The sequence below is a fragment of the Salvia hispanica genome, chromosome 6 (assembly GCF_029641045.1).
Source record: "Salvia hispanica isolate PSC_SH4W2 chromosome 6, Shi_PSC_v1, whole genome shotgun sequence".
NCBI classification, from domain to species: domain Eukaryota; kingdom Viridiplantae; phylum Streptophyta; class Magnoliopsida; order Lamiales; family Lamiaceae; genus Salvia; species Salvia hispanica.
This window is the reverse complement of record NC_142697.1, coordinates 33311206-33432361: the sequence shown is the minus strand read 5'-3', so window position 1 is coordinate 33432361 and position 121156 is coordinate 33311206. Positions and strand designations below refer to the sequence as shown.

At 33.7% G+C, this 121156-nt stretch overlaps 9 protein-coding genes and 1 pseudogene across 12 annotated transcripts; 6 read left to right on the top strand and 4 right to left on the bottom strand.

Annotated features, from left to right (window-relative positions):
* The first annotated feature begins 6295 nt into the window (after positions 1-6295).
* LOC148923638 (putative receptor-like protein kinase At3g47110) lies at positions 6296-7270 on the top strand. The gene is made up of 2 exons (XM_089060025.1): positions 6296-6755; positions 6852-7270. The coding sequence occupies exons 1-2, from the start codon at positions 6446-6448 to the stop codon at positions 7253-7255; spliced, it is 714 nt and encodes a 237-aa protein (XP_088916151.1). The 5' UTR covers positions 6296-6445; the 3' UTR covers positions 7256-7270.
* Positions 7271-10468: 3198 nt separating this feature from the next.
* LOC125203477 (putative receptor-like protein kinase At3g47110) lies at positions 10469-16400 on the top strand. Of its 2 annotated transcripts, XM_048101830.2 has the most exons (4): positions 10469-11250; positions 13188-13406; positions 13794-15778; positions 15875-16400. In XM_048101830.2, exons 3-4 carry the CDS (start codon positions 15469-15471, stop codon positions 16276-16278), a joined length of 714 nt encoding a protein of 237 aa, XP_047957787.1. In that variant the 5' UTR covers positions 10469-11250; positions 13188-13406; positions 13794-15468; the 3' UTR covers positions 16279-16400. The 2 variants fall into 2 exon arrangements, with proteins under 2 accessions (XP_047957787.1, XP_088916245.1); XM_089060119.1 differs by lacking the exon at positions 15875-16400 and having other exon boundaries at positions 13794-14790.
* Positions 16401-23002: 6602 nt separating this feature from the next.
* On the top strand, positions 23003-26956 carry LOC125207520 (mitogen-activated protein kinase homolog MMK1). The gene is made up of 6 exons (XM_048106900.2): positions 23003-23306; positions 23404-23533; positions 24851-24988; positions 25339-25671; positions 25899-26079; positions 26553-26956. Exons 1-6 carry the CDS (start codon positions 23089-23091, stop codon positions 26729-26731), a joined length of 1179 nt encoding a protein of 392 aa, XP_047962857.1. The 5' UTR covers positions 23003-23088; the 3' UTR covers positions 26732-26956.
* Positions 26957-36445: 9489 nt separating this feature from the next.
* On the top strand, positions 36446-40958 carry LOC125206645 (uncharacterized). The gene is made up of 4 exons (XM_048105886.2): positions 36446-37274; positions 37354-37497; positions 38391-40376; positions 40477-40958. The coding sequence occupies exons 1-4, from the start codon at positions 36446-36448 to the stop codon at positions 40878-40880; spliced, it is 3363 nt and encodes a 1120-aa protein (XP_047961843.1). The 3' UTR covers positions 40881-40958.
* Positions 40959-58716: 17758 nt separating this feature from the next.
* LOC125205904 (phosphatidylinositol 4-phosphate 5-kinase 2-like) lies at positions 58717-62514 on the top strand. Its single transcript, XM_048105097.2, has 8 exons — positions 58717-60140; positions 60214-60378; positions 60444-60609; positions 60734-60844; positions 60931-61124; positions 61212-61345; positions 61425-61518; positions 61844-62514. Exons 1-8 carry the CDS (start codon positions 59029-59031, stop codon positions 62148-62150), a joined length of 2283 nt encoding a protein of 760 aa, XP_047961054.1. The 5' UTR covers positions 58717-59028; the 3' UTR covers positions 62151-62514.
* Positions 62515-86527: 24013 nt separating this feature from the next.
* LOC125208336 (uncharacterized) lies at positions 86528-89480 on the bottom strand. Its single transcript, XM_089059980.1, has 5 exons — positions 89063-89480; positions 88329-88426; positions 88187-88252; positions 87209-88093; positions 86528-86830 (listed from the first exon to the last, which is right to left on the bottom strand). Exons 1-4 carry the CDS (start codon positions 89413-89415, stop codon positions 87213-87215), a joined length of 1398 nt encoding a protein of 465 aa, XP_088916106.1. The 5' UTR covers positions 89416-89480; the 3' UTR covers positions 86528-86830; positions 87209-87212.
* A 5724-nt stretch (positions 89481-95204) lies between these two features.
* Positions 95205-101783, bottom strand: LOC125205646 (oxysterol-binding protein-related protein 1C-like). Its single transcript, XM_048104705.2, has 10 exons — positions 101028-101783; positions 100460-100816; positions 99213-99312; positions 98341-98783; positions 97989-98144; positions 97628-97795; positions 97411-97551; positions 96538-96765; positions 95861-95974; positions 95205-95627 (listed from the first exon to the last, which is right to left on the bottom strand). The coding sequence occupies exons 1-10, from the start codon at positions 101553-101555 to the stop codon at positions 95460-95462; spliced, it is 2403 nt and encodes an 800-aa protein (XP_047960662.1). The 5' UTR covers positions 101556-101783; the 3' UTR covers positions 95205-95459.
* Positions 101784-103057: 1274 nt separating this feature from the next.
* On the bottom strand, positions 103058-103768 carry LOC125206642 (uncharacterized). The gene has a single exon (XM_048105884.2). It carries the CDS (start codon positions 103766-103768, stop codon positions 103058-103060), a length of 711 nt encoding a protein of 236 aa, XP_047961841.2.
* A 9852-nt stretch (positions 103769-113620) lies between these two features.
* PPK1 (putative protein kinase 1) lies at positions 113621-118441 on the bottom strand. Of its 2 annotated transcripts, none has more exons than XM_048103259.2 (6): positions 118153-118441; positions 117332-117694; positions 116115-117148; positions 114980-115180; positions 114691-114852; positions 113621-114492 (listed from the first exon to the last, which is right to left on the bottom strand). In XM_048103259.2, exons 1-6 carry the CDS (start codon positions 118292-118294, stop codon positions 113974-113976), a joined length of 2421 nt encoding a protein of 806 aa, XP_047959216.2. In that variant the 5' UTR covers positions 118295-118441; the 3' UTR covers positions 113621-113973. The 2 variants fall into 2 exon arrangements, with proteins under 2 accessions (XP_047959216.2, XP_088917951.1); XM_089061825.1 differs by having other exon boundaries at positions 116115-117079.
* A 145-nt stretch (positions 118442-118586) lies between these two features.
* On the top strand, positions 118587-119605 carry LOC125204154 (multifunctional methyltransferase subunit TRM112 homolog A pseudogene; annotated as a pseudogene). The gene is made up of 2 exons (XR_016132945.1): positions 118587-118658; positions 119044-119605. The product of XR_016132945.1 is annotated as a multifunctional methyltransferase subunit TRM112 homolog A pseudogene (transcript).
* Positions 119606-121156: the final 1551 nt, after the last annotated feature.

Here is a 121156-nt window from a genome sequence, read left to right as displayed (position 1 = left end):
TAAAATTAGTCTTGAAATCCAAAATTTTATCTTTATATATTAGAGGAATATAAATTTAACTTTAAATATTATTCTCTTCAACCCATAAAAATAAAGACATTTCATTTTGGTGCGTTCCATAAAAATAGTTTATTTCTATTTTTGATAACTTATTTTTCTCTAATAAATTGGTCCTCGTTCTCCACTAACATATATACTCCAATAACTTTTTTTTCTCTAATGAATTGGGCCTCATCTGAAATACCTTTACCTTTTTTTAGGAAGGAGGGGTATAAGTCTAGAAGTTTATCTTTGAATTATCTTTATTTCCTAATTAGTATTTTAAGAGTCCTATAAATAAGTCCCTTTAGACATGAGAGAGAGTGAAGTCTTGAATTTAGTATAAGGACAATAATATCGTAGGGCGTTGTTAGAGGAGTGGACTAGTAAGAGGATTATCACATGTTTTATGGCATTCTAATTTCTACATATCAATTATATATTCAATCCCTCTCTTTTCTCTCACAAATTGGTGCCAATTTGTTAGACTTCTAAACTTCTATTCCAAGACTTTTAAATATATTTAAAGATAAACTTTTAGACAGACTTTTTTTATCATTCTAGTCTTAATGCGTCTCATGATTATTGGAAATGGAAAATTTTTGTGGTAAGAAGGAATTGACTTGACCAAGTCTTGTGAGGTTACAAGAGCCAAATTAAATATATTCATTTTGCACCAATTATATTGGTGTCTATATAAAGAGCGCAACCCAATTGAACAAGTAGCAACTTAGTAATAATGGATGCATCTATCTTTTCTTTTGCTCTTTCATTCTTTTTACTAAACAGCATTGCCCTCTCCTTTAATTCTATCATCACTGATAAATATGCACTTATTTCCTTCAAAAACTCCATCACTTCCGACCCTTATGCTCTCTTGAACACTAATTGGTCGCAAGACACAGTTTGTAATTGGATTGGTGTGTCGTGCGGCCTCAAACACCGTCGTGTCACAGCTCTCAATCTCTCTGGCTATGACCTTTTTGGAACTGTTGTTCCACATCTCGGAAACCTAACGTTTCTCAGATATTTGGACATCAGTTTCAATAGTTTCGCGGGGTTCTTACCCTTTGAGCTATCTAAACTGCATCGTTTGAAGGTGATGAATGTGGGAGTGAATTCGTTCACTGGAGAAATACCAACATGGTTGGGCAGTTTACCTCAACTAGAGGAACTCCATATGTACACTAATAAGCTCAGTGGGTCCATACCACATGCTATATTCAACATATCTTCCCTCAGAGATATTAGAATAAGAAATAATAGCCTTACAGGTTGGCTCCCAAATAATACTCCCTCCGTCCCGCTTTAGCAGTCCCATTGACTTTTCTACATTATTCTCTTTTTTACTTTATTATTTCTTCAATTTAACTATTTATTATCATTTTTACAAAACGAGTGCAGAAAAGTCAATGGGACTGCTAAAGCGGGACGGAGGGAGTATATGCAACAATATCCCCAACATCAAAATATTGTCACTCGCTCATAACCAAATTGAAGGGCAAATTCCACCAAATATATGGAAATGCACACAGCTTGAGATCTTGGAGTTAGCCTTCAACAATTTCAGTGGCAACATTCCTCGTGAAATTGGGAGATTGAGCATGCTTACAAGGGTGTTCTTGGCGTACGTTAATGGATTTCAAGGTATAACATCTTTTTACTCTAATATGTGGTTTTATAAAAACACTAATCTACATATTCTAACATGTAGGATTGAATCATGATCTACACACCACAAAAGAAGTTTTCTTATTATGTTTATTTAAAATTTCAGCAGAATTAGGAAATCTTTCTAGACTAGAGGTGTTAAGTATTGATGGTGCTTCTCTAACTGGAGATATTCCATCTTCAATCTTCAACATTTCTTCCTTGGCATACTTGAGCTTAGCTGAAAATAGTTTATCACGAAGTATACCAACTTTTCACAATCTACCCAAACTTGAGAATTATATCTTAATAATAACAAGTTGAGAGGTAAGTACGTCAATCCCATAATATTGTCACGTATGGCTAAGGTTATGAAATGTGAGTCTTAGTTTACTATTTTTATTTTATAATAAACTATTAGTGGGATGTTTAGTTTATTTATCAAAAATAATAAATGTAAAAAATGAGATATTTAAATATGGACAAACCCCAAAATAGCAATATGGCGAGAGTACAATGCTCCGTCTTTTAAAAATAGAAAACTTTCCATTTGAGGAAACTTCTTTCTCTCTAAGGACCCATTTTCCACTAAAAGACTTTTTTCTTTCTAGCTCTCTCTCTTACTTCACCAATTTTGCATTAAAACATGTGTTATTTCAAAAGTTTCTCATAGAAGACGGAAGGATATAATTTAAGCATGCTTTGATAATTTATTCAAGATTATAAAATTTAATTGTTAAAATATAATACGTCCCCCCGTCTCTTAAAATATGAACTATTAATTTTCTTTTTAATTCATCATTGAAAAGAACGAACTTTCTCATTTTTGAAACCTAACTACACTACTAATAATCACACTAGTATTTTTATTTACCAATTATACTTTAAAATATTCACAATCAAATATTTATACTTTCTGGAGGGAGTATAGAATTATAATAAAATATAATTTCGTTATTTTTAAGGCATGTTTTATAATTCACAATATTTGTTATAATAGACTTAATTGTGTCAATTATTATATTAATAAAATTGAGGTTAATTTTAATTTCCAATATTTTAAACTTCAAATTTTGTTTTACTTTTATACCTCCAATTTTTTAGAATTCCATTAAGGAAGTATATTTGCATGAAACTGATTATCATTGAGATTTTGTTATCCCGATAATATTAATGATAATCAGTTTCACGCAAATATTTTCTTAAAATATTAACTAGGCCAAAATCTGTCAATGATAATCAGTTTCATGGAAATATACTATTTTGATTGGGCCAATCAGTTTCATGCATTACAATTCTTAAAATATCAATATTTTCTTAAAGTATTAATTGGCCCAATTAATATTTTAAGATCTCTCTCCAGATTTAAATGAATTGGCCCAATTAATATTTTAATAATTCTAAGGCGCAAAATCTAACAGGTGTATTTTAAATGGAGTATCAAATATTTAAGAGTTTGACCCGTACCGCGAGTGTCATACCGTATACCGTACTGAAAGTTACGGTATGACAAAACCGCATATCGATACCGTACCGAACCTTTTGGTATATACCGGTATACCGGAAATTCGGTAAGGTAGTTTTTGATACTGTTATCATACCGTGTTTTCGGTATACCGTACGGCGTACGATATATCGTTATACCCGTTACACCTGAAAAAAAAATCTATTATACTCATAATATTAAAAAAAACAATTCTATTTTTTTGTATACTAGAGTCTTCTATTTTTAAATTTTAGTATATATAAATAACATAAATTCATATATATAGTATGTTTATATATATAATAATCAATCGGTATACCGGTATACCACGATATACCGAAGTATCGGTATATATCGACGATTCGGTATGACGGTACATACCGGTATATCGAAGATTCGGTATACCACTATATACCGCGGTATATGAAATCTAATATTGTTATCGTACCGAATATTTCGGTACGGTATCATACCATACCAAAAACTATGGTATACCGAAAAATTGGAATTTTTGGTATTTTTTTCGTACGGTAAGTCCGGTATTCCAGTTTTTTGGTATAATTCCCCACCCCTAAGTTTAAGTTTTTATTTAGTAAATAGATATTTTTCCATGTTTAAATGAAAGTATTAAGATATCTTTATGTGAGACATTTTTAGTAATCCAAGCACTAATATTTTGGGTAAAAACACATTTAGGTTGGGCCGTAAGTCACATGTGCAGCAATATGCCTTACATAAAAGAACTTGACCTCTCTAAGAATCTACTTGAAGGGAATATTCCCCCAAATATTTGGAAATGCAAACATATTGAGGCGTTGGATTAGCGTACAACAATTTCGGAGGCAACATCCCTCCTTCAATTGGAAATGCGAGCATGCTTCTAGGAGTGGAGTTGTCGTACAATCATTTGAAAGGTACTTCCTTTCTGAATCGTTTCTTAAAAATAAAAACTTTCAATTTCTTAAAATGGAGCCCACAATGCACTCACTACAAAAAAAAAAGGGGGAATTAGTGATAGAAATTAGTTACGGCCACCGAAATTTCAAGAACTAACTATGGATAAATGGATGAAAAACGTCCACTAATTGGTGACAGAATATTCTGTCACTAATCTGATCCTACAATAGCAGCTAAACATCATTTCCGTCATTGTAATTTTAGTGACGGAGAATCCGTCACTAATATTTTTTAGAGACAAGAACTTTAAAGACGGATATGCTGATACGTACTTGTCATTAAAATTTTTGTGTCTAAAAAATATTTGTGACAAATTCGTTCGTCACTAATATTACAATTACGGAAATGAAATGCAGCTGCCTTGGTAAGTTCAGATTAGGGACAGAATATTCTGTTATCAATTAGTGACGGACGTTTTCATTCATTTAACCGTCATTAATTCTTGAAATTTCAGTGGCGTCTAATTTCCGTCACTAATTACCTTTTTTTTTGTAGTGACTAATACTAATTCCACTACTTTTCTACTCCTCTTTTGTACTTTAAATTTTGCATTGAAACCCGTGCCGTTTACAAAGTTCCTATATGTTCGTTTTTTACTTTTATAAGATTTCATCACATTTTTTATTTCGATATACATGGCAGGTGAACTGCCACAAGAGATTGGTACTCTGCAAAAACTCAAATATTTCAATTTGTTCAACAATTTGCTATATGGATCCATCCCATCTTCCATATTCAACATATCGACATTGGTAGCATTTCATGCTCCAAACAATGATATATCAGGTGCTCTTCCTTCAGATTTGGGGAATTTGCTTGTCGATTTTGAAAGGCTTACGTTGTCTAATAACAAACTTAGTGGCCCAATTCCAAGCTCTCTAACCAATGCTTCTAAAATTACCATCTTGGAGTTGGATGGAAACTCATTTAGTGGCTCCATACCCTATTTTGGTAGTTTGAAGTTTCTACATAGTCTAATACTAGCAAACAATAATTTGAGTGGAGCAGAATTCCCTACTCATGAATTGAGATTTCTCTCGTCGTTGAGTAATTGTCGACATTTGCGGTACTTAGAAGTAACAGACAATCCACTGAATGGCATCCTACCAGCTTCACTTGGGAATTTTTCTCGTCTTTTGAGAGATTTTCTGCCTTAGGAAACAATATCATGGGTGTCATTCCGGCAGATTTAGGAAACTTAAGCAATTTGCTATCTCTAAACTTGGCTGCGAATCAACTTAGTGGACCAATTCCACCAACAATTGGGAAAATGAAACAACTGCAGAGAATAGATCTTAGTGGCAATCAATTGATAGGTTCTATCCCTAATGACCTTTGCCAAATGAATCATTTGGGGGAGTTGAGCCTTGATGGAAACATGCTTGTAGGTCCAATACCTGAATGTTTGGGTGATGTTAAATCCTTGAGAAAGATTTTCTTAGATTCCAACCAATTGAATTCAACCATCCCTTCCAACTTCTGGAATCTTACTGACCTCTTGGATTTGAGCTTGTCATTAAATCATTTGAGCGGTCAATTGTCATCTCAGCTTGGAAATCTAAAGTAAACTCTTTGGATTTGTCATCCAATCAATTTTCTTATGTTATTCTCAGCTCAATTGATGGTTGCCAATCTCTAACACTTCTTAACTTACCAAATAATTTGTTTAGTGGCTCCATTCCTCAATCCTTGGGAAAGGTTAAGGATTTGATTACATTGGATTTTTCTTGCAATAATCTCACTGGATCAATACCCAAGTCCTTGGAAAATCTCCTCATGCCTGAAAATTTTAATGTTTCCAACAACAAATTGGAGAGGAAAATTCCGGATGGTGGTCGGTTTCCTAACTTTAGTGCTTCGTCATTTTCTAACAACTTAGCTCTTTGTAGTCCAAGAAAATTCCAGTTTCCACCCTGCCCAGAAAATCATCATAGATCATGGTTAAAGAAACTTATGGTGTCATCGATGATTTTAGCGGTCATTGTGGTGATTGTGATGCTTGTTCTCATCTGGATGCATAAGAAGAAAAAAATAGCTCTCTCCACTGATATTTCACTACCAACGCTTGAGTGCAGAAGAATTTCTTACATTGAACTTGAATGAGGAACAAGTTCATTTAGTGAAACCAGCCTACTTGGAAGAGGTAGTTTTGGTTCTGTATTTGAAGCAACACTTTCAGATGGGTTGAAAGTTGCAGTAAAAGTGTTTAACTTGGAACTGCAAAATGCATTAAGGAGCTTCGATGTTGAAACTACTATATTGAGCAGCATTGGACACAGAAACTTAGTTCGAGTTATTGGATGTTGTTCTAATATGGAGTTTAAAGCGTTGATTCTCACATACATGCCAAATGGGAGCTTGGCGAAATGGTTACATTCTGATACGTATGGTTTGGATCTCATACAAAGATTGAAAATAGCAATAGATGTTGCAGCAGCGTTGGAATATCTTCACCATGGCCATACATTCCCCGTCGTTCATTGTGATATAAAGCCAAGCAATGTGTTGCTTGATCAAGACATGACTGCTCATCTTGCTGATTTTGGTATTTCCAAGCTTTTTGATGGAGGGGAAGTTTTCATACAAACACAAACAGTGGCAACCATCGGTTACGCAGCACCAGGTGATACATTATGCTAATTTGTCCAACTTCACTTTCATCATATCTAAATATTTTTCCTAACCCTGACAAATTACTAAATGCATGTGATACAATAAGAGTTTGGAATGGAAGGCAAAGTGTCAACAAAAGGCGATGTATTCAGTTTTGGGGTAATGCTGCTAGAGATGTTTACAGGGAAAAAGCCGACAGATGATATGTTCGGTGAAGAAAGAAGTTTAAGAGAGTGGGTAAGTGAAGCATTAGAGCAAAATGCAACAATTGAAATAGTGGCGCCTGCTCTGTTAACTATTGAAGATCAACATTTTTCAGCAAAGGTGCAATGTTTGTTGTCAATATTTGAATTGGCAATGAAATGTTCAGCCGTTTCAGCAGATGAAAGAATCAACATGATTGAAGCAACAACTGCTTTGCACAAGATCTATGCAGCATTTGCAGCCTGTACAGAAAGGCGTCGGCCACGATATGCCTTCCCGGTTACTACTCGCAATTATGGGGTTTGATTCTTGTATTATAGAATAGAGTATATCTTATCCATTCTGGTATTCCTATATTGAATAATATGTATAATGCTCGTGGAACAATATAGCTATAAATGTTTTGTTGGCTGGTATTGTATTATGTTGTTGAATATATATGAACCTAAATAGATATAAATATTACTCCGTCCCAATTCCAGACCCATAAAATAGTTCCAAAATTGATAGATAATGAGAAACCTTGTTTAAAGGCGATATAGCATAGAAAGTGTATATGTTGAAACTTTTATTATCATTATATATATTTGGAAACATGCCCCCATAACTGTATACTCCGTATTAGTTATATTATCAGTATCAGCATACAACGTGGCGTACCGAAAATTATATATACTTTCATTTTCATGATATGCTATATTAATATTTCCGATACACCACAGTATATGGAATTTCACTTTGTTATAGTACCGATGGCCGAAAGTCCAGATTTTTAAGGATCTTTTGGAATTGAAACAAAAAATTAAAAATAGAACCATAAATTAACGTAAAGAAAAAATATTGGGCCTTTGAAACTCGACTGCTTCTAAATCCCAATATAAATATATATTGGGCCAAGCCCAAAACTAAATTGAAGCTTTGCAGTTTAGTGTTAGTTTGGAATGAATTGCAAGCCCAATGAAATTTTTAATAAAATAATTCGACTGTAGATATTTTTACTTTTTGTGTGTTAGTTAAGACCGTTCCGTAGTAATTGAGGCATTTCTTTTTGGTATGGAGATTAAGAAAAATTGTGCTAGGGTGAGTTAAATAAAGAGAGAATAAAGTGGAAAATGAAAATGGTAGAGAGATTAATATAGAAAAAAAGTAAGAGAGACTAAAGTAGGTGTGGAAAAATATGTTGATTTTTACAAAAAAGGGAAATGACTCTATTACTATGGAACGGAAAGAGTATGTAATAATGTTTTGTCTCGAAATTTCATTATGTCCAAAAAACATACCGATTGTCCGAACAAGGTGTTTTTCTCATTAGTGATAATTAGTTTACTCCCTCTATCCCATAAGAACTCGTTTGATAAAAAAAGATGGGACATGAGAAGATATGTAAAACAAGATAAGAAATACGAGCTTCATGTCAAGATATGCAAATATATTATTTTTTTTCGTTGTTGTTTGATTGAAAAGAAATTATCTAAATCTGTATAGTATATTATATAACATAGCTTAACTTGACAAATTGGTGGGTTACATAAACATGGTTAAAGTTATAATTTTGGTAAGATTGGATAAGGACCTTGTCTTATATTGGGCTTTGAGTTAAGTTTAACTATGATATCAAATAATTAGGAATGTCCACATATAATTCTCTATCTTGGTATTATTAACTTATCAAACACGTCCAGAGTACTCTTTTGGTTAGACACGTATTTTAATGTACAATTAATAAAGTGAGAGAGATAGAAAGGAAAATAATTAAATATTGTTAGTGGATAATAGATTTCACCTTATTAGAGAGAAAATAGTTTCCAAAATTAATAAATGCATAATTTTATGAGACAGAATAAAAAAGAAACAGTGTGAGATGCTGAGATTATTTTTTTTTTACATAACCGAACAAATTTAACTTCTTCACCAAACCCATCAGCTTGTGTTGGAACACTTCATTAAAATTTTAAATTTTACGTAATTTTTTATTCAATATTTTATATGTTCGATATTTATATGGACTCTAACAATAAAAAAGTAACGATCCTTATATTATACTTATATAGCTCAAATTAATTTACACCACACATAATTCACAATTGCATTGATTAATGAAACTATTTGATAGATTTCTTTATATTTTAACATATAAACAAATATATGAAGACTTGTTGACGACGACCCAGCCTCAGTTGCCCCGTCGATCACGTGATGTATATAGTAATCACATATTCACAGTCGAGAAATATAATTGTTTTTTTCCAAAGTCAATTTGTTAAAATTTCATACAATCTAAATCATGATAGTGACACAAAACTATTGATAGCATATTTTTACATAGGTAGCATGTAATGGGAGCAAACACAATTAATTTGGATGCTGAAACTTATTGCCTCAAGAAATTACTATTAGATTCATCAATATAATTTGGTGTCTTACAAATTTAGTTGTGCTTTTCGTAAAACTTAAACACACAGCATATATTTGCAATAAAACTATGTGATATATATCTTTTCAAGTTTTAACATAAAATCGAATGTTCCAAGGCTTGAGTTGATGACAACCTCATTTGAGTAGATATAGTTACACAGAGTTACTATTTGCATGATTTTAAATAGAAAAAACGTCACAAGTAGAAAAGTTTTTAGATGCTGAAATTTATCGTTATAAATAATTAGGGTGTGTTGATATATAGGAAATTAAAGCTGTTTTTTTGGATTTGTTCTTTTATAAAATATCTTTGTCCATATCTTGAGACTTATTCTTATTGGAAAGACTCAATTCATTTTAAGTATTCATTTTTATATTCAATGCCAAAATAATAAAAGGCAATCTGTTTGTCTTTATATATGTGAAATAATCGATTTACACCACACATATTATAGCAATAAAAGAGTAGTAGTGTTCTATTATTTGGTAGAATTTTTTTTTATTATTTTCCAACAAAAAATAGAAGTGTGACAAGTTGAGTTGACGACGTCTAACACGGTATACGAGAAATGGCCTTTTTAAAAAAAAGGTTCTGATTGTTCGTTAAAACTATTCTCTATTTAGTTTCAGTAAGTATTTTCTCTCTACTGAGGTGAGACTATCTCTCCTATTACACCAATTTCATATTAAAATCTAGGTCATCCACTACAAAAATTAATTTTCATGAACGGAGATAGTATAAATTTCAATATTACATGAATATCATGTTGTAGCTATAGCAATCATGTTCAAGATCTGTCATAATTTATTATCAATAAACCCCTATTATTGACCTGGTTCACATAGCTAGTCGAACATATAAATTTTTCATTTGGTAATTATACCAAGCGTTCAATCCAACCAAGTGTAAATTGTCTTCATTTGTTATTTAACTTACTCCATGTCTTGTAGCTAAAGTAACAAACAAAGTATCCTTCACATAATACTTATGGAAAATTTTTGTGGATAAGGAATTGAGTTGACCAAGTCTTGTGAGGTTACAAGAGCCAAGTATATTCAATTTGCACCAATTATATTGGTGTGTACATAAAGAGCGCAACCCAATTGAACAAGTAGCAACTTAGTAATAATGGAGGCATCTATCTTTTCTTTTGCTCTTTCATTCTTGTTACTAAATAGCTTTGCCCTCTCCTTATATTCTATCACCACAGATAAGCATGCACTTATTTCCTTCAAAAAGTCCATCACTTCCGACCCTTATGCTATCTTGAGCACCAATTGGTCGCAAGACACATCAATTTGTAATTGGATTGGTGTGTTGTGTGGCCTCAAACACCGCCGTGTCACTGCTCTCAGTCTCTCTGGCTACGACCTTGCTGGAACTGTTGCTCCACATCTCGGAAACCTAACGTTTCTAAGATATTTGGACATCAGCTCCAACAATTTCAATGGTTTCTTACCCTTTGAGCTCTCTAAACTGCGTCGTTTGAAGGTGATGAATGTGGGAGTGAATTCGTTCACCGGAGAAATACCAACATGGTTGGGTAGTTTACCTCAACTAGAGGAACTCCATATGTACACTAATAAGCTTAGTGGGTCCATACCACATGCTATTTTCAACATATCTTCCCTTAGAGATATTAGAATAAGAAATAATAGTCTTACAGGTTGGCTACCAAATGATATGTGCAACAATATTCCCAACGTCGAAATATTGTCACTCGCTCTTAACCAACTTGAAGGGCAAATTCCAACAAATATATGGAAATGCACACAACTTGAGACCTTGGAGTTAGCCTTCAACAATTTCAGTGGCAACATCCCACCAGAAATTGGGAGATTGAGCTATCTTAAATATTTGTACTTGGCATACAGTAGTTTTCAAGGTACACTTTTTTTACTCTTATACTCCCTCCGTCTGTCATTAATTGTCCATTGTGGTTCTAGCACGAGTTTTTAAAAATGTAAAGCAAAGTGAGTTGAAAAAATTAGTGGAATATGGGTTCCACTTTTGTATATTAGTTTAAGAGTAAAGGTCAATTTTGATCGTAAAAATATGACTAAAAAACGAATTTGGTCCAAAACATTCATTTTTTAAAAAACAGGTTCATAACAAATAAAACCCTTGTCAGAGTGGTCCTTTTTTTGACGGTTCCGTAAAAAAACTAACAGTCATGCCACTGTGCAATTAGCGTTGACCGTTAGTTTTTGACGGAACCGTCAAAAAAAGAACTACTTTAGCGACATTTTCATTTGTTATGGACTCGTTTTTCAAAAAGTGAATGTTTTGGGTTAAATTCGTATTGGTCTTATTTAGTACTAAAATTGACTTTTACTCTTAGTTATATAAATAAAATGTGAGTGAAATGTGAGACTCACTTACCATTTATGGTAAAAAGTAAAAGTGAATAATTAATAAGGGACAAATATGGCAAAAGTTGATAAGTAATAGGGGACGGGGGAGTATTTGCTTACAGAATTGATCATGATCTACACACCACAAAAGCTTATGCGCATATGATTGTTTATTATAATATTCCAGGTGGAATTCCAGCGGAATTAGGAAAACTTTCAAGACTAGAGATGTTAAGTATTGACAGTGCTTCTCTCTAACGGGAAATATTCCATCTCCAATCTTCAATATTTCTACTTTGGCATACTTGGGCTTAGCTGACAATAGGTTGTCTGGAAGTGTACCAATTTTCCACAATCTACCGAAGCTTGAGTATTTATTTCTTAATAATAACAAGTTTTATGTCAATCCCAAAATAGTTGCAAATGTATTCCTAATCTACATATGGAGTTAGTAAAATATGAGTCCTAAATTTATATATGTGTGGTCTATTAGTTAAAAATACGCTTTGTTCATTTTAGGCATGTTTTAGAATTCATGAAATTGTTATAATGAACTTTGAATGATATTATTCTTTTATCTACTACTATAACTTATTATATTAGTAAAAACTATTGCATATGCATAATATATGGAGTATTTCATTTGTTTTTTAAAAATATGAGTTTTTGCGAGAGTACTAGTTTTAATATACAATTGATATATAATTAGTGGATAGGGGACTCCACCTCATTAAAGATAAAAAAGGACTTTAATTTCAAATAGAATATTAATAATTTTAATTTTAAGGGATAGACTAAAATATAAATATTTCATAGTTGTAAAGGATAGAGGAGTGTATTATAGATTGGAGGGTTAGTTTTAATTTTCAATTTTTTAGAGCTTTCGATTATGTTTTCATTTTCATTTTTTTACAATTCCGTTTAGGACAAAATAGTATATTTGCATGAAATTGATCATCATTGATAGAATTGGGTTTTTTGCTACAATTAGTATTTTGCATAGAGAAATTGTTATAGGGGAGTATTTATCAACACTAACCTATAAACTCTCTCCAGTATTAAATGTATTAGCCCAATTAATATCTGCGCAAAATCAAATACAGTCCACAATTTATTCAAAAATATTGAATAATAAAGTTCTGCGCAAAAAGTTTTTGACAATTTATACAGTCCACAATTTATTTCCTTCGTTCCTTGTTAATGGAGGCGTTTCTTTTCGGCACTAAGATTAAGAATAGCGTGTCAAGTGAATGGTAAATAAAGTAAAAGTGATGAATTGAGAATAAAGTAAAAGAATTGATTATTTTTTGCCAAAAATAAAAATGACTCAATTAGTTTGAAACTTGCTAAAATAGTTAAATGACTCTATTTATATAAAACTTAAGGAGTACTTATTTTTCAAGATATCTTTACGTGACACATTTTTTGTAAACCAATGCACTAATATTTTGAGTAAAAACAATTTTAGGTTGGGCCGTAAGTGACATGTGTAGCAATATGCCTTACATCAAAGAACTTGACCTCTCCAAGAATCTACTTGAAGGGAATATTCCACCAAATATTTGGAAATGCAAACATCTTGAGATGTTGGGATTAGCGTACAACAATTTCGGAGGCAACATCCCTTCTGCAATTGGAAATGTGAGCACGCTTCTAGGAGTGGAGTTGTCCTACAATCACTTAACCGGTATACTAGATATGTCCTTTCGTACTATTGTTTATGATTGAGTAAATGTCAATTTTGGTTATAAACATATGATTAAAATACGAATTTGGCTTAAAACATTCACTTTTAAGAAATTGGTCCATAACAAATGAAGATGTTGTCAGAGTAGTCAAAGTAGTCCTTTTATTTACTGTTCCTTAAAAAAACTAATGGTCAACGCTAATTGCTAAGTGGCATGACCGTTAGTTTTTTTATGGAACCGTAAAAGAGGACTACTCCGATGAGGATTTCATTTATTATTAACATATTTTTCAAAAAGTGAATATTTTAAACCAAAATTGTCATGTGTTTAAAACCAAAATTGACCTTTACTGATTTCTTCACATTATTTATGTCTGCATATGGCAGGTGAACTGCCACAAGAGATTGGCAATCTACCAAAACTCCAATATCTGAATTTGTTCAACAATTCGTTATATGGATCCATCCCTTCTTCCATATTCAACATATCGACATTGTTAACCGTAGGAGCTTCAAACAATGATTTCTCAGGTGCTCTTCCTTCAGATTTAGGGAATTCACTTGTCGATTTTCAAATGCTTCTATTGGCTAATAACAAACTTAGTGGCCCAATTCCAAGCTCCATGACCAATGCTTCTAAACTAAGCTTCTTGGAGATTTCTGAAAACTCATTTAGCGGATATATACCCTATTTTGGTAATTTGAAGTTTCTAGAAGCACTTCTTTTGTCAAACAATAATTTGAGTGGAGCAGAATTCCCAACTCTTGAATTGAGATTTCTCTCTTCATTGAGTAATTGTCGGCATTTGCGGTACTTAGAAGTGTCAGGCAATCCACTGAATGGCATCCTACCCGCTTCACTTGGGAATTTTTCCTCATCTCTTGAGAATTTTGATGCATCAAACTGCAACATCATGAGTGTCATTCCCTTTCAAATAGGAAACTTAGGCAGTTTACTATTAATAGATTTGGCTATGAATCAGTTGCGTGGGCTCATTCCACCAACAATTGGGAAACTGAAGCAACTCCAAAGACTATATCTTGGTGGCAATCAATTGGTAGGGTCTATCCCTAACCAACTTTGCCAAATGAATCATTTGGGGGAGTTGAGCCTTGCTGGTAACATGCTTGTGGGTCCGATACCTGAATGATTGGGTGATTTTAAATCTTTGAGAGTCATTGACTTAGGCTCTAACAAATTGAATTCAACCATTCCTCCTAGCTTGTGGAATCTCACAGACCTTTTGACTTTGAGCTTGCCCTTTAATCGTTTGAGCGGTAAATTGTCATCTCAGCTTGGAAATTTAAAGTTGATAAACTCTTTGGATTTGTCATCCAATCAATTTTCAGATGATATTCCCAGCTCGATTGATGGTTGCCAAATGCTAACATTTCTTAACTTATCAAATAATTTGTTTAGTGGATCCATTCCTCAATCATTGGGAAGGGTTAAGGATTTGATTACGTTGGATTTTTCTTGCAATAATCTCACTGGATCAATACCTCTGTCCTTAGAAAACCTCCGCTTACTTGAAAATTTTAATGTCTCCGACAACAAATTGGAGGGGAAAATTCCAGATGGTGGTTGTTTTCGTAACTTCAGTGCTCTATCCTTTTCCCACAACTTAGCTCTTTGTGGTCCAAAAACATTTCAAGTTCCACCCTGCCCAGAAAATCATCATAGATCATGGTTAAAGAAACTTATGGTGTCATTAGTGATTTTAGCAGTCATCGTGGTGATTGTGACGCTTGTTCTCATCTGGATGCGTAAAAAGAAAAAAATAGCTCTCTCCACTGATATTTCACCACCAACGTTTGAGTGCAGAAGAATTTCTTACATTGAACTTGAACGGGGAACAAGTTCATTTAGTGAAACCAACCTACTTGGAAGAGGTAGTTTTGGTTCTGTATTCGAAGCAACACTTTCAGATGGGTTGAAAGTTGCAGTAAAAGTGTTCAACATGGGACTGCAAGAGGCATTAAGGAGCTTTAATTTGAAGCTACTATATTGAGTAGCATTCGACACAGAAACTTAGCTCGAGTTATTGGATGTTGTTCTAATATGGAGTTTAAAGCGTTGATTCTCACATACATGCCAAATGGGAGCTTGGCGAAATGGTTACATTCCAACATCCACGGTTTGGATCTTACACGGAGGTTGAAGATTGCAATAGATGTTGCAGCAGCCTTGGAATATCTTCACCATGGCTACACATTTCCAGTTGTTCATTGTGATATAAAGCCAAGCAATGTGTTGCTTAATGAAGACATGACTGCTCATCTTGCTGATTTTGGTATTTCCATGCTTTTTGATGGAGGGGAAGTTTTCATCCAAACACAAACAGTGGCGACCATTGGTTACGCAGCACCAGGTGAAACATGATGCTAATTTTTCAAACTTCAATTTCATCATCTATTAATGTTTTTCCTAACCCTAACAAATTACTAAATGCATGTGATACAATAAGAGTTTGGAATGGAAGGCAAAGTGTCAACAAAAGGTGATGTATTCAGTTTTGGGGTAATGCTGCTAGAGATGTTTACTGGGAAGAGGCCGACAGATGATATGTTCGGTGAAGAAAGGAGTTTAAAAGAGTGGGTAAGGGAAGCATTAGAACAAAATGCAACAACTCAAATAGTGGCGCCTGCCCTATTACCAATGGAAGATAAACATTTTTCTGCAAAGGTGCAATGTTTGTCGTCAATTTTTGAATTGGCAATGAAATGTTTAGCTGTTTCAGCAGATGAAAGAATCAACATGATTGAAGCATTATCTGCTTTGCACAAGATCTATGAAGCATTTGCAGCCGGTACAGAAAGGTGTCGGCCACGATATGACTTTCCTGTTACTACTCGCAATCATGGGGTTTGATTCTTGTATTATAGCATAGAGTATATCTTATCCATTCTGGTATTTCTACATTGAGTAATATGTATAATTCTTGTGGAACAATATTGTAACGACCCGCCCATCTAGGGTATAATAAATGCCGCGAGCGTTAACTAGGCAGACTTAAATGCATCAAAGATCATAGGCTAAGGTTCCATTTATAAAGGGATTTAACCAAAGCATTTAATGAACAATTAAATAGGAGAAGAATAATGCCTTAGCAAAGAAATCCAACAAAAGGTTATCGCAATAAATGCTCATCAGAGTTTCCAAAATAATTCCAACTGTTTCATCCCAACCAAAAGATAACAATTTTTCATAAAATAGCGGAAGCGATCAAGAGAGAAGTGAGGCTATGTATGGAGACACAGCGACACTTTAAGTACCAACAGATCATCTTATTATTTCCTACTCAACACCGCCGCCCGCTCGTCACCGCTCAACCTGCACATAGGGAAAACACATGCAGGGTTGAGTACTATAAACATACTCAGTGGACTCATGCCGAAAACAATTTTATCACAATTATAGTTATCATGCCATTTTCAAGTGTCCATCGGGGTTTTAACTTTAGAAAGACCCGAGGCACCAAAATATATTCTTTCTCAAATATCACGGTCGCGCAACCATTTTTTCACATCGACGTTTACCATATCCTCATTCTACATGACAAGGACTGCGGCCGCAATCCAGGTCACTAGACCGGCCGACCCGTACGCCAGCACTCGGTCTAACATTAGTGTACACTAACCCAAGTAGAGTTTGCGGCTCTACAAGGATCCGAATTCGATTAAATCAATAGTGGCATAGCCACGAGGGATAGGCACGACAAAACAAATCAAGGCATGATAACACATATCTCATTCTCATCAATATCAGTTTAGGACAATGTCCTTATTTTAAAAGAAAGCCCACCTCTTCGGCTTATCTCGAGAGTATTCTCTTCTCCTCGTTTATCACGTTGAGAGCGCAAAGTATCACCTTTAAATTAGGCATATCACAAATCAGTTTCAATCATTGATTTTAAATCATGCATGTCTCCCATATTTCCCTTTTTCCCATCGATTATTTTCAAAATCATCAATCAAAACCAAGGTATGATTAGCATATCATTCTTATTCAATGAACAACTCCAAATTCACCGTTATATCGTGTCACGCATGAGTGTTCCACACACACAACACACGTACACGAACACTACACATGTGCACGCACGCCGAGGTGTGCGCGCACACACACACACGGTCACATACACACACACATCCATGCATTCCAAAATTCATCAATTTAATTCCCCTTCACTCAATCTAAATGCATGTGGACTCAAGAACACCGATTGATCGGTAAAAGAAGAGGAGATCAATAATTAAAGTACCTTTTCCAAAAGAATGAACGGTAGAAACAAGTTATAGCCTTAATTCTTCAATAATCTCTTGAATTTCACTTGAATTCTTCTTAATTGATGAAGAAATCTTGAAGAAAACTTGAAGAAAATTTAGAGAGAGTGGGGAGAGAAGTTTCGAAAATTATGAGGAGTGGGAGGCGCCGGTTTTGAGAATGCTAGGGTTTAGGATCTCTCATGTATTTATAGAGTGCCAAAATAATATCCCATAATTAAATAAATCAAGATTTGGAAGATATGGAGAGATTTGTTTGTTGGAGTAGCCGAAAACTTGAAGAGAAAAAGTAGGAAATTCGAATTCTAGACTTATTAAATTAGCCTATGATTAAATTCAAATATTTCACGGAGTAGAATAAGATATCACGGAGCAAGAAAATAATAATTAAACTCCCCAATTTCATAGGAATAGGCGTGATTTGCCTTGCTTCAAAAGGGATTCAAAAACCAAATCCTAATTTAATTAGGATATGTAATATCTTCTTAGATATGGCAAGATATGCTATGATATTTTAGCATATTTATATTTATTCATGGAGTAGAATAAATAAGGGATCAAATAAATAAATAATTCCCTCTTCTCCAATATATGAGATTTTCGAAAATCTCATGAGAAAAATCAAAGTGGTGGTTCGAAAATTCCATGTAGGATTTATAGAGTATTTGGACTTTGGATTTAATTTGGATAATTATCCCAATCAAATAATTAAATCCAAGAATAATAGGATTTCTTCTCCAAATAATAATAATGGCCGAAAATTCCACATGATTAAATTATGCTCCTATTAAATTCTCACTCATCCCTTAGGAAAATAAGTCACCCACAATTATATTTCTCCGTATCAAATGTTCACACCCAATCAATCATTTCTTCACTTTCTCTTCTTTTTCTCAACGCATTGACCTTTCAACGGCCATGTTATATTTTTCCACATCTTTGACTATTCAATAGCCACGTCAACATTTCAACAAGTTGACTATTCAACTCAATCTAAATTCTCATACGTAATTAGGTCACAAAGACACTATGCAATTAATTACTCATCAAATAATCCACATATCATAGCATTTAAGGCATTTAATGCAAAAATTTTATAACCCGAAAATTAGGGTTTGAAAAAGTGGGGCGTTACAAATATAGCTATAAATGTTTTGTTGGCTGGCATTGTATTGTGTTGTTGAATATAAGTGAACCTATATATATATTGTATTGTGTTGTTTATTGGAATTAACCTATTTTATTGGCGCTGTTATTTGACACTATTTTCTTTTACGGTATCTTATTTGAATGAAGGGAAAGAGAAAAACCAAATTAAGGGGGCTGTTGTATAAGGGATTAATTAATTAATTACATATTTGATTGACGAGTTCTAATACATGCAAAACTAATTATTAAAAAACAATATAATAATGACCTCTATGTACATAGACGTTATTATTAGATCGTTTTTTAGTTCATTTTTTCAATATACAGATCTTTTAAACATGAAGATCACAAAAGTCCAGATATTTAACCTTTTATTGGGAGTATATATAATGTGGAAAAATGTCCTCTAAAGTGCAGATATCTATTACTATATAAAAAGAGAGTTTTGGGGGTGTTTAGGAAAATATGAGAAATTTTAGGAATATTTAGGGAAATGACCATTTAAAATAGATATTAAATGAATTAAAAATATATAAAACGTGTGATTAAGTGTTAGTTGGTTATTTAATTTCCATAGTTAGTGGATTAGTGGTAGGTGTGGGAATACGGGTATCAGTGGATACCCGACCCGTAAAAACCGGGTACCCAAACCCAAAAATAATCTAAATGTCTATCTAAAACCCGACCCGATATATTTTCGGGTACTCCAATACCCACCCCGAGTATCCATACCCGACGTATGGGGTATCCAAATACCCGACTCTTTACATGTGTTAATAACTAATAAAAAAATTCAAATCTTATATATTAATATAAATATAGAAATATTTAAATTTTGACTAATATCTTTATTGTTGCATTTATTTTGTAGTATAAAACTATAAAAAAAGGGGTCACTTTTATTTTCAAGTATATGATTATATTTATGGAGATTGGTTATGCAATATGTAAGGAAAATAATAAAAGTTATGCATTTAATTAAACTGTAGAAGCAACCAATAATATAATTTAAAAGTCAAAATAATTAACTAAAATATAAATATCACATGAGTTGGTTATGCAATACGTAAAACTTGAGAGTTTGGAGAATCCGTGACCTAGAGTAATAGAGATTGATTTATTTATATAAGTTTAGAGAAAGTTAATTTAGTAAGTCGTAATTAGTAAATAAATTAGCCTAGCTCTTGAAGCCTAAAATGGTTAAACCTAATTTTAAAAATGCTTTAAATAATAAATTGGATATTCGGGTAATATCCGATACCCACTCGGGTTACCCAATATCCAATTTATCTTAAATTTCAATACCCAATCCCATACCCGATCCCATAAAATTGGATATTGGGTATCCAATACCCGGCGTATATCGGGTCAGGTACGGGTAAACTCAATACCCAATATCTGTATTCCCACCCCTAATTAGTGGTATAGTTAGTGGTAATATTGCACAATTAATATTTTATTTTTTTAATTTAGAAAAAGAAAACGTGTTTATATAGTTGTTTAACTAATCAATAAAATGTGTATTTGTTGATATGGGCCAGCCCACTAAGTAATTACCAACCAAATATTAATAGAATAAATTAGGTAATTTTCTATCTTCTTCACCCAGCCGCTGGAAAACGCTGCCAGTAAGTTTTTATTTCTGTGTATTTTTACTTCTCTCGCCTTTCCCCGTCACCACGCCACCACGCTCTACCACCTTGCTTCGCCGGGTTTCCTTCTACCCTGTTTCACCTCCTCCCTCTATCTCCCAGTCGGCAAAACAAAATCTAATTGATTTTTTAACTCTTAAATATGTTTCATGCTTTATAATGATGCAGGAGTTCAAGATTGGAGGGTTACAATTTATACTCTTCAGTCGTGCTCCCAAATACAGTTTTGAGTACTAGAGAAAGAGCAAATAATTTCTTAATTTGTAGCAGACGGGGTGGCCCTCTTTTTTGCGGCCGTGCATGAACACGGCCTTTTCAAATTCTTCTTCGTGTTGTTTATGTTGTTCTCTTTGCAGGTCTTTATGGTGGAAGTGATTTATGTTTTGAAGTGTCAAGCTTAATTATGTGATATTTTTTTTCCTTTTCTTCATGTACTATTGTGAAGTGTCGAATGTATAATTTTTTCATTTAGTGCTCTATATGAATATTAGGTTGGTGGCAGCTCTTATTCATTTGTCTTTCCTGAACGTGGTATGGATGGTAGCAGCTACACGGGAAGTAGGCGATGCGGGAATACTATTAGGGTATGCAACCAGTTTTTTTTTTCCGGCTAAATGCATGCATATCAGTTGTATATTCGATGCTATTTTGTTGTATTTTTGTTGATAATTTTGATCGATTTGACTATCTTCTAATATATACTTATACATTATTTTTATTGTGTGTTCGTGACTGATCTTTTGTAGTATAGATCTAAAAATGATTTAAATGATATGTGATTTGTGTGCAATTTTTAGTTTATAAACTTATTTGGTTATATGAGTTTAGAACTTGAAATAATAATATTGTTTCTCATTCGTGTTATTTTTTTCCTTTATTTGATTTTATATTTTTTAATAATTTTTTTTATTTTATATATTTATGATTTCAGATTTTATATAATGATATTTTTATAAATTTATAAAATCATTTTACAGTATAAAATAAATTTAAATAAAAGAGAATGGGTCGAGCATCGCACGCGGATCATACTAGTTTATTTAACCTCTTACTCTTACAAAAAAGTAAAAATTACTATGGTATATTGGGCCTAAAAAATCACTCCTTTGAAAGCCCACATACCTATTGGGCCAAGCTCTTAACTAAAATGAAGCTTTGACGTTGAGTTTTAATTTGAAATGAATTGCCGGCCTCAATGTAATTTTTTAAAGTTATTTGATTGTAAATTTCTAATGTTTTGACTAATTCTAATTCTATTTGATAATTTAATTAAGATATTTTTTTGATCTAATTTTATACTAACTAGTTAAGATTACAATGAATATTAGTGTTTGGAGTGAGCAAATTTCGTATAAACTCAATTATCCCAAGAGACAAATTCTTGAGGATTATCTTCTACAGAATTAGTGAAAATTGATGAGGCCATGAAGGTAAGATTATATAAAGCTGGACTGATTTTGAGATTTTTGGTGATTTTTGACTGAAAATATTATTTTTTTAATGTTAGGTAGTATTAAAAAGGTGCAAATCCATTTTATGTTACTAATTTTGTAATTCACTCTTAAATTTAAATTCAGATAAAAAAATATAAGATTATTGGTTTTGTGCTGGAGGAATAAAGGCTTGAGATATAATCATTTGCGGACACACATGTTACTAGGAAGGGCCTTAAGCCCTTCCCAAACTATTTTTTTTTTATTATTTTAGTTGTATACAAATAATTTTGTTAATATTTTATGTAAAATAATGCGCAAAAGCTCCTACCAAAACAATAAAATATAAAAAACTTATTATTTCATCCAAAAGTTAGAATATATAACCCTTACTATAACAATTTTCTCTGCATCTGCTACTCATGTAACCTACCAAACTAATATGCTACAAATAAAATGAAACATTAAATTTATGTTCATCAATAAAAACCAAAACAATTAAATATTTATATACTTATTTTGCATAAACTTGAAACGTTGTAACCAACCAAATAAGTAAATTTTTTTACTTGAAATAATGTTTTTAATTTGTCTCAAAATTTCATAATGACCAAAACAATTAAAGATCTATCTGATTTACTAATTGTCCAATTAAGGTGTTTGCCTCAATACTACATTAATTAGTTTATTCTTTAAAAATTAACCGAACAAATTTAACTTCCTTATCAACCCAATCACACCAATACTAACATTAATTAGTTTATTATTTTAAAAATTACCGACCAAATTTAACTTCCTTATCAACCCAACACTTCATTCAAATTTCAAATTTTAATGAGGTAATCAATAAAATCAATTTTTTATACAATATTTTATTTGTCCAATATTATATGGATTCTTATAAAAATAATATCAATATTTTATTGTTTTAATAATTAATTTATTTAATTAATTAATATCCTAAAACCAATCCAGTCGAGGAGTGGGACTCCTATGATGAGAATTCAATACTATTAATTATAGAATTAACACTTAAGTTAAGGACATATATATAGTGAGAGAAAAACAGAAAAAATTGTGCATATAATTCTAGAGAGAGAGTGTCACATAATTTTCTCTCTTTTCAATTTTAATTAATTTCAACTAAACACACACACAGAGATGGACGGCGGAGCTCCGGCGGCCGCGGACACCGTCATGTCGGAAGCAGAGCCTTCTCACCACCACCAGCCGCAAGCTCCGGCGGATCATATACCGGCGGTGTTCAGCCACGGCGGCCGATTCATCCAATACAATATATTCGGCAACATCTTCGAGGTCACCGCCAAATACAAACCCCCAATCATGCCAATCGGAAAAGGGGCATACGGCATCGTTTGGTAGCTAATCCTTCACTCTCCAGTTCCACTCAATTACTCAATTTGTTAGTCTAATTTGTTAATTGATTGATTGATTGTTCCGATTTTCTGAATAAAGCTCTGCTTTGAATGCGGAGACGAATGAGCATGTGGCGTTGAAGAAGATAGCGAATGCTTTCGACAATAAAATCGACGCCAAGAGGACTTTGCGTGAGATCAAGCTTCTTCGGCACATGGATCATGAAAATGTTAGTGTTAATTAGCTTTGGAAATTCTTTCTTTGCTTGAATTTCTGGATTCTGAATTGACTTTTAATTTGGGGATTTTGGAGTTTCTTATGCTTGAGTTTTTGAACTAGTTAGATTGTTTGGAAAGCTGGGATTTTTAGTCCATTGGCTAATAGATTGCTCTAGTTGAAGAGTTTTCAGTTTCTCTAAAATTTGGAAATTGCAGTTCTTTTTTAGATAGAAACGAATTATGTTAAATACATTGCTATATCTTTCTTTCTTGTGTATGCATAAATTTGATTGTGTATGAGAATTGGATATAAAATCAATGAATTAGTTAGAGATGAAAAATCTTGTCTATGATTTGTTAATTTGATTTCATGCTATGAGATTGGGATATAACTCAATGAATTAGTTAGAGATGAAAAAACTTATCAAGATTGAGTTTTTTGTAGAACTGACACTTGTGTATGATGTATAGATTTAATTTAGTATGAGATTAGGAATTTGGGATATACCTCAATGAATTAGTTTGATAAAAGAAAAGTTATCAAGAATCAAGATTGCTTTTTGTAGAATTGGTACTTGTGTATGATATATAAATTTAGTTTAGTATGAGATTGGGATATAATTCAATGAATTAGTTAGAGATAAAAAAAAGTCAGCAAGAATGCTTTTTGTAGAACAGCTACTTTTCAGGGGAAAGTCCCCTTTATTGAAAGAGGAATAGAATTTTAGCAGTTTTATGCAATATGCTGTCGCCATGTGAAATGAGCTAGCTGGTCTTTGGTTTCTTTGATATCACTTGCAACACCTGTTCTAATGTTTTTTATTGTTAATTAATTGAGATGAACTGGTCCAATAGTTGGTCTATTTGAGATTATTTAATGTGATTCTTGAATTTAAGATGAAAGCTTTGGTACTGATTCCAGTAGGGTTTGTCCATGTAAAAATGATTCCGTCATGCCCGAATGCATTGTTAGTGATCAACTAAGCATGTTTATTTTTCGACTTAGCATAACCTAAAATCTTAACCTTAGTTTCCATTTCTGGTCAACTTGTTTTTATCTTTTCTTGTGAAGTTGATGAGGTTTTTTGAAACATTTATGATAGACCAGCGCCGAATGAATAATATAGTTTTACAAATATGATGCACATAGACCGAAAATTGGATTGAATCATAGTATTTGAGCCTTATACACCGGTATAGCACGACTAAATGGGAGTTGACAATGACTAGAACTCTATAGTTCACAATATTATGTATTACCTGGCGCCGAGGAGGGGTCGTACAGAATTTAAGGATTGTAGGAATAATGCAAATATTATTTGCTGCAGGTGGTTGCTATCAGAGATATAATTCCACCGCCTCAACGAGAGGCATTTAATGATGTTTATATTGCGTATGAACTTATGGACACTGATCTCCACCAAATCATCCGTTCTAATCAAGCTTTGTCGGAGGAACATTGCCAGGTTAGATTTCAATTTTTGGTTTGATTTAATATGCATATTTTACCATTCCGCTTACTTAGTCATTATTTTCGCACAGCCAAGAAATGCCTCTTATGTAACTTGAAATTACAACACTTTGTGTGGCTCAAATTTCACTCAGCTAATTAAATTCATTTTTCTTTGGAAACTCTTGCGATTATATATGATTTAGGTTCAAAAGATAGAGTCAATGCTAATCATTTTCACTGCCAAAAGTTATAGCCATCTTCCTTTATTTATGTCAAACTTAATTTTGTGTTCTCTGCGGGTGCATTTCGACAGTTCTTGTACTAAAACAATCCTCTTTTGTAAACTACTTCGTGGTTGTACAGTATTTCTTGTATCAGATTCTCCGAGGATTGAAGTACATACATTCAGCAAATGTTCTCCATAGGGATTTAAAGCCTAGCAATCTTCTTCTCAACGCTAATTGTGACCTGAAAATTTGTGATTTCGGATTGGCGCGCGTCACATCCGAAAGTGACTTCATGACGGAGTATGTGGTTACAAGGTGGTATCGGGCACCAGAGCTGTTGTTAAATTCATCAGACTACACTACAGCAATTGATGTATGGTCCGTTGGGTGCATTTTCATGGAATTGATGGATCGGAAACCATTGTTTCCGGGCAGAGATCACGTACACCAGTTGCGTCTTTTGATGGAGGTATCTAGTTTACATTGATGTCAGCTATTTTCTGTTGGGGCTACATTAGATGTGATTGACGTCTTCATGTTTATTGCGTTGCTCATGATTAATCCAAAACCATGATTAAAAATAAAGGGGTGACTCCCGCTTATATGTTATTCAGCACATTCATGTGGAAACCATGTGGGATTCGTATAAACTACTATGACAAGTATCAGCAATGGGTTTTTTTTTCTCTCTGGCAGCTGATTGGCACTCCATCTGAAGCTGAGTTAGGATTGCTGAATGAAAATGCAAAAAGATACATTAGGCAGCTCCCCCCTTATAGCCGGCAATCATTTACTGAGAAGTTTCATCATGTGAACCCTCTTGCCATTGATCTCGTCGAGAAGATGCTAACTTTCGATCCTAGACAAAGGATTACAGGTATAACACATCAGAACCGTTCTTATCTTGGGTAAATTTATGTCATGCTTTTACGGTGGTATACAAAATATTGCTATACAACCCTTTATTGTGGCAAAATGAAACAAATGCCCCACAATATTGAAAAGAGAACTGAAATCACTATATAAGTTTACATAGGCTACTAAACTTATTACTGATTGATTTGAAGATGGAAACTATGAATTTATATCATTAATAATGATATCGATGTAAAGAGAGAACTGAAGTCACTATATAGTTCCTCTTTGTCAAAAGATGGAACCTATCGATTTATATCATTGACAACATTAGAGTTCAATTTTTTTTGGATGAGTTGTTGTCAAAAACATTAAGCATGAATGCTTGTGCCGTGCCAAGGGTCGATCGTACAAATTTCCATATTGATATCGAATTTAAGCTTGTCAAAATGTGGACCTATTATCTCATCCATTTTCACTATCCTGTGATATCAGTTGAAGGTGCGTTGGCGCATCCATACCTCAACTCGCTCCATGACATCAGTGACGAGCCTGTTTGCGAGACGCCCTTCAACTTCGACTTCGAGCAACATGCATTGACAGAGGAGCAGATGAAGGAGCTCATCTACAGGGAGGCTCTTGCTTACAATCCTGAATATCAACAGCCCTTGTGAAATAGTAATAGTATTGTTTGTGGAATTGTTGAGTAGTGTGGTGGTGCTTGTGTTGTGATGTGATATTGGACCAGTTTCTTGTATATAATGGTCCATTTAAAACAAAGTTTTGCAAAATTCTTGAATTAGATGTGGATATTTATTTATGTAGAACATGCAATTGGGTGTGGCGGTGGTGGTATATGGCCGGGGACCAGAATAACATGTTTTAGTGGTTTTCTTGTATTTTCTTCGATCCCAACATTTTCTAGCTATTTGGATATTCTGATTTGTTTTTAGTAGTATTGTTTTTCAATATATGATTCGCGTTGATCGTGACTTCTTTTCTATTCATTACTACTCCCTCCGTCCCAGATAATTCGTCTCAGTATTTCATTTCGGTCCGTCCCACATAATTTGTCTCACTTCACTTTTACCATTTTTAGTAGTGGATCTCATATTCCACTAACTCATTCCTACTCACATTTTATTATAAAACTAATACTTTAAAAGTAGGACCCACATCCCATCAACTTTTTCAACTCACTCTCCATTAGATTTCTTAAAACCCGTGCTGGGTCAAAGTGTCCCAAATTATCTGGGACGGAGGGAGTAGTATTTTTTTTATACTAGTTTGATGTAATTTGTTGATGAGATGTGCTAATCTGTCAGGGGGAGGGAGAGTGTTAGGGTACCACCACCTCTTAAAATAACACCATACCACCATTCCTAGCCAATCATTTGTACACGTGGACGAATAATAAGCTGTCACGTGGCAAAAAAAAATCTGAAAAAGACGGCCAGCAATATGTTGTACACTATACAACAATTTTTCTTGGCCAGCAATATCCAACACACTATACAACAATCTATAGATTGTTGTGTAACGTTTATAATATTGCTGTGTAGCGTTCATAATATTGCTGTATAAGTGGTGTCACGGTGTCACTTTAAGAAGGGTTGTCATTTTAACACAAGCCAATCTGTCAGACTTCATTATAATCTCATTTTACTTCATTCTAGTAGGTTTATTACGTCATTTCGGTATGTAATACCTTTGAAACTATAGTATGTTTTTATTTACTTCTCATAAATTTTGAAATGATTCAACACATGCATCATTCGAATTCATTGAATGAATTTGAATGAATTTTAACTTTATTCACTTTAAAAAAATACAATTCATTCCAATAGGTGTTGAACTTCATTTAAAAACGTTTTTACTTCATTGGTCTATGTTTTCACTTCATGACGTGTATGTTTTCACTTCATCCCAATAGGTTTCAGTTTTTACTTTATTCACTTTAAACAAAAATACAATGTGACAAATTGAGTTGACAACGACGACGACCTAGGTCCGTTCGCCCATCGATCACATAGTATATAGACATCTAGTCTTTAAATTGTTGTTATTTGTTTCTTTACCTATTCCTAATTTTGTTATTACACACTTATAAATTTCCACATTAGCTATAAAATAATAATACATGCAAAAAATTCTTCCCAAAATTCTTGTTATTTGTTTCTTTACATATTCCTAATTTTGTTATTACATATAAATTTCCACAGACTTCGTAGGTAATACATGCAAAAAATTCTTCCCAATATTCTTGTGGAAAATATGTGTTGCAAGAAGAATTTGATTGAGTATTTTATTCTATCACTCAATTTAAGATATTTTCTACGGGTCATATTTGATAACTTTAAATGATAACTACTCCATAAAGCATGTATTATAAAGAACTCAGTTTATTAAATGAAACTAATCTGCAAATCAATGGAGAGATTTACTTTTTCCTTTGCTCTTTCAATCTTGTTCTTAAGTAGCTTCACCCACTCCTTGAATTCTCTCACCATGCACTTATTTCCTTCGAAAACTCCATCACTTCCGACCCTTACGCTCTCTTTAACACCAATTGGTCGCAAACATCATCAGTCTGTAATTGGACTGGTGTGTCGTGCAGCCTCAAACACCGTCGTGTCACTGCTCTCAATCTCTCTGGCTACGGCCTTGCTGGAACTGTCGCTCCACATCTCGGAAACCTTACGTTTCTCAGATATTTGGACATCAGTTTCAACATTTTCGCGGGGTTCTTACCCTTTGAGCTCTCTAAACTGCATCGTTTGAAGGTGATGAATTTGAGAGTGAATTCATTCACTGGAGAAATACCAACATGGTTGGGCAGTTTACCTCAACTAGAGAAACTCTATATGTACAACAACACTTTCTTAGGTACAATTCCCACATCTTTGTTTAACAACTCTAAGCCTTAGATGTTACAAATATTAAACTTGAACAACAATCAGTTGAGTGGATCTATTCCCAATGGTATTTCTTATGTTGGAGAAGTTAGAATTGGAAATAATAGTCTATCATGTTGGCTCCCAAGTGATATGTGCCGTAACATGTCCAATATCGAATTACTGGAACTAGATTTAAACGGACTAGAAGGAGATATTCCACCAAACATATGGAAATGCAAAAATCTTCAGATTTTTTCATTAAGCGAAAACAATTTCAGTGGCAATATCCCTCAAGCAATTGGAAATGTGAGCATGCTTAGGGTGTTGTCTTTGGCGTACAATCATTTCACAGGTTAGTATATTATTGATTATTCAAATATGTTTTTTGTCAATATTCAAATATACGACTTTAATTTATGAATTTTGGTTTTATTCTTTTGTAGGGTATATTCCATCAAGTATATGGAATTGCAAACACCTTGAATATATGGCCTTAACCTACAACAATCTCAGTGGCAACTTCAGTCATGAAATTGGAAATACGACCAGGCTTAGAGAGTTTTACTTTTCATACAATCATTTCACAGGTATACATTTTATATATACTTGATAATTCTGCCCTTCTATTTATGATTTCAGTTAGATATTATGTATCGAAAAGTGCACCACCAATATCATGTTTTTATAGTGTTAACTGACTTAACTCTAAAAGATATAGATTAGTGGATTTCCATAGATAATTACGATATAGTCATTTATGTTTCTAAATTATATTTCCCCATTTTCATGCATCGACTAAAATTAGTCTCATGCAAAAAACGAAAAGTTAGTCTCAATCAATTACTCTTTTTTTATCTTTTTCCATCTTTCTTTATGTATCGTATTTCTCGTCCACTTTATCCATTTCTTTTTCATATTTTATTAATTTCACATTAAAACATATGTCGTCCATCGATAAAACTATTTTTGATGGATGGAGTATCATGTTTACACACAAACAATATTCTGTTTCCCCTCAAGGACGGAACTATTTGGTTCCACAAGGGCAAATGCCCAAGCTCAAAAATTTTCATTTATGCGTATTTTGATCTATATATTTTAAAATTTTTCCATAAAGGATTAATTGTAGCCATAAAATTGAGAGATTATAGAATTCACGTTGAGTTCTAATTTTAAGATTGTTGTCAATTGAACCACTCTTTATACCCATCTAATGAACATTATATACCTAAGAGTAAATGTTAATTTTGGTCCTAAACATAAGACCAAAATACGAAATTGGCCCAAAATATTTTTTTGAAAAATGGATCCATAACAAATGAAAATGTCACTGAAATAGTCCGTTTATTGACTGTTCCATAAAAAAACTAACGGTCAACGCTAATTGCACAGGGGCATGACCATTAGTTTTTTGACGGAACAGTTAAAAAAGGACCGTTCCGACAAGGATTTCATTTTTAATGGACATACTTTTCAAAAAGTAAATGTTTTGAACAAAAATTCGTATTTTGGTCATATGATTAGGACCAAAATTGACATTTACTCTATATCTAATATTCATTAAAGGGGTAGCTCTTTTTATATTTATAAAATGTTCATTGTAGGTGCATACAATATCATAGTTATTTTTTTTTGATAAAAAAAATAGAGTTAATTTTTACATACCCCTTATTTATTCAGTGTTACTACCTCATTTATGTCGATATATACGGCAGGTGAATTACCACAAGAAATTGGCACTCTGCCAATACTGGAAGTGCTTGATGTGTTCAGGAATCTCTTACATGGGTCCATCCCATTTTCAATATTCAACATATCAACATTGCATGGCGTTACAAATTTCAGGCAACGAATTTTCTGGTACACTTTCTTCAGATTTTGGGAGTTCACTTCCCAATCTGCAATGGCTTCTATTAGCCAAAAACAAACTTAGTGGCCTAATTCCAACCTCCATCACCAATGCTTCTAAACTTATCGATGTAGACATGCAAGCCAACTCATTTAGTGGCTCCATACCCGACTTTGGTAGTTTGAAGCTCCTTCAAAGACTTCTTGACGTGAATCCGGGTATTCACAATCATAGGATGCAACTACATCGAGGGCCATGGGTTGATTGTGGTCCGAAAAGAAGGTGGAGATATGGCAAGGAGCCAAGCCGGATTCGAAGGTCTGACTCAAACCAGAATTTGCCTAGCAAAATGATGTCCAAATGCTGTTCTAAGACCACCATTATCTTCATCATCAAAAGAGCTTCGCGTGAGTACCTTACACGCCTCAATCGGAGTTCGGATGAGGAAGTTATGGCCTTTTGACGAAAGTCGCGCAGAGCTGCCAAAAAAATGCCCGGCCACAAAGAAAACGCCCGGGCAAGGCCCCAAAACGCCCGGGCCGGGCGTTTTGCCCGAAAATGCCATTTTTTAAGATTTCAAAGACTATTTTCCCTATTACTTTTGTTTTAGTATAAATACTCTTTTGTAGGGTTTTCATTCTCAGCTTTTGAATATTTGTAAGAGACAATTTCTCCATATTTGAGAGCTCACCTTCTTCATCTTTTGAAGACTTATCAAATTCCTTCGGGTTGCATTCGATCTTTTGCCGGGCTAAGGTTGATTGTAAAGGTATGCTTGCTAGTTCTTGTGTTGCTAGTTTGTGGAGCCATTAGGTGTTTGTATGTGAAAGTGTCTTTGAGATTTCTTTCTTGTTCTTCACCTAAATCATAACACTAATCCATCCTCTATCCTTTTATCCATTTTTCTTGTTCCATTTCTTGGTTTATCTAGTTTATTTGTTGGGTTTATTTACAAGAATAAGTCCGGGGCAAATTCATGAGTCTTCAATTTAGAGGATTCACATTATTTGGTATCAAGAGCCATTGGTTCTTGTTCTTGTAAGAAAAAAAAAAAGAGTGAAATTGTTAGAAAATTGTCAAAAAAAAAAAAAGAGATACTTCAAATCCTATCCATGGGCTTTAGCTATAAATTGATATATGTGTTCTTGGGTATGTCAATTTGATTGTCGGAAAGTTGTAGGCCGAAATTACATCAATTGTTGGGTCTATTGTTGTTGGGTGAAATTGTGCACAAAAGTGTTTGTTAATTTGTCCCATTGGCGTAGCTCCCTACTTTCACTATTCTTGTGGCTTCTTGGACTAGTTTTCACTTGCCTAGTTGTGTATCTTGTTTGTGCTATTTGTGCAACCATTGGGATTACATCATCGAGAGCAAGTGAGGGAGAGTATCTAGCCACTAAATCTCTAAACCTTCCGAGAGACATTGGGTGTGAGTTTGGGGAATTGGGGACATACTTTGTGGGTTGGGAAGTGAGCTCCTCACTAAAGTCTCCATTCTTGGGTGTGTGCGTTGTTTGTGTTATTAACAAAAGGGATGTGTCCCTAGTCCTCTTTATCTTCTTTGTAGGTACCGAAAATGCCACCACGTACGAGGATTTCTAAGCACAATTCGCCTAGAAGGGAGGATGGGGACGACATCGCGTCCACATGCGACGACACCCTCAAAGAGATGTTTTCCTCAATCATGAAGGAGATGCGCGATGCGCGGGGAATCATGAATTCTATGCAAGAGGGATTTTCGGCATACCATGAGAATATATCTCTCATAAGAGATCGAGTTAGGCATAACCATTCCATAGCACCTAGTGACCGAGAGAGACATGATAGGAGTGACTACAAGTCAAGGTATCACGATGATGGACTTGATAGAGGGAGTAGAAGGGAACAAGTACCAAAGTTCTATGGAGAGTCTAACTCTAAGAGGATGAATGATCATGGTCATCTTAAGGTGCATGAGCGGTTAATAGGGGAGGAAGTTTCAAGTAAATCAAGGGAGAGCTCAAACCCTCGACATTATGGTGGTGACACAAGACGAAGAAGCATCCCACCAAAGAAGATGGACCTATCTCATCCTAGCTATCATACGAAGGTTTCGTCGTGGTTGTCATCCAACTTCACTACTTCAAAGGGCTTGATTCAAAATAGGTGTGACAATAAAGAGCGTGTCAAGAATATGGTGGATTTTGTTGATGATGATGATGATGAAGAGCAATGTGAGGATGAAACGGAGTCCATGGTCACACATGAACAAGATGCACACCCAACTTTCAATGATGGCATGTCTAGCATAAGGGAAGCCGAGGACGGGAGTGAGCCATTAAATGCCCTTCAAATCATGAACAACGAACCAAAGCCACATGAGGTTAATAATGGGAATAAGCACTTGAGAGAGAATCGAGAGAAAGAGCAAAAGCTAGAAAATGAGAGCATGCTTCAAAAGCAAATAGAGCGTGAGAAAAGGCGAAAATGTGAGATGCAAAAGCCAAGAGAGAGTGGTGGGGGTGAGTGTGAATCAACACTTTCAAGAGAGAAAAACCACAAGCATGTGAGAAAAAAAGGTTGCTTGTTAGATTCTAAGATCACCCATGGGAGGGCTCTAAACCACCCTATCATTTTTTCCCTTGGTGAGGAGAATGACCTTTATTTCACTAACTCTTATTACTTGTCTTTTCTCTTGGATGACATTTTGAGACAGGAATTGGAAGGATTGGAATGTGAACCCCGAGTCGTGGATGCACCGAGTAACTTCTTACTGGTGATGAACTCATGGACGCAAGGTCAAGTTGAATCACCTCTTTCCCAAGGTTCAAGTATTCTCACCTTAACTTGTGATAATGATTTAATGAAACAAGTGAATGTGATTTGTTTTCAAATGCCCATTTGTATTGATACTCTTATCACTTGTGGTTTGTTTGATATGTGGCATGAAAATCTAGAATCATTACTTGCTAAGTTTAGTCTTACAAGCTATGAGGATCCTTTCTTGTGTATCCCTAGCCCTTCTAAAAATGTCAATTCTTTTATGAAGACAATGTTAGGTATGTGGATTGGTAGAGTTGATGGATTTGGGACCAAGAGATACAAAGTGTTTGACGCATGTGTGTCTTGGCATGATAAGTTCTTTTATTGCATAAAAATCAAACTTTTCCATGGAGTTGGCATGTTTTATGGATCCTTTACCAAAGGTCTTACAACAAATGAGTTTGTTTTGGATTACCTTATAAAAGGATTGTTACAGTTGTGTGTCTCCATACCATGTGCTTATATTTTGGACTTGTTAGAGTATGGAAAATATCTTGATGACACGCACAAATGTGTTAGGAGAAAACTTGTTGATAGTACCATTACTTGTGATATTGAGTTTACATGTGCATTATGGTTAGGGTGTAGATCTTATGCTCCTTACTTGATGCAAGTTTCATTGTTTGATCATAGCCTCCTAATCCCTAGTGGTCGAATTTTTCCAATATTGTTATTACCTTATGATCACAATGATGGTATGATTGATGAGACCATATATGCATTAGATATACTCCACATGGAGATTTGCAATCTTGACTATATACCTCTCTACACCCTTGGTAAGCCAAGTACATCTTCTAGACCTATGATACTTGATTTGGACTTACTTGGTCTTATAGGTATGCTTGATCCGGATTTGAGGACAAATCCTTCAAAAGAAGGAGGGAATGATGTGAATCCGGGTGTCCGAAAGATGAATCTAAGAACCGGATTTGAGGACAAATCCTTTCACAAAGAAGGAGAGGATGATGTGAATCCGGGTATTCACAATCATAGGATGCAACTACATCGAGGGTCATGGGTTGATTGTGGTCCGAAAAGAAGGTGGAGATATGGCAAGGAGCCAAGCCGGATTCGAAGGTCTGACTCAAACCAGAATTTGCCTAGCAAAATGATGTCCAAATGCTGTTCTAAGACCACCATTATCTTCATCATCAAAAGAGCTTCGCGTGAGTACCTTACACGCCTCAATCGGAGCTCGGATGAGGAAGTTATGGCCTTTTGACGAAAGTCGCGCAGAGCTGCCAAAAAAATGCCCGGCCACAGAGAAAACGCCCGGGCAAGGCCCCAAAACGCCCGGGCCGGGCGTTTTGCCCGAAAATGCCATTTTTTAAGATTTCAAAGACTATTTTCCCTATTACTTTTGTTTTAGTATAAATACTCTTTTGTAGGGTTTTCATTCTCAGCTTTTGAATATTTGTAAGAGACAATTTCTCCATATTTGAGAGCTCACCTTCTTCATCTTTTGAAGACTTATCAAATTCCTTCGGGTTGCATTCGATCTTTTGCCGGGCTAAGGTTGATTGTAAAGGTATGCTTGCTAGTTCTTGTGTTGCTAGTTTGTGGAGCCATTAGGTGTTTGTATGTGAAAGTGCCTTTGGGATTTCTTTCTTGTTCTTCACCTAAATCATAACACTAATCCATCCTCTATCATTTATCCATTTTTCTTGTTCCATTTCTTGATTTATCTAGTTTATTTGTTGGATTTATTTACAAGAATAAATCCGGGGCAAATTCATGAGTCTTCAATTTAGAGGATTCACGTTACTTCTCCTTTGGAAAAATTCCCATGTGAAGAATTGACATTTCTCTCTTCATTAACTAATTGTCCAAATTTGCGGGCATTGGATGTATCATCCAATCCACTTAATGGCATCCTACCTGCTTCATTTGGAAATTTTTCCTCATCTCTTAGGAGAATTGACTTATCATTCGGTAACATAATGGGTCCCATTCCATCTGAAATAGCAAACTTTAGTGGTTTGCTATTTCTAAATTTGGCCATAAATCAGCTGAGTGGACCAATTCCACCAACAAATGGGGAATTAAAGCAACTCCAAGCAACTAGCTCTTGAAATTGTTTTCATTTGTTTCTTTACCTATTCTTAATTTTTTTATTAAATACTTCCTCCGTCCCAAGATAATTGAGTCGTATTTCTTTTTAATTTTTCCAAAATAGTTGAGTCATTTTCTTTTTTAGTGAAAACTTTATTCCTTCTCTTACGTTACATTTTCTTACTTTATTCTCTCTTATTTTAACCTTTAACGAATCGATTTCATAAATCTCGTGCTCAAAAGAAATGCTCCATCTATCTTTGCAACGAAAGGAGTATAAATCTCCACATTACGACTCCGTAGCACAGTTGGCAATGGAGGGGCAGATTTTGTTGAAATGACGTACTCTGATTGAACCCCCTCACATGATGTCAGTCCGGAGTGTTGGGACTGCCAAGGCAACGGAATCATCTTTTTTGCTGCAATAATACATGCAAAAAATTCTTCCCAAAATTCTTGCGGAAAATATGCGTGGTAAGAAGAATTTGATTGAGCATCTATTACTCCATAAAGTTTAAGATAATTTCCTAAATGTTGCACTTAAATGAGACGGAGGGAGTATATGTCATATTAGAATTGCATTATTAAAACTTAGAATAGTGACAAAGTTAAATAGACGACGATGACCCGCACCCTTCGCAAACTAACATAGTGGAGCACAGTGCTTAGTGGTTTAGTACAACACAAGCATTTTTCTAGTTTTTGACAAAGTAGACTTAGTTGTTTAGTACCTAACTTAGTACATTAAAAGCTCGGTTGATGAACAAGAAGTAAATTAACTACTAATGGAGACTTCAATCCTTTCCTTTGCCCTTCCGATCATTTTCTTAAGTAGCTTTACCTTCTCCTTGAATTCCAACACCACTGATAAACATGCACTTATTACCTTCAAAAACTCCATCACTTCCGACCCTAATGCTATTTTGAGCACCAAATGGTCTCAAAATATATCAGTTTGTAATTGGGTTGGTGTGTCGTGTGGCCTCAAACACGGCCGTGTCACTGCTCTCAATCTCTCTGGCTATGGCCTTTCTGGAACTGTTGCCCCACATCTCGGAAACCTTACGTTTCTTAGATATTTGGACATCAGTTTCAACAGTTTCGTGGGAAAGTTACCCTTTGAGCTCTCTAAACTGCGTCGTTTGAAGGTGATGAATGTAGGAGTGAATTCATTCACTGGAGAAATACCAACATGGCTGGGAAGTTTACCTCAACTACAGAAACTCTATATGTACAACAACACTTTCTTAGGTACAATTCCTACATCTTTGTTTAACAACTCCAAGCTTCAAATGTTACAAATATTAAACTTGAACAACAATCAGTTGAGTGGATCTATTCCCAATGGTATTTCTTATGTTGGAGAAGTTAGAATTGGAAATAATAGTCTATCAGGTTGGCTCCCAAGTGATATGTGCAGTAACATGTCCAATATCGAATTACTGGAACTAGATTTAAACGGACTCGAAGGAGATATTCCACCGAACATATGGAAATGCAAAAATCTTCAGATTTTTTCATTAAGCGAAAACAATTTCAGTGGCAACATCCCTCAAGCAATGGGAAATGTGAGCATGCTTAGGGTTTTGTCTTTGGGGTACAATCATTTCACAGGTATATTATTCAAATACATTTTTGTCAATATCCAAATATACAACTTTAATTTATGAATTTTGGTTTTATTCTTTTGAAGGGCATATTCCATCAAATATATGGAATTGCAGACACCTTGAATATATGGCTGTACTCAACAACAATCTCAGTGGCAACATCAGTCATGCAATTGGAAATACGAGCACACTTAGACACGTTTACTTGTCAGACAATCATTTCACAGGTATTCTATACATGACAATTCTACCCTTTTGTTTATGATTTTAGTTAAATATGCCCATAAAAAATAGATAATATTTTGAAATGATACGAATTTTTAAGCATAATTGGTAAAGTAAAAGAGAAATAATTAGAAATAAAAAAATGATTGGAGTATTGTTAATGAAAGAATATATCAAAATGATAAATGTGATCTATTTTTAAGGGATTATGTTTCGAAAAAGGCACCCCCAATGTCATGTTTTATAGCATTAACTCTATTTATTGATTAGTCGATTTCCATATCATTCACATTATGTCTGACTTCAATATGTTTGTTTCTTATATATTTATTCCATATATTAATTTTTGGAAAAAAAAAAAAGATAATCACGATTTAAATTATATCTCTAAATCCACAAAAAAGAGTAAAATCTTTCCATTTTCGTTGCCAACAAAAATTAGTCTCATGCAAAAAATGAAAAGTTATCTATTGATTACTCAATATTTTTATCATTCTCCCTCTAACTTTATGTCTCATATTATCCACTTTTTTTTCCCATGCTTTACCAATTTTTTATTATAACACGTGTCTTCCACCAATGATCAATTTTTAGTGGACAAACAGAGTATCATATTTACACAAACAAAATCATGTTTCCCAATTACCAATATCATGTTTCACATTGAATTCTCATTTCAATATAGTTGTCAATAGAACCACTCGTTATACCCATGTAATGAACATTATATACGTAATGTTCATTACAAGGGGTAGCCTTTTATATATTTATAAAATGTTCATTATAGGTGCATACAATATCATAGTTATTTGTTTTGATAAAAGATAGAGTTAATTTTTATACGCCTCTTATATATTCAATGTTACTACCTCATTTATGTTGATATATACCGCAGGTGAATTACCACAAGAAATTGGCACTCTGCCAATACTGGAAGTGCTTGATGTGTTCAGGAATCTCTTACATGGGTCCATCCCATTTTCAATATTCAACATATCAACATTGCAGGCGTTACAAATTTCAGGCAACGAGTTTTCTGGTACACTTTCTTCAGATTTTGGGAGTTCACTTCCCAATCTGCAATGGCTTCTATTAGCCAAAAACAAACTTAGTGGCCTAATTCCAACCTCCATCACCAATGCTTCTAACCTTATCGGCGTAGACATGCATGGCAACTCATTTAGTGGCTACATACCCTACTTTGGTAGTTTGAAGCTCCTTCAAAGACTTCTCCTCTGGGAAAATAACTTAAGTGCAGCAAAATTCCCATCTCAAGAATTGATATTTCTCTCTTCATTAACTAACTGTCCAAATTTGCAGACATTGGATGTATCATACAATCCATTGAATGGCATCCTTCCTACTTCATTTGGGAATTTTTCTTCATCTCTTAGGAGAATTGACATATCATACTGTAACATCATGGGTGACATTCCGTCTGGAATAGCTAACTTTAGCAGTTTGCTAGTACTAAATTTGGCTATAAATCAGTTGGGTGGAACCATTCCACCTACAATTGGGAAATTAAACCAGCTCCAAGGACTATATCTTACTGGCAATCAATTGGTAGGGTTTATACCTAATGATCTTTGCCAACTGAATCATTTGGGGGAGTTGTTCCTTAGTGTAAACATGCTTGTAGGTCCAATACCAGAATGTTTGGGCGATGTTAAATCCTTGAGAGTCATCAGCTTCTTTCACAACCAATTGAATTCATCTATCCCATCCAAATTCTGGGCTCTCACAGACCTTGTAAAATTGAGCTTGTCCACCAATTATTTGAGCGGTAATTTGTCATCTGAGCTAGGAAATTTGAAGTTACTCACCTCTCTAGATCTGTCGTCAAATCAATTTTCAGGCGATATTCCCACTTTAATTGATGGTTGCCAAACATTGGATTTTCTTAACTTATCACAGAATCTGCTTAGCGGCTCCATTCCTCAGTCAGTGGGAAAGGTTAAAGGATTGAGAACATTGGATTTATCTTACAATTATCTCTCCGGGTCAATACCCAAGTCCTTAGAAGACCTCCCCTTTCTTGAAAATTTTAATGTTTCCAACAACAAACTAGAGGGGAAAATTCCAGATGGGGGTAATTTTCGTAACTTCAGTGCTCTGTCTTTTTCTCACAACTTAGCTCTTTGTGGTCCAATAACATTCCAAGTTCCACCATGTCAAGAAAAGCATCATAGATCATGGTTAAAGAAAGCCATGGTGACGCTAGGGGTTTTAGCTGTCATTGTGGTGATTGCTACTCTTGTTCTCATGAGGATGTGTAAGAAGAAAAAAGTGACACTTTCTGTTGATACTTCACCGCTAACTGCTGAATACAGAAGAGTTCCTTACATAGAACTTGTACGAGGAACGAGTTCATTTAGTGAAACCAACCTACTTGGAAAAGGTAGTTTTGGTTCTGTATTCGAAGCAATACTTTCTGATGGGTTGAAAGTTGCGGTGAAAGTGTTCAACTTGGACCTACAAGGAGCAACAAAGAGCTTTGATGCTGAAACTACTATATTGAGCAACATTCGACATAGAAACTTGGTTCGAGTTATTGGATGTTGTTGTAATATGGAGTTCAAAGCATTGATTCTTACATTCATGCCAAATGGGAGCTTGGATAAGTGGTTACATTCCGACATGTATGGTTTGGATCTCATACAAAGATTGAAAATAGCCATAGATGTTGCAGCAGCCTTGGAATATCTTCACCACGGCCATACATTCCCAGTTGTTCATTGTGATATAAAGCCAAGCAATGTGTTGCTTGATCAAGACATGACTGCTCATCTTGCTGATTTTGGTATTTCTAAGCTTTTCGATGAAGGGGAAACTGTCATCCAAACACAAACCGTGGCAACCATTGGTTACGCAGCGCCAGGTGATGATGCTTGATGCTAATTTTTCAAAATTAATATTCATCTTATTTAAATATTTTACCTAATTCATACCAAATGTTGAATGCATGGTGTTACAATTAGAGTTTGGATCTGAAGGCAAAGTGTCCACAAATGGGGATGTATTCAGTTTTGGGATACTTCTGCTAGAGATGTTCACCGGAAAGAATCCAACAAATGATATGTTCGGCGAAGAAAGGAGCATAAAAGAGTGGGTGAGTGAAGCATTGGAGAAAAGTGCAGTAACTGAAATTGTGCCACATGCTATGCTATCCATTGATGATCAACATTTTTCTGCAAAGAAGCAATGTTTTTTGTCAATATTTGAATTGGCAATGAAATGCTCAGCTGTTTCAGCGGAAGAAAGAATCGACATGATTGAAGCAGCGGCTGCTCTGCGCAAGATCTACGCAACACTTGTAGCAGGTACAGAAAGTCGTCGTCCACTACATCCGTTTCCCGTTAGTATTCGAAATAATAGGGTTTGATTGTTGTATTATAGTACTATTGCTTATCAGTTCTGGAAATTCTACATGGCAAAATATATAAATGTATAAACATGTGGAACAATATATTTATAAATATTTTGTTGTATTGTGTTGTTGCATATTTATGAGGCTACAATATAAAATATTTAATGAGGGAGTATATATTTATGCCAATTAATTCATATTTATTTTGGATTATTTATTAAGACCATTTCAACTACCGACCATAACATCATGATATTACGAGACTCTTCATTTTAGAAATTTGTCTAATTTTAGTGGACGGTCCAAAATAGTTAAACTAGTCTATTTTTTATGGACAGAGGTAGTATTTCATTTTATTTGTGGACGGAGGTAATATTTGTTTTGATATAGAAATTCCTATTTCATTTATTTACATTGCTTTCAACTTGATCTCTATTCTTGTTAGATCATATACGACAGCGTATTGTGCAGCCCAAACAGTATGGGCCCAAAAGAAATAAGCCCATTTTGATCCAGAAAAATGGTCGGGTTCGGGCCTTCCTTGTTCTCCAACTAAGGTCAAGCCCAATTCAAATCCGAAGAATTCATTTTTTCTTGCTCTATAATTTCATGTATTTAATCTTAAATAATTACATGATTCATGAATCATGAACACAATAAAATTTATATAGAAAATAAATTATTTCCGACCAAGTGAGAAATGTTCCCTATATGCCGACTAAGAAATCTCCCCACTAATGAGAAATCCCATGTTAGGTAGGAAATCTAACTACTTAAACTTCCCCTTTGAAATACTACAAATTACTCATCAATTTTATTATTTTTAATTTTTGGAAAATTTCATTTTCGAAGAATGTGATTGAATGTGGAAATTATATTACATAAAACCATACAACGTGGATGGTGCTGAATCGTGAGAGAATGTGTCGTTTTTAGATGTGATGTTATGTTGTGGTTTTTGTTGCCCACGTTTTGAATTCTTAATTTAGTTAGGCATTCAATATTAATACTATTGCGATCAAAGCGTGTGACAACAGACAAATTGTTCAAATCAAAATTGAAGACGCAATTCTCTCTCTAGATTTGTTTAAAATGTTGAAGCTTTTTGTCTTGTTTAGATGTGTAGAATGGGCCTATGTTGATGGTTGTCATCTTATAATTAGTCGACATGGATAATTTGTAGAAAAGTAAGTTTGATTGGTAGTCTTAAAACAGTGTATCTCCTGTATTTGTTGATAAACACGGTTTTGTAGATTCATATTTCGCGATTATGGTTATCCGATTATTCATGTACTTTCATCGCTTGTTTTCGTGTGTGTTTTGCTTTTCTGGCAATTTTTTAGTTCGTTTGGTTGATAGATGTTTTGTAGAATGTTTTATGACTATTTTTTCAAACTTACTTTCATCGAATGTTTGCTTAGTTTGAAATTATTCTGACACTGGTGGACAAAAAAAATAATATCGATAGAAGCTCAACTATTTTTGCAATTTTCTAGACATTTATTTAATAAGGGCCAAAGATATTTTAATTATGATTTATACTAGTATAATTTTAAAAACAAAAAATGAAAAAGTAATTGATAGAGGCTTAACCCCCTAAAATTTCTTATTGGTTTTGCCTTATTCTAAGACTACTCCTGTACGATGGATGAGATTGGCGGGTAATATTAGATATATATTGTGCTTTTACTGTGATTTTTTTTGTTCATCCATAATTTTTTTTATAATTGTTTAAATAGTCTTTAGCTGTATATATTTTGAAAGTTTAAGGACATGTACTAATGACTCAGATTGCAACTTGAAAATTAAGTGGCAAATTCGAATTTGGAACATTGTACAAAATTCTCTCAAATGACTAGAAAATTCTCAATTTTATGATGGGAACCAAACTTTTAAAGAATAATCATTTTTACTATTGTAAAAAAGGTCAGAAGTAGCCAGCCATATTTGTAGTACGAGTACTAATTATACTAGAAAAAGCAGGTAGTATTTCATATTTTTAACCATTCAAAAAGTGTCTTATTTATTCAACGATTTAAAATCAAGAAACACAACATCCGAATATATTTTTTGTATTCCGCTGCTTTTATACTTAAAAAGAAGAGTGAACTATATAAACGGTACCTGATCTTTCACTTTCGCACATAAATGGTACCTGGTCTTTATTTTATATCGTTTTTGGTACCCCATGATAAAAATAACCCTAGGTACTAAATATGTGATTTTTTTGTTATAGGGGATATTTTTGGAAATTTCAATTAAATAGAACCAAATATGTGATTTTTTTCCTTTTTTTTTCTTTTTTTTTTCTTTAGATTATTCTTCTTTCTTTTTTCCACATTTTCTTCTTTTTTTTTAGTATTTTATCTTCCTTTTTTCTTTCTTTTTTCCTTAGTTTATGTTTCCTCTTTTTCTTCTTTCTTTTTAGTGTTTTATACATACATCTAATTGCATTCTTTTTAGTATTTTAATTAAATTATTTATACTCATTTTAGGGTTGAAACACCTAACTAAAAATATTCAACTCTTTATCATTATGAATACAATTCACAATTTTAAATTTTGACTAAGACTATATTGATTAACTATTAATTTAATATAAAATAATTATTATTATTTATTAATTATTACTAGTTTTTACTATTATAATAATAATATTATTATAATAATTAAATATAATTATAACTATAATTATGATTAAATATATAAAAAGAAATTAATTATTAATTTATAACATCAAAATAATAATATTAATATTGATTAATCATAGTACTATATATACTGAGGAGAATTAGAGAATGTATCATAATATCACTTTTAATATTAGTTTTGTCAATGCCCAAAATACCCTTTATGACACAAATGGAAAAATGAATTTGTTTAGGAGGTATTTTGGGATGAATATTACATCAGGTACCAAAAATGTGATTAATAGGTACCAAAAACAATATAAAATAAAGATCAAGTACCATTTATGTTCGAAAGTGAAAGATCAGACACCGTTTATGCAATTCACTCTAAAAAGAAAAGGCACTATGATCCAAGAATTAGAAAATAAAGGCTATCAGAGTCTTATTTTAAAAAAGCTGCAACTGATTTGTTATTTAAGTTTCTCACAATAGATGATATGAATAAGCTATTATCACCATATTAATGTTCTCTTTCCTTATATTGACAAAGGGTTCAAATACTCCATATGATAGTTGCAAACCTGCAACTAAAGAAGTATAATCCCCATGAAGAATAATTCCTGTGCAAAAATATTTGAGGGGTTAAGTAAATTAAAGGACTAAAGGTTAAAAATTCTTGTGTACGTTCATCTAATATTTTGTTTAATATAAATTTTTTAAAAGTTATTGATTTGAATATGGATACTCATTGTAGCTAGCGGCCTCCACACTCCGGTCCGACATCATGTGAGGGGGTTAAATCAGGGTACGCAGTAGCCCGTTAAGGGGGAGGCATTAACCCACTAGCTGCCTGAAACCCATCTCCCAAGACCTCACACTTGTGCTTAAGAGATAGAAGCAACTACACGACAGCAGTGAGATTCGAACCCAGGCTCATTGCAGCAAGATCTGCCCCTCCATTGCCAACTGCGCTATGCCCCTGCGGGCAATTGAATATGGATACTCATACTGACTCTTAACGAGGAGTACCAAATTAGATTCTAGGCATGTATTTATGGAGTACTCCCTCCGTCCCAGAGAAGTTGGCATACTTTGAAAATGGCACGGGATTTTAGGAGGTTTTGTTTTGTGTGTTAAATGGAGAGAGAAAATATAATTTTTATATTCATGTGAGAGATAACTTTTTCCAAAAAGGGAAATGTGACATCTTTTGTGCGACAAACTAAAAAGGAAAGTGTGTCATCTTTTGTGGGACGGAGGGAGTATGTTTTATCAAAGATGTGAAGCTGAGTGGGCGACGTTTTGATTAATTTTGCTTGGCTTTACAAATTAATTGGTGATTAAATTATTTGTGGAGTACTTTTTATACACTAAGCCAAATGTTCATATCCCATTAAAAAGGTTGGCTACAAAAACGCCCAAGAAAATCAAACAAGGCAGAAGCAGCCCTAAACCCCAAATCACGACCATGATCAAGACAAGAGCAGACGAGGATCGGTAGAAGTTCGTGAAAGTATTGGAAAGTAGCAAAACAAGTCATGATATGCCGCGACCAACCACAATCGACAGTAGAGTAGAAAACAAAGCAACAAAGCGAAGTCAATTTGACCTATCTCTTCATGTGATCGTTTAGTCGGACCAGTTCCTAATGTCGTTCAAATTGTTAATTGTCCAATAAGATGTCGGAGTCGGACCCACCTACCAATTCTCTAGACTAGTCTTTTCTTCTCAAAATCCGAATTTGGCTTAAAATCTTGAAAAAAAACTTTATTCAAATGTCCCAAATACACCAAGAAACGATATAAAACAAGGACACTGAAATCTTATTAAATATTCCACCAGTCACGACAGTACTTATTTAACCAAAAAAAAAAGAACAAAAATATAAAACCTACCCGATATTTAAACTTCATATATTGTTGGGATTGGAGATTATTTTTCTGTCGATATATTTTTACACGAATTATCTCACATCCAAAATGAAAAGTAGAATGGTATAATTGATATATAAGTTAAATATTTGTCGAATCACCTCATTTTATAGTCAATTGATTTTAATACTATGAAAATTAAGTTTGATTTTCTATCACGTGTGATGCATGTATCAATGAATCATACTATTACTAGTTTGTTTGTTGTAAATTTGCAATGCTAAATTTTGAGATAATCAGTATTTTCTTTCTGATATTTCTGCACAGAAATGAAGGAACATATACTACTATATGTTCTCTCATCACTATGGTCAGGTTAGGTCTAGTCATATATTCCTATCATGTCACTAATTTTTCATTTTAAAAAAAGAAATCCTTTGTATTTTTTAAAAAATTATTAACTTCGAATAAATTCGATAGACGTATTGTGTTCAATATACTATTGCGATTCTGTTTGGCAAACATATAAAAATGGAAGAATAATCGAAAAACATATTCTATATAAATATACAGTATACATATGGCCATGAAATCTGATAACTGGGAGACCCTACTAAAATATGCACCATGTGAGACAAATAATTCATATATATAATAAATAGCGATACATATAGTGTAATATATGTACATTATTTTATATTTCTAAACAATATTCTCATTTTTATCATTGACCAACAATAATTCTTAACATATCAACTTATTTACATTTTATACTACATATTTCACCACTTTCTCTATTCACAACACATTCATTATCAGGGTTTATAAAAATTGCATGAATTTGTGTTTTCACTGCTAACAATTTAATTGGTGTTGCGATACTATTTCAATAATTGTAGAGAGATTGGAGATAGAAAATATGACTCACTCATAATCATCAGGAACAATTCAATAATGATAAATAAATAAATAAATAGTCGTGCTCGATCGATCAATTTCCAATAAAAATCCCTATCCACCCGTACCACAACCACACATAATTAATACAACCTGAAAAATTGTATAATAAATAAAAAAATTGGTTATAATTGAAATATTAAATTTCAGGGGCAGCAAACATGATGATAGTAACAATTGATCAAAGACAATATACTGCTTGATAGGTCGAACATCATATGATCCCCAAACATTTTGTGATCACAAGAAAATAAATAAAAAACGATGAAAAATCCAAATGGCATATTCGTAATTTCGTGGATGATTTCTTCTAACTCTGAGTCCCAAGCTCACATGCATGGTGGGTCATTTCATCACGTTCTCGACGTCAACTGCCACCACCAATAGCTACTTCCACTCACATAGGAGTGTGTTTGATCTCAATGTATGATATGTTGCATGTGGAGTGGTTCGATTGCAACGCTAGCTCATGACTAGAGCTCATGTTTATTCTTATCTTATATTTGATTCCCGTTTATTCAAAAATTTGGCGTGTGACAACGTATCTCGGCATGTCTCCCAGAAGTATATATCTCACAATCACATATTTTATCTCTCGTATATAATTAATACTCTTTCCGTCCCATAGAAATAGGTCATTTGGTATTGCACGGGTTTTATGCATAATTGGTAAAGTAAGAGAGAAAAAGAAAAAGTTGTTGAAATTGTGTAGTGGAGAGTGAGACCCATAAATAATAAAGTAAAAGAGAAGGAGAAAAAAGATGTTATAAATAGATATGAACTATTTGTATGAGACGAAGAAGAAAATGTGGCATATTTCTATGGGACGGAGGTAGTATACTACTAGATAAAATTCATCTTAGATTATTTCATACTGTATCTCACTATTATACTCCCTCCATTCCATAAAAATATGTGCACTTTCTATTTTCGTCCGTCCATAAAAATATGAGTATTTCATTTGATGGAAAGTTGTATCCAACTCATTACTCTTATACATCAATTTATTTATAACTTATACCACTATGGCTCACCATTACAACTCATTAAACTCTAATAATAATGTGGGTCGAATTATCCATTAACACTACTTTAACTAGCCTTTTCTTCATCTCTCTTACTTTACTAATTTTGTACTTGTTCTCGTGACATTTCAAATGCATATAGTACTATTTTACGAACCTAGCATAACCTAGAAATATATACAATTTAAAAAATTATTTGGACAGTTTGTTTTTTCTATTTTTTCTTGGTGGTTATAGAGTTTATGCATATGGCTCTCGGAATAATCCACTTTTTGTTTGAAAAACGTGTTTCATCATCATATGGTTGGAGGGAAGGGTATTTTTAGTGATTCTTTGAACTTGAAAAGATAAGGTTGATGCTTTTTGTTTTCTTGATTGTTTCATTGGATAGATAATGCTTAATACTCATAATGTAATGATCATGCTAGCTACTTGGAGAGTTTGGACCAAGTACATTCTTTTAATTTCTATCCTTCTTTGAACATATTTAGTGATTTTAAATGATATCGAGTCAAATTATAGACCATTCATTTGGATGGATTTTGTTATATTACTCCTTAGCGATGTTCTTAAGAGATACGCATTTTAAATATTTTTTTAGCAAGAATAATATTATCCATTTTTGAGAAAATTAAACAGAAATATATATTGTCAGTTGACATAGAAAACAGGTCGTGCGTTTTTTTCAAAAGTACAGAATAAATAAAGATTGATATTTTAAAAATATAATAAACTAAAAAGGGAACATCTTTTTTGGTCCACGAACTTTGCCAAAGTATCATTTTAGGTTCGTGAACTTTGAAAATATCATTTGAGGTTCATTAACTATAGGTTAATATCATTTGAAATATTTTTTTACTATTTCCAATTTTTTCTGGACAAAAATACCCTCAATACCTTAAAGGGTATATATTTTTATTAAACTTGTCATATAGTCATATTTTTTATAAATATCTTTACAATATATTTTTGATGAATTTTCTAAATATAATTTGACTTTCAATATTATCGCTTAATTTTGTGACATGCAAGTAAAATTGCTTCTTCAATTTTTTATATGTATTAAAGAATTTTAAAATTGAATAAAAAACTTTCCTTTAATAATAAAAAATTGAATAATGATCTTTTCTTGCATGTCACAAAATTAAGTGATAATATTGAAGGTCAAATTATATTTAGAAAATTTATTAAAAATATATAGTAAAGATATTTATAAAAAATATGAGTATATGATAAGTTTATTAAAAATATATACCCTTAAAGATATTGAAGATATTTTTGTCCTGAAAACTTTGGAAATAGTAAAAAAATACTTCAATTGATATTAACCCATAATTGTCAGACCTGAAATGATATTTTCGAAGTTCACGGACCTAAAATAATACTTTGACAAAGTTTGTGGAACAAAAAAGATGTTTCATCTAAACTAAATTAATACTCTCAATTAATACTGATGGATATAGTTGGCAAGAAAGATTACCAACTTAATGATGGGTCACTATTAACATATATATTCTTTGACATATTATACGATACTCTACTTTCATAAACTGATATCATTATTAAATTGACATTTAAATATATTAACAACTCATAGAACTGTCGAAATATTGCTCCGTATTTATTAAGTTGAAGTATTAAAAGAAGCTCTCGGCTAAAAGACGCAAGTTGCAATATTGGAGTAATTTGTAATACAAAAATAACTCCGAAAATAACATACTATATTCTATAAAACTAAGAATGTAAAATTATCGATTTCGTCAAAAAAAAAAATTAATGTACAATTATCGAAGAATTAAATTGTAGTGTGATACTTTTTGTGACAAAATGCATGTAACAATCGACAATGTTACTCGTCTCTGGATAAGTATATATTATGATTATTAATTTTACCCATTTTCAAAAGAGAGAAAATTAAATACCTATATGCATGTAGATGGATAAAAATAGAATTATGAGTGGTCTACAATTTAACATGTATAATTTTCATTTTATTAATTAAATTAAAAAAGTTAAAAGAAAAAGCTATTAAATTAGAGTTTTGGATGAAAATATCAATATAGTGTTTTAAAAATATGAATATAATGCTTTGAGAATGTCAGCACATAACACATTGCTTTAAGAATGACATTTTACATGTATTATGTTTACGTATTTTATATACTATATTGACATTTATTCTACGAAAAAATTGAAAGTTTTCAAAAGAAAATTCAAATTTTGACTTCTGAACATATGCAAGTGAGATCTCGTTAGAATCCTTATGAAATTATCTTTAATTTGATATATGTTGTACGAAAAAATAATTTAAATCGAGAAAGTTATATGCATTTTAAAGTTATGAGATATTTTTCAAAAGTTAATTACACCTAATTTGTTATAAATTGACTTTAATACCCTTACTGACGATTTTTGTTGATCGGATTAATATTCTCGAGCTGATGATATAGGTTCTTGATTTAAATATTTAGGACTCGTTTGATAAAAAGATGGGATATGAGAAGATATGTAAAACAAGATAAGAAATACGGGCTTCATGTCAAGATGCAAAAAATATGGGTTTTTTTCGTTGTTGTTTGATTGAAAAGAAATTATCTAAATTTGTATAGTATATTATATAACATGGCTTAACTTGACAAATTGGTGGGTTACATAAACAAGGTTAAAGTTATAATTTTGGTAAGATTAGATAGGGCCATTGTCATATATTGGGTTTTGAGTTTAGCTTAACTATGATATCAAACGATTAGAAATGTCCATATATAATTCTCTATGTTGATATTACTAACTTATAAATACGTCCTTAATTGCTAATATTTAATTATAGTTAATAATTAAATGTTGAGTTAACAATATAAACTAGCAGTATTTGTAATTAATAATGACTTAAGTATTAAAAATATTTTTCTAAAAAACTAAAAGGATAAAGAAGATTGAGCTACATGACACGTGGGACGTCAAGAGGCTGTCCGTGGTTAAACTACCAATCGCAATACTTGGCAGAATATGATTGGCTTTAAACTGGGGCCCAACTTCTATCTCCATTTTCATATTGAAATTGGTTTGAACTTTCAACTTTGAAATAATGCTTCCAAAAAAAGAAAATGAACAATACTTTAGAATTTTGTAGGCTGATAATTTTATAATGAAGTCACAAATTTGATGGCTGACGATTTTATAAGATTTAATTGTCTACAAATACCACACTTATATGTAAATTTTTAGTTTATATGCCATTTTATTTATAAGTTTATATTCCGTATTATATTATAAATTTAGTATGACTTCAAATTTATTTGGTCAAACAATTTTATGATTATAAAGTCGCAAAAAATCTCTAATATCTTATAATTGTTCTCATAACTATAGTACATTTAGGTGGTCAAATTAGTCCATTTCGTGGTAAATTAAATAAGGATTATACTATATTCCCACCTTATTGCGCTTGAATCCAACTAAGCAATAGTCAACAATCTATGTCGTTGATCGAAACATACGATTGATTTTTATTTTTATTTGTAGATTTACTATCATCTTGGAAGTCATGACAATGAGTAATATACTTTAAAAATTATCAAAAAAATTGACATACTTTATAAACCACAACAAACTGACAGAAACAACTTATAAAATACATTCAAAAATAAATTCAAACGCAATAGTTCAAGGCATAGATACGGAATAGTGATAGCTATCAAATCACATAGTAATTTTCTATGTTATCTCACAATACCAATCTTTTATGTCACAATCACATATAAAAGACTAATCATAAACACAATTAGTCCAATCTAACTCTTGAAATGTAAATATAGAGTAATATGTTATCACATGTCTTATTGAGTTAGCGTATACCATGAATACAATTTTCTTAACATCATACACTATAGTATATTTTTATGATAACTAAAATATGTAGTAATAAATTACTATTTGCTGTAAAACACGTTAAGTATATATAAGTAATAAAATTAGTGTAAAGACAAAGTAACTGCAACATCAAAGAGTCCACTTACAATGATCAATCAGGTATTAAATTAAGGAGTGATCATCAACTTGCTATGTATACAGATTTTTTGATATATTTTGAGTAAATATCATGAACTTTGAGATTTTGTTACAAAACATTGACTGTTCAATCTATTTCATAGTGGATAAGATTGACGGATATTGCAACAATGTGTTCCGTCACTTTGCTAAGTTCTAATAGCTTAGTCTTTTTGGGATAAGTTCTTTTATTTCGTTTGCAACATTGATACTTTCATCGTTCAACGATTCAGAGTGATAGTCAGTGAAACAGAGTTTGATGTAACTAACGAGGAAGTTGACCCTTAAAAAGGTCGGCTGCAACAGATTCCGGTAGTAGGAAACTTGTCTCTCGCGTCCAATTTAAAAAATGAATCGATTGCTACGAACTCTTGCATGCCAACCATAAAACATTTAAGAGTGATTTCGATTTAATGATATTAAAAATTAAATATTCTAGAATGGTGTCGGTATATTCCGAAGTCATGATATTTTTACAAACATGTCAATGTTCAAATGATCAGCTGATAATAACCCTAAATTATATGGAGGAGATCTTAATCAGGTCGTTATCTAAGATCTTGAAACCAAACTAATATTATACATGCTAGATTTATTTCATTATGTCGGAATCTAGCAACTTGAGCAAAAGCCAAGCTTGTCAAAATCTAAGTAGCCACCACATGTTATATAACATGATAGAGATTACGAAATTATGCAATTTGAATTTAAATGTTAGTATTTTGTAAAGAAAAGCTCAAGTCCACTGAAAATTCATTGTTATATGATAGTGTTATGGTAATTTGAAGTATGTAAACATACAACAAATTAATATAGATGTTCACTAATACTTCCAAAATTACATTCCAACAACCAAAGTACTTCAAATTGAATTTCATCCAAACTTTAGGACACTTTTCAATTTTTGTGGCCAAAGGTAGATGCTTTAAAATTAGGCAGCCCCTCATTTATAATCCTCTAGAAAGAAAAAGGAACTAACAATAACTTGCAAAATAACTATGGGTCGATTCTATCAAACTTTTACCCACTAAATAAAGTTAAAGATCATAGTATAAAAAAATAAAAATAAGTTAAAATTCTTGATATATGGTAGTTGAAAGAACATAATAGGAGCTCATGAATTTGATAATGATTTTAAAAAAGGTGACCCCAATTAATAATAAGAGGGGTCATTTGGAATTTATGAAGTGTGAGTGTGGTGGCTCAACCTCAATTTATGATCATCCACCACCACCACCATCTAATTTTATTTCAAGAAATAGACAACTCTATAACAAGACTAATGGCTCATAGATAACCAAATGTTTGCTCTAACCCAAGTCATATATATTTGTGATTTTTCATGGATATGGGGCAGCTCAATCAAGTTGAGAATTATTTTATAAGTGGAGAAATATTGAGTTTAGAATTTAGAAGGCCTTGGATTGATTGAATAATTGAGTTAGCCAAACAATGATTATATAATGTGGAAAATATTAAATTCTCCTTTCTAGACCAGTATACTTGCTAGTTGACCTGTTATTTTATAATTTCATGACCAATCCTTTTCATTTAATTAGGGCTACTACATTTTACGTGTGAACTTCAATGTTTTCTTTTTTTTTAAAAAAAAAGGAAAAAATATTATGTACTGTGTTAATTGGATTGAATTATTAAGCTGTACTAAAATTCATGGTAGATTAAAATTTTCTACTAATAGAAAGGGAAAGTTTGTAAAAAGAAAAGTTAGTACTAGTACTACTAGTTGAAGATATTTGAAGTGCAAAACCCAATTATTAACATCTAGGGGAATATCTATTTGTGTTATTTCTTTTTGACAACTTTCAATTTGTAGAGCAAAGATAGAGCTGTGATAAACATCAGAGTCTACTTAGGTCTGCATGCATGTCAAATTTAATTTCACTATAATACTAGAATTTCTGAATTTATATTTTGAGAATTAAAAAAAATAGAGAAAACCCGCGTGGAAGTATGACCAATATGTGTTTCTTTATTGTAGTTTAATTTGATTATTTTCGTTTTTAAATGAACAATCAATTTTATTATTTTCGAAAATTGCAGTTTGTAGTAGTATTTTGTTTCGATTGACATAGGGTAAAAAATGAGGGAAAAAAATAAGACAGTTAAAAAAAATAAAAAATAAAGGAAAAGTTATATAGTACACAAAAATAATAAGTGACAAAAGTGACGATTTTTTTTCCCTAAAATTAATACTACCCTCTGTCAATAACTAAGTCTTATTTTTTTTTTAATTATCTGTAAAAATTAGTCATCTAAGATGGATTTATTTTCTAATGAGGTGGATTGGACTTTATTTTTCATTAATAATTTATTTTCATTCACACATTTTTTTTTACTAATTCTACGTCAAAATTTGACACTACTAATTTATTGATAGCGAAGAAAGGGGGTCGTAGTACTATATTAACATGAGTCATATCTCTTTCTCTAGGGGAAATATAGGTCTTGTCTACTCATGATTAATCATGCACTATGTCAAGAAATTTTCAAGTCCACCAACAAAAAATGTCAGGTCTCTCTCTATGCCCTTTCAATTTTCATATTCATGATATTGCATATTTAAAATTTGTAGATAATTATATGGAACAAGTTTTATTACATGTTCGTGATATTCGATTTTTAAAATTAATTTTATGGAAAATTGTTTCAATAATATAACATCTACATATATTAATTAAATTCGAAACACACTCTAATAAATTATACTATATTCTGGATATACTAATTTTCATGTCCTTATATTGTTAGCTGTACACGTACAACAATCTTCTAATTAATACTAATAATAATGTACAATATATTGTACTCGATCAAAATTTATATCTAAATCAGATAAAAAATTTAATTCAATTTATGTTTTTGTATATTTGGTAGTCGTAACAAATTAACTCAAAACAAATTAAGCCAATCTTATAGTACACTGTATTACTATTTAATTATTAGCACCATTTTTAAAGGATGAAATGATATGATATTATAAGAATTTAAATAAAAGATCGCATTGGAATAAGGAATATTCAAAGAAGTTTTTAGTCAATTTCCTTACAAAATTAGGTGAACCACAAAATCCCATTGCCATTTTAGTAAGAACTTCTTAGAATCACCAATAATAAGATTTCATGCCCAAAAAAAGAAAATTACAAAATTAAAATTAAAAGATAGGCATAAAATATCCATTGTTACAAATCAATCACTTCCTGCTCCAACAAATATTAACAGTCCGTATATCTATTGTATAAAATGATTTCAGCGACTTAGACATAACATGTAATAAATGTTTTATCATGTCGACTGAACTTAAAGAATTAATGGCCGATCATTATCGGCCCCATTGAAATTTATGAACTACACAAAACATAATTATTTTAGAATCGTGATATTAAAAAGTAATTGAGCCGATCGGTAATATTGGGTTAAATCCTGTAATGAGCGCAACCCTGTGTCTAGTTTGTCTAGTTATCATCCTTGAATTTAATACCGCGAATAGATTGTTGATGATATGTCGGAAAATGAAAATGAATTTGAATCTGAACTAACACTTGTGAGCATATTGAGCTAGTGGTAGAATGGTTAATATCTATGATCAAAAGTTTCGTTCGAGTTCACAACCTATATAAGTATTGGATTCAAGTCCATTGTAACGAGTGCAACCCGTCAATATTGAATTCAGTACCATGAATAGATTGGCAGTGATAACTAGGAGAAAGATGAGTTTGAACCAACACTTCTGTGTGTGTTGGCCTAATGGTAGAGTGGTTGATGTCTGAGGTCAAAAGTCTTGAATCTGAATCTATATATGTGAATTGACCTTTAAATGTTTCGGGTTTGAGTCCACCATAATATTAATGAGTGCACCTCTCGTGTCTAGTTGTAATCGTTGAATTTACTATTCTAAATAAATTGTTAATGATAGGGCAATGAAGATGAGTTTGAACTAATTAATACTTGTATGTGTATAGCCTAGTGTTAGTTTGAGATTAAAGATCTCGGTTTTGAGTACATTGTGATGCGACCTTTAAAATTCTCTGGTTCGATTCTATTGTAATCAACGCAACTCTTGTGTATAGTTGTCATTGATGAATTTATGGTGTAATTGGTCATTAATTTGCCAACGATGCAATTTAATCACATTTCTATTCAAGGTATATGACACATAGATATTAACTAAAGTGACATGTCATGACTAATCTTATTGAGTGGTTACCAATAATTTCCCTAATTGTGGAAGACCTACTATCAACTTAAAACTCTATAGCTCCACCATACATATACTACTATCTATCAAATAATCTTAATTGATTGGATATGTAAACTATGGGAAAAATGATGTAACTGAGGGATGTCACTAATTTGCCATCAATTCAATTTTAAGTATGCTCCTATTGCATGGCACACATTTATTAACTAAAATGACATATTAAGACTAATCCTAGTGAGTGGTTACCAAACAATTTCTCTAATTGTGGATGATTTATCTTGCACTTTATAATGCACTGGTCACCAGCCAAACTACCTGAGAAAAAACCACAATTGAGTGGATAAAGACCCTACAAAATACAATTTCTCCAAAAATAAAAATAAACAAAATAAAAGGACACAGCAAATATATGAAGAAATAAAATATGGCTGTGATTGGGGGTTGAAAAAGACAATTACCCTCTCTGTCTGAAAATTCCAATAATGGGTTGTGATCGTGGGGCCCAAACAAGGCAACCCATTATGTACTCAGCTTGTGGGCCCATTTAGTTCACCTATGTTTTAGTTTCACCTTTCAGTTGCCTTTCCTGCCATCATACGACACCGTTCTAGTAGTACTTTTTTTGTGTGGTGAAAATATTAAAAGCCTTAAAGCTATGATGCTTTAAAACGACACCGTTTCCTATTCTCATGTTGATATTTGAGGTGAAAACATGAGGAAAAGTTATTTAGGTGAAAACTTGTTTTGGCTTGCAATGGGTGGTGAGGGGTCGATTGAATAACATTCAATCTACTAAGGTCAAATTTGAATATACCTTCTTAAGAAAGTTATAAATTCAAATAGAAGTCTGATCCGTTACACTTAAATCTGGACTGTTGTAACAGAATAGAGCAATTGTGTTATAGAAACAAACATGATTGTAAAGAGAGACAAAATTTACGTTGTTTACCAACGTTGCGTTGGCTACGTCCATGGGTTAGGCCGAGACCCCCGTTCAGCTAGCGGCAAACTATACAGATTCAAGGCATACTAACACGGACACACGTGTAAATTACAAGAATATATTAATGCATTATTTCGTTTATATTCATAATTTAAAGTATTATGAAGTACTTATAAAATAAATTTGAGCTAATGTATTCATTAACTCACCTCGATAACTTCTATATATACATATTTTTATAAAATTATAGAATAATATTATCAAATAGCATTATATAAAAATGAAAAACAATTGGATATGTATAGACTATAGTAGACACATATATTTGCTATTTAATCAAATAATCCATTTCCAAAAAGGAAATGAGTGCTCCTCTTTTTGCAAACTACAGTAAAATGTTTTTACCCACTAGGTCTAGATTACTAGGTATCCCACTTGAATATACTACAATCTGAAATATGAGTAACTATCTTCCAAGAAATTGGAAATGGTAAATAATTATATAAAAAGAATCAATTTTTATAATTGAAATTTATATATATTTTTTGTTTTGGTAATTTAATTTATGAGTGATGTTTTTTCTATTCGTTCGTATCAGTGTCAAAAGGCAACTCCTGTTGTTAAATTTGTAAAAAAATCGAGTAGCCCTCATATTCATCTTTCTATGAAACTACTATTGTGTATGAAAAAAAAACATGCATAAATTAATTCATTTTATCTTTAAATATTGTGAAGAATATAAAAACTAAAAAGTCGACAGAGTTATAGTAATATTATTACGATTGAAAAAGTATATATAGATTGTTTAATATTCTTTCGGATAAAACTTTGTAACTTTCTTTCATTCAATTATATTTGAGATATTTTTTAGTATATATATTTATATAAAATACTACTACTAGTATTTAGTGAGACATGAGAAGTTATAAAGTAGATAAAGTGAAAATAAACAAAATAAACCATAGAACAAAATAAGAGAAATAAGAGAGATTAAAATTGTTTTCTTTGCCCAAAAAATGACAAAACTATAATGTTATCAATATTTGAATTGTAAGGGTTTTAATTTGTCATCTTTTTAGTTGGCAAATAGTATTAGTTAAAAATGTAAAATTCCATTAAGTGCACACAAGTCAAGATTCTATGCAATAAAAGTAGAATAAACATTTTCCTACTACACCATTTAGGGCTAAACCTACTCACTTTGCAATAACACAAGTGGATAATTTTTCAACCACATTTGGAATGATAAGATTCTTAGGCACAGTTGCTAAAAAGTCAATTTCTTAGGCACATTGATTTATTTATACTATATAGAAAACATAATACAAAAATAGTAAGCTTATTTTTTTGGAAATAAGATCCTTGACTGGTCAGATACATCCATAATAATACACCTGGTTAAGTTAATTATAACAAATTTAAATATTATCAGCATAACCTATAATTCACTCCATAATATCTAGAATATGCAAATAATAAAAAGGAAAATTGATGACGAATGCATAAATATAGATGTCAATCAAATGATGATTTTCCACGATTCTTACCAATTTATAAAAAATTTCATGATTTTAGGTCAAAATCAACTATTAATTGTAAATTATTATTCTAAAAATCTAGAATTGAAATTGGATTAATTAAATAAGTAAGAATTGAAAATCGCATTCCTTAATCGTAATCGTAAAGCTAAAATTAGATATTCCTACAAATGGCAAAAGAAAAACAATCAACCCAACAATACTATCCTAATTAAAAATTAATCCAAACCTCATAATTTGCTATTTTAATTAACACCCAATCAAAAATTATGAAGACTTCCAATCTTCTCAACCAAACTAAGCCAAGTCAGATTCTGCAATCAATAATAGCAATAATTAATTAAAACCACATTAATTCATAATCCACCTTAATTAATTAAAGGCGCGCCGTTTTTAATCCAAAACAGTCGGAATCCAGCGACGTGGCAGTCCCGTAACAAACCGGAATCACCAGGGGCATATTCGGCAACAGAAATTACCTGTCCCTGCCCCGCCGCCGTCACGTCACCACGGCGTCAGAGCCACATTCCTCTGTTTGGGGCAACTGCCCGCAAGGGCATATTCGTCATTTCAACTCCACGTGTATATGTATGTATAGGCGTTCTCTCTCTCTTTCTCTCACGCATACACACACTAATTTTCTCTCTCTTCTTCTCTTTTTATTCTTCAAAAATTGCAGATTTTATTTCTATTTTTTGCTCAGATTTCTTTTTTTGAGCTTTGATTCATTTCAATTTTTCATCTCTATAGAAACCTCACCTCTACTCTTCTGCCTGTTGCGATTGCAAGCTCTCTCTCTGTGTATTCCACCGGAATGTTGTCGGAGCTCGATTTCTCACTTCCGCCGGCAATAGGTGAGCAATAGGATTCAAAATTGCCGCAGAAATTAAAAAACCTAGTTGATTCACGCCATTGACGGAAAAATTGGGGAAAATGCCAGAAGCGGAAGCCACAGTGAAGAAGCAAGCCGACGAAATTCCAGAGAGAGAATCTCAGAAATCAATCGACGCCACCACCACCACAACGACGCCGAGGTCAGTAATCATCCTCCCGCGGGGGAAGCCTCAGGCGACGAGCCGCCGCGTGGCGCCGACTTCAATCAGCGACGTAGGCGCGGTCAGCCTGACGGAGAAGCGCCTTCCGAACGGGGATCTGTACATCGGGACGTTCTCGAACAACACTCCGCACGGATCGGGGAAGTACCTGTGGGAGGACGGGTGCATGTACGAGGGCGACTGGAAGAAGGGGAAGGCGAGCGGGAAGGGGAAGTTCTCGTGGCCGTCCGGCGCTACTTTCGAAGGCGAGTTCAAATCGGGGCGGATGGAAGGCACGGGGACGTTCATCGGCCCCGACGGGGACACCTACCGCGGCTCGTGGTCGGGGGATCGGAAGCACGGCTACGGCGTGAAGCATTACAGCAATGGCGATTACTACGAGGGGCAGTGGAAGAGGAATTTGCAGGACGGGAGGGGGAGGTATGTGTGGAGCAACGGGAATGAGTATATCGGAGAGTGGAAAAACGGAATTATTCACGGGAGAGGCGTTTTGGTGTGGAATAATAAGAATCGATTCGACGGAAATTGGGAAAACGGCGTTCCGAAGGGGCAGGGGGTTTTCACCTGGCCGGACGGGAGCTGCTACATGGGGAGCTGGTCGAATGATTTGTGCAGCAATGCTAGCAGCAAAGCGCAGATACTCAACGGTACATTTTATCCAGCTCATTCGGTTAGGGTTGGGATTGAGGAGGGCTGGAAGGGGTGTTTTAGTCAAAAGCTCTCGGCGCCGCTGATGGTGGGGGAGGAGGAAGGCGGTGTTACCGTGGCTGGCAGTGGGAAGAAGAGGATTTGCGTTTGGGAGTCGGATGGGGAAGCTGGGGATATCACTTGTGACATTATTGACAATGCTGTCTTCAATCAGGAGGGAGGATTTCAGCAGTTTAGGAGGAATCCTTGTTGTTTTAGCGGCGAGGCGAAGAAGCCGGGGGTCACTATTTCGAAGGGGCACAAGAATTACGAGCTCATGCTCAATCTCCAGTTGGGGATAAGGTAGAAACCGAGCTTGTTTTTATTGAATTTTTGTGTGTAGATTTGTTTGTATTGAATTTGGTGTTTTGTGAAGGCATTCTGTGGGGAAGCATGCTTCGAACTTGCGGCAGCTCAAGCTGAGTGATTTCGAGTCGAAGGAGAAGTTCTGGACTAGGTTTCCCTCGCAGGGTTCGAAGATCACACCGCCGCATCAATCCGCGGAGTTCTGGTGGAAGGATTACAATCCTGTTGTGTTTAGGTAATCAACAATTTGTGATGTTTCTTGATTTGAGTTTGTTTTAATCTGAATTTGTGAATCGTCAGGCATTTGAGGCAGCTGTTTCAAGTGGATCCCGCGGATTACATGTTAGCGATCTGTGGGAATGATGCGTTGAGGGAGCTTTCGTCTCCTGGGAAGAGTGGAAGTTTCTTTTACTTAACACAGGATGATCGTTTCATGATCAAAACTGTGAAGAAATCAGAAGTCAAGGTTGGTTGGTTGCTTTCTCTTTTTTGACTTATAAAGTTTGAAACATGAAGATGCTTTAGACCATTTTCAAATTACAACTTGGTCCCTTTTGAAACTGAAGTTGATTCATTGTGTGTTGTTGTAGGTGCTTATAAAGATGCTTCCCAGTTACTATCAGCACATCTGTCGTTACGAAAATTCTCTGGTGACTAAGTTTTACGGTGTTCATTGTGTGAAGCCGGTGGGTGGTGTTAAGGTATGTAGTGTTTGCTGAAATTTTAGTTGTAGGTTATATATGTTTATATGTCGAGGCTGATTTATATCGTTTTTGTTATCTACTAGACGCGGTTCATTGTGATGGGGAATTTGTTCTGTTCAGAGTATCGAATCCATAGAAGGTTCGATTTGAAAGGATCCTCCCATGGACGCACAACGGATAAGCTCAAGGCAGATATCGATGAGACCACAACCTTGAAAGACCTTGACCTCGATTATAAATTTAGGCTGCAAACAAATTGGTATCAAGAACTTATCAAGTTAGTTTGCATTTCTCTTCTTTTATGTCTATTCCGTTTTATCAAATATGCTCGTTGCTAATTTCTTTTCTTGCATCGAACTTGCAGACAAATTGATCGTGACTGTGAATTCCTGGAAACGGAAAGGATAATGGATTACAGTCTCTTAGTCGGTCTTCATTTCCGCGATGCTACTAGCACTGCTGACAAGATTGGTTTATCGCCATTTCTGCTCCGCACAGGTAAATTAAATTTTCATCTGTGGATTAATTATTTTTGTGTAAGATGAAGATCGCTCATAGTGAGATACTGGTTCCACAGGGAAGAATGATTCGTACAAGAACGAAAAATTCATGCGTGGCTGTCGATTCCTTGAAGCCGAACTGCAAGACATGGACCGGGTTCTATCGGGCAGGTATTTATTTAACATTTTTGTGATGGCTAATTTGATTTGTTTTATAATAAACATGTGTACTATTATTAGTCTTTGATATTATTGGGAGGGCCTTCAAATTTGTGGAAATAAATCTAAGTGGTTGTTTATCAAATATAGTTATGTGGGGTACGTTTATGCTTAGAGTCTGGACTTGTATGATTGCTGTTTCTTTAGATAATTATTTATACATTGGATCAAATTTAAGATTGGGGTTTAGTAAAAAAAACATAATTACCGAATTATTGGGAAATCTTTAAGAAAAGTCAAGATTGGGAGCTCATGATAGAATCTCTATGGTTTTCAGGAAGTCATTGATCAGGCTCGGGGCCAACATGCCAGCACGAGCCGAGCGAGCCACTCGAAGGAGCGTGGACCAATACACACGGGGAGGGTTGAACAGCCAGGCATCCTCACGCAGTGGCGAAATCTACGAAGTGGTCCTCTACTTTGGCATCATAGACATTTTACAAGACTATGATCTGACCAAGAAGTTTGAACACGCCTACAAATCGCTACAAGTCGACCCCACCTCAATCTCCGCCGTCGACCCCAAGCTCTACTCCAAGAGATTCCGCGATTTTGTGGGAAGAATATTCGTCGAGGATAGATGAGCCCACGCAAGAAAACACGATCGAATCAGACTTTTACGAGCAATGCCCGCCCAGAGAGGCGCTCTCGGTGAATGGGCCGAGTTTTTGTGGGTCGGTCGGCCTGCCGGCTATCGATGGAAGATGGAAGTAAGTTATAGTAGTATAGATTTTTGTACATGGGAATAGTGGGAAAGGAGAAAAAATGGTTGTGGGATTATTTCTTTTTTGATCCACCAAGAAAATGTGAAGAAGATTTGAAAGATAGGCATAGGGAAGGGAGTAAACTCTTTTTTTCCCAACCAAAAAAGATTCAAAATATTGGTGGAGGGATTTTAATAATGAAGTGTACAGATTTTACAGAGAAAAAAAGGTGTTGCATAGTTTATGTTGGTTGGTTGATGTGAAAAAACCCTTTTTAACCCTACAAATCTCTCTAGAGAGAGGGATTTTGTAATAATAAGCACATGAAAAGTATATAAAGTGAGGTGAAAAGAAGAGATTGGCGTTTCTTGTTGTTGCCCACTTCCATCATCACAACTTTCGACAGTACTTGATTGTTATTTATTGTGGACAATAAATATTTAAATGAGACTAGGATTTTTGTAATTTCTTCTTATGAAGAATAGAATAAGCAGTCCTATAAAAGAATGGTTTTGCCATAACAAATTGGGCAATTGACCCCAAAAGTCCGGTCCCCACCCAAACACGCCTCAAACAAACGTGTGCAGTTAGAATAATTTTTCTCACGCGGGGGCAATTTGGTAAAATTAATGTTCATAAAATAGAGACTGAATCACTCATGGCCATCTTCTATTTTAAGGCAAGCATTTGGTTTACATAAATGTTTTTTCCCAATTTGATCTGATTTGGAAATCAAATTTTTTTATAAAATATGAATACGATTCGATTTGAACTGTCCAAAAATTTAAAATCTAAACTATGAAATTTGATTTGATCCGAAAAATTGAGATTGCATATAAAAATATGAAGATCTGATAATTCAATGCTAAAATTGGAAAATTAGAAAATCTAGTACTATCACAATTCGAAATCTAATACTACTAAATACTAGCATTAGAATTTTTCAACACAAATACTTTATATTCGTTATAATAATAATAATAATAATAATAATAATAATATGTTATTTTTATATAAAAATATATTTCAAGTTTGGATTAGTTCTAATTTTAAAAACCACTCCTCCATAACTTTTTAAATTTTAATCCATCCGCCTCTCCAAAAATACATAAGAATGGAGATTTTAAGAAGTTTTTAGTTAGAAATGGCAAAAGAACATCGGCATAGATTGAACTTTCAATATGTACCTAGAAGTGAATGCAATTGATCGGATTATCCTAGCTTTTGACATAAATAACTATTAGGACTACAATATATTTAAAAAACCTAAATTATTCTTTAACATTAATAAAAATAAGAACAGCATTTTCTTCACAACTAATCAACCAATTTTTGAAAATGCATAAAGAAAACATGTGGCGACATTATTTGTGTACGGCGACAGTATTTTTACTTTGTTTACGTGTCTTTCTACGTGGTAAGAAAATATTAGAGTGGTCAAAGATGAGAGGAAGGGTGGGGCCCATTTACTGTGTGGCTCCTCCTTTGTAGGAATTGGATACTACTCTCAACCTATGCATTAGTCTCTATCACATCTATTATTTCTTTTTCTTTTCTGAAAAGCCCCTATTTTTTATTTTTACCTTGATTATTTTTACATTCTACTCCCTCCGTCCCTTTTTTTTTATTATAATCCATCCGCGAATAAAAATTCTGATTTATTATTTCTGTAAATATTGATAAGTCTCACATTCCACAAACTCATTTAACTCAAATTTAATTTTAAACTAATATATACAAGTGAGACTCGTATTTCATTTTTTTCACCCACTTTTTTAACATTTTCAAAAATCCGTGCCGCCAAAAAATGAGACTTCTAATGACAAACAAACGGAGTATTCTTGTTTCATTATATGGGAATTACTGATAAATTTATAGTCTTAGGTATTACTCCCTCCGTCCCACAATAATTGTCACTCTTTTCCATTTCAGCGCGTCCCGCAATAATTGTCACACTTCATTTTACAATAAATGGTAAGTATTTCACACATTCTACTAACTCACTTCACTCACATTTTATTGTAAACCAATATAAAAATATGGGTCTCACATTCCACTGACTTTTCCAACCAATTTTTTTTTACATTTCTTAAAACTCATGTTCACAATAAGAGTGACAATTATTGTGGGACGGAGGGAGTAATTCATTGTATTTTACCAGGAATGAAGTAAGTATATTATATGAATTGCATAAAATTATTAGTTTGATTATATGTATCCAGTCAAGTATCCACCATATGTTTCGAAATAAGCCTAAATCTTTATTTACAGTCAACTTTCTAAATATCAAAATATGCCTACTGAATTAAAAAGTTGTGCGGCAATATTTCACAATTACCTTAAATCATTAATAGTTTTTTCTTACTATATGTAAAAAGCAATATGATTACATTTTTTTTATAATACTGTTGAGATTCTAAAACATGAACCATGCAATTCTTGCTGTGCTATAAATCTGACTGTCGGTCAAAATGGTGTTTCACAGGCAATTTACATAAATAAATTTTGTTCGACTGCAGTAGTCTATAACTATTTACATTTAATATTGGATTAGATAAATATAATGTGGAAATTTAATAAACAAATATTATATGATTCGTGTCACGCGTATATCAAAATGTGACCTCTAAACTAGACTGTCTTTGTGTTGGATTGTGTTAACTGAATCTTGATTGCCCCAATTTTTTAATAATAATTTTATTGATGGATTCATCTTATTTGATTTGTGTTTGGCAGAATATTATAGAAATGCACGAACCTCAGACAGTTGACGTGCATTTTGCGCCCTAATAAGATCTCATAATATTTTGCGAGCTATAATTTTAATACATCTCAAAAACTTATAGTAATATGGAGAATAAGAATCATCGAAAATCGGTTTGCTCTAGGCCTAACAAATGGAGAAAATTGGCTGATTTTAAAAGTCCTAATAAATTTAAGTTGTCTGAGTCATTATCTCGTTGAGACGATATCTAAGACGAAACTGAACACCACACAATAACAAAACTATTAGCACAAATATAACATATCTACGACTCATGCCGGCACATACACGAAACGAACATGATACGAACATGGCATGAATGCGATATATACCAAATTGTGCCTACGTGTTGACACTTGTCTCCTTCATTTTCTTCCTTCTCTAGGCCTCCAAATTGAAAAATAAACTTGGAAAATGGGGAAATTTGGAAAAGAATTTGATAATTAAATGAAAAAAAAAAATCAAAATAAAAAAGGACCAATAAACATTTTGATTAATTGTACACCTTAAGTGGTGCCTGTAACCATCGAGGTCTATTCTTAGAGTCGTTTTTTAGTGCCCATGTGATATAAATAAGGGTGGGCATTTCTTGGGACATTTTTCTAATGCCAATCATTTGACAATATATTTTTCCTTTCATTTATAAGTCCCCCCTTTAAAATTAAATTATAACCACAATTATAAAACAACAAACAAAATACAGTCATTTTTGTGTACATATAAATTCATCATTGATTAAATTCTCCGAAAAAAAGTGATAAAAAATCTCATGACATTGCAGCAGTTATAAGAGCATATATATATATATATATATATATATGTGTGTAATATACTCCCTCCGTCACAAAAAAAATAGAGCATAATTACCATTTTTGGTCGTACATAAAAAATATAGTACATTTATTTATTGAAAGTTTTCAACAAATAATAACCTGCACATCATTCCACTAACACTACTTCTCGCTTACTTTTTCTCCTTCTCTCTTACTTTTTTCCCTTTTCTCGTACTTTACAAATTCTACATTAAAACTCGAATCATACACAAATTGCTCTATTTTTTGTGGATGAGTATTTTTTTTACAGGGTTAAATATTTTCAAATTTAATCCTCTAAATTTAGCAACAGTTGCACTTATGACAATTTATCAAGTTCCGTCAATCTTACTCTGCCGGCTAATCATATTATAATTTATAAAGTTAGATATTTTCAAACCTTATCCTAAATTCGATGAACTAATCAGATTTATACGTGAATTTCAAAAAATTGAACAGATATTTCTAATTATACACATCCATCCAACACTAAATTGACATAATGTATAAAAAGAGAGCACACATTACTATTTAAGCCGTCATTCTTTCTTGTAAGACATGATTTTCGATATGGCCATATGGGTGACAATAATTATGTTGAATTGAAGCAAAATTTCCCAAAATAGTTGGGCAACAAAAAGGATAAGAATTGAAGATTGGATCCTCAAATGATGAACTATATTTTTCACACCAATAATATACACTAATTTTGAAGATGAAATAAATTAAAGTGCAACGCATTACTGGAATATATTGGTGGATGAGAGCTGTCAATTTCTTCTAACAAATCCATTGCACATTACGATTATTGGGAGATGTATGTTCTGCAAATGATTTGGTGATTTTATTCCAAGTTCCAACAACATGAATGGAATAATTTGGTTCTATGTTTCTTTACTTTATCTCTGAGATATTAATATTAGGTCTCTAAATTTACACATGCTTAATTTTACACGCTCACAAATGAACATATTGATCCTATAAATAAATTAAAAAAATTTGAAATAAAAATTTCAAAAGCAAATTTTTTAATTTCCCATATATTTTATGTTGATTGTTAATTTTAACTTCTCCTTCAAATTAATTTACTATGAAAGTCAATAAATCACATATATCAAATCAAATAAAATATATCAAGCAATAAAATTCTCTAATTTGCATAACTATATTTTAGTCAATACGTCATGAAATGTTAAAAAGTTGAATGCACATATTATTAGCATTATGCATTTGACTATTGGTAAGAATGTAAACTATTCACAAATGAGAATATTTGTGAACTTTAGCTAGGAAAACTCACTTACAATTATAAGTATTTGAAGTTGTAATATTTAAATTACAGCCAAAAACACATGTATTCACAATATAAAGTATCCTAATTATGAGTAATTATAACAAAAAAAAAGTATTTTTAATTGTAAGTAAGTGTAGATAATATTTACTTTTTATATAAATGGGCTTTTTTTTTTTTACTTTTGCAATAACAATTTCAGTATACAGGACTTAACTCAATGCAGTATATAAATTCTATTGTTACAATTGAATAAAATACTTAAATTGTTTGGCGCAGCTTAGACAATGCTGACTGTCTATGGATTAATATTGCGCATATAAAATTCCGTTACATTAATTAACAAAGAGAGATAATATTTTATATTCGTAAGATAAAATTTACCGAAGTTCAACTTAAATTAAATAATTATAAGATAAAATTTACCGAAATTCAACTTAAATTAAATAATATAAAGTGATACGCAATCTTGTAACTTCATAATATTTGTATTAGTACACGCCAGCCATTCGAATGTTTCATTTTATTATATATAGGTTAAATACTTTTAATTAGAATGCACAACGAGCTTGGATAGGCCGAAAGGGTTAGGCTAAAAGTTTTCCAAATACTAAAAATTAAGAACCATGATATGAACGTGGAATATCTATACATTCATCGAGAAACGTATGACTATAAAATTTGGAATCTTAGAAAATGTTCAAATCAATCTCTAGTTTCAACCCATTTAGTTATTTGATTTCTATTTTTCTTATTTTATTATGATCACTAGTTTTTTTCTCATTTGTCTTGATTGAAAGATTTTTGTTATGATCACTAGTGTTTTTTTTTTTTTGATTGTCTTGATCTAAAGAGATTGTGTTATCGGTCATGTGAACGATATTTCGATATAATATACATTGAGGATCGATATTTTTGCTAAAGGAGACAAATCGGTCTGATATTATTATAGTACTAGTATGTTTTTATTTTGTTAGTTGGTGTGTTACTCTTTTTGTTATTGATTTTGTAATGTTTGAATCAACAACATATTCAGCCGACAATGCTCGTCAATTTTTAGTTTAAAAAATTTTATGCATTGAAAAAAATTAATCCCTTCATCCGCTATTAAATTTGTCATTTTTTATATTTCGTTTGTCTACCAATTAATGTCATATTTCACTTTTACTATTTTTGACAAGTAGACCGTACATTCCACTAACTCATTTCACTCATGTTTTATTATAAAATCAATATATATAAGTATCACACGTGTTTCACATTAACTTTTTCCATCACACAAAATCAAATAATTTCTTAAAATACGAGCCGATAAAAAATCAGACATCTATTAACAGACTGAGAGTATTACTCATATAGTAATATAAAATTTTTGTTAAAGCTAAATTAACTAATTAGATGATTATTCGAATAACTCAAAACAAAAACTTGATTCGTTTGATCAACGAGCTTGAACGAATTTTTTTTGCTTTAAACTATGAATATGAGCAGACCCAATGATTATTGTTCGTACAAATTTGTGAACACCTTAAAAGCTGATAAAACTTATCAAAGGTTTTAGATTGCTCCGTTTGGTTAATGATGAATGAATCTCATGTCATTGCTTCGTTTGGTTAATGATAAAGTATAAACCAACTTTTGTATGTAAACGAAATTAATCAAAAATTTGAATAGCCCCAAAGTACACATAGCATATTCGCTAACTGTCTCCTCTTTGTACGAACAAATCTCTCTCTATGGATGGATCACTGTTTTGCTTACTGAATACATGAATTTATCAGTTTACAAAACAGGTAATGACGATTGATGCATAAAAAGTAGTGTACACAAAAAATAAGCATTTAGAAGATCACGAGTGTGGTACCAAAGATCTTGATTTGATATTTAAGTGCAGTTGTGACAGTGCACCCATCTATGATCTATCTATCTATACATCAATTTTTACTAATTTATTGCAATTGGACCACTCAAATTATACCCCATTTATTTCACAAGATTTTCGTAGGATTACACTTTTGTCTTAAACATTAGCCGCCGGTGCAGACATTTTACACACCGGTTCACTTAATTATTTACTGTACTATGTTATTTAATGTTGTTTTTTCAGCTGTAAAGATTTGGGGATTTTCAATATGCTTGCTTAATTGGCTCTATTAAAGATAGACATTGATTCTTGAGAGCTTGCTCTATTGCTTTGGTAATATAAAAAATTAAAAAACAAACCCATTTTTCAAGATGAAGAAATAGGACACTCATTTGTGTATTTAACTTGCTTTCAAAGCTAAGTTTATAGGGATTATTTTTTTAAACATTGGTTTTAGCTAGAAATTACATACGTTTAGTTTTTACATATTTTCGTTATTTATTTATTTACCCTAATAATTTTGGTTTAATTGAAGTTGATTTAGAATTGAATGAAATTGTTGAATATTGTGGAAATAATGGAAATGTTGCTTTAGGTTGATTGAGGTTTTAACTTGAACTATTTAGTACTCCATATATCAGAAAGTTGCAATAAATTGTCAATATCTAGAATATATTTTCTTTTACTAAAACCATCTTCAACCATTTACACTAGGCTCAAACTCATTTTAGTGTAAATGCCGCATCAAATATGATTATATTCCAACCATTTATACTAAACTTAAACTTAAAATAATATTCTCTATATTATGCTTTTTTTACTCACAAAATTTGAAAAAAAAATTAAATTTGAATATAGTATAAACTTAAAGAAATGTATTTTTTTTTCCAAAAATTAAAAACGAGATTGATTTAGAGTACTATTGGAGTTAATTACCTAACACATTTTAGGTTTTAGTGTACCATTGGAGAAAGTCTAATATGTGTATTTATCAACTATCCTAGGTCGTTGCTAATCACTTAACTGATACAATTAGTTGTACAAAATTGAAAATTTAAAGTTGTTTTACGATTAAAATCAAGAATCAAATGAATGACATTTAAAACGATGGATAAGTATTCTCCAATCAATCACATTTCTTAAATTTTTAATTATAAGATACCCCAATTTCCATTGGTTAATAGATGAATATAATGATTAATAACTTAAATTGTAAATAATGTGAAGGCCCATTTTATAATCAGAGACAATATTTCTATGTGAATCTCAAATCTCATTATTTTTCAATGGCCAAAGTGCACCGTGCATGTCATTTCAAGAAGATGTATTGGCAGAAAAAATCAATTTATCATCGAACAAGACTTTCATTTTTTGTTTTATTCTTGGTATTAGTACTTTATTAGATCTCAATCTTAGATTTGGTGCATTTTATATAGGATGATGATTATTACCCAATGGAAAAGATTGGTTGAAAGTATTAAAAGTGCAATCGTTTTCATCTTTTTCTAATCTTCCTTGTTTGTTTTTATTATAGTTAACAAACTAAAAGATGAAGTATAGTTTCTAAAAGCACTTGATCAAGTAGTAGAACCTTTAATTAGTTATATGTTTACTTTTATATATATCTAATGTCGTATTGTTTATCCTTAGTGTCGTATTAAGATGATACATTTTCCTTTTTAGTTGTCTCAACTAAGATGACACATTTCCTTTTATAGAAAATTTTCTCTCCAATTAATACACTCAACCACATTTTCTAAATCATATTAAAATATTTATTTTTCTTTCTCTCTCTATTTTAATACTTACACCCATATTTTCTCTCTTCAATTAAACATATTAACCAATAACTCATAAAATCTCGTGCCGGCCAAGAAATGTGTCATCTTAGCCGGGACGGAGGAAGTTCAAATTATGCAAGGTTTTTTCATTTTTTTATTAAAAATGTACGAAAGAAATGCCGAGGATTTTGAAATTTAATTTGTTTCGCATTTGCTTTCTCCTAGAATTTAATTTATTTAAGTATATATACAACATTTATTTTATTTTTAGATAACGTAACAAAACTTAGTAAATAGCCATATATATAAGATTGTTGATCCTTCACACTTCATGGTAAATTACATTTATGTAATCATTAACAAATTAATAAATTGCATTATTTCCATTTCAAATATGTAATCATTAACAAATTAACGGACGAGGGAGAAGAACAAACAAAATGTCACTCGGAGTCTATTAAATTATTAATGTCATACTTTCGCATAAATAATAGTAATTATACTTTCACCGTTATATAGGCTAATAAGATTTTTTTCACAAAATTTAATTTATAAAAGAAAAAAAAAATACTACTATACAGTAATCTTTTAATATGTCAATATTTATTTTGGTGTTGTATCAATGCTAAAGGCTTAATCAAAAACTACACAGGGGTATGTTAGTAAATGAGAAAAAAAATTATTACTAGTACTATTTGTTAAAACATACCTTTACATTTGGAGATTGCAACACTCGAAAAAGAAAGCAAGTTTATTCAATTGGGACCAAGGGAAGCACGTTACGATTCACACTATAAACAAAACAGTCAATTAAGCAAAACAAAACTATATGCAATTTTGGCCTCTATATTTGGGGACCAAATTGAATATTGCTTTTGTGATTTAAAGGATATATAATGACCATACATACATAACAAAGTAACATGACTAATTGTTATATATCATTACGTATTTATGTCAATATCCTCACCTTGATTAATTTGGTCCATGAAAAATTCTGAGAGACCGTATCCACTAGTTCAAAATTTGCACTATAGTGAGGAACACAAGTATTTTAATTTTATTGGCAATTTCCAACATTTTCTTAACAAACATTCCCAACTTACAATATTTCTCACTTCCAAAACCCTGAACTTTGAAAAAAATAATCTATTGAGTTAATTGCCCATAAAATTAGGGCATCTACAGTGGGACGCCCTAAGCGACGCCCTATGCACCGCCACGTCAGCATTTTATCCTCCTCTCATTTCACCTGCAGTGGGTCGGACTATAGCCCGCCCTAAGCGATGCCCTAAGCATTTTACTTCTATTTTGTATTTATATTTTTAGATTTGGAAATGTAAATAAAAATAAACATATAAAAACAACATAATTAAAGGGAAATACTAAATTTACTTAATTAAAAAAAAGTTACATATTAAGAAATAAAAAAAAAGCACTAAATACAAAAACAAGGAGGCTAGTCTAGAGTAGTCCCAACTTGCAACTGAGGCCATCGATCATCCGCTGGATGCCTTCGATTTGAGCCGGGTTGGTCGCTTACATGAGGGCGGTGTGCGCGTCCAACAACGTCCTGTAGTCGGATGAGGCCGCCAAATCCGCGTAGGCATGGGCCGCAGTCGAAGTCGCGGACGGCGTCGAACTTGGGGTCGGCGACGGGGCCTGGTCAGGCGGCGCGGCGGAGGAGGATGTGGCCTGCCCTTGCCCTTGACAGCCTTGACGCCAGGGGGACGCCGGGAGGACATCGGTGTGCCGGAACTCTCATCCTCGAACACCGGACTGTTGAGGTCCATTGGAGACGCGCCACTATCGCTACTTGTATAATCAGCGAGGGTGCGCTTCGACGCCCTCCTCCTCGCCGCCGTCGATTGGGGAATCATACCACCAACGAACTTCTGCTAGTCCCACAAGAGCACACAGGACTGGTAGTGCTTGAAATCGTCGTACAATGAAATGTACGACTGCATCGCTTTGTCCAGCACATCCGCGAGACTCTCGCCACTGCCCTGCTCCCTCTCGCACTTCTCGTACTCCTCCGCGAACAAATTTACCTGCTTCTTTATTTGATCCCAGTGCTTGCGGAGCTGCTCCCTGTGGCGCTTGTACGCGTACGCCGGCTTGGCCGCGTTGTATTTCTCGGCGATGCGCTCCCAATACGCAGTCACCTTCTGGTTGTTGGCGTACACCGGATCCTCCGAAACATCAATCCAACATCTCATCAAGACGATGGATTCGGGGTCGAAGTAGTTCGTCCTTCCCGGGGCGAACTCTTCACACACCTCCATTGTAGGCAACTTCTGGGCTCGTGCCTTGGTCCGCTTCTTCTTGGTGGCGGACCCAGACGCGGCGGCGGCGGAGGAGGGGCGGTGGGGAGAAGACTCTATGTCGGACAGTCCGTACGAGTCGATGCTGAAGTCGGGATCGTACTCGGCGTTGGTGTCGAATGGCCGGTATTCGTCAGGTTCTCTACCCGGCCATCGTGCACCATCGAACATCGGACTATTCGGATAATCTTCGGAATCCATTTTGCTTGAAATGTAGAAAATGTAGTGTGAAGTGTGAATTTGAGAGTGAAGTGAGTGAAAAATGTAGTGAAAGGGAATATATAGGTTTTGAAAATTTAATAAAATCAAAAAATAAAACGAAAACGCATCGCATCGTCCGTTACCCATCGTCCGCGTCGTCCACAGTGGCGGATGATGCGACGGACGATGGGTATCCTCCGCGCATCGTCCGCGGACGATGTATCGGGCGCGGACAATGGGTTGCAGTGGCGGTCCGTCGCATCGTCCGCCCCATTGCGAATGCCCTTATAAATTTTGATCAAATTCTAATTTATTTCGCAACTTTAAAAATTTGAATAACCTATTCAAAATTTTAAAAATTCTTAATTGTCTATTATAAAAAAAATATTTTATTTTATTTTTTATGATTTTTGTCTCTTAGATTCAAAACGATGTTGTTTAATCATCTACGCAGTACATTACATTTACGTCACTGTTCATTGATATCACCAAACTTTTTACATGTGTGCACCAATTCAGCATCAGATTTTCTATAAAAAAAAAGTTATCGTGGGACAATTAAGACTTTTTAAAACTTTGTGGTGCATCATTCAAAATTTTAAAAAATGTGATACAAACTAACTAGAATTTGACTACCTTTTGTGATTCTAGCAATTAATCAACCTAATTCTATTTATGTCTCGTTTAAAAAAATCTCCCTAAACCCTATAGTTTACCGAAGAATTATGCGATCAAATGATGAGTCACCTCGCATAATTCTCAGGTAGACTCACCATTTGATCGCATAATTCTATAAGATGCAACGTAAATCGAAACTCTCTCAAAAGTCGAAGATTCTATAAGTGAAAACGCAACTTGGAGACAATTTTTCGGAAACATCGCTCAAAGTTTGAGGGGACAAAGTATAATTAATGAAGAAGTACACACATACTATGTATTCCAGATTGTTCCAGCCATGCATGGTGCAGAATGAATTGATATATAATTATACATCATCATCAAATCCAGCTACTACCTCTTCCCACAAACGTTCACTTTCATATTAAGAGCTTTGAATTTTCGAAAAGGACTTGTGAATTGAAAATTAAGAATGTTCTCCCATTTTTGCATGGGGATTATTTCAGCCACGTCGTCGTTGCAAATGCCATGCAAACATATATATCTATATAACATTCTAGGACTAATTATTTTAATTTATTTTATTTTTTTTTTTAAAAATAAGAACGCGTTTTTGAGCTTTAAATTCGCCTATAACCATCAAATGAAACATGAATAACCTGTCCTCTCTTTGAAAGAAAAGGTGTTTCCGATTTTGTTGGTGATTGAAATAATTTTGTCTTCTAAATGATATCACACATCACAATCTATACAACGATCAAATTCAAAGCTTTTATTTTCGTGTAGTGAAGATAAAAAGTAGCTACATTAATAACATTAGGGGCCGTTTGGTAGCTATGTTTCACTTAGATAAGAGATTAATCTGGGTTTATTTGTGTGTTTGGTAGTTATGTTACCAAACATAGTAGCCCGTGTTTTATTTCCGGCCCGCACAAAGCCCACTGAAAATCTTATGTTTTAGTCATATTTGTAACTACCCAAAATCCTATGTTATTTATCATGGAAGCCTAGTTAAGTTAGCAAAATACAATTTTACCCATCAAAATTTCTAACCCATCAATTTTACTTAGTTGTTGTATTGAAGGACGTCATTTTCCTATTAAATCATATTAAGAATTTTATTGATGTCAATTTGTTGTTCTAATTATATTACTTTGTTATTTTATTTACATTATATAATATTATAATATTCTCATTATATTACTTTATGTTCTCGTTATATTACTTTACATTAAATCGTATTATATTCTCATTATATTACTTTATTTATATTATATTATATTATACTTATAATTACGTAATACTTGAAGGCAATTGCTTTTGTTTTGAACATAAATATACGATGTTGTTCAATCCACAAACGCTTTAAACTTCAAAAAAATTGAACATATAAAATTTGGTACTTGATAAAATATTTTCATATAGAATTTGTCCAAAATAATAATTGATTATTCATAAAATTTGTCCAAAATAAATATAAGTTTTTTGATATAAAGATGCTAATTTTTGTAAGGAGTTTAGCTTGAAAAGATGTTAATTTTAAACAAAACGATTTTATAGGAATAATTAGGGTAAAATGATGATAGTTTAGTAATTAACTTAAACTAATGAGGATAATTTTGACAATCATAATTTTAATCCTTACTTGTGACTTATTGTACCAAACACTACAATAAGATAACTCACAATTATCCTAATCTACCAAACACCCTATATATGTAAATTAACTAATCGAAACTATGATTACTATCATAATTGTATCATGTCTAGTCGAAACATGACATAGCTACCAAACGAGCCCTTAGTATACACACAAATCTTGTTAATGTAACTATGTTAATATATTTTCTTTTGAGTATAAACTTGTATATTCACATTAAGTATCTATTGTGCTAGGGTTTTAATATATTAACCAAATAACTATTTATCATCATTACCTAATTTTTATTACATAGATAAAACATTGATATACTAGCTAGTAGAAAATTGTAGGGCTCCAAGCCATAAGTATGTTAACTTTTCATTCACTATTCATAATGTCTAGCTTCTAAACCCTAACTAAAGAATTATTCAATTTAATTTGTAACAATAACGTAAATGCTAATTAAGTATCATTCAATGTAATTGATGATATAGGGACCACGAGCTAAGTAAACCTAGTTAGAAGTTAATTAATTACACAACTAACTATCTTCTCATTAATGAATGTATATGGCAACATAATTAAATTAAAAAGCATTTATATGTCGGGTAAAATCACAAGTATTTCCAACACTAGGCTTCTCTAAAGGTAGACAAGGCCGCCATCAACAGTTGAAATAACACTACACATTGCAATAAATATTTTTTAAGTATTCAACTTTTTAACATCGTGAGCTAAATAAAGTCAATCATCTAACTTGATTATTGTCACAATGTTTGGGTTCGTACATATATAATGCTACAATATACTAAATGTGAATGAACATTATGTCTTAATATTTGTGGGCATTTTATTTGGATTAATTAATAAGAAGTGATGTTAGGAATTGTTGCATTGTTGGCCCAATTTCCAAAAGGTTGAAAATAAATCCTCATTATATGGCATTATTGTCCTCTTGTGATTCTGTGGAGTAATATTTTTTTATTTTATTTTTTTTTAACATTTTCTGTGGAGTAATATTTATTAGGCTTAGTTTACTTAATTATATTATCATCTATGTTTTGTAATTATGTGCTAGTATGAGTGGGGTATGGCCCATTATGTTACTTCATTTTTTTTTTTGGCCATTTTCAAATTTGCAAGTGATTTGGAATTGAATGTTTAGGCTGACATTATGGGTCACCATATCTTTTGTATTTGTGTTGATTGCAATTGATAGTGCTGTTATATGTAGATCATGAGCAACCTTTGATGTGTCCTCTTCTCCTTCACAAACTTTGAATCTTTAAATTGATTGGATTAGGAGATATTCATTTTGATAGAGTACAGTCTTACTCATAAGCAATGATGGCATTTTTTTTTTATTTTTGACAAACAATGGAATATTTGCTTAAGTTACAAAGATTACTCTATAGTGTATACTGGTATGGGAGCGGATGTAGAAATAAACATGAGCAGGGGTGAAATTCTTCAAAATGTTATCTAAAAATATATTAGGTAATATAGATTATTAATAGAGGCTTTTATATAATGATATATATAGCATATGAATAAAATTTAAAACTTTGCAATAGAAAAAAGTTTTTTAAAATGGAATTTAATGGCAGTTCATTCCATGTAGGGTTTGCCCATGGTCTTGTGGTAATGTTTAATGCCTGAGATTTAATCTCAGGTTACGAAGTCTACTGTGATCACAATTTTTAAAATTTTAATAGTCATTTTAATTATAGAGTCTTGGTTTGATATATACAAAATTGAAGTAATGAGGGAATATATATGATCACAATTTTCTACAAAGAAAGAAAGGAATGTGATCACTATTTTTAATGTAATAGATTTAAACATAATGTGGCATGTTTGTCTTTTAGGGGTATAAAAAGGATTTATAATAGTATTTTGCATGATCCTTGTCGCTCTTCTATAAGTCCAAAGTTGCATTTAAACTTATATGCATGAATGTCTCTTTAATGATGCCCATACAAAATTACAATATGATGTTCATGTGCTCATTTTATATATTTTAAAATTGTCTCTTTTTGAAGTTAATTATAAAGTCCCGAACGAATCTAGAGTTTTCGATAATATCCTAGTCTTTGGAATTTATTTAAGTAGGGTATGAACTTTAATTGTTTAGATTATGGCATAGTCCACATTTTTATTGGATTTTGATTTCAAGATAAACCTTGGAAGAAAACTATAATATATTTTCTTGAACCTTAAAGTATTTTAAGTTTTTTGTTTTACTATGTTCAACTCTTCATATATATATGCACTTCTCATTTTGTAACTAAGGTTGTAAATTTACAAAAGTTGAATAATTAGAAAAATAGCAATATTAACTGTAAAAAAGGGCAATGTCACATTAAACATGTGGTTCCAATAGAGGGGACAATCTCCAACCATTTCTCTACTTGGTTTTTATTATTCAACATTTCTTTTTCTTATTAAATAGGAGTACAAAACTTTTCAACTCTTTATAAGTCTTCCATAGCTACTTGCCAAATGTTAGAAAGTAGAGCAATATCATGATAGCATCTCCAAAGTATTAAATAAAATAAACACTATGATTGATCATTGGATCCAAAAATATCAAGAATTTGTGGCGTATTAAAGACGAAAGTTTATTCGTTTTTTTTTTCTCTTTTTTGCATAGTTTCCTAACGAACTCACAAAGTAAATAGGGAAAAATGTACTACTATTATTTTAAACATGCTACGTTAAATAAATATTAGTACTAGCTGTCTATAGATAACCGAACAGAGCTAAGATAACTTTTTAAGAGATATAATTGGGCTTTAAGAGATAAATATTAGGCCCAACTGCAATATAATGGGCTTCTCTTCGATGGCAGCTTTGGATTCTTAAAGCCGACAGGATGGGATCCGGAGCTAAAGCCCAGCCTGAAAATAAATTTAATTACTACTATATTAATATCTTAACAATTTTTATCATATGTTAACAAATAAAAAAAATGACAATAACATTTGAAAATCAACTGATTTTTTTCTGGCATGCTTATTAGAGAATAATGGGGAAAATTGATGTATTTTGGTTTTTAACTAACGTGGATTTTTGAAATATTCTGACGATGATTAGTACTAGTATAAAAATTATTTCGGTTTGATGTATAAACACTGCAAAAAATTAAATAATTAGCTTTATTTTTTATATTATATATAAATAATATTATATCTAAAATAAACCTTATTTGTGTTGATTTATATTAACAAATGTTATTAATATTTTGATATTAGGAAGATTGTAAGTATTTTTGGATATGTTATGAATGAGTTATAGAAAATTAATTTGTGGAATATTTTTTATTGATTTTTGGATATGTTTGTGTAGTTTTGAGTTTTCGAGTTTTACTTTTGTAGTTGGGATTTAAAATTTTTGAAGCTTTGGATATATTGTTTAGTTTCAATTTTTCGGCAGAGATGAATTTTTGTAGTCTGCATTTCATTTTTCAAATATAGTTTGTTTGGTTCGGTTTTAATTTTGTACTAAAATAGGCAAAAACCTAACCGAAAATCAAATACTCCCACAGGGTCCTGTTAGGTTGAGATTTTTGGGCCTAATTGAGAATTGAGATGCAATCTCAGCCACCCATTCACAATCTTAGCGCGATGTCAACAACCTCTGGTTTATGTCAACAGGGGGTATTTTTGTCATTTCAGCTCTAAAATGTTTCAGCTGTATTCAAAACACGCCGGCAAAACTCTCGAACATTTCTCTGAGTTCTCTCCCAAATTTCTTCTACAATTCTGCATCTTCTCTTCCCTTCGTCGCAATTCATCTCCTAATCTTAGACTTCGTTCAGTTTTCTACATCAATTAATTTCCAAAAATGAGGATCGAAGAAGTAGTTGAAGTTGAAGCACCGATTGTAGCCAGAAAAAGGCATTCCAAATCGGCGGTCGTTGAAGTGAATTCTTCAGGTTAAGAAATTGATTCAAATTTTAAGTATATTGCTTCGATTTTAGTGTATTAAAACAGATCTGGATTTGTTTTCTTCTGAATTCGATTTCTGCTGATTTTTTATTGTTGATTAGCGATGGTAGAATCGAAAGAGAGGAAAATCAACAAGGCTGCTGGAAAAAACGAAAGAGAACATGCATCTGCTTCCAGTTAAGGATTTGTTTAAATTTTTAAGATTATTGACATTTCATACAATAGCTATTGACATAGTTATGATAATAGACTTGTGTTTTCTATAAACAACATATACTTGTCATTGAGATGATATTGTATACTGTTGACATAGTGTATGCTTGTTTGGATTGCTGGTGACATTATAAACTTTAACAATTAATATAAAAGTAATAAGATAATTATGTTTGCTTTAAACATGATATACTTGTTATTGACATAGTGTATACTTATTAGAGTCGCTGTTGACATAGTCAAATTGACATAATAGTAACCAGATAATTATGTTTGCTATATATGAGATATACTTGTTATTGACATTGATTTATTATGTACTTTATCTATTGACATAATTTTAAGAATATACATGCACTTGCTGTCGATAGGGTATACTTGTTATTGACATAGATTTATTATGTACTTTATCTATTGACATAATCGTAAAAACATGCATGCACTTGTTGTCAACATGGTATACTTCTTATTGACATGATATCGTGTATAATTGATATTGATTTATTCTGCTTGATTTTAAAAAATTTAAGATTATTGACATTTTATATACTAGCTATTGACATAGCTATAATAATATATTGTTGACAGTAGTAGTGTATGTTTGTTTGAATATGTGTTGACATAATTATATTGACATAGTGTATGCTTGTTTAAATGGCTGTAGAAAACATACAAATGTTTCTAGGTCATGTTGTTGCTCATGGACCTTTTAGGGAGGAACGGCTCCCCTGTTTTGGTGTTGGTCTTGGATGGCTCTTGTAAGTTTATCTAGCAGTCATTGTCTACTTAATTATTTCAAAATTGCTTTTCTTAAGAGATAATGTATGCGGTGCAGCTGATAGTTTCATGATAGTTGAATGATTTACCATCTTGTTCAGTGAAATAGGAACTTCTCTGATTTTGCTGCTTTTTTGCTAGGTTTATTACCAGTTTCTTTCTGGGTGCAATCCCTTGGTAGATAGGAGCTTTTCTACTGCTATGTGTCTGTATGGATGACAGGGAGAAGCCTGGACTCATTGCATGTGGCATAGCTGTAAGTCTTTTCAATCTCTACTAGAATCTCAAGTGTCAATTCATGGATGTTCCCAACAATTAGGGTCTTAGGGATGATGTGTAATCATATTTTGGTGTTTTATGCCTGTTTTTATCCAGTGGATTTTGTAATTTTATTGTCCCTGAATAAATATCTGAGGTTTCTCTTGTCAATCAATACCCCCTCCCACCAGTCATCATATGTGTTTTGCTTCTTGATGCAACTGCTTGAGTTGATCTGCACTTGAAAGTCAAACGACTTCACTTGAATCTATGGCCGACAAGTTTCTTCATTTGTCCAAGACGTTCCTTCAAGACAAGTCTGATACTTTTGATCACTGGAAAACAATATCTGAATCAATAGTTATTGCTGAAAAAGAAAATGAAGTTCTTGAAGATTTGACTGAATTTCCAACTTTTAAATTTGGACATTTCTTTGATGAAGTAAGTACATCATTTTGTTTACATATGTTTCTCTGAGTTGACATTAGATTACTCCTACAGTTTATATACTAACATTGTAGAACTAATTTACAAGCAGTATGCAGAAGAAAGAAACAGAGAAAATATCCCTACATCGCCAGGTTATGATCCTAAAGGGGTGAGCCAATGAATCAGCCTCTCCTATCTCGCCACCAACCGCAAGCCTAATGGATGATGCACAAGTTGAAGCGAACAAAGAAATGCAACAGGAGAAAAGAAAATAGAAAGTAGAGAATATTGTTAAAATAAAATAACTAAAACCAAGATTACATAGTATATTGTTTTTATAAAATGACTGAATTGTTGTTGACATGGCTTGAAAGTGTAGTTGACATTTGGTTATAATTGTTGTTGACATGATTTGTACGTGTTGTTGACATGACTTATAATTGTTGTTGACATGGTTTCTATGTGTAGTTGACATGGCTTATAATTGTTGTTGACATGGTTCTATGTGTAGTTGACATGGCTTATAATTGTTGTTAACATGACTTATAATTGTTGTTAACATGGTTCTATGTGTAGTTGACATAGTATGTAACATAGTTGACGTGGCTTGTACGTGTAGTTGACACGATATGTTCCGTAGTTGACATGACTTGTATGTGTCGTTGACACGATATGCACCATAGTTGACATAATTATATTAGTTGTTGACATGACTAGTATATATAGTTGACATGATTTTTAATTGTAACTAACCTTAAAAATATGAATTATGATTGAGCATAATTAAATTATATGTTTAAGTAATCTTAAATTATATGACTACATCTCCATGTGTAAGTAATCTTAAATTATGCAGTTGGATGGGTTTTAAAACTATTATTGTGGATTCTGAAGTTTGAACTTAGCAGTTATATCAAATGTTAATCAATTTAACAAATTGTATTGAAATGTCAACAACCTATAACCAAATGTCAACAGCTTGTATAAAGTGTCAACAACTCAGAAAACAAATATTATAATTAATAAAGAAAATTATAAGATCGATGTCATTAGAGAGCAGAATCAAATATCAACAACTAATAAGATAATGTCAATAACTTTTAGTATATGTTAACAACTAAGAAACAATTCTGATTGTTGTTGACATGGCTTGTATGTGTAGATGACATGACTTATAATTGTTGTTGACATGGTTTCTATGTATAGTTGACATGGCTTGTACGTGTAGTTGACATAGTATGTAACATAGTTGACATGGTTTGTACGTGTAGTAGACACGATATGTACCGTAGTTGACATGACTTGTATGTACCATTGACACGATATGCACCATAGTTGACATAATTATATTAGTTGTTGACATGGCTAGTATATATAGTTGACATAATTTTTAATTGTAATTAACCTTAAAAACATGAATTGTAATTGTAATTGAAATGTCAAGCCTGGACGCCCTCATCAGCGAGTAGCACGGAGGCAAGTCTGACTCCAACTTGTATTGAAATGTCAACAACTTATAACCAAATGTCAACAGCTTGTATAAAGAGTGTACAACTCAAAAAACAAATCTTAAAATTAAAAAAAACAAAATCATACAATAGATGTCAATAGAGAGCAAAATCAAATATCAACAACGGGTCTTGTTAGGTTGAGATTTTTTAGCTTAATTGAGAATTGAGATGCATTTTCAGCCACTCATTCACAATTTTCGTGCAATGTCAACTACTCAAACATTATGTCAACTAGGGGGCATAATTGTCATTTTCGCGATGTCAACTACGGAGACATTATGTCAACTACGATGTCAACAACAAATGTTATTTATGGGAACCACGATGTCAAAAGAAAATGTTATTTATGTCAACTATTATGTCAACAACAACATTTTACAAATAATTAATGTCAACAACGAATATTTTCATGTCAACGACCTATATTATTTATGTCAACAACAATGTTTTACATATAATTCATGTCAACAACAATGTTTTACATATAATTCATGTCGTTGAAGCCGGATTTGACTGCAGAACAATACGGCAACGATCCAAGGGCTTTTGCTACGAAGTCCACTATACGCTCCCTCACGGCTGCTTTAAACTTGTTAAATGTCACCTTCCCATAAAATAGCACCTGTCAACTACTCAAACATTATGTCAACTAGGGGGCATAATTGTCATTTTCGCGATGTCAACTACGGAGACATTATGTCAACTACGATGTCAACAACAAATGTTATTTATGGGAACCACGATGTCAAAAGCAAATGTTATTTATGTCAACTATTATGTCAACAACAACATTTTACAAATAATTAATGTCAACAACGAATATTTTCATGTCAACGACCTATATTATTTATGTCAACAACAATGTTTTACATATAATTCATGTCGTTGAAGCCGGATTTGACTGCAGAACAATACGGCAACGATCCAAGGGCTTTTGCTGCGAAGTCCACTATACGCTCCCTCACGGCTGCTTTAAACTTGTTAAATGTCACCTTCCCATAAAATAGCACCTGTCAACTACTCAAACATTATGTCAACTAGGGGGCATAATTGTCATTTTCGCGATGTCAACTACGGAGACATTATGTCAACTACGATGTCAACAACAAATGTTATTTATGGGAACCACGATGTCAAAAGCAAATGTTATTTATGTCAACTATTATGTCAACAACAACATTTTACAAATAATTAATGTCAACAACGAATATTTTCATGTCAACGACCTATATTATTTATGTCAACAACAATGTTTTACATATAATTCATGTCAACAACAATGTTTTACATATAATTTATGTCAACAACATTTTTCATAAAATTTATGCCAACGTCCTATAAAATTCATGTCAACAACAAACGTTATTATGTCAACGAGCTATATAATTCATGTAAAAAATAAACATTTTCATCAATTTAGTCAATTGCAACTTCAAAACTGCTGCATCTACAGATATAGTGTCTTACAAGATCCCAGACTTTCCATCGTTTGTGGAAGCAACAAAATCTATTCTAACAAAATCTATTCTAACAAAATTAGAAGAATATCTCAGTCGATTTTCAGTCAGATGCTAGTGAGTACTATTGTTCCAAAATTTCACAAACATAGATACAAGAAGTCATTCCAAAAGTTCCATCCAATAATTCGGTAACTACAAGTGAACAAAGATTCTAATGAATCAAACACCACATTAATCTGCATTTGTTAGAGCAAGGCAACATTTTCAAAATTGCAGTATACATAAGTAAAACAAACAATTGCAACGCATTTCCACATCAATCTGAAAAATCCAAAGCATCACACAAACAATTCGATTCATCTCCAACAAACTATCTTCCAATTCATGTTTCAACATCATTGAAGCAAGCCACGTTATCATAATAAATTAATACAAGAGTAAAATTGAAGCTTACGCAGTGGTCTCTTGTCCGCCCCCTTGAGTCCCGGTGCTGACAAAGAATCCGACAGGCTTGTGTAGTTGACATTATACGTGTGTAGTTGACATGAATTGTATATGTAGTTAGACATACATTATATATGTAGTTGACATGGATTGTACACATAGTTGACATTATATATGTAGTTGACATAGATTATATATTCAGTTGACATTAAAAAAGGAAAATAGCTAAATCTTGAATCTATCTCTTAGCAACTAATTTGCATTTGGAGAATATCACCAAACACCTGGAGTGCATTATAATTAACATTAAATTTGAAGAAATGCTCATAAACCACATTGCTCTAATCAAAACAAAGCATCACATTCAACTTCAAAAAGGAACAAATTCAACCACAAAACCTGTACCAAGTTAGCGATTTCCAACCATATTATATTACAGATCCAAATTAATAGAGTAAAGATAAATGTTGCTAATATTCCCACATAGAACATCCAAATACTCTCATCTGATAAACAAATCGAAACAAATAAAAGCAGGCGTAATCAATCAATAATCAACACTGATTTAAATGTTAAATATCGAGATAAAAGTTCTGAGAATAAAAAGGAATTTCGGTGTATATAATTTATCAAAATAAAAATGCAGCAGCCGTTGCTGCGGTCAACCAAGATCATGAGATGCTATCTATCATCACTCTTGAATATCCTAATTTCCCCCAATTTTAATCGCCCTCTCCAAATTCTCAGCTCCAATTTTCTTTTTCACACATCTGTAAGCCAGGTAAGCATGTGCGGCTGTGTGGAAACAGATTTCTTCTCATCAATTTTCGATCTCTGACTTCTTCTCACCAAATCTCCATCATTCTCGTTTCGACTGCGCTTCGATTAGGATACCGAGCCTTTGCGGATCGTCTGCATCAAGTAATTGGAGGGGATTCATTTCGAATCGACGTCGGAATTCAATTCGTTACCTCTCGAGGCCGATTTCGGTGAGACAGATCACTGAGACAGATCTGAAATTGAGAACAGTTGTTGCTCATGAAATTGAGATATAGTTAGATGGATTCAGTTGCTTCTAATCTCAATTAACAAATCCAGAGAGATCGAGATCGAGAAATCGGCTGTATTGAATAATTGGAGGAGCCTAGACAGCGGCGAGGGGAGGACGACGCGGTGGGTGGAGTTCTGGAGCGAGGCAGCGGCGGAGGAGCTCGAATTCGTCGTCGCTGGAGAGGTGCATCAGATCAGATGCGCCAGAATTTGGTGGGAGAAGAATTGAAGAACGGAAGCGGCGAAGATGTTTGTTTTCATTTGTTTTCATTGAATTTACTATTATACCCTTTCATAATAAATTAATCTAAAAATATTTATTGTGTGGCAAAATCTGGACCACTCATTTAATAAAAATGAGTGGCTGTTATTGCATCTCATTTCTCAATTAGTCTAAATAATCTCAATTGATCACAATCCTACTCCCACATATATTAATTGTTATGTAAACCATACTTTAAAAGAGAAATTATCATTTAATATCAAAGTCATTTTTAAAACTGATATAACATGACAAAATCAAACATGACAATAAAACGACATCATTTCAAATATATCGGCAATTTTTAATTACTACCGAAAATACAATATCATTTTATTACTATAACATATTTAATTTTGCCATATAAATTTCAATTTATAATATAATGGGACCATTGAGAAAAATTTATGTTACTTATGATTTATATTCCGAATTTGAGATTAGACTAAAAGTTATTTAAATGACAATTATCTCTAACTTAAATATGAAATTAAAAACACAAGGATTGCCCATGTGGTGTCTAATCTATACTGAGTGTGTATAGGATAACCCATTAATTTCATTTGTTTCCCGAATTGCTAAATGAAAAAAAAGCATTCCATCAAATAAAATCAATTACTAGCACACTTTCTTTCCTTAAGCCATGAATAAATAGGATAAATTATGAAATGGGAACACTAGAGATGCTTCTTAAGCCATATCGTGCAACTCATGAACAAAGAAAACTTGCATGCAGAGAATGCTCTTCATCGTCAGAATACAAGTTCACAGGTTTATTTTTCATCGTCCGTAGCCTCTATAACCAGTACTTTCGTACTAACCTCGGAGATGCTCCAGACCACAATATATCACCAGTTAACAAGCTACCATCATCCTTGTTCGAAGCCTACTTGAAAGTTGAAACACATCCTGTGCATTACAGAAACAAAAAATTTCAGCGAGGCGTATCTTAAACTCTTGACAGAAGAAGTGTCCGTGTTAGAGAGCAAACAGACAACAATTACAAATCTCGAGGAAATGGTTGGTGGGGGTGGCGATTGAGTTTGCATAATTTATATCAACTCGTAACATTAATATCTATGAAAACTAAACATTGGTGTGGACAAAGTCAGGTTGCAACTTAGTTTCAATAAATTCTTATGAAGTGACAAACTCCAACTCATACTGCAATAATATAAACACATACTAGTATATATCAACTTTCAAGTGTGATCGCCAGATATTCACAATACATAGAGCTGTATATTGAAAAGGTAACAAGAGTGAACAAAGGATAAACAAACTCACTTGGTCAATTATTTTGTGATGATGAAAAGTTTCTATATCCCCCAGATACTTGTCCAAAAGCTCCGTCTTGTGAAGAGCCGTAGTCAGCATCTTGGGCAAAGCCCCTTTGTCCAGGTTGTGAATGGCTCTGGTGTCTTCCCTGTTCCTGTGCATAATTAGGTGGGTTTGCATAACCTTCACGTCTGTTCGGCATATAGCTCTGCTGTGATGGAGATCCGTAGCTGTGATGTGGCTGTGCTGTATGACTGGGCTGTGGTGGTCCGTAACTCTGCTGCTGAGGTGATGCATTGTTTTGATATGGTGGTGCCCCATAGTTCTGCTGAGGTGGTGCTCCAAAGTTCTGCTGAGGTGGTGCCCCAAAGTTCTGCTGAGGTGGTGCACCGAAGTTCTGCTGGGGTGGGGCTCCAAAGTTCTGTTTGGGTGGTGCCCCGAAGTTCTGTTGGGGTGGTGCCCCAAAGTTCTGTTGGGGTGGTGCCCCGAAGTTCTGTTTGGGTGGTGCCCCGAAGTTCTGTTGGGGTGGTGCCCCAAAGTTCTGTTGGGGTGGTGCCCCAATGTTCTGTTGGGGTGGTGCCCCAAAGTTCTGTTGGGGTGGTGCCCTAAAGTTCTGCTGGGGTGGGGCTCCGAAGTTCTGCTGGGGTGGTGGCCTGACGTTCTGTCGTGGTGGTTGCCCGTAGTTCTGCTGTGGTGGCGGCCCAAAGTTCTGCTGTGGTGGCGGCGTAAAGTTCTGCTGTGATGGTGGCCCATAGTTCTGCTCTCTTGGGCCGTAGTTCTGCTGCTGTGGCGGACCATAGTTCTGCTCTCTTGGACGCCTATCCCTGTTGCTTCTTCTCCCATAATGCACTGGGGGTGGTCGTGGAAAAATCTCTCCATTGACATATTTGTCACCTACAAATATAATGGTCATGCTTTAAATAGGTAAGAACTATAGTTCAATCCAAGACACATTTCAGACACACGGTAACAGAAAGAGTGACTAACCTCCGTATTCCTTATTTACTGGATCAATGTAGGAATCTGGCAATACAAATACCACTTGCGGAATACCTAACAACAGACAATTTTAGTCCACCCTGGCCAAAACTCCACCGTGTGCTGTAATTTTGGCAAAAGGAACACTTACTTTTAAACTTTTCAGATGTCTCCTCCGAACACTCGACCTGGAACCCTTGATATGTTGTTGTACTCAGTGCATATATTTTCTTCTTCGCCTCTTCAACGCTGAAGAAAAGCAATCAAAGGAGTTCAGACAATGAATCATTGTGATGCTTGGATCAAACCAAGCAATGGTCACATCACCATATGCAATTCGAATACGAACCAGTGCTACCAATCGTTATAACAGCAATCATAATTGCACATATGAAGAGAATCAGGGCAACGGAGAAGATAAAATTAACCTCAAAATATCATTTATGGGTAGAGCTACACAAGGGTAGATATAACTGCATAATTCACCATTTAAGCATATATGTGAGTGTCAACAGTCACCTTTTGATCCCTGAACTTCCTCTATGATTCAACCATATTTGTATAACAAAGTAGAAAAATATAGTTAAAGCTACACAATACAATCTGATTGGAGTAATGACCTTGAATCATCAAATCATTCAGTATAATGAATACCAAAGTCTACTATGATCTTCCGAAAACCAAACAGTATCAGTCATTCCAACGCCAGCAGTTGTATCAAATAAAATCAATTCACTGTTCAAAAATCACCTCAAAACACGCACTGAAACCAGTTAGCATTTCAACTTCTACTCAATTGATGAAATACTACCCCTATCCATTAACTAATTAGCCACAATTCGATCAAAATTACAGGAATAGAGATGAATTAGAGTATCAATCGACCTGCCGAAGACTTGCGCAGCGATATTGATATAGGTTTCGATCATCTGTTCGCGCGGAATATTGGAATCCCTGGGGAAATCGACGGTGATCAGCCAGTGGTTGTAATCGCATCCTTCGAAGAGGATGGTGTCGGGCCCGATTTCATCTGTCTCCGGATCAAATGCCCTGCGGAATAGAGTGGTGGAGGAAGTGAAGGGGCGGCGCATCGACGGCGGAGCCGGGGCGGTGGATGGAGGAAGAAGAGGGGCGGAGATGAAGGAAAACGGTTGCGGCTTGTAGCCATGGGAGGAGTGGCCCAGCAGAGAAGATGATAGGGCAAGAGCGCGGCGGAGGCGAAGAGGGTGAAACGCCATTGCTAGAGAGAGTGAGAGAGAGGGGTTAGGGCTTTTTGGGGGGTTTAAGGCTTCAATAATTTGGTCATGTTATTCTTGTTCATCTTTCTATTAATTCTTATTTTCTTTAATTTATTCATTTTAGAGTGTAAAAAATAGCAACAGTATCCATAATAGACATAGGCTAGGCAATAGTTTAGTAAAAACTCCTTTTGCAACTAAAAACTCCTTTTGCCACGTCCTATCCTTTTAATAGTCTATTAGATTAATTTATTAGCAACCACCTAATTCAACCCAATTCAATCCAACCAGATCATCCACATTTTTAATATGTAATTCATCTCTATCTCCTCAATATCATCTTCCACATCATCAATATTCATCTAATCCAACCACACATATTTTCATGGTTTATCAATGACCACCCAACAACAATATTATATATTTATTTTTATATTATTTTTTAATAATATTATTATTACATGAAATACTTATTACTGTAAATTTATAGAAAAACGTAATAAATGACAAACTAAAAGTTATAAAAACAAACAAATAAAAAACATAAATTACAATAATTGAAAATACATAATTGGGGAATGATAGAAATTTGGGGAATTGGTGAATATATTATTCTCATCATCCTCCATAGTTAGTAACAAAGGAAACTAAAAAGTATGAAATTCAATCAAATAAGGATTATAGGAGGAGAAAAGATGATATTTTTTGTGTGTGCAAAACTATAGCAAATGTGGTCTATATTTATAGAGGAAGAAAAATTATGAAGGTTGATATAATTTTTATAATTTTTTAATATAATATATTTAAGAAATATTAATTTAAAAATATATATATCAACCAATGATATTGTGTCAATTGGATGATGAAATGGGGACCAGCCGGTTGGTGTTTGTCCTGGAAGAGGCCTTGGTCATAGAGAGAGAGTGGCCACTTGTTTCAATTTTTTTTTAATATAATGTGATGTGGCGGTTGACCCCCACAACCGATAAACTTAGTCTTAATAGCCTAACCAAACAACAGCCAAGCAATAGTTTAGCCAACATTCTAACCCAACAAATAAATTGACAAATACGATTAATTCATTTTAATTGTTGGTGTTTATCAAATACTATTAAAAAATGAAGTGCTATGAATTGTAAATATAGAGTATATATAAATAATTAAAAAAAATCAGCTAGCCGGTTAATCCACACCCTAGCTCAGAGCGTTGATTTTTCATCCTTCGGGTTAACCTAACGCATAGTGGACTAGCCAAGCGCCCTAGCCTTACGCCGATAGCTAGGGCGTCAGCTAATCCGCTATTGCAGTCAATGACGGACCCAGAAAATATAGCTCGTGGGGTCGGACAGAATATTTAATACTAATATATACTAATATTTAAATAATAATTATATAATATATATTAAATAATTATTTTTATCATTTTTATTGTTGTTATTATGTTTTTGTTACAATCCATAACAAAATTTATAAAACTTGAATTTAATCAATTAACTACAAACATTTTTTTAATATTTAACATAATTATAGGATCGACTAAAGTTAAATTAGTTACACAAAATAAACAAGCACATAGTATTAAATATATTAATTACTAGTTTACATCTTAAACTAAAAAATAATGAAATAAAAATCATAAATAAAAAAAATATTCTTAGAATTGCTAAATCGCCGCCTCCTTCCAATTATTATGCAACTTAGCAGCTAGTTTACAGCTTTTTTCAAACTCAAAATTCATCAATGGAGCTTCCTCTTTATAAATTTTTATCTTTAAATTTATTCTTCTTCTCTAAATATCCTTCCTATTATAATCCATAATAATGTTTTCTCTATATTTCTCTACTCTCTTCTCATTTATTTTCTTATTTTTCGTTGAGGCGGAGTTGTCGTATGTGGGGTCGGAACGCGGAGCTGTCGTTTGTGGGGTCGGAACGCGGAGCTGCCGTGGGTCGGAGGGCAGAATATAGAGCTTCCCAAGCAGTACTCACGGACCGACGGTGGGGTCGGCCGACCCCGCTCGACCCCACCTGGGTTCTTCGTTGATTGCGGGGCTCTAAGGAAGTGCAAAAAAATTATAGTGACAGTAACAAAATATGAGAAATTACTGTAGAAAGCAATTAATGATCTTGGGTTCGAGTTTATCATAATGTGATTTTTTAATTTGAAGTGGAGGAGTATTAAATTATTGTCAAGTTTTATCTAGATCCAACTTATCAACTCAGATAGTTATCGTTTTTTAGTTATATATTTAGATCAAATGTTTTAAGTCATCAAATTAGCATATAAGGTGGCAAGCATCCACCGGCGAATCGAGAATGGTGGCTGCCCTTCTCGGGACGACCGTTTTACCTTTACCGTGCTAGAAAATCTCCTTACCCAGCCTAAATCATCGGTGTCATCCCAATGAAGAAGAAAATCTTATGGAAGTGTGAGGTTGAGAGAAGACAACACCACAGTTTGCTAAAATTTGTTATATTTGGCCGTCAAATATATGTACATGTATATTTGTTCTAGTGTTGAACAAGAGTATTTTATAATGTGAAATATGCAAGATCAACCTGCGTCATAGGATGAATACTCGTTGTAAAAGTCAGTTGTTTGTTGTCACAGTCAACATACATCAATGTTAATTTAGTCGTAGTATTTATTTTATAAAATATATTGAATTATTATATTTATTTTTCATTATAAAACAATTGGTTCCGTCCATAAAAAATAGTCTCATTTGAGGATGACACGAGTTTTATTGAGAAATTGGTAAACTAAGAGAGAATGAGAAAAAGTAGGGAAAGTAAGAGAGATATGGAGAAAAAATAAATAAAATATGAGAGAGACAAGAAAAGTGAAAAAAGTAAGAGAGAGAAAGTTTCTATTTTTGAAATGAGACTATTTTTTATGGACATCCCACAATGACAAAATAAAACTATTTTTCATGGACGGAGCGAATATTATTTATTATTTAAAATATTATTTAAAAAATCATATCTCCCTTATTTATTTTACAGCTTTATAAAATGATGAAAACACCATTACAAAATTATTTTTATATAAAATAATACTCATTCAAATAATGAAATTTAGTAAAATTTTGGTTAATCTCATAACGTTTGAAATCACAATATTAAATCATAAAATTTCAATTTTTCTTAGTTATCTCATGTTGTCTTCTGCTGTTGTTTAAAATATACTTTTATTAAAGGGTAAATTCAAAAACACCATGAAATTAGTTCAAATATGGCCTATCCCGCAACTTATAAAAATGGTCATTTATATCATAACTTTGACATTTTTCTCAATTGTCTCATATTGGGGAAATTATGTATACTTTTGACAAACGAAAAATATTATGCGAACAAATCATTCAGCTATTTAAACGACGTCATTTAATACAACTAGTATCTACCCCGTGCGATGCACGACACATTGTATTCCATTTCAAATGTAGTAATACCAAATTATTGTGTATAAAATAGAAATTTATAAAAATCAATTATTTATGCAGTCTTTTAACAATTTTCAATATAATGCAAAAATATTACACAAAAATTTTAGTAGATAAAAATAGAATGAAATGATTGCAACAAATTTTTTTTGCATTTTTAGATGATTACCACAATGTTATTATACTAATAAATAATAATAAAGCATGTTACAAATGGTTTGCCATAGGTGTCTGGACTTTATTTCTCGCAAAAAGGAAATAGAAAAGATTGATCATTCCTAATTTGATCATTAAACTTTTTTTTTTTAAATGCGGGGAATGTTCCTTGAATCCTTTTGCCCTACGTGAATATTTTATTAATAATTAATAGTTTAGATAATAAAAAAATGTAATAAGATATGAAACAATACTCATGCTGTACAGCCATGGAAGACATATTTAAGGAATTTACATTATTTGGCTCCACGTTTAGTCATTTCAAAAACACACATACCGAACTTTGATGGCTGGTGAAGTATTGCTAGACTTTAGATCATTGAAGAATGTTAATTTCATTGTTTCAATTTTCTTCCTCTAGCAAGATCACAATATTAGGACACAATAATACAAAAAGAGTGCTTAAAATGATGAATATAAATATACTGAAAAGAGTAAGAACCATGCATAATGACAATAAATTCTTATTTTGTAGAAAATTCGTGATGCAACGGAGGAAAGAATTGTGAAAGTGAAATATAAGCTAGCAAATGATGTGTATTTATAGAAAAAAATATCAAGTCATTATTATATGGAGTAATTAATTTGGCAATTTAAACACACATCGCACGACATGGACAACATATTCATATTCACTAAATTGTGAGTCTTAGAGAAATTAATAGTATAATCATATCATATTATTAGGTTAAAAACTCCACACATGGAGTAATTTATTGTTTTAATTCTAAGGTTATATGGACTCTTATTTTTGTAACTGAAATAGAAATGGACAACATGAGTTTTTCTCTCTCTCTCTCTTTTTTAAACGGACAACAGGAGTTGCATTCCATTTATTCCATTTTCATTCAATACGTGGCATGCAAATTCAAATACATGACCTAATTATTAGTTATAACAGTATATTTTTTCAGTTATTGCATTAAAAGTTGACACACAAATTAAATAAATAATTGCATTCAAAATTTATAAATATTCAATATCATGCTCAAAACTTATAAATATTTAAATTCATATCCAAAATTCATTAATATTCAAATTAAGGCCAAAACTCATTTTTTATATATGTATAGATATAGATTAGTCAATTATGTCTTTAATTTTTACATATGTACACATTACGTTGATAAATTCAGAAGCATAGCATGATGGAAATTTTTTGCTATTTCACAATTGAGAAAAATGTCAAAGTTATGATATTAAAGAGAACAAATAATATATTAAATATAAACTCACTATTAAACTATATATCTAAGAAAATTAGCATACGTTATTTTATACTCCTACTTACTAAATAATAAAAGTGCATATTCGATTATATTACCATTATAGTATAACATATTCTCAAATTATTGAAAAATAAAGTAATACTCCTAGAGTGCAACTTCGATTATATCCCAAATTTATTGAAACAAAAAAATAATTATCCTCCTATACATATTATCCTCAAAATCCATTAAATATTATCCACAAAATCCATTAAAAGTAGTAGTAAAACATTAATTTAAATGGTAAATTGAATAACAATTACTCCTTATTTCCTAATTATCTAATTATCCATTTCGTCTATACCTCTCACCTCCCCTTCTATCTGTAAATTAAAAGATCTAGCGTGGGATGGTGTCACCGCGATAATGTGTCTGACACCGGTCAAGCCCACGTTGGAGCGGCGGATTGGTCCACGGTCCGTCCTTAGAAAGTATTTATGGAATTTTTGCCTTTTTTTTTTTTTTTTTACTTCAATCCGAATTTTCGTCTAAAACATATATTTTACTTAATTTAGACAATATAGATAAAATTAGCATTGTTAAGTTTCCAAAAATATAAAATTCAACTCACACGTCATTTCACTACGTCTTCTAATTCAATACTACTATAATTGATGGACTAATTATGCTAATGAATAAATTAAATGACTGTTGGTATGATGATAAAGTGATTATTGATTAATGTTTAATGCTAAAGATCTTGATTATAGTTCAATACCATAGTTTAATTCCTTGAAGTAGTGTTGGATAAAAAAGTCCACACGTTTCTCCTACTTTATACACTTGCTTAGATGGTTGAAATAGGTAAAGACGATTCTTGTTTTGTGTTTTAATTCATAACATAATAAAGGAGAATGAGAAGATAAAAAAGTGTTAAATTTAGTATATGAACAAATAATACCCCAATGAATAGGCAATAAATAAGAGTGTCTCTATGGTTGAAACAACTTCGTTGCTTCATCTACATTACAGTTTATATGGAAAATACACACACTTATATATATTTGTATTCATATATATATTTGCAACTCGTACAGACAATCCTTATCCGATTTTCCAATATTTTCCTAAACAACTACCAACAACAAAACAAATTATGAACCAATTTCCCCTCTAAGTCAGACTATAGTATGATTAGAATGTGTATTACCAAAAACATCGTGGCATCCTTCCCAGTTGCCCTGTTCCCTAGCTTCCCAGTATCCACCAATGTAACGGTACGTCTCCGATCCCCTGTCTTTCACAAACCAACGTGGCTTCCACCCTTTCTCTTGCATCGACCTTGCCTGTTTCCAATCAAGTCCACCACATACTTTAATGGATTGCATAATTATGATAATGTCAATTCATGTATTGTCAATCTAATCCATCAACGAAGTAAATAGCTCGTTGAAAATGTATTAGAGAATGCATGAATTTATATGATAGCAGAGAATATAGGCATTGTTCCAAATCTAAGGTTGAGATTATTTGGATCAAGAATGAAAAATAGTGGAAGCCTTGAGATCAAACTAGTTACCTGCCGTTGTTGTTGTTCTAGCCGCAATTTTTCAACATTGGCCTTTTCGTACTCCCCATTTTCCAAGTGCCTCTGGTCAGGTCTCAATCTTGAATCTGTTGGGGGTAGCTTCTCCTGCAAAAAGGTGTTGAGTCCGTATAAGTGAAGCCAATGTCACGGCAATACATATAACGACACAAACACATATTCCCGATGTATAGTACAGCATATGGATTGCACATTTTAAGGCCAAAAGGCCCGAGACAGTATCTGAACAACTTTATAATATCACAAAAACTAGTACGGGACGACTAACGGGTCAAATTATGTGAGATGGATCCTAACCCCCATCCGACAAAAGTGAATAAGGAGTCAACTTGAATGAGTACTGCCTCTTCTGTAAGAGATAATACTGCTTCTAATACTACCTTTTCTCCCTTCAGAAACCTATACATACGTATTAACTTCTCCAAAACTAATACGGAGTGCTACATTTTTACCAGAAAGTATACCTTTTGGAACCAAGTTTCTGAGACGTCTAAATGAGACCCACCCTTAAAACATCATATCAACTAAATAAAACTACTGGTATTTCACAATAACACGCTGGAATATATTATGGGCCCATTAACGTGGCATAGAAAGGTAACAAACAGGGAAACATGTCTAGAAAAGTAATTCGTCTCCAAAAAGATCACCTTTAATCCTGGAGTAAGCTCATTCATCGTGATGGCAAAGCGAGTCAGGTTGTAGCGTGTCGGGAACTCTGGAGGCTTGCTGCGTTTCCATAGTAATCGAGCTTTAGACAGAGATTCGTGACCTTTTCCTTTGGAGAGATCTCCATCAACATAGTGCATGCTCTCATCCCATTTCCCAAACAATGTTGCTAGCGTCTTTCCACTCTTATCTTGAACAACTCCCTGCACCTGTATTCCCAAAGTCACTTTTATGGAGAAATGCTTAAAAATAATACTCCACTGCACATGCATAATTATATGAAAGCATCATAAGTTGCGAAGATTTAAGATAAATTATCAAGAGAAACTTCATATATCACCAGATATTGTTGCAGAAACATTATATGCTGAGATACTATTCAATTCCAGTGTTATGAAAATTTTCAATATTACACATAAAAAATTAAGATAATTCACGTTTATCAACATATATAAGCCAGATTTAAAGATGTGTACAAGCCTTCAGTTCCATGAAACACAATAGTCCATTTCCATATAATTTCCGTACACAACATTATTTACGATTGGTATTATACCAGAACAAATGTTGATATTTTCAATTTCATTAGCATAGTAAATAGCACTATATTCTGTATTTTAGTCATTCATGGATTAGAATGATACGCAAACGAAATTAAACCATCACCAGCTATTTCCATTATTCCATCTTATTCTTTCGTACGTATAGCATTAATTTATTTATTTACGTAGGATGCTTATCAGATTAAAAGAAAAGAGAACTCCAGTAAGACAAAAAAAACATAAATTCACATTCCTAAAAAAAGTTACATAGTTTGGATAGGTATAAAAGATATTGATGGTAAGAGAGAGTACCTGATGAGGATTCCGGTCTATGATGGACTGCTCCTTAAATTTCAGCTTACAAGAGTAGTTGTGGTTTCCTTGTATCCGCATAGTACCATAGTGATCACAATATAGTTTTCCCAAAATGAGATTATATATAGATGTTGTTACCTGTCAAATAAAGGTATTTGTTTGTTTATTAAATAAAAATGGAGAAGAGAAAAATCACCAATGATAAGCGATATACCTTACTCCATTGAAATACTTCACCATCATCAAATTCAACAGTCAGAATGCCCACAGGATCGAGCTGAATGGACCGACCCCAGAATTTGCTTTTCAGATTACTATCTCCATAAAATTTCCAGCCTGTCCCATCACAATGACATGCTACAATCGTGGGGTGATGACTCACCTGATCCAAAGGAAAACTGGCCACTTACTTACTCATTGCAAGTAAAGGAAAATAAAAAAGAAATTCACTTTAGACTTAGAACCCTGTTTAGATTAGAACTGGTAAATCTTTTATTTGACCGATTGTGCAGTATTAAGTTTACAAAATTATCTTAGCAAATAAAAAAAGTTTGCTCCACGTGACATGCTGATACCTTCTCTGAGAAAAATCGTACGCCTTTATCTGGATAATCAGCCTCGTATGTCTCTCCCAACAGTGGATTAAAAGGTTTACAATTTCTTCCTTCTGTAGAAGCATAGCCAGATACTGCAAATGCAGCTACATTTAGAATCCTCATAAGGCTGTTGCCCTGAAAAGAATTTAATGAATCACAAGTCAGTGGCTAAAGGGTAACAAATTAGAAGCATCTTGCAAGAGGAGCACCCATGATACATCGATTTCTAGAAATTAGATTAATACATTCAGACCGTGAGAATACAAAAAGAAATAATTTTCTCGAAATGTGATTCAAATCAATCACACAAATTCAGAACTCAAAATATTACCTTCCTTCCCCATTCATAAGCTCGATCAAGAAGATATGAATATTCTACATCTTCAAAACATTTCTGCAGAGAAGAGAGAGGTTCATTGAAGTAGACAGGGAGACAAACTTTCGTAAGATCCTTCCCGATGTTGTCTTTGATCATTGACCATAAACTCACTCCTTTCTCCTTCTCGGCAGGATCAGGCAATTTTTTCCTACGCTTAATATGTGGAAAGTTTCTTCCGGCAGATTTAATGTCATGATCAATACCATCCTCAGATTCAAAAGTATTAAGATCATCATCGGATGAAAATGATGATGTCCTAAAGTCAGACCCGTTACTCTTAAAAGAGCTAGAAGAAAGAAAATCTTTGGTATCAAAGAAAGTATTATCTTCTTCATCTGTGTCTTCGTCAGCTGCACCGGCTCTTTCATTTTCATATTCAGACTCACTGGCAGTTTCTGGCAAAAGTACACACAAGGGTAGTGAGAGTGGCTCAGTTTATTCAAACAGTAAATCGGAGGTGCAACAATTTTATGGGTGTGTAATAACTAAATTTAAAAATCAACGCCCCTACCAACAAAAAGAAAGAAAAGTTTTTTAGCATTAGATAATCAAACTTTGCCTCTCGCAGTACATGCAACAAACTAAAGAATTGAAAAAACTAGAATTTTGCATTTACATGACTCTTTAGTCCAACTTATTGTATTGATTAAAGGTTGACAACATGAGAGGATATGAACAAGTACTAAATAACTACTGACAACAGACTTAGGAGCTTAAAAAATATCATCCACATCGTTTTGATCATTTAGACTCCAGAAATTCAAGATGTGGCTTTTATGCTCTTAAGTAAACCAAAAATAATTAGAAAGTATAGGGAAGCATACCACTATACTTATCTTGCCTTGATCTAGAGGACGCTTCAACTTCATTTAACTGTCTCTGACTCTCATCGACAACTGTATTCTCCAGATCCACTTTTTCTGTCTACACATTAGCAAAATTGTTTCAGCCACGAAGTAAAGAAAAGTGAATAGTTAAGAAATCATTGTGAGTCTCACTAAGTAGTATATTTGCATAAAATAAACAATCATCAAAATCTAAGGTAGCTAACTCTATGCAAGTTTCCATGCAGACAAACATATACAGGGTGGATTTTATTGATATGATGAGCAACATCCAAAAACTTACCATTTTAATTAATTCAAAGACAACTAAAAATCCAATCTTCAACATATTAGTATAGGTAATATAATCCACATGCATGTAATGCGTTTTAGGTTACACTTTTATATTAGTGAAAAACAGGCTTTTCTCAAGACCAAAGAAAAAATGAATCGGCATCAAGGAGTTTTCTTCACAAACAATAAATATCAAGTCAGTCAACTTTACTGACTGAAAGGTAAAATGTTTTACAAGAAAAACATTTTACAGTGGTTTCACAACTTTTGAGGCATAGATTTTGTTTTAAATAAGGCGACTGACTAGAAAACCCATTTGTTTACGAATGAATCCAGAAATGATCATTTATAGGTTACAAATGAGAAGCGCCCTTGTATCATCAAATCTGTGCCAGTGACACACTTTCAATTTCAATCACAATCAATTTATCCACCACCGTCTCCATTTAAGGACAAAAAGGGACCAACACCCATGCAACTATAACTCAGAGGGTAAGCCATGTCTCGCCCACAAAGAGAGCTAAATCCAACATCATGCACAGCCTCTTTCTATTATAGAATTCTACCAAGTGGTATTAGTAAAAACATAAATTAGGAGAATATAATCAAAATAAAAGTACAAATAAATGGAGTATTTCAAAAGAGCCTGAGACAAAACACCTTGCTGTAGTACACGTTTAAAATGGTGCAAATGGAGAAATAATCCTCTCTAATTTTATTTATAATTAATTATATAGTAATAATGAGTACAGTGACATTCAAGAACCAATTTCAGTTCTAGAGATCTAGGGTGCTATAGACAGTCTACAAAAAATGAAACTGACCACTCAAAAGACCAAGTCACCCACTATAAGATCTAAATGTACAGAACTTTAAGGTCCATAACTATTTGAAGAAGCTAAAGAATAACTCCGAAATGAACTTGTAAGTTTTGTACTAATCTCAATATGTACCTCTAACTGCCGCAATGTGTCCATGAGAAACCAATGCTTCTGTTTCAAGAGCATCAGCTGATTCTGCAGTGAAGAGAACTCATTCTTCATGATCTGCTCACTGTCCTGAATTGCAGCCTCGCTCACCCCCTCTTCCAACAACCTCCGTCTCAGCTTTTCCGTCGATACAGCTAGGTTGTCCACGGGGGCCATTAACTCACTGTTGGACATCCTTGGAAACATGTCCTTCATAGTCTGCAGCACCTCCATCCACGCCAATCTATCCTCTCTGCTCTCAGCCCTTAGATGGAGCCTCTTCGTACCCGTAAAAATAGAGAATCTCCTATCATCTGATCGGCTCTCCCGAACTGACGAGACCTGAACAGAAAATACTCAGTTTGACACCTTCTTTACCATAATAGCACATACAATTGTTTCCTAAATTGAAACCAACACCAAAATCGTAAGTATTCAATGCATCCATTCATGAATTACTACATAGCAAGGTCAATTTTCATTCATTTTCCCGATTAAAAACTCAACCACACAGTCCACAAATCACAATTGGAATAACAGAGATGATCAAAACCTTTAAATGAACTTCACCAAATGGAATCCGGCTCTTCTCCGGCGAAGCAGCGGCTCCATTCCGATGATGCTGATTCTGGCTCATAACCCGCCGCATCGATTCCTCCCCAATCACCCGCGATCCCCTCTCCGTCTCCTGATTCACCACAATCTTATCCGGCCCATGGATCTTATAATAACTCAGCACTCCATCCTGCAACACGAACCACCGCGGCCGCCACCCCCTCCCGTAATTCACCCACTTGTACAGAATCCCCGAAACCCCATCCCCAACTATATCGTTAATCTTCAATTCCCGGCTGGGATGAACATGGCTATAATTACTGTGACGATTGCTGCTCGAATTGCTCAAGCTCAGAGCTCCGTGATCGGCGGCGGATTCACGCGCCGACGAAGCCCTAGACACCGCGACCAAATTCTGAATTCTGGCGATCGGATCGGTGGGCAATTGCGCGGCGGCAGGCATGGAGGAGCTGCTGATCGCCATTGAGGAGACGCAGCAGCAAGGATGCATTGCGGAATTGGACATGATTTAGGGGTTGGATGGTGGGATCAATTCTCGGCGCATTTTTGTTGGTTTTGAAAAAATTGGGGGAGGAAAAAGAATAGAAATGAATTTTGTTAGGGAGAATTTAGAGGTGGAGAGAGAGGAGAGGTGATTGATATTGAATTTGGGGGAGAGAAGTTAGGAGCTACGCGGAGAGTTTTCCGGTGAAGGTGATGACTTGGAGCTCAGGGTAGGGTGGGGTGGGGAAGCAGTCTTTGTTAAGACACCGCTGTTGAATACTCTAATTTGGAGGAATGTGACGACGTGAGAATTGGAATTTTTTTAATCAATTTTTTTATTGTGCTATAGTTTTTACTAGTTTCGGAATAATTATTGACTCGAATTTCCAATTTATTGAATAAACAGCCAAAAGTATTTATTTTTATTTGCGTTTCATGTTACCATTGATTACAATTTCGGTGTTTTATTTCTCGATTATTAAATTGAATTCAATTGCACTAAATTATTGATTTTAAAAATAATGAATTTTTTTACTTTGATTATACAATTTTAATGAGTTTATTTTTCACTGCTACTCCCTCCATTCCAGTTTAAGAGTGCAATTTAGTTAGGACACGAGTTTTGATAAATTGTTGAAGTGTGCCACCATTTTTTGGACGTGCCCAACAAACTTGGCCCTGCCCATGAAAACTTGGCCACCACAATGGTAGCCCGGAGGAGGGCCACCAATTAAAAAATTTTAACATTTTTTTGTTATATTTTAATTTTAGCTATCATAAATATAACTGTATTTGCATATAATAATTAAAACACATAGAAATAATTAAAATAAACAAAATTATAACAAAATTTAAGCTGTATTATTATAAAAGGGAAAATTATATAACGAAAATTTTCGATACAACGCGTACAACAAAGAGAACCCCTATCACACTGCGCCCCCTCCTCTACGGTTTCAGACCTCTTCAACCAAATCAGCCTGCAGTGCTGAGTGTGATATTTCACTCCGCATATTGGTGAAGCGCTGAATCAAGTATTCATTACTGCATGGTACACCCATCTGCAGAGGAGGGGTTGCAATATCGTGAATTGTGCTAGCACCATCTTCCGGTGCCCAGCGCTCTGCAACAAAGTCTTCATCCTCTATTATCATATTGTGCAATATGATACACGCAGTCATGATGTCTGCGACATCATTTTCGTGCCATAGTCGAACCGGACACCGTATAATGGCCCATCGCGATTGGAGGACTCCAAAAGCCCGCTCAACATCCTTTCTAGCACCCTCTTGTTTTTTTTGCAAAATAGGTCTGCTTTGGCCCAACTGGTTGTCGGATCGTCTTGACAAACACAGGCCAGCGAGGGTATATTCCATCGGCCAAATAGTATGCCCTGCTGTACTGCGTGCCATTAGCCACGAAGCTGATTTGCGGACCCTCACCCCGGGACTCATCATTGAAGAGATGCGATGATTGTAGAACGTTGATGTCGTTGTTCGACCTAGTGACACAAAAATACGCATGTCAGATTCGCAAGCGGTAGTCAGCAACGGCTTCAAGGATCATCGTGGGATGTCGCCCTTTGAAACCAGAAGTGAATTGCCCCTTCCAAGCCACCGGGCAGTTCCTCCACTCCCAGTGCATGCAATCGATGCTGCCCATAATGCCCAGAAAATGATGCACAGTCCCGTGCATATTTATCAGTCTCTGGCATTCCTCGGCCGTTGGTTTCCGTAGGTACTCCCCTTTGAAGATTTCTTTGATACCCTTGCAAAACTGCCTCAGCGTCTTAAGGGCAGTTGTTTCGCCCATATGTAGATATTCGTCGAACATGTCAGCAGGCCCGACATAGGCAAGCTGCTTAATTGCCATCGTGCACTTCTGATATGTCGACAATCCGGGTCGACCGGTGGCATCACTCCGCAAGGCGAAGCACATGTATCGCTGAGACAAACAATCCGCAATGTGGATGAAGAGTCGTTGCGACATTCTGAATCGCCGACGAAAAATCTCCGGCGGATAACGAGGGTTATCGCCGAAGTAGTCTTCCATCAACCGCTGGTCGGCTCCGGCATGGTCATGGTTGATATACCGGCGATGGTATCTCGGCCGAGGGATGGCCGCCGCCGCCGCCAACGCTGCCTCCTCCTCGTTGGCTTCAGCTTGCACCGCTGCAACGAGTTCTTCAAACTCCTCATCGATCGCTCGTCGAAAATTTTCATCGTCGGAATCCATGTTTTGAAACTAAATTGAAATCAATTGTAAGTGGAGTTTGGTTTGGGATAAAAAAATGGAGGAGAAATTTTGAATTTTTTTTTTTTGAAAATCGGTGGCCAAGGGCCGCGGCTCTCGGCCCCTGCAGTGGCGGGCCGAGCCGCGTGCCCAAGAGCCTCGGCCTGGCCGAGAGCTCGGCCCTCGCTCGTCCACCCCGCGACTCAGTAGTGGGAGCCGTGCCCTGCCCAGCTCCGGGCCAAGGGCCGCGGCCCTCCAACTGTGGATACTCTAAGGACTCTCATCCAATGATAACAAGGGGAGATTAATCTTTACCGCAATAGCTATTGGCCGCAATGTTGATATTGAATGAGTCCATTATGCAATAGAGTCATTTACCAAACTTGTAAGCAAATACCAATATTTCTATCTTGGACATTAAAAATGGATGTTGAAAAGCCAACTGGATCCTTAACTAAGAAAAATTAGTAAGAGTTTAAAATCATCGATTTCAAGTCTAATGTGATGTAAATTTTAAATTTTTACTTATTTATCGATAATAAAGTAGTAGTACAAAATTTTATAAACCTACTATTTCCTTACTTAACGAGAACGATGGAAAATAGTGGGCGACTTTGGAAAAAAAAATGAATAAAGTAATAATTAAAATAAAAAAATATCAAAACAGGAAAATGCAAAAGTGCGTAAAATGAAGTGGAAAATGACTTATTTATACATAAATGTATTTTTTCTTAGTTATAAAAATTTAATATACTTGCCGCAGATTCCATTCCATGTAACTGTACGCGAGCACGTTTGTTTTGCATGAACAATGACCACGTGCTTAATGCGATTTATCGTCATGTAAGCACAACACTGCTAATGCTCTTAATTCTTTTTAACCTACAAATTTATAATTAACTTTCTTAATGTAACACAAAATATACATCCTAATCACATTATCCTAAATAATAAGTAATGTCTAATTCAAATAATAAAATTCATGGGGATAGACACAGTGAAAAAGGTCGTCGTTGACATCGGAAGCCAGATGCAGTGGGTCGAGCAATAGATGACAAACAAAAATCGAAAGCGAATCCCAACTCTAAAGGATGAGTCGGAGCTATCGCATCGTAGAATCAACAACCACTCCAAAAATTGAATTTATGAAATTTTTATTCTCGATTAGGCCAACTATGGGATTAAATTGACCCCATATATTTTGATACTAAAAATCAGAATTGTGAACTCGTGATATTACTGAAACATAGCAAATTTAACAATTATCAAAAGAGCGCACATTATCGGAATATTTCTTCTTTATTTGGCACTTTTTTTGTCTTTTAATTACTCAAGTCTGTTTCTTAAAAATCAGAGACCTCACTCATTCAACAACACCTCTCACTATTTCAATTGCACCTTTTTTTGGGGGCAATTAAAGAAGATTGCAACAGATTCTTGCTTTTCCTCTCCCATTTAATACTTAAAACCACAAATCAACCAAATTTATCTTTTTATTACAAAACAATATTTAATTTATTGTAAAGTGTTAAGCATAACATGCTGTCGTGCAAAGATGAAATTCAGACAACCTGTAAAGAGAGAGAGGCATAATCACACTGTTGCAATGCCGTGTTGTGTGAAGACAATTGAAATCTAACAATATGTTTTGGGGAATATTTGGTGGTAACAACATTAATTAATGTCCAAATCTATCGAATTGTGTGAATTTTATTACTATAATTTATACATACATGGATGGAATATTTGATAAATTATTGGTACATAGTTTAGTTCCAGCTGGTTTTGTACGGCAATTATGCTGTCACACTTATCTATGCATCTTATTTTGGTAATTTGAAATTTGGTGATTATGGAATGGTCTTTTTGTGGATATGAGAAATTAAATGGAATTATTGTGGTTGAAATGTCCCTCTTATATAGTTATACGGCCTTAGGATATTGCACGTGATTGGAATTTATTTATTTTATTAGTTTTGGACCAGTCAAAATAGTAACGTAAAATACACACTTTACACAAACACAAAATGCACACACAATTGAAATTTATTGAAGATGATGGTTTTTAAGGTGATAGCGGATCTAATCTTGCAAAGGATGAATCACAATTTGTAGAGTCAGGTATAGTGAAAAATAATGTCGCTGGTACCTAAAGATAAGGGTGTTCATGTTATCATGTGACAGTTATTGGCAATATGGATAACGAGAATTGAGATATCGATATCAATTTGAGAAGTTCGGTTTTCGTATTAATTCCTTTGAGAATTTTTATCTTGGAAACTGGAATAATTTCCATCAAATTCTAAGCGAGTAAGATTTCGTTTTGATTTGATAAGGGTGTTAAAAATATGAACGAAAGAGATGATAAAGTTATATTTCAAAAAATGGAACCGAACTGGGAAACTGAGAAGAGACTCATTATTTGGAGGCTTGGAGCATGGACTAAAGGATGGTGCCCCGAATTTCCTTTCTCACCGAGCCAAATGTGTGAGGACTTACTTAAAGCTAGAAGATGGATGTAGCATAATCACATAAGCAACTCTGATAAACATAAAGATGCATTATAGCTCGCCCTGCCTCCTAGTTAGTTGGTTGATGTTTGTTTAGGTTTTGTTCTCTTTGTTCTGCTTCAGGGGTGCATTTCATTTGCTTAGCTTGCTTTTTCTGGCTTTGAGATTTTTTTGTTGCTTGTTTTCTTGGACTAGTTTGTTGAAACTGAACTTTGGTTCACCGATCTCTAAGCGGTTTGAGCCTTTTCTTTCGTATAAAAAATGAACGAAAGTATGAAAACTAGTAAACTTTTGTAATTGATATTAATATTGTATTTAAGGTTGCTTTTTTCAAACATAGTACACTTACAACTTTTGTTAATAGTAATATTTATGACACACGCTAATACACTATCATACCGATTATTTTTTGGGTACGAACAAACAAAGTATACATTGAAGTTTTAACAAATAAAATAAAATTTTACCTTTTATTTTTACCGAAAATGATGAAGCTACCTAGTCGAAGCAAAATTAGATGCTGTGGAATATCCATGTATATGCCAAATAGTAGTAAAACATTGTAATCATATTTCTCTTCAAATTCAATTACACTGTTTCTCAAACGACAAATATTCATCTAAAATTGTCGATTGCGACATTGAATTTTTTAGAATTACTCTAGAATATTTATTTAGTTGTTATTTATTTGTGTTATAACGCCAATTTTGAAACAACGAATTATTTTTGTTTACAACGTTGGTTTTATCTAATTATTTAACTTGACAATTTGGCCTAAGTTTGGTTGGAAATTCGACATAAATAATCACGTCTTAATAAGAAGTCAAGAATTATGTTCTGGAATCGTTTAATTGTTTACCTTTTTATTATATAGTTTCAATCTCGGTCTAAAACTAGAACACATTTGACATATGCAATATCTTTAATTGGAATATTAAATTAAAATTAGGAACAATATAAAAGTTTGTGTGTTTGTTTGTGATGGATGTCACCAAATGCACAACCTTAATTTTAATAGTAATAGAATTTTCCTTCTATGAAGAAACTAGCAAGTGCCATTCCCTTATAAATAAACGTGCTTAAAACCTAATAAGGAGTCACATAATTTAATGAAATGTGATAAATAATAATGTGAAAGACATTAATTTGAAAAGGGTCCACAAACGTGGCTAAGCATGTGATATTAGTGACCAAAAATAGAGGAGATTTATATCTACCAAATAATCATTAATTTCAAGGGATATTGGCATCTAATATCACGAAACTTTTAAAAAGTTGGGTTTTTCCCACAAACTTTAAAATTGACAAATAATATCACAAACTTTACCCCGTGTTTGTTTTTTCCCACGAATGAAAAAATTCATGTTATTTTAATAGATTGAAGAAAATTTTGGAGGGTGTGCTTCAAGAAAAACTATCTTCAAAAATTGAAAAAACTTGAAACTTTCAAAATTGTTGTCGAGAAATTACGAAAAAAAAATCGGTATCATAATATTATTTGTGGGAAAAAACAAACACGGGGTAAAGTTCGTGATATTATTTGCCAATTTTAAAGTTCGTGGGAAAAACACAACTTTTTGAAAATTTCGTGATATTGGATGCCAATATCCCTAATTTCAATATCTATTTGATTAGAATGCAAAGCTTAAATTTCTATGCTTTTATCAACTCGACAAATAGGATCCTTGACTACAATACATGGAAGTCAAGAGCTTTAACTCAAGATTTTTCAAACTTTGCATTTTCCATTTCTTTAGATCTTGTTAGATTTTTCAAGAATGTAATTACCAAGTAATATAGTTCTAACATTTTTTGTGAATTGTATAAATTAGGTTGGATACAAGTAGATGAATTTTCTAAATACTATTTGCAATTATGAAATAGTCTATAATTAATAGCGGATCTAGAACATATAGAAATCTGCCAATTCAATGGTAAATTGAATACGTGGGGCAACTCGATGGGACTTATAAGTCTATCGCCGACATTTGGAGCTCCTCTCATTCCATGTTGCAGCAGTACCACCCCAATCTTTCGGACATAAAGTGCACTTTGATTTCGTTTGTCGCATCGCGACGTCGCCTCAGCCTTGCGATATTGGAGACGACCTTCTTTACTGTATCTGATCTCACAAGGTTCGAAGTTCGAATCAGCATTGTCTCCAACTCAAGATTTTTTCTCACATTGACGTGATCAACGATAATCATTGAAATTAAATACTGTTGAGCTCTTGAAGTTGGACTTCCTCGGGTTCAAAGAATTGGACCAGTATGTAAATATAATAAAAATTATTCTTTGAGTTATTACTATTTGCTAAGTTTCAAATATGGAGAAGAATACGAGTATTTATAATATTAATTAATATAACCGCCATATTTGACTACATTTCAATTCTAGTAGTTCTATATCTTGTAACGATAAATTAATTAATTTAACCCTCATTCAATATTATTTCTAAGATATGCATTCCAATCACTATTTTGCTTAAGATTTATGCTCCACATTATTTATCACGCAATCTTAGCATAGAGCACCATTTTTGTTTAATTTATATTAGAATTATTTGTTTATATATTTAATTTAATTTTAATATCTTAAAAATTATTTATATTATTAGTTTACAGATAATATAAAAACAAAAATTAGATTTGTCCAATTTATTTGCAATTTTAATAAATAAAAATTAATTACAATTTTTAAATTTAATGACTTTTATAAAACTAATGACATTAATTTAATTTTCAATTTGTTAAAATCACCATTTTTCGTAGTCTATATTAATTTAATGTATTTTGTCTATTACGTTTATTTAAATTATACTTCATTTTGTTAAAATTACCATTTTTGTTAAGACTTTAAAAATTATTAACATTATTATTTTACATATAATATAAAAACTAAAATTTCATTTGTCCATTTTTCTATAATTTTAAATAAATGATGTACTATATGAGTAATGAGTTGGAGATAACTTTCAAAATACTTTTATTTTTATGGGACATTTTTATTTTTATGGGACAGATGAAAATGAAAAAGTGCTCATATTTTATGGGACGGGGAGTATATAAAAATACAAAAATCTATGAATCATATGAATGTATTAAAATAGCATTATCACCGGATCGAATAGGATTAAATTTTACTCTATTTAATTGAACAAATAAATTCCGACATTTAATTCAATTCGCTCCAAACATTTCGGCAGCAGCCCATCCCTCATGACTCATGGCATATTTGGTAGACCACAGACACCCCTTGTTTTTCTATTAAAATTGTATCCTTTTCTTTTATCCTATAAACAAAAGTTACGATGAACTTGATTTTTTTTTATAAGTAAAAATGCTCAAGTCACAACAATGACGAACATATACTAACATCATGAAAAAAATAGCGAACAAAGACTACCACTAACAAGAAGTGAAAGTTGAACACAATATATAAAGACAAAATGCTACTAACACCAAATTCCTCGAGTCATGTAATGTACGGAATTATCCGGTATCTATATTTCCATTAGACTAACACATCACACGTTATGTAATACTATATACCATGCCGAATCTTTTACACCTATGTTTGTGTTTATGAACCACACCGTATATATTATACAAACATAATTATGTTACATTACGTTCGTTATTACACTAGCGGTAACACACGTGATTATTTTACAATCAAAGTAATTAAATACTCTCTTCGTCCCACGGTTACACAAAAGCAAAACTTTTTTTACACAAATAAAGATTAATAAACACAAAATGGTAAGTATAGAGTCGAACCAGTGAAGTTTTCTAGGCTTTTGTGTGTCATCTCATGACCTAAACTTGTCGTACACACACACCATTACACATATTTTTCGTATCTTCTTCCAACTTATCACTCTTACCCTTGTCTTTACATCAATAAAGCCAGGCTAACCTATGAATTTAATCATGCCAAAACTGAGTAAAATGAATAAGTTTGACCACAATAATTGAGGCATGTAGTAAAGCAAAGAAAAAAATTAAAAAATGTAAAAGAAAAAGATGGTGATGACCTCTTTTTTCCATTAAAGTTGGAATGAAAGCTTGTTCAACCCAATTTCATTCTAACCAGTTCTTGAAAGAAATCAAAACTGTAGCACGTGGGTAGCAAAGTTAGAGGAGGAAAACAACACATAAATGCAAACGACAATGAATGACATAGCTCAAAATTGCATTAAAAATTTAGCCAGTTAGAGCATCAACACACCCACACATGTGATAATCAATACATCATTGTTCTTCTCTTTCTGTTTTCTAGTAAGGTGTGGGAAGAGGATGACTGGATAGTGTTACAACAGTTGCATAGTAATGTCAATCGATGAAAGATAAATGAACTAGATTAGGATATTGGGCTTTAATATTACTGTTGGACTTTAAATAATTGATGCCACAAAAGATGCAAGCCCATGGGCCCGAAGTTTATGGTGCAACTAATATGTATTGCCTCCGTTCCATAGTAGTGAAAGTATTTTCTTTCATTACGGAGATTAAGAAAAATGTGTGTAAATTAAATAAAGAAATAATCAAGTAAAGTAGGAAAGATGAAAAAGTAAAGAGAATAAAGTAACGGAGAGGGAAAGTAAGACCGAGAGGGCACTTGCTCGTGGTAATGGCGAAATCACGAAGGAGTCATTATAGTATCTTTCTAAACTCACTCTTTCTCATTTCTTAGACATGAGATTTTGGGAAAGAATAGGAAAAGTTAGAATCACGGTGTAGAACAACGAGATGAGATACATGTCGTCACGTTTCACATGTGAAATATATTTTCCAATTGGCATTGGGACAAATGCACAACAAAGATTTTAGCTGCAAAAGACCATGCACAAGTACAAGCCCAAGCAAGAAACATCAAATCAACAATTTAAGAGCATCCACGACCAATTAACCACGGCCCGGATTCAGGCCCCAAGTCCCCTCCACGTCATCATTTCTCTAAATTTGAGTCCCAGACCACAACCCCTCTAACCCTGCAGGCCCCATCCCAGGCCACAACTATTAAATTGCACTATTCACAATTTACAACCTACTTCACGCGTGAAATAAAAAATGCCGAACATATTCAAACACGGAAAAGTTGTTCTTCATTCGGAAATTGAAAATTTCAACATAGAAATTAAAAAAAAAAAAAACCATTAAAACATAACGTCAATGCTGGAAAATGTTGGTGCGCGTCCAAATTTTATAGTTTGAGAGAGAGAGAAATGAAGTTGAATATATATGAAAATGGATGGAGTGGTATTTATAGATAAATTTTCGAATTATTTTTTTTTTTTTTGAATTTGCGGCCCGGTCCGGCCTGAACACCATCTAACGCTGGGCCGGACCGCATCGTGTTGCGTCCCGGTACGATTAACCCTGAGCCGGGACGACGGACCTCGGGTGCGGCCCCGGGACGCGACTGTGTCACCGGGACCGTCCCAGGCTGGAAATTGGGGTGGTTTAACGCTGGGGGCCGCGCGCCGGTACCCAAGTGCGGTCCGACCCGAGGTGTTATGGATGCTCTAACTCTACCAAAGTTACAAATGGGACTTATATGTAAAAAAGAATAGGTAAAACATATGTGAATTATAAAGGTTTAACACTTAGTAGATAACTAAAGTAAAATTATTATTTGACGTGACATTTATTATTTGACGTGACATTTACACTGAATAGGTTTGAGTTTAATGTATATAGTTGGAGATATTCTTATTATGATCATTATAAGAATCGATTTTACTCTCACGGATAAAACTTGATGTGATTTACCTAAAAAGGAGCCACATAATTTATTTGGGCGCAACAAATACTAATGTGAAAATAGCGTAGACATTAATTTGAAATGGGTCCACGAAACGTGGTTAAGCATGTGATATTTTAGAGGACGATTGACCAAAAATGGTAGACATTCATTATAATGCGGGTATATTGAAAGTTTCAAAGTATGCATTTTTAACTGTCAAAACCGGCCAATGCATCTGCCTAGCAAGTTACTAACGGCTCAATTGTAACGGGCCTGGCCGCGAACCAGAGAAAATTTAAGATTAAATGATCGATGTTGTCTAATCGTTTGAGGTATTTATTGGAATATATTTGCTCTTTTACAATTGCCATTATCATTGTATTATTCTTGAGGTGTAGTTAAGTGGCACGAGACTCGTCTATCTTTAATTAAATGGTCTATGGATCAATACATGCCTTTGGATATGGAGCACCCTTAAATCCTTAGACCAATTGTTCCACCTATTGAAGTGCCTACAAATCAGCAATATGAATAGTCACTTGCCCCGCTATGAGTAGTTATCAAAAAAGAAAAAAGAATATCAACATGGCAACTATAATTACATGCTGATTGAGTAATTGATAATGTAATTTTTGGATAATTACAATGTAATTTGAATATTGACATGTAACTATCCTTGCCATCACAATGTAAGATAAAACAGAGGGCAACGATCTTTTATTAATATTCTTTTAATTATAAAAGGCCCTTTTCTATTTTTATGAGTGACACTATTTTATTTCACCACTATTTACTATGTTAATTATATCTATTGGATATATAGAAATTTAATATAAAGAACTTATCATAAACAGATACTCCCTCCGTCCCGGATAATTCGTCTCAGTTTTCCATTTCGGTCCGTCCCACATAATTTGTCCCATTTCACTTTTACCATTTTTGGTAGTGGACCTCATATTCCACTAACTCATTTCTACTCACATTTTATTATAAAACTAATATATAAAGGTATGACCCACATCCCACTAACTTTTTCAACCTACTTTTCATTACAATTCTTAAAACTCATGCCCGGTCAAAATGACCCGATTTATCCAGGACGGAGGGAGTAGAAACTAATTTTAATAGATAACCTGAAATAGAAATTCATGACTTATTTTTATGTACAGAGGTAATAAAACACTAGTACTACTACCAATTCATGACTTGTTTTAATGGACAGAGGTAATAAAAAAATAGTACTCTCTCCGTCCCACAAAAGATGTCACACTTGTGGGAGGGTACATGATTTTAGGAGGTTTTGTTTTGTGTATTAAATAGAGAGAGAAAATATAATTTTTATATTCATGTGAGAGAGAACTTTTTCCAATAAAGGAAAATATGACATCTTTTGTTGGACAAACTAAAAAGGAAAGTGTGACATCTTTTATGGGACAGAGAGAGTACTACTGTATCTTTCTCTCGTCAATATATAATGATTGAACCAGAAATTTTTAGTTATACATTTCATCTTCCTTCTTCTCTGTTCAGTGGGATTCCAACTCAGGGCAGATAACATCAAAGACTCAACTGATAAAATTGGCAAAGTCCAATTCGGTTCAAAAAGTTCAGCAAAATTTGCATAATCCAACAAAATATGTGAAAGCAGTTGCATCTACAACATGAAAGGATAGCTTACTTGTGATGATGGTGGTGGTGGTGACATTTGTCTTTACAGACAATTTTTTCTACAAAAATCTATAGCTATATTTTACAAAAGAAACCACTTTCCACATATGGTATGATCTCCAAATCAGCATAAAAAAAATCTGAAAGCTTGACTAAATGGGAAGTGGGAACCTAAACAACAATTAAATTGTCTCGGAGATAAAACATCTAAATCTCTTGAAGAAAATGAGGCATTTATCCGGCCTGTAAGTTTCTTCACAGCCCGCTAACTGTTCCCGAAGCTCAAACCAAACGGTTGAGAATGAGCAGACACTTACGCAACTGGTCTCTTGATACAGACGTTCTTGGATCCGTTAGCATGGCCTGGAGTTGAGAGCATAGCAGCTCGCCCTTTTGATCGTCTGCTGTTGATTCGGCAATTAGTTGAAGCACTGTACAAAGTTGGTCAGGAGGGCTAGGTGATTTAGGTGGAACTGGAGGAACGAGAAAAGGGTGTTGGAGTAGTTGAGGGATCCTCCAACGCTCATTCCGGTCCCATGCAAGACATTTCTTCATAAGATCCAGAAGCCATGGGTTTGGGAGAGGTTCGTACTTGATCTCGTGATTTGGGTCAGTGATGGCTTTGAATTTCTTCCAGAAAGTTTCGTATTCCGCAAAAGGCGTTCGCCCATAGACCATTTGGTAGAGGATACAACCCAGGGACCAGATATCCGAAGAACGGCCGCATTTTATTGTGTTTCCATTAGCATCTGTCTCATTACACATATATGCTTCAGGAGACATGTAACTTAGGGTCCCGACCTGCAATGTGGTATAATCTTAGGAAATGAAGAAGCATAGACGAAACACAAATGTTAACGCATAAATGTTAATAGCCAGACTGAAGACTCAAAAGTTCATATTGGATTTAAAGATATTTGTTTTCCAATGCTCAAACTACTTTTAGAAGGTAACTAGCATCTCAAGTATATATACAGTTTTAAAATAACAGAAGTAAACCTGCGAGTCCCGTTGAATGTTAGTTGTGTCACTCATTATAGCCTTGGCGATCCCAAAATCTATTAGTTTCAAGGAACCTCTCACCAGAAGAAAATTAGCTGGCTTTAGATCAGAATGCACGATGCGTTCCTCGTGAATGGTGTTTACTGCTTGAAGTATTTGCTGCACCATGCTATGCAAATTGAGATGTTTATATAATTATATCTTGCTCTAATGTTTGACAATGGCCAGTTTCTTGAGCAAGTATAGAGGAAATGAAGCAAATAAGTGAATGGCTTTCGTGACTGACCTGCCAATAAAATCGGAGCCAGTTCTCATCTATGGTTGCATTAGAACCATCCAGTTCCTTCCATTTCTGAGCTAGCATGTGAGCTAAATCAATTTCTCCATGTTCAAGTACCATGTATACGAACCCATCATCTCTAACCCTGCGTTCCTTATTACTCATTGAACCTTGCATCACTTCCCTTAGTAAAGTTTTATCTGTCACCTAAAAATTACAAATAGATATAAGTCTGTAAGTTGTACATGTGATAGTAGGTCACGATAAAGAAGTAGCATGAAAAAGAAAAGAACATGCACAAACTTTTCACAAGTACCATCACTTAACACACAGCAAATGCTTTCCTTCTTGCAGGACATTTTATGTCTAAAACAGGACCTTTTATTAGCGTTTTATGTTTCTCAAATCAACTTTGTCACCAATTTGATTAGAAATCTTAGCAAACATGTACCCTCAGGAGTCCATTTTACTGAAACAAATTATCATCTGCATTCATGTAGACTTATTTTGCATACCGATGTATTTTGGCATATTATTTACAGTGAGTTAACTTGTTGATCAGTTAATGCCGCTTCAGTCATGATACAAAGCTTGTTCCATACATTTACAGCAGATCACTTGTAGGTTACATAGGAAAAAATTTGCTGCTTCCAATATGGTGTAACACCTATGACCTCACCGAGGTCAAACTTATTTGGGAGAGTGAAGAACAATGGTTATTCTCTTATTCTTGCTACAGAAGCACTTGTTTCGTACTTGACTTTTATACATGAATTTATCAATATTTTGTAACTAACCAAGTGGATTGAGGAGCCGTTACAGACTTACAGCTAATAGGCAAAATCATCAAAGTAAGCAAGACAGCAGATGAAATTTTTTGTTAAAAAACTTAAAATCTAATTAGATATACAGTTTGTTTTAAAGTTATCTTTCACAACAAACCAAACAAGGAGAACCATAGGAACATAACTAGTCAAGGGTATTTTAATCAATCTAATTTTCAGCATGCAAAAATGCTCCGAAGTGTAAATTTATAGTTGATATTTTAATATTTTAATAATGCACTGTAGTCTGTAGCTTACAAGTTCCGAGTAGTATAGATATTCATAGCTACTTAGCTAGTATCTGAGAGAGATAGTACCTCATAATCAACCAGGTTAATAATGTTGTTCTTTCCCCTCAGTTTGTCTAAGTACTCTATTTCTTGGCAGAATCCAAATGCAGTGGCATAGTCACGGCCTTTAAGTTTTATCTTCTTCAAGGCATATATTGTGCAATCTGATGATATAACTTTATGGACCTCACTACTTCCACCACTACCTATCTTGCCAAGTCTTTGATAGAGCTTCCCATTGACTTTGAAATATAAGTCAGGATCATAACCCTTCTTACGAGAAGTTGATGTTGCTTTACCAGTGGCACCACTTTCTAGTTTCTCTGACTTGGAATTTTCCAGTTTCATATCTGATGGAGGTACGTCAGATGGTGGAAGTTGAGATTTTACACTGGGAACGTCTCCCTTGACTGGATTGCTGTTGTCTACTAGAGAAGAATCTTTAGTAATACTATAATTATGCGGCAAACTAGTCTGCAGCTCCTTACATGGATCAGAAGATTTATTGACTTCCATCTCTGTTGCAAGAGCAGAGCAGATAGCTTGTGAGGTCACAGCTGACTGAGGAGCAGATTCTCCAGTTCCACCAGTACTCTTGGATAAAGAACATGATGGCTGGACTGTGTTCATTTTCCCTTCAGCTTCTTCAGCTGGACCAGTGCCCAATCGAGCACCGCCTGCTTGAGATTGTGAGCAATAAGTTGTTGAATTAATCATAGGAGCAGAGCTTGAGTTCATAAGCGTTGAAGTAACACAAGAAGATCCAACCGCTGAAGACTGTGTCATGGCATTATTCAAATCATTCTGCAAAAAGTTTCCAAACTGGTGGAGCTGATCATGAGCACCCATTGTCCTTCCAGTCAACACAGAAGTAATACCTCCCTCAGACCTAAGACTGTTTTCCATTTCCATACCTTGAAGATTATGATTTCTCCAGTCCTGATTGGCTGCAACTGATGTATCCACTTGATTATCCATAACCATCATCTTTTCTGTCAATGCAAGTGAATCCATATGAGACAACAAATCACCTGTTCCAGTGGCCATTTGATCATCGGCCCCTGCATAGACAATTTGCAGTATATGCTATAAATTGTGAACAGCTACTAACCCCTAGTTTTATCACACACACTACTTGACATCCATTTACATACTCAGTACTATTTTTTAGTTAGTTAATATAGACAGTTTACATCCATTTGATCTCATTGAAGCATTACATAACAAATAAGATTAAAAATTACCACAAGATGTGGCAATGGCATTGCTGGAAAAATGAACCTTCCTCTGAATTTCTTGTAGAGCATTCCCAGGTCCTGGTCCCAACAAAGCAACTGCATCATTGATCTGAGGCCTAGTAGGTCCATCTCTCTGGGTATTGAAAAGCTTCATATTTACATCATGTGCATCTACTGTGGTAACCCCTTCTGAAAGTGGAGTTATTGGAACATCATCATTATTGGAACATCGCAGTGACTGCATCCTCCGACTCTGCAGGATATCCCCTTTGCATTTTTCGGAATCCAATATTGATTGTGGTCTTATACTTGATTCCTTTGGAGTCTCTCGCTGAGGAACCACATTTCTTACCGGCTTATGCATCACAGCTGATTATCCATGCAAAGAAATCCAACACAAACCATTAAAGCTAAACTGACATTGCACTAAAAACTTCTACTCTAAATTCAAATGCAGTATACCAGTAACTAAATCCAAATTAAGTGCCACCGGTCATCAACTAAAGATTGATAAATCACTACCTACAGCAGCATGCAAATCATCAAGCTAGTTTGAAGCAAAATTAGAACTTTCACTACCTACATCCACAGTTAAAGCATGAAGTAGAACACATTAAAGATCGTATCTCCGCAAAAGAAAATCTAATGAGCTATACTTTTTAACACAATGCATAATCCCAATTTTGTTCACAAACTCTTCCATCTTCGATTCCTAATTTCTCTTAATTCGCGTTTCCCCAATTCAATTCGAGCCACACGAGATAATCAGGAGTGATGCTTAAAATACCATTGCCCTAGCCACACAAATTAGCACCAATACACTATACCTATTGGACGGTGTCGTTTGAAGGCGGCTTGCATATCGCGCACGAAGCCGGGAGTGGGCCGCGACGAGGATGAGGACGACGACGTCGAGTTGCTGGTGGAGCTGAGGCTAATCGGACGGCGCTGCTCCGGCTCCCCTTCCATCGATCAATCGATCAAGCATTTCCGATTCTCCACGAATACTTGCCGAGAAAACCACATTCACGGAGAAGCATCCATCAAAGAACTGTTCACTCTCTGTGAGAGAAGAGGATTTTGAAATCGCAAAATGGCGCTCTCTGCTTTTTCTCTGTTTTATTTTAATTTTAATTTCCCTTTCACTTTGGTATATATTTATTGGGCTGTTGAGCTCTAAATAGGCGCAGGCCCAAACTATTTCGGCCTACTTAAATTGGGCTATATATAAATCAAGGCCCAAATAGCCATCAAATATATTCAGAGGGTTTTCTACTTTTCTTCGTCTTCGTTTTCTGACATTTGGAGCTCACCGTGTGCTAAAATACGCCGGGTGCGTACTTCCCTACTCTATTTTCAATTAAGTTTTTGCTTTTTAATACTTTTATGCTGGCAATTCTATTACTTAGGAGAATCAATTTTGGATGTGAAGCATTTTGGGAATTTCCCCCTTTTTTTAGTTTAAATTATGAGGCTGTGGATTGGAATATTGGATGATGCTTTGATTCAATTACCTTTTTATTGTGTTTTATGCTGCTTTATGTAGATGCTTTTACTATTGATTTGAAAAAGTGTTTTATATGTGTGTTGGTTATGTTTTTATAGAAATAATGAGCAAAAAACTGTGTGATTTGTGTAATTAATTTTATAATTTGATGATTTGTATTGCTGAAGAATTATTTGAATTAGTAGAAGTGATGGTTGAAGTTTGAAATTAGGTGTTGTTGAGTGAGTGAAGCCCGAAAGCCAGCAAGAATGAGGCTCCTGACTCATAACATGTTGTCATCGAACATCAAAGGCGTGACGAACGGATTCCCCCTTGGGATTGAGGTGGAGAAAACGGAGGAGAAGGAGGTGGAGATGAACGCGGACTTCCTCCGGAACATGTTTGCCAAGGTGGAGTGGAAGGCGCTTGTGGAGGCTGCGAAGACGTTGGGGTATACTGAGCTACCCGAGAATGTTGAGCCCTCCATGCTCGACTCGGATGAGTTTCTGCGGAGGTTCCACCATGCCCTCCTCGAGCTCCACCTTGAGGAGGGCGCGTTGGTTTGCCCTGAGACTGGCCGGAAGTTCCCTGTCAACAAAGGGATCCCGAATATGCTGCTTCATGAAGATGAGGTTTGATTGTTGCCTTTAGTCGAATGTGTGCCCTTGTGCGGCCGTGTTTAGGGTTATATATCTGTGGATGTTAGGATCTAAGGGGATGTAGAATTGTAGAAACATGACATGTGGCTTGAATGGTTTTGTGCTTGTTGAGAAATTTTAAATGAGTTTTTGTTAGTCAGCTTGCTTGATGAGGAAAGTAAGACGCTTCACCTCCAATCAATAGGTCGAGATTCAAGTCATCATCACGGCTATGAGATAGATGAGGAATCATTTTTTATTAGTACCTTTTTCTTTGTTGATTAGTTGATTTATGAGAATACTCTTTGTTTGTTTAGCTGAAGGGATGTGAGTTTTGATGAATCTGAGTTTTGCTAGTCCTTGATATAACTGACTTGGGAAGGGAAAATGTCAAAATCTTGAACTGATAAAAAAAACTATGAGATTGCAACTATGATTTACTTTCCTTTCTCCAAAATCTTTATAATACAGAGTTCAATACCATTGTTCCTCTATTTCACCACAATTTGAAACATAGCTTATGGTTTGCTTTAGAGGTAGTAGAAGTAGTTGGAGTATTGTGAGCGGAGAAAAGATCTCACCTTAATAAGAATTAATGTATTGTGAATGATTAAAATGGTGGACTATGGGGTAGAAATTGGTAAATAGGTTGTTATATAAGAGTAACGTGTTGTGCATAATCGCGTATATAAATGGAAATGAACTCATTTTTGCGTACTTTTTTTGTAATAGAACATTTTTAATCAATAGCCATATCTATCTAGCGAAAAAAAACAACATGATACATAGTAGATTTATGCATTGTAATCAGTTTAATAAGAAAAACTTAAGAAGATTACTCATCTCTAAACTACTTTTACACCAGAATATCTCTAAATTGAAGTCTAAATTTCTAATAATTAAGTACCCAATCCATTCCTCATATTCTGTTGTTACGAGTACTATGTTGTATACTACTAGTATCTAAGAACATGGAATCAAATATATTGAGCTAATAAAAGTACAAGACTATATTCATATCATATGGTGCTTTAATGTGATTTTGAGGCATAATGAGTCAAATCAGCTATCTAATTCAAAGTATCATTAAATATGAAGTGGTTAGTGCGTTTCTTGATTTTAAACAATGCTCTTAGATCTAGATATTCTAAGTACCTTTTGTTTAAAGTTTCAACTTTCAGCCAAATTACGACATATAGGAGTATAAGCTTTGGAAAGTTAGAATTTGAAATGTTTTTGTCTATAATTTTGCCATGTGTTGTAGACAAAAACTAGAGATTCATTCAATGACCATACGTCCCAAAGTAATCAAATCGCATTCCCTTTCATCGAATTTATATAAAACAAGAAACACTCCCCTCCTTTCATCGCAATCTCTCGCGGTTAATACTCAAATATAATACCAGTTTTGAGCTGCCCCCGTCTGCGATCATTCCCTCCATTGTTGCCCTCGAGAGTCTTCCCTCCACCGCCCAACGTTCTCGAGAATATGTAACGAAATGTTATCGAGTTTGACATCGGCCAAGTGAATTTGGAATGAACTTGATTTTTAAATGCTAAGAATAGATCATTTCTGTGCGCTCTTACAAGTTACTAGGAGTAGTATTTTATCCATCTTCTGTTAGAAGTCATATGTTGTTACTTTAGGGTGATTCCTAATAAAGCTGTCATTCTATTTTTGTATATTTGAAACTCACATTTTATTAA

Excerpts from the sequence above, each read along its gene's own strand:
- LOC125205646 (XM_048104705.2), bottom strand. The coding sequence starts at position 101,555 with ATGTCCAATTCCGCAATGCATCCTTGCTGCTGCGTCTCCTCAATGGCG. Across the intron at positions 99,313-100,459 it reads ACACATTGCGGCAGTTAGAG|ACAGAAAAAGTGGATCTGGA; the intron begins GTACATATTGAG and ends GCTAATGTGTAG. Across the intron at positions 95,975-96,537 it reads AGCTTACTCCAGGATTAAAG|GAGAAGCTACCCCCAACAGA; the intron begins GTGATCTTTTTG and ends ACCTTTTTGCAG.
- LOC125208336 (XM_089059980.1), bottom strand. The coding sequence starts at position 89,415 with ATGGCGTTTCACCCTCTTCGCCTCCGCCGCGCTCTTGCCCTATCATCT. Across the intron at positions 88,427-89,062 it reads GCTGCGCAAGTCTTCGGCAG|CGTTGAAGAGGCGAAGAAGA; the intron begins GTCGATTGATAC and ends GCTTTTCTTCAG. Across the intron at positions 88,094-88,186 it reads AGTAAATAAGGAATACGGAG|GTGACAAATATGTCAATGGA; the intron begins GTTAGTCACTCT and ends TTATATTTGTAG.
- PPK1 (XM_048103259.2), bottom strand. The coding sequence starts at position 118,294 with ATGGAAGGGGAGCCGGAGCAGCGCCGTCCGATTAGCCTCAGCTCCACC. Across the intron at positions 117,695-118,152 it reads CAAACGACACCGTCCAATAG|CTGTGATGCATAAGCCGGTA; the intron begins GTATAGTGTATT and ends ATGGATAATCAG. Across the intron at positions 117,149-117,331 it reads TGCCATTGCCACATCTTGTG|GGGCCGATGATCAAATGGCC; the intron begins GTAATTTTTAAT and ends TTGTCTATGCAG.
- LOC125206645 (XM_048105886.2), top strand. The coding sequence starts at position 36,446 with ATGGAGACTTCAATCCTTTCCTTTGCCCTTCCGATCATTTTCTTAAGT. Across the intron at positions 37,498-38,390 it reads GTCAGACAATCATTTCACAG|GTGAATTACCACAAGAAATT; the intron begins GTATTCTATACA and ends TATATACCGCAG. Across the intron at positions 40,377-40,476 it reads CATTGGTTACGCAGCGCCAG|AGTTTGGATCTGAAGGCAAA; the intron begins GTGATGATGCTT and ends TGTTACAATTAG.
- LOC125203477 (XM_089060119.1), top strand. The coding sequence starts at position 10,494 with ATGGAGGCATCTATCTTTTCTTTTGCTCTTTCATTCTTGTTACTAAAT. Across the intron at positions 11,251-13,187 it reads GGCATACAGTAGTTTTCAAG|GTTGGGCCGTAAGTGACATG; the intron begins GTACACTTTTTT and ends AAACAATTTTAG. Across the intron at positions 13,407-13,793 it reads GTCCTACAATCACTTAACCG|GTGAACTGCCACAAGAGATT; the intron begins GTATACTAGATA and ends TGCATATGGCAG.
- LOC125205904 (XM_048105097.2), top strand. The coding sequence starts at position 59,029 with ATGCCAGAAGCGGAAGCCACAGTGAAGAAGCAAGCCGACGAAATTCCA. Across the intron at positions 60,379-60,443 it reads TACAATCCTGTTGTGTTTAG|GCATTTGAGGCAGCTGTTTC; the intron begins GTAATCAACAAT and ends GTGAATCGTCAG. Across the intron at positions 61,346-61,424 it reads GCCATTTCTGCTCCGCACAG|GGAAGAATGATTCGTACAAG; the intron begins GTAAATTAAATT and ends CTGGTTCCACAG.
- LOC148923638 (XM_089060025.1), top strand. The coding sequence starts at position 6,446 with ATGGAGTTTAAAGCGTTGATTCTCACATACATGCCAAATGGGAGCTTG. Across the intron at positions 6,756-6,851 it reads CATCGGTTACGCAGCACCAG|AGTTTGGAATGGAAGGCAAA; the intron begins GTGATACATTAT and ends TGATACAATAAG.
- LOC125206642 (XM_048105884.2), bottom strand. The coding sequence starts at position 103,768 with ATGGATTCCGACGATGAAAATTTTCGACGAGCGATCGATGAGGAGTTT.
- LOC125207520 (XM_048106900.2), top strand. The coding sequence starts at position 23,089 with ATGGACGGCGGAGCTCCGGCGGCCGCGGACACCGTCATGTCGGAAGCA. Across the intron at positions 23,307-23,403 it reads GGGGCATACGGCATCGTTTG|CTCTGCTTTGAATGCGGAGA; the intron begins GTAGCTAATCCT and ends TTCTGAATAAAG. Across the intron at positions 23,534-24,850 it reads GGCACATGGATCATGAAAAT|GTGGTTGCTATCAGAGATAT; the intron begins GTTAGTGTTAAT and ends TATTTGCTGCAG.